Consider the following 131,071-nt stretch of genomic DNA (forward strand, 5'->3'; position numbering starts at 1 on the left):
ATGTTCTGTGATGAGGAGAAGTTGAATTCGCATTTCTAATATTGGTTCTCTCCAACTGTGGTGTGAGCATGTGCCCACTTCAAACAACACACACACACACACACACACACACACACACACACACACACACACACACACACACACACACACACACACACACACACACATTTCCTCCCTCTCATCAACTTCATCTGCGCACATGCATACAGATGTATATACATGTATACTCATGCTGCAATGCATGAGTCTTAAATGAAGAGAAATATGCCATATGTCAGAGTTTCCAAGACCCCAGACTTCTGAAATATAGACATTTAAAAGGATGGCTACAGGTGCATAACTAATTCACATGCACTTAGCTGAGCAAAAAATAAAAAAATAAATAAAACTTCTGAATCAAGAGAAGGATAACAGCTGGTACTCAGTGATCCAAATACTTGAATTATTTAAGGAAGTGGAATCTTCATTAATATATTATTGTATATGCCTTAGTGCAGACAAGCTTGGAGAAGTAAAGGGGAAAGAGAGAGAGGAGTGAGCGAGAGAGGTTTGATTATTGACAGTGCAGTATACTGAGGAAGAGAGTGTGAGACAGCAATCAGAAGAGCAATGAATACTTTTATCTATTCCACTGTTTGTTTTCTCTCACAAGACAGAGTAAAGCATCCTTACTTGACTCTCCTCGACTGCAGTGACTGCATTCATCTCATGCCGGACAACACATAGCTTTTCTGAGAAAACAGAGAGATGGGAAAAGAAAGAATAAGTCAAGAGTCATTTGAGAATGTCAGGAAGAAAATAGGAGGGGGAGAGAAAGAGCAACTGGGTTGTGAGATGTAACAAATGAGGAATTGGCCTACATGTTGATAGACAGGGAAACAGACAGACTAATGAGCAGGCAGACAGATAGATGAAGGAGGGATGGCATACAGGCATAAAACAAACAAACAAACAAACAAACAAAAACCTCACAGTGTACAGTGTTCCAACCAACTGCTTGTTTTCCATGTCAGCTTCATTTTGTATGATGACCCTGTCCACAGTTCAGTTCTTATTGTTCGAAGACATCTTCTCGACCATCACCTATAAATCACAAGATGCAATATAAGCTGACATAGTTAATAATCTCCACTGGCCTTTAATCAATAAGTTTGAACGGTATGATCGATCTCTCAGACAATGGCCAGTCATTGCATTCTTTTATTTTCTTTGTAGAAGCATGGAAAGATAGAATTAACAGGTTGACCAAAACCCTATTATAGCTTTTCCTGTTTCATGCAAAACATTAGACAGTTTTAATAAGAAACTTTAGGAAACCGAGGCAGAATCAAGAGATTCCCCAACGACTTTTGCTAAAGCATTCAAGTCAATACATACTTAAGTTCATATTTTATAGATAAGATATTAGTCGCATTTGCATAATCAATCACACCAACCTCTACACTCTGCATGCTAACTTTCTTTTGGCACACTGAGCTTAAGAGCAGAGGAAGTTCAGAATGTAATTTGCTGTTCCATCTGCTCTGCTGTATGTTTATTTGTTTATGTTAAGTGTTAACAGGAATTAAAGGTGTGACAGAACAGATGCTACACCTAGGAATAAACAAGAATAAACAAGACTAGCAATAAAATCAGCATTTAAAATAGATGTGTCATGGTTGACACTTTATCAAACTGTTAGCTTTTTTGTAATAATTTTTTTTCATTCTGTTGTGTGGACAGCGCAAGTTGCGATGCACTTGACAGCTCAGGTGCCTCACGCACACAAAAGGCCTTAGCCATTTATCAGTACATGATAGAAGAAGACTCTCTTTCTGAATCATTTATTTAATGTTTAAAAGTAAATTTGTGTTGGATTGACTAAATGGAATCGACTCAGAGTAATTCATTTGAGAATCTGACTACACTGGTCGCGCTATGAATTTCAGTAAAAAAAGATTCAAATCATTAGAATCACTCGTTCGGGAGTAACACTACAGTGTTGCGGAGAACTATTTGTGATTGTCAGATTCAGCAATTTTGTGGCGCCAGTAAATAATAACAGCTCAGGAAAAAGCATTGATGGAAAAATGTACGTGCAATAACCATAAACGCAAGCTAGCGTCATTCATTACTTTTTTATCCAAATCTTTACACTAAAGAATTCATTGTTATTTCCAGGGCATTAAAATACATTTTCAAGAATAAACAGAATATGCCTTTTTTATTATGCGAGACTCGTAAATAGCCTACACAAATGCTTATTTATTTTAATTTGTTTAAATAGCTGAATGTGTTAACGTGTTAACTATGGAAGAAATGTGAATGTTTTAATCAACAGCAGCCCTCGTTACAATACAGGCAGAGGTGTTTATCACGTATGTGTGAAGCTCAGCCCAGGGATGAGTTCTGAAAGATTCACAATGGATAGACAGTTCAATACATCACCTCTGCCACAAGAACGCTGTCGGTGAAAGACAACTCTACTGAACTTCTGAGCACAGACAAGACTGAATATGCAAGATTGGAAACCAACAAAATGACACAGAGGAAGAGCAAGTTCTGTTATAACAAGCGTTTGAAGAAGTGATGCAAAGAGCTGAACAGAGAAGTGACGATTGAATCGAAAAGAAGTAATGTATCTGAGCCGCTGCATTTAGGTGTGATGGGAACGCTGCTGTCAGTGTGATTTATGAAAACAGAAAATGTTAATTATATTGACATACTGTGTATGAGTGTGTGAGAGAGAGAGCATTTGAAAGAGAGATAGAAATTAAGTTTTTACATAACACAGCCTACATACGTATACAACAAGGTTGCATCGAAATCTAAGACCTTTCCTGACCTCATCCTACATTCTTCCATGATGGATTCCCTTTAGACAGGACTCATGGAGTTTTATTTGGCTTCAATCATGGCAAAAACTCTCTCTGATTAAAAATAATGTTTCATGAGTTTCATACTGTATAAAACATTTAAATGTTGAGAATTTATTAACATGTCAAGGCCAAGAACACACCTGCTCCGTGACTAGCAGTGGACCATTTCAGAATTTCCTTAAATAGTCTAAAAGTAAACGACTAAAGTACAAAGTACAAAAAGAAAAGAAAAGGATACACAAATGAAAGTGATAACCTTGACGATAGATGTGTGATTGCGCTATTTATATGTACGTAGTCTATTTACATCACTGTTGCACACCCAAACAAACACAGTGTCACAGCTGTCTGAGACCGCTATGTAATTACGCTGAATTAAACAGAGAACATCAGAAGGCGTTTAACATCTAAACTTGGTTTGGCTACTAGAAAGACTCCAATATCTTGTCTTTTTAGCACACAGTGTAAACACCCATCTGAACAGACTCCTGCCAAATCTTTGTTTTCATGAAATTGCACAGCTTGCTGAAGAGCTATTTCTATAATTTTTTTCTAAATAATTGGACTGACATTTTTTGCCTGGCAGACAATAAAGCTGAATACAAAATATAAACTTGCACTGAAGGAGGATCCTAGGCATATCTATTTGGGTCAAAATACCACAGAGAAATGGTGGTGGGTTTTTTAACTTGAGTCAGTAAGAAACCACACAGAACTCTCTAACACCCACATATTAACATTATAATAATCACTCAGAACGTTACATAGCAACTGGTAACTACTCAAAACTCCCATGAAACCGCATAGCAATGCACCAACAATCACTTAAAATATATTTGCAACTGCATAGCTACATCTTGGCAACCACCTAAAACACCCTAGCAAATATATAGGGTGAGTAGTAAGAACTTTCTTTGGGAAATCAAATCTGAATATATATATAGTACACTATTTTATGGAAGCCCAGTTCTGCCACTAAATAAAACATAAAAAAGGTAACTGCGACTCTTTATACCACAATTGTTTTTTTTTTCTTGCAATTGTGAGCTTACATCTCGCAATTCTGACTTCTTTTCTCAGAATTGTGAGATATAAACCTGCAATTGCGAGTCATGAAGTCCAATTCGGAGGAACAAAGAGACACTTACAATTGAGAGTTTAAATCTCACTTAAATTTATGTCTCACAATTCTGACCTCATAACATGTAATTGAGACTTTACATCGCGCAATGCTGACTTTATATCTATAAAATATAATATATTTTATCTTAAATGAGACTGATAAAATATAAATATAATATATTATTTAATAAAAATGAAATAATAAATATATATTTAGCCCCTGCTCCCTCATGGAAAAAATACAAATGATATATATATATATATATATATATATATGTATATATATATGTATATATATATATATATATATATATATATATATATATATATATATATATATATATATATATATATATATATATATGTATGTATATATATATATGTATGTATATATATACATATATGTATGTATATATATATATTTGTTTAACTCAAAAAGCCTGAAGATCAGTATTTCTCAATGGGGATCCAACAGGGGGCCTCAGCAAACTTACAGAGGGGGCCACAAGATGACTAAAAATAAGACAAGACAAGTGTCAAAATGAGACAAAACAGCTCACGTTTTAGAAATATCTCATTTTTATTCACCCCCTCAACTACTGTTTTTCTTTGAAGACCCTGGCTTCCTGTCTTGACAACCATGGATATATGACGTAGTTTGAATTCCACACTTTCTACACCCTAAAGTTAAAAATGAATACAATTTTATATCTGCAAATTCATTCATCTCAACCCTTATCCAGTTAATTCGGAACAAGGGGTCTTTCATGGGGTCTTTCATCTTTCATTTCAAGTCATGGGGTCTTTCAGATATTGTCTAATGCTGATAATGGTGGTTATAGATCAAATCTGGGTCTTCAAATGAACACATTTTCTTGATAAAGACAAAGAGATGTAAGAAATCACTGAATAACCTTCTCATCCAGTCTGTAATGATTCAAATCCGAGTTCAGACACTTATTTTTCTGCACTTCTGCTCAGCTTCTACATGGCCCATATGGCGATAAGTGTGTCAACTGGGCTTGTGCCGACGAAAAGCGACAGAGAAATGGGACACGCGATCCTTCTCAGTCCAGCCCTCTGTGCCTGCTGTTGGGTTTTGGGTCGTGAGCTGGCCGCCATCCCTTCACACACATGGTGGGCTGTGGGGTGAATCAGAAATTCACACGGTCACAGAGCTTCCAGCAAACAACCCAGCTGACTAAACACTCACACAAGGTCGCGGTATCAGTGCAACCGCCTGAGGGCCAGGAATGCTACGGATGGAAAGAATGTGTGACAGGGTCACAAAGCAAGAAAGAGAGAGAACTTTTTCGCATCTTAAATGAGACCTGCACCACTGTAGATGCTGACTGTCCAACGAGGTAAAATGAACATTCCACGAGTGTGTTTATTCTCAGCATTATATTTCCACTTTTTTCTCGTAATGTAATGAGTTTATATAAATTTAATTTTGGCTTTTATTTTCTTGAAATTTAACAAGTTTTTTTTTTTCGAAACTCATTTTTTTTTTTATTATTGCTTGGCCCTAATCCTCTTCTGTATATTTTTTTTAAGTTATTATATACTATTAAAGTATTTATAAAATGTATGACTTAGCTTTAATTTTTATACTTTCAGTTTTAATTTAAAATTTTTAGTTTACAATAAAATCACAGATGTATAGGCACATTTTCATTATGACCACAGCTTTAGGAGAGCTACTCTATGTGTGTGTGCACTTGTAAGGGTGACAGTGTGTCAAGCTGAATGCATAATTCAGGTGGACCATCTCCAGTGATGATGCAGGAGCAACTGGCAGGTCAACACAGACTGGAACATGACAGGAAAGTAATACAGCAGCAAAGCATATTTTTCCAGTTTGACAGGCCAAAGTTTGTTTGCGTGTGCAGAGTTACATGTCAGGAGAATTTGATGTGCCTGACATGCAGTGTTTAAGGGGAACTTAAGGTGGAATAGACGACTGGAAGTGGGAGAAGAAAATGCTTAAACTTGAGTTTGGAATTTGGAGGAAAAACAAACTATTAAATTCATGTAATTTTCAGAGATGTGGATTTCAAATGTCACTCTTAGCAATCCAAATATGGTTATCATGGCAGCAGTGACGCATTCAAAATTACATTCCAACCTAAAGTATGCTCTTTTCAGTAAAAAAATGGTTGACTTTTGTTTCAATTGTTGATTTTATAGACACAGCTTCAATTGCTGCAAACTACTAACATTTTTTGTTGGAAACATACAAAATGAAAAGGTTCACACAGGTTCACAAACCTCGCCCCAGTTTTGATAACGCCACCCCACATGTACATACACAACCCTGGCCGCAACGATTCATGCAAAGGCCAACACAGAAAAGTTGTGTGAAAAAGTACCAACTAACTTGTAGTTTTACGTTTCAACCACTAAAGCATTATATTGTAGCTTTTACATTAATAGTATTTAATCTAGGTAAATACTAATTTAAAATATAGGCTACCTACTATTGTTAATTCATAATACATCAACAACCTGAGACACTGAAGCATATTAATAAAGAATTTAACATTAGCCTAGAACATTATATAAAATATTTACTGTTAGGTAATGATACCAAATGGTTAACCTAATGTCAATAAGTTGAACTTTATAGTAAAATTACAAATTATGAATTCAGAAAGCATTCCTGTATTAATCCATTACATAATAAAACAGCTTGTATGCACACACAGTCTTGGCTGCAGTAGAGTGATACCTGAAAAACAAACCTCTAGAAAATGCAATTGTTTTCCCACCTCTTTGTTTTATTAATATGCAGCCTGGTACCGCACACTTTCTGTTCTGTCTCTGAAATAACAAGAATGTTCTACTCTCTCCCTCCTCTTCTGATAAGAACAGTGTTGGACTAAATTGTGACACAATGATTCAAGGTTCTACAGACAAATCTAAACATATACAACAAGCACTGACTGTAATTTTGCCATTCTATTTGACCTCCAGTCCTTTAAATTCTGTTCCTATTTCCAATCCTGTAATCACATTCGTAAATCTGTCAGGAATACACGCAGCATGAAATAAGAAATACATTTAAATGCATTTGCTAAGTTTCACATCACACTGACCTTTATTTAAAATGAGATGGCAAAACAAAAAGCTATTTAGTAATGCAGCAAGATGTGCTTATGGCTCAAGTGTTTTCTGTTTTTCCCTTCGTACTTAATAATGTGGCATGCCCCTCTGGTAGCATTCAAAGTTCAGCAGGAGAGAGAATCTCCATGTCCCGTGAGTCACAAAAACCAGCGTCGTCAGCAGCCTGCTCCATCTCCCTCTATATTCATTATCCCTCTTTCCCTGGCAATTAGGACTGATCTCTCACCTCTTCCTGCATCCACACCATCAGTGGTGGGAGAGCTCTCGCACCTTCCTCATGTGTCAGAGCTTTTGTGTGTGACTGCAGTATGAGAGAAAGTATCTGATGTGTTTACAAATGTGGCCACATGACTGACTATCTATCTATCTATCTGTCTATCTGTCTATCTATCTGTCTGTCTGTCTGTCTGTCTGTCTGTCTATCTATCTATCTATCTATCTATCTATCTATCTATCTATCTATCTATCTATCTATCTATCTATCTATCTATCTATCTATCTATCTATCTATCTATCAGTCTCTCTCACATACTCTTAGGGATACTCTGTGTACATGGCACATGCATATTGACTGACATTTCTGTTGGGTGGTGTGTTACCAATGCCTGTAACCTTGGCAGAGTTGAGTGGGACTCCCACGGACTGCACAACACATGTGCTGTCGCTAAAAGTGCACAAGTCGTTGAAGTTCACAGAATGACTCATATTTTTTCCTCAGAAAGGAGGGATTGCATAATTTGGCAAGGAGACTGAAGGCAAGAGCCCATCTGTTGAAAAGGTCGAGATCTAAGCTTCAGACTTGGATATTAGGAAGGCAGAGTACAAACCGTTCATTACGAGGCAGGAGTTTGTGGGATGGTCAACGAAAGGTCACCAAAAGGTCAAAAACCCATCAAGCTGATCACTTATCTGCCAGGACTGGAAGTCATATTCACAGCACAGCCTGCAGTGCTAACCAACTTCAAGTTCAAAACAACATAATTATGTTTTCTTGCCTAATTTTTTGTGGTTTTTAAGACAATAATTATTATATGCTTAAAATATGATTAACCATGTAGTAACCTCACAGAACAGCAAGCAACAATCCCATTTTCTTCAGAAAATTGAAAAAGCTTATACTGCAAGTATGCTATAAATCATCAAACATTATGCACACTGGCCCTATAGGAATTGCTTATTCCAGTAATATTTATGACTTGTCCAAATCTCTAACAATTCCTCAAATCTCTGTAATACAATGAATATGAAAGTGAACACATTCCTGGACTCCGAATCCAAACCTTATGCCTCTAGAGTCCAAACCTAATTCTTCTTTGTGTATAACGAGGAACTGTGAGACTAACTTTTAAGAGTAAATGACATTAGTAGTTTGGTTCCCAATAAATGTGGCATGACGTGATAACGGATTCAAGGCTGCACACAGCTCATTGTTCACAACACTGGTTCAGACTGTGCTACATTTTAACTGACAGTAATAAATGAGATTATTTTTTTTTTTCGCGAGAGATTAAGTCTTAAACCATTGGAAGAATGGGATCTACCTTACTTGTCATGTTTATTGCCTTATAAAGCTATACAACCTTTTTTTTCAGAGTACAGAGAAAGAAAAATTAATACACTTTTGAATTAACATTGAATTAACAAGTCAAAAGAGCCAAATCACAAGTCTCTCTGATATTTTGGTCACCTATGACTTGGGTGCCTCTTTCGATGTAAGAAGAATAAATAGTGTGGGATAAGTTTTAATGTAAACTCTAACATTAATGAGGAATTAGCAATAACAGTAGGGCAACCAAATCAAACAACCAAACAAATAACTAATAAAGTGCTTTTAAATTCAGATGGTAAACTCAGCAATATTCCAAGGTTTTCAAAACAAGTGAAGGTACAGACTGGACTCTGAAAGAAAATCAACATCAGACATCCCTACTGAGTTCACAGTTCTTAGTGCCCTGGTGTGTGACCAGTTTCCAAATGTCTTCATCAGCACTTTAAAACAACGGGTGTGTTGCTGCACCTCCCAGAGACAAACAATATTGTGTGTCAGTTGAACAGGTTCCTTTGGGAGGACAGGCACAGACTGCATGACTACTCCTCTCACGCAATGTTGTTTTGTATTTTCATGCATGTCACATGCTTGTAATTCAAGTGTCTGTTTTCCAGTGAAGTACTATAAATTACCATGATTATATAAATATATCGGGGGCTTTTCCTCCGAGTAGGCAAGGCAGGCAGTGTCTCAAAATATTGGATGCAGGGAAAAAGATTGCAGTACAAAAATAAAACAACACCACTATTACAAAATATAACATTAAAAAGTGTATAAATCACTAGTTTTTCTAAAGAAAATTTTTCCTAACAGCGACATTAGCAGGTAAAGTAACAGTGGGAGTCCGCTTCTCTCTCGCCTCCCCTGAGCCCATTGTGTTTTAACAGGCCCTCCTAAGTGTGAGGTGAGTTTGGTGGGGGGGGGGGGGGGGGGGTAATTTAGAATGAATGAGGAAAAATCACATCAGAGGAGACAATGCCTCTATCGTGATATGATTGGATCTGATTGGTTGTGTTAGGCTGTGATTGGTTCATACTAAAAAATCCCCCCTCTTATAATCACTTAGTTACATCAAAATGAGACTTAAAATGGCCTGAAAACATGATCTGTGGGAGTTTTTAGTGAATAATCCTTGTGTCTGTGACCAATATTTACAGAGCTTTGATGACTGATGAACCAAATAATTAAAAAATGACACTTATTTGATGAGATTCATACTTGGCTTTAATAAACAAAATATTGATTACATTGTTAATGTAAAAATATTAAATAGAATTGTCTTTTGTATTCTGGTAGTGCAAGTAATGTTTATTTATTGATGATATATCAACCAATTAAATGTATTACGATGTACAACGTGATTGAACTGGAGTCTCACTTTTCTGTCTGTTAGAGATAAACCAAAATGGAGAAAGGAAGACACCACCGGGGAGGTAGAACAATTTATATTTATCAGTGTCCATCCTATACCAGGTCCCCTGAGGGAGAGGGAGGGAGGAAAGGGGGAACATTATCCTCTTTACTCCAGATTAAAGCATTGTGATTGACCCTACTACTTTCTGGATAGTGTGATCCAGATGTGACAGGTGCTTGTGTCAGATGATGCTGGATAGGGACATTAACCCCCTTTGCCCAACACAGAGACATACAGGGACATTAACACTCTCACCTTATACAGACACAGAGATTTACGGCTTTTTATTGTGGCCACTTGGCACAGTGAAGAAGGACTGATGTTGCTGTCATGGCAGATTTATTGGGTACAGCCAGAGAAATGCATATCCTAAAAATAAAACAATACAATATATTAATCATGATACACTATGAATGTATTTTATTTACCAATACTAATTAGATATTAATAATATAATAATAAATATTTATTTCTGTGTGTCCTTTAAATATAGGGATACATGACAGGGATTAGAAATTAGATTTCCTCGTAAATGCAGGTCTGTCTTAAGTGAAAGCAGGATGGAAACATTTTTAGAATTAAAGTGAGATGGAGAGGGTCTCACTCCATCTTTCATTTGGTATACTAGTAGCCTCTATGCTGACTCAAATCTGCTAATCGGTTCTTTCCAACTGTTCTTTTTAAAGAATGTTTCAAGAGAAACAATTCTCAGAGATTCTTTTATACGTCACAGCATTATTGCTTCATCACAAGCTCAGTGTCATCCCCTTGTCTTATATTTCCTGCTATAAAACATACCAAGAAAGCCATATGTGGGGACGCATTGCTGTTTATTAAATTTGATTCATTATGGTGTTTATTGTAATTCACTGTCTCACAGCTAAGTTTCATCATGATTTAGCTCATTAAAAAAGCACTGAAATTTATTTTGCACTTTCTAATGAAATGGTATTTTTAGAATATTCTAAACTCTCTGTCAGATTTTTCCTTTAGTTGGCCTGTGTGTGTGTGTGGGCATGTTTTTGTGACATATCAGGACACAACTCTGTATAATGACATGGGTATGACACAGGTATTATTACAAGGAGAGGGTGACTTGTGAGGACATAACCCATGTCCCCATTTTTCAAAACGATTATAAACCATACAGAATTAGTTTTTTTGAGAAAGTAAAAATGCACACATTTTCCTGTGAGGGTTAGGGTTAGGGTTGGTGTAGGGCCATAGAAGATACAGTTTGGACAGTATAAAAACCATTACGCCTATGGGATGTCCCCACTTTTCACAAAAACAAACGTGTGTGTCTGTGTGTGTGTGCATGATGTGCTCCCTCTTCCTCTCATACCCTCCCTTTTCTCCCCTTGTGCTTTCCCTCCTCCCTTCTATGTTCTCTCTCAGTACTTTTGCCTCTCTCTATCTTACACTAGGATAATACACACATGCGCATATAAGTACATTTCTTCTTGGGTTCAAATGGTGAAAGATGGTGGGGCCCCCCTGGACCCATAGTTACTGGGTTCGATCTGTCCTTTACTTAGAATTGAGTTACCCCTCTGCTGAATGTATTCCCAATATGTCCAGAATTTCCTGATAATACCCATTTTATATATAACACACATCTTGCTTTATATAACACACATATTTAATCCATATTCTACTGACTGAAAGGGGTACACCACATCTATTGTATGCCTATTTATAGCTATCCTTGTTTATATAATAGAATAAAGACGAAGTTAAGGTAACCTCATATCTTGTGTCTGTTGTGCCTTTATCTTCCTGGCCTTTTACACTTTGGGGAACTAAGAACACTTTGGTGGCGAGAATGAGGTTGGTTTAATTGTCTATACCAAAACCAATTCTTATTCATTGTGATCAAACTGTTTTAGAATCTTTACGAAGCTCGTGAGCCATTCAATTGAATCATTGAAAAGATCCGAATCAAAAGAATAGCTCTCTCACGAATTGGGCATCGCAAATACCCTCCTCTACACATCCCTCCCGTAATGCTCCAGCTTTCCGACTCCTGAAGAGACACGGGCGCCTGTCATCCGTTAACCACCCGAGCATCTCTGGCGTCCAAACGCAGTTTCTAACCAGAACAGTCATTTGACTCATCGTTTGAGTGGTATATAATGCCACAAGGTTTCTTCGTGGTCGCATCGTCTGATATTGTAAAACTTTAAATGCTATTGTTATGACCATCTGAAAGGTTCTTGCGGCATTTATAAGTGCTAACTGAAGCTTATATGAAACATTTTTGTCTGAAATCTCTCGGAGCCATCTCGCTCTAAAAAACTCGGGGATTGTAAGACTTCCATGTCGGCGATGTTGTTTTCCATCGTAATGGAGACCTGAGACAAGGGGTCAGTAGCTAGTTAAGAATTGGCGTGGATCGTTTGCAGATCTTTAAAAAAGATCAAACTTTTATCACATAGCCTATGACACGGATTATTAAAGATGAGACGCTTATTTTGACTATCACAGTGGGATAAAGTACAGCGCATCATCACCGCACCTTCAGGATGTTCCGGCGAGGTAAGACCAGCGTTTTAAATTATATAAGTGCGTTTTTGGTATAGTTCAAGCAGATGCATGATGCTGAAAGTAGGTTACATTTCTATTCATTGCGCGCGACTCTTCCACGCGCATCCGAGTTTATATATCAGAAACTCTTTGTGGGATTTTAACCAGGCTAGTTCCAGGTTCGTCTGGCTCTTTAAGCATTTGACTTTGCGCCGATGAAATATTAATACACACAGCACATATTATTCTTAAAAATACACAAGCGATGCCGCACTGCAGCTGACAACAACTATAGATTACTTACTGCACGCGCTTAACTGGTACTAGTAAAACACACGGTAATCTTTTTGTTTCTTTTTTTAAGATGAGAGAGGTGGTGCATGGCGACAGGCTCCCATGGGACGAGTGTTTGTGAACTCTTGTATGCTGCCACACACACACACACACCAAAAAACTATAGCCTAGATGCGGGAATTTTGTTCTCTATATCAGAACTCAATATGTGGAATATAAGCTGAAAAAAATAAAAAATACATACATATATATATATATATATATATATATATATATATATATATATATATATATATGTATATATATATATATATATATTTGTACTCTACTGTCTATGAAAACAAATCTTGTACAGAATAATTCAAGAAACATCCACGTCATGAATTTTGATACATCACCATTCGTGTGTCCACAGAGAGGTGCTGTTTTACCTTTGTTAGGAAGTCGTGCGTGTCACAATGTTGTTTGGGATATTTTTGTTGTGCGTTTAATTTGACTAATGTTTTTTTTTCCCTTCTCTTTCTTAGTTTAATTAGTTGTAGCTAATTATTTTGGATGATACAAGTCTATTTGAGTAGTAATTTAGATTGTTCTTGACCTGCCCACATACATGCATATATATATACACACAGACATCTAAAGTAAGAACCCCTCAAAGACCAAATGGTTTTAACATTACAGCAATGATACTTACAATACATTACACCTAAATGTTACCCTCACTTAAACTTGTTACATTATGAGATCTAAACCAAAATCATTTCACACAATAACAGACAATAAAATGATAAGGAGTTATGACTTATGACTAAATTATGTTCATTGCTGCTGTTCCTAGCAGTAGGGGTCTATGCTTACAGCCCCGGGGTACAGAAAAGGGTCTTGAATGCATAATAATGGTGAGCAGCACAGATGTGTTTTTTTTAGGTGTTTGTGATTGTGACCACTTAAAATGCCTTCACATCTTGGCTTTCGATGTCTTTATATTTTCAAGCCTGTATCTTTTAGCTCAGACTCAGACTATCTATCTCAAACAGACTTTTAGCGAAGACCCTCTTACAGATTAAATAATTTTCTAATTAAGATAATGATATTAACAATACCTTAAACATAACACTCAAGGAACTAGTTGACATTAGTCGATGGAAACCAAAACATGATTTTGCTCATTTCAAATAATAAAAACCGCTTCATATGTCCTCACAAGTCAGTTTTTGACATATTTTGACACAAGTCAGTGTATTGGCACATTTTCAAAAACCCGACCCCTTACCCACTCACACATCAATTTTAATTAAAATATATTCAAATATCAGCAAGAACTACTTTAATTTGCATATTTTTGTCAATGACTTTGGCGTCTGCTATTCTGCTATTATGTAACTGCCTAAAAAAGGAAAAAGAAAGGGAAAAAAATAAAGAAATCCTCCATCCGGTTATTTTTTCCTCTGAGGAATGACAGCAGAGTCATAACACTTTTACTAATGTTCAGCCTGCAGCTTCAAACCAGCTTGCTCTGGGAACTGCTTCCTCATTTTCTTCTCATTACAAAGGAATGTGTGGGTTTGAGTTGAGGCAAAAGATGGGATGGAGAAACAGAGAGGGGGGATTTGTTTGTGTGCTTAAAACATTCTGCATCAGCTGTGGCACTGAGCCCCTCCTCAATGCAAACACACATTAACAGACCATAAAATTATAAGGAGTTATGACTGTTTATGGCTGCCGTTCCTAGCAGTAGGGGTCTATACTTACAGCCCCGGGGTACAGAAAAGGGTCTTGAATGCATTATAATGGTGAGCAGCAAGATGTTTTTACAGGAAAGCTGTATGCCTGCATCAGATAACGTGTGGTTTTTACTGCTCACAGGGTTTGGACTGGTGACAGACTATAGGTCAACAAAATTCCAATTAAAACTGCATTAAGTGGCTAATTTAGTCTCAGATGCCATATGGGAATTTAGCATATTATAGTTTTATATTTATGCAATTGGCTGATACTTGTTATTGGTTTGTGCATTCTTTGGGAATGAAAAACCCATGATCTTAGTGTGTGAGATGGAGTGAGATGCCAGACAGACAGACAGACAGACAGACAGACAGATAGACAGAAAGACAGACAGACAGACAGACAGATAGATAGATAGATAGATAGATAGATAGATAGATAGAAAGATAGACAGATTGATCGATAGACAGATGATAGGTAGGTAGACAGAAGATAGATAGATAGATAGATAGATAGATAGATAGATAGATAGATAGATAGATAGATAGATATAGCCATACATGTTTTAGACATAGACCCGATAGACAGGTGGATAGGTAGGTAGTTATATATGTACACAGATAGATAGACAGGTAGATACGTAGTCATGGGATAGGAAGACAGAGAGATTTAAAGGGATAATTCACCCAAAAATGAAAATTGTCATCATTTATGCACTTGTTTCAAACCTGCATAAGTTTCTGTATTCTGCTGAACACAACAAAAATAGACAGTTGACAGTGGCTGTTGACTTCCATAGTATTTTTTCCATAATGTTGAAGTCAATGGCTACTGTCAACCGTTTGGTTACCAGCATTCTTCAGAATATCTTCTTTTGTGCTCAACAGAAGAAAGAAACTTGTACAGGTTTGGAACAACTTGAGGTTAAGGTCATGATGACAGAATTTTCATTTCTGGGTGAAATATCCCTTTAAAGGGTCAGGTCAGGTAGAGTTAGTACCTTAAGGTAATAACTGCACATTTCACAGTGTGCTCAAGGCACTCTATATGAAAAGCACAGGTTTTTATGTGATGAAAGACAAATTCATGCTTTCTCTCCCTAATGCTGCTTGTGAGCTTCATCGAATCCCCACAGGATCAAGACATAGAGATGTTAAATGTAGACGAGATGATTCTGCGGGCCAAAAGGCTCCTGTTTTTTTGGCAGGTGAGACTGTGGATTTGAAGCAGCAGGAGGCCCACTAGCTGCTTGCCGTAATGAGACCATTTCTTTTTCTGCCCACTTCTGCGATACCCTCTCTTAACCCCAGATTGCTCCAGGTTCTCTACAATATGGCAGCTCTTTTTCCTTTATCCTTCCACCTGCGTGACATCCTCAGCCTAGGAGTAGAAGCAGCTCAGATTAAATAAAGGTTTGAAACACACAAAAAATATCTATTGGCTGAAGCGCAGGCAAGAAACAGGAGGCTACTTACCATACAAAGTGCTACTGGCTGGGCAGTGAGCCGGTGCGGCTCTTTGGCCCATTTTAATAGCTCGATCAGTTGAAAGCTCGTTTAGTCAGAGATTTCGCACACAGCCAGATAGAAATGGAGCTAGTACGTACCCACCCCCCACCACCTGTGGTGGAGAAAATCTCTCATCCCCACAATTGCAAACCTACTCTTAATGATGATTCAGTGCAAGTGTCCTCACATTATAATTTCTAAGCATTTCTATGTTTGTAGGTGTCTGTGGCAGGAGGTGGCCAACCATTAGCATGTGAAAAGCTCACTGCATTTACTAAAATAGAGCTGTAAGTGACTTAAGTGAAGTTAAGAGGCTCTAAATGATTGTTCAACAGGTCTTATGTGTACAGCCAGTGACCTTCATATGTGGCTAACTGGATTGTAATGGGAGCCTTGCGGGAAACTTGGTGATCACAATTAAAGACATACTGTGTATGGATATAAATTGATATGTTAGCAAGAGCTATATGTCATATATGCATAAAGTTAGTTTTGTATATATTACATATGCAGTGCTTAGAAAATGACTGTGATACACTTAAAGGGGTAGTTCACCTAAAATATATATATATATATATATTTTTTTTAAAATAAAGACTCGCAAAAGTTGTATAAAAAAAACTTTAAAAACTGACATTTTCAAAATTTCCTCATGTGATCCACAGGAAAAACATGAGGGTGAGTAAATGACAGAATATTAATTTCTTAGTAAACTATTCCTTTAATATGGTGGTAACTAATTAAAACCCTACATTTACAGAGATTAACCTGAAAGTTAGTTGTTTTATATATACATATTTTCATGTAAATAAAAATTTTTCATAATATAATTATATATATATATACAGTATATACTGTATATGTTGGGGGAAATAAATATCAATATGACTTTAAAATAATAGTAGTAGTAATAATAATAATAATAATAATAGTTATTAATATTATTACTACTATAAAGCAGCGGCGGTTCTAGGGTTTCATCCTCAGTGGGGCGAAGCCCTCAAACAGGCCAGTAGATAAAAGATACAAATAACTTAAATAAGCTTCAGATATTGCTTATATACACAAATATCCATTAAAGCTAAAGAAGTTACTTAGTTAAAAGCAGTGAGTGATTCTCTATGTTCTTTTGTTAACATTATCAACATAAGAAATGCATGGGTCCATTATATTAATTATGACAGCGTGTGAGTAACGCTTTGAAAACTCTTTTGCACCACCTTGCACTTTAATAGTTTAAAATCACTTTAATGTTTTTGTCGTACACTAGAAATGTTGTTCAGAAAAGGGCACATGAACCCATTTTTATATATGTCACATCTTCTCAAAATGTTTATTTATTTATCACAGTTCACCTCATTGCTGGATAATCACCACAGTATGCTCATATTTAGTATTTCTAGAATCATAAAAATAGATCCCGGCCAAGTCTGACCCCTTTACTGTGTCATACAGATGATTAACCCAAACATTTGGCCCTCTCTTTCTTTTTGGAGTGTTAATTAAATCTGAAATGGAGAAAGGCGCGGTCATTAGCTGATGATAATTAGGAGTCAGCATGAGAAAAAATAAACAATAATCTTTCGGCTGAGGTTTGCGGTGTCACTGCCTATTGAGAGATTAATGATGTATAAACGGAAGAAGAGGCGAACCATACGGCGAAAGGTCATCTGTGACGTGAGCTCTCTTTGGAAACAGGGAGGCACGACACTGGGTTCTGTTTGTGCTTGTCTCCCTGACTGCTGAATGGTGTTTGTACAGTGGAGGAGAGTACTTCCTGCATACCATTTCCATTTTATTAACTTTGAGTCAAGTGAGCTGAGGTGAAAGTAGAAAATGATCCGTCTCTTTGTCAAATGCCTACAACCTTCAGGGAACTTGCTTGACATAAAGCACATAAAGGTCAAAACAAGGAGGTCTGTAATAACAATTCTACAATATATATTCTTTAAATATTCAGGGCTCTAAGGATTTGTTTCTACTGCTTGTTCAGATTTTTACTTGCCTTTTCAACATTTTCACTTGCCTCAGCACAAAATAAATTATGAATATAAAATACGTTTTTATTCAAACTTAGAATTGATTTTTTTGGTACATTATTATGATACATTATTCACATCTATACATTTAAACAGAATTTAAATATTTTAGAAATCCAAACTTTGCAAGGACAAAAAATGCATGTAAATAAAAAATGTAATATATATACCACTAGACCAATAAGAAAAGTGACATTACTGTCAACTGAATGGCCGTTAATAGAGAAAATCATTAGTTCTGATACCTAACAGTTAAGCTGCCCAACTCTGACTCATTGGTTGGCATAGTGTTTTTTCCCGCTAAGGGACTACAAAGGTCTTGAGTACATCTCTCTAAAGAATATCATTGTTTTTAATAGACCAAGTGAAGCTGTAAAACACAACTGCATGTCAGCTGATATAATAATAATAACGCATTTTATTTTGACCATTTAGGGCTGTAGAGTCAAGTTAATTTACTTTCTTACCTTTGTGCCTTTAACATTCAGGGTTATCCAGAACAGTGTTGTTATTGGTAAATACTATATAAACTAAAACCATTTAAAATCTTTTTCGTTAACTAAAAAATAAATCTTTAATAAAATCAAAATCTAAATATCAGGTAAACCCCCCCCCCCCCCCCCCCCCCGAAACTTATAAAGCTTACCTGGAAATAAAGTACTGCATTTTCTGAAATATAAATATTTTTTTAACCATTTGAAATGTGCTACAACTTATATTGCAAAGTGACTTATGTAATGGAATTAATGTCAAGCACCCAAAACACACACATTTGTATTTGTGTTGAATGAGAGAGTTATGTGAGCCCAAATTTATGTACAGCATATAGCACATTTCCCATAAATCATACGTTTTAGTTCCACTATAAATTAGTTTGTTTAGGCTTGTCGTCTAAAATAAATGTTGTTTATAATGAATGCCACTATAATTTGTGTTTGTTTTATACATACAGTTCTCATTCTTGTTCTGTTCTGAATACAGTTAAATTCAGAGGATTTGTTGTGGAGTGAGGGGAACTTAAATGCATTTAATTTATGTTAATAGCATTTATAATATTTGTGCATTTAGTTTTATTTGCCAGTATATGACACTATAATATTATAAATATAAAAATTATAAAATGTGACTTATCTAAACACTAAAGCACTAAAAATTACTAAAACTAAAATAAAGCTAAATCGAAATATTTTTAAAGCTAAAAACTAATAATTTTTTTAAAAACTATTAAAAACTATAAAAACTAAAATAAAAACTGTAAAATTAAATCTTAAAATTAAAGCTAGTAAAAATATAAATAAATACAATACTATAACATAAAATATTATAATAATACTAAAATTACCCTGAAAGGATTCAGCCGCTTCAACCCTGGTCTAGTGATGCCTCTGCGTAGCTCGCATGATAATAGTCGCAAACTTACATAATGAACATCACTGGACCATTTTGGACACTCTGAAGTGAAGTCTTCCCAGTTGCTTTAATGAAGGTGAGTTAAAATACAGAATGTGCTCATTTGAACTACACCATCTGAAGTGAATACTTTGTCCATGAGGCTCTTAAATGATTTACTGCATTCAGAAAAGATGAGAGCTTCGCCTTGATCCCGACAGTTTAAAAATGGAACACTCATTATCACAGTCTGTTAAAAGACAGAACAAGGACGTCGGGTCTGGCGCGTGTGTTTTACCCTCTCTTCCTCCCAGACATTTGTATCTCAACTGAAGGCAGGAGAAAATACACACCTTGAACATCAACAGCTTTTGACAGGAGCCATCCAGATTGGTGATTCGACATGGCAGCCTTCACTTTCCTTGAGACATGATGTAAAGATGTGTTCAAACACATCTCGGACTCCACAAAAAATTAGCTTGTGGAAGTAATGTGAGAGGGCATTCTTCACGGCCATATCGGAGTTTTGGCCATGTTTTATTTTGGGAGACAAGACGAAGAAAGGACTGTCCCTTTCCATGGCATCTTATACTCTCTCCTCTCTATCTCACTTGTCTTGTTAGGCCTTTCCTAATGGGGCCTGACACCGAGCTAACAGAGATTGCTTACCATGGTAAAGCGCACAGAGTTTATAGAACTGCCTGCTTATTTTCAACCTGTATTTTAGGGCATGCATTACCTTCCTGCCTTAGGCTGGGCAGCCTGTCAGGTAGTGTTTGGGGTGCTTTTCCCCAGTGCATGGAGCCTCAGGCAGGTGCTAGTGCTGGTGCAAGAGCTGGTGCTCAGCCGGAGGATCTGACTTGACAGTCCAGTGATGATGATGTATCTGACTGTGATACACCTTATCCTGCACACAAAGACATATAGCACAATATGGTTGTTTACCTACACTGAAATAAAATCAGTGTAGGAGTGAGTCCAAAACAGTTTTCATTTCGAAATTGCTAGAATTTTTCACAAATGACTACAAAGAAACAGCAAGAAACACTGAATTAAATGTGACATAAAAAAACTGAAATAGTATTTTCTTGTAAAACACTCTTTGAAAAATATATATATTGTTTTACAGTTTATGTAACATACAGCCATCGCAGGCTACAAATTATAATTAATAAATTAGTTTTTGTATGGCAAAAGGCACCGTTCTTATATATTACTATACAAAAGGGGGAGCAGGAATTAGGAAATTGATCAAAAGTGACAGTAAAGCCTTCTTTAATGTAACAAAAAATGTTTTTTTTAAATAAATGCTGTACTTTTGTAATTACTTTTCATTAGAATCCTGAAAAAAATGTATCTCAGTTTCCACAAAGATATTAAGAAAAATGTCTTTTGAATGGCAAATCAGCATATTAGAACATTTTCTGAAGGCTCGTGTGACTGAAGTCTGGAGGAATAATGAAAATAATTCAGCTTTGCCATCAAGGAAATAAATTACATTAAAAAATATTTAAAAATAGCAAATAGTTATTTTAAATTATTAGAGTATATAACAATATTAGTGTTTTAACTGTACTTTTGATCAAATAAATGCAGCCCTAGTGATCTTAAGAGACGTCTTTCAAAAATATAAAAGACCTTAATGACTCCAAACTAGCATAGCATATTCATTGTAACTCTGATATTGGGACTGCTTGATGGTCTCTGTTTGAGTGCATACTTTGTCTTTAAACATTTATAAGACTTGATGTGAAGGATGCCATATTGCATTTTTCTCTCCTACCTTTAGATGTATGTAACTGCTTTTACAAGCAAGTTCATTATAAGTACATACATGTGTACCATTTTTAAATCTGCCTTTAACCGAATCCTTAAAATGATTTGCTATTATCATGTAATGTAATGATATCATAGCTTTGAAAAACAGTTCTTTACTTTCCAGATGAAAAATACTTGTTTATACTTTCAGGTTGGAGTTATCATTTTGTGTGAAGTATCATGCTGTTTTATGTTCTCTTCCTAATTGAGTTAGACTGTTAAAGAGAGGCTCACAGACTAAAGCCTCTGCCAGTGTTGGGAAGGTTACTTTGGAAATGTAATAGGTTACAGATTACAAGTTACCCTGTTTAAAATGTAATAGTAGTGTAACTTTTTCAATTACTTTATTAAAGTAATGTAACTAATTACTTTTGAGTACTTTTTGATTACTTTTCTAAATTTGTGAAATTTAAAGAATAATAAATAAAAGCATATACATCAACTTAAATACAGTTATCTAATAAGCATGTGACGTATTCTGTGTAATAAACTCCTGAAACATTGGTGTTTTTTTGAAACTGCTGTCTCTGTATATGATGATAGTTTTCTCAAAATAAGTAAAATGCACATGAAGTGACACAGAGCAGTTCTAGAAATTATGTTTATGTGCTCGTGTACTCCTATATTGAGGCAGTAGAGGTTGAAAACACTGCGAGCTTCAGTAGGCCTATGTGTAGTAAATGAAACCATGTCTTTGCCATTAATTTACAGGAGGGGCGGACTGGGAAAAAAAATCAGACTGGAAAATTCAAACTCATACAAACAAATTCATGGACAAAACTATTTTTTGTATGGACCTGACATAAAAAAGGTTTAAATCTTTGATTTGGGGACATGCAAAATAATTAAAAGTTGTCTCCTGAACTGCACCTTCACTTCCATTTTCCTCTTCAGTCTCTTTATTTTGCCCTGTTATCCATCTCTCTCATGACTTTAATACTCAAGATTGAACAAAACTATACTTTACAATACAATACTCTACAATACAATATCTTTATAGAAAAATCCTAATACTGTACACGAGTCATGTTTTTCCCTTACAAAAAATTGCCATGCTTTTATTAGCCTATATAAAAGTAAAATATGTTATATATTAATAGTAAAATATTAGCCTATAAAAAACCATGTTTTTTTTTTTTTTTTTTTTGCAAATGGATTTGTATTTATTTTTAAATAAATACATTTGTAAAATAATTTTAAATTTTTGGTTATCACAGTTAAACAATAGTAACCATTTTCTCTGGATTTATAGTTAAATATTAAAATGTTAATTTTCGTAAGGGTTGTGTTGTTGTCTGTCGTAGCTCCCCCTAAACCTATAAAAAAAATCTGATTTTTTTTTCAGATAAATTCCTACTGTAACATTACAACAGATAATAATGATGTCCTTTATATAGTATTTTGAGTGATGACTGATGAGCAACGTGCTGCTGCTTGATTAAATAAATAAAAAAACAAAGACAAAAAAGCATCTTTACAGATGAAACTGACCTGAAACCCTGAACAGTAGTTCTGCTTCTCTGCTCCAGCAGTCCACTGTATTCTCTCTCTCTCTCTCTCTCTCTCTCTCTCTCTCTCTCTCTCTCTCTCTCTCTCTCGCATTGATTACTCGGAGTCTGATCCAAACCGTTTGGCGGAGGCGCGGAGAGCGCGCGAGTCATGACTAACACTTCATGACTTATTAGAGATTTAATTATCAAATGGCGGATTCGCAAATGATTGCTTTAGTACATTCGGCAGGCAATTATACAATAATGATATTAAATAGAGGGCAAAATCGGCTGCCAGGCCCCCGAAATTGTCCCGGTTCTCCCGGTGTCCAGTCCGCGCCTGGTTTCCACAGACACGCAGAATGTGCAAGTCATATATTGCATTTCTGGGGCTTTATATTCACAGACACTAGTCCATGTCATGTTTTGATTCAAGTGTACTGACCTACTTTTGATTTAGTCATCCAAAATGTGGCATATTCCGTCCGCGTTAGGCATTCCGTTTTTATGACTCTACGAACCAGACTGTATTTCCGCATCCCGGAAATTATTAGGGCGGTATGTCTCAGAATAGTCAGTGCAATTTGGGAAAGAAATCAGTTAAATCTGTATTTGGATGTGTGTAAATATTCAAATGTAATCCCCTTTGTAATCGTAAAAAATTTCATAAGTAACTGTAATTTAATTACTAATTTTTTCTTAGTAACTGTAACTAATTACAGTTACTATAATTTTGTAATTAAATTACGTAACGCCGTTACATGTAACTAGTTACTCCCCAACACTGGCCTCTGCAGAGAAGGAAGGCAGGAATAATGAAAGTGTTGTCAGATAAACAGGTATTAGCCATTTCAGGCTTGGCTCTGTTGATTTGGAGAGCATCCTTTGTAGAGGAATACCAGCCAGGAAGGAAGGAAAGAAAGAAAGAAAGAAAGAAAGAAAGAAGTCACATCATTTAAACAAAAAGTTTTTTTTATGTTGCAATTTAGGGTTCTTTTTTTTCCTGTTTGTAATTTCAGTATACTTCAACTTCAACTTATTTCATTTAGTTGTCAATGCTACATTTCTATGATTTTTTAATTTCATAATTGTATTTTATTTCAGCTTTACTTCAATTTTAGGTAATTCTAATAACCTAATACTTCTTTTATGGTGATATCTTTTTGTAAACATTCTACAAAATTAGTCTTCCATGAAAGAAAGTCATATGTATGGAAACCTATTTCCACCTCAGAGTAAAAAATAAAAAAATAATTTATGAGAGGAAGTTTGAAATAAGAAACACATGCACTCTGAGAAATACAGTTGAAACAGTGAAATATAAAGTCACATAGTGAGATGCAAGGTCAGAATTGTGAGATACAAAATTGAAGTTGGGATATATAAAGTCATAAATAAAAGTAACAGAGTCATAACTGTAAGATATCCACCTTATTTTTCCAGTAAGAGCGGGCACGGCCATTTGTAAATTGAATGTATCTGGCTTCCAGTGTCATTCGCTTCCAGCTATCCTTCTCGTTATTTCCCTACAGCGGCTAATGAACTGGAAGTCTTGTACCTTCACAGAAAACCGCTTGCTTTTTTTTTTACTCCAAGGTAGAAACAGGCTTTCATACATATGGGTTTGGAACACCATAAGTGAGAGTAAATTTGACTCAATTTTTATCTTTTGTGTGAGCTATTTTTAACACAAGCTCATAAAGTATGAACCATGTGACCTTGACCACAACTAAAGGGTTTGACCCTGCTGCATTATACGCATTCTCTAAGGAAATGCAGTAAAAAAATATCATAGTGTTTGGAAACAAGATTTCACTGAATATTACTATAAAGACTTAAACAGGTTACTGTTTTTGTAGCCAACTAATGAGCTAATGAGCACATGGAGTGAGCACTGCTATGTTGCCAGAAGTCTTGTGGAGATTGATACTGCAGCACCGTGATTAGATTAGATTAGTCCATCTGAAAGAGTTCTCACTAACAGATAGAATCTACCAGGCAGGAGCAGATGTTTATAAATGGGATACAGAGATAGAGCGGGAGTGGAGAGCAGTGCTTTCCCTGTAGATGAAGATGTGAAGCTTTGTCTTAGATAGCAAGAACAATGAAATGGTTGGATGTGTACATTTACACAAGTGTGTGTGTGTGTGTGTGTGTTCATGAGCTATTGCATGTCACTGCGACACCACTCCTTAGGGGAAAGTGAAGCAGAGGCTGCTGAGAAAGGCCTTGGGGACGCCTGGTGCAAATGTTAAACCAGGAACATGCAATTCTGAACTAGATAGATGTAACATAATCAAAAACAGTGATCTCCAGAATGAGAGATGTTGTAGATGTGCAACAGTGCTTAGTATAGAGACATTAGAGACAATAGTGGTGGGGGATTTGCTTATACAGTGAATCATTCTGTAGAACTATATAGGCTGCATCTGAAATCACATATGTTAATCTGCATTCCAAAAAAGTACACTCAATATATTTTATAGCATATGTAGTATATAATGTGTAGTATGAATGTAATCTAGGCTAGATTCACCATGTTTTCATTGTCATTGTCTACCAACATCAGTAGCATTGCCTTACTCTCATTTCTCCTCTCTTTATACAAATTCATATAAATCAGCCACAAATTCACTAAAATGTAAAATTTCTATGGGAAGGAGTGAGGAACAGAAACAGGATTATATTCCAAACAGAGACATACAGAAAGAGGGGGAGAGAGGGATTGTTCAGTAGATCACTGTTTTTTCTCTTACTCCCTCTGAGCCCTGGGGATTCAGTGGAGTCTGGCCCCTGAAGATGCTAGACAGAGAAAAACGACTGTTAACTAAACTCAGACATCATAGATTCAGGTTGTGCTGTAGGAGTGGACCATATACACTGCGTGTCTGGAGGAGAGAGAAAACAGGACTTTAAGCTTATAAATCTGAGCCACGTTAAAGCCTATTGGTTAAAGTAGCCAACATAGTTGTAGCTGGTGTGGCTTCGCTTGTTGGAAACCCCTCTAAAACCATGAAACCAGCCGATCATGATTATCTGCATGGCTAAGTTTGTCAGCCTGGTCTGTTTTGCTGGTTTTAGATGGATCTTGGACACTTTTCAGATGCTTAGGCATGGAGATGAGCTGGCAGACTAGCTAAACACCATTTAACCAGGCTAGGAATCTAGTAAGACCATTTAAACCAGCTAAGGCCATCAAACCACCATACTGTAGGCTAATTTATACAATTTGTAGCAGCAGGGTTCCTCCCCTTTCCCATCTTTTCCCCTCTCTATTCTTCTTTAAAGTTTCATGCTACACTAGCAGTGCTAACAGGTGCTAACTGCTTGACATTATAGAATGAGGCAACAAAACGACAGTTAGGGCACAGATTGTTGTCAAAGTTAGATTTTTAGATGTTATTCCCAATGCAGTTATGAAATAACTTGTGAATTTTCACTAGATGCTGAGAGAAACATCACAGAAGCAAATAACATTTACCTCAGGCCATATATAGGCTTATATGTGTGCTAATGCTCTTACTGTTTCTTTTTTATGTAAAGGTAACTCTGATGGGCACAGCAGCACAATATGACCTTGTTAAGCTCTCTGTGGATAAAATAAACCTTTAATTATTTAGCAATAAAATTTATGAGAAAGAAAAAACTAAGCAGCGTACAGGACTTTTGTTGCCTGCACTGCTGTGGAAATGAGAGACCCAGGAGACCATGTGTCCTCTCGAACACTCTCTGACCTTGGCTATTGATTCCCGTGGCTTTGCCTGCCCTTCCTTAGTTGTCAGCGTAACTTTATAGCCCTTTAATGACCACTCCACTATCATAACCATGGTTGGCTGACATACCAAACACAAAATATGGGCCTGGGTATGTTTCAAACAATATTCATACACAAGGTGCAACATTGGTTTTTGCAATTGGCAGCAAATTCACTGCTTAGTATTTCATTGTTCAGGGTTGGAAGAGCTATATAAACAGAGTGGTTGCAGACAAGCATTGAACAACATGGCTTTTCATTGATTTTGCACTTTTGTAGTATCTAAATTCCATTATGGACATTATTGTGCTGCTTTGTTATTAATGCATTGGGTGTTTTATTCAGTGTTTTTTAATGAGGACTTGTTTATTGATTGAGAAGTTTGTGCTATCGATCAGGTTTGACTTGTTTGTAATGATTTACACTGCAAGCTCCAGCTTTCTTCACATTCCAGTGTATTTTTCATAAGCCCATTTCACACAGTAATACCAGTAAATTGCCATAAAACTGTAACCATAACAAATTTACCAGTAAATACAAAAATGCACTGTTCAGACAGGCAACGGGGATCCTTCTTTTTACCGGTAAAGCACCATTCCCATATCCGTTTTAAAATACTGGTAAAACGTTCCCATTTAAGCGTGCTTTTGGCCCAGAGACATCGCATTAGATGACTTCAAACTGAACTACACAGCATGGAGTAAATCTGCATCAAAATGTTATGATTGGCCCAGAGTAGACGTCTTACATCAGTGCGCTCTGAACTCGTACGTGCTCATACTGGTAATCTTCGTTCTGCGTTTACACACAGCATCATAACGGTAATTTAATGGTAATTTTACAACTTCCCTTAGTGGTAAAGCATCTCTTAACGGTAATTTACTGTTAATTTATCAGTAAAGACTTTATGTATGAAATGGTCTATAGTCTTGTCTGCAGCTTCTGCGTGTTTCTCCCCCTTTTTAATTATTAAAGCATGTTTTGATTGCCAGAATGATTGGGAATCTCAGGCTGAAACATTCAACAGCTAAATCCTCATGCTTTCCTCTTCCTCTTTTCCCAGTCTTCCTTTTTCTGCATCATTCTGCTATATTTTTTTCTTCAAAGTGTTTAAAAACAACATGAGACTTGCATCAACCCTGTTGGGTTTCTTAATAAATATCCCTGGTCTTACATGGCAAATATGATGACATATTAAACTTGTCAAGTTTCACACTAAATTGAAAATAAATCATTAATATTATATATATTGTGTGACAAAAGGTTGTCTTTAATGGATTACAAATTAATAATCTTCCTATTTAAATTGTAAAGATTTTATACATAAATACTACATAAATAGTACTTGTTGCACTGCCTTTATTTTATGCTGATTCTAATATTAAAATGCAATTACTGTACATTCATTATTTTTATTTACAGTAATATTTCAATTAATTTAATTTCAAATTAAAAGTGCTGTATTACAGTATTACAGTAATGATAATCAACATTGAAAGTAATAAAATAAAATAGAATAAAATTATTAAAATCCTTTGACTCATCCAAATCATTTGTGCAAAAATGTGAGCAATTGTCATGAAAATAATCTCACAATATGATGAATCCTAATGGTCCAAAAAATAAGTTTATTATTTTATATATCATGTAAAAAATAAAAATAAACAATAATAATATATTTTTTGATGAGCTATATCTATGACAGGTTTCTTAAGTGTACACAGTTCATCATTAAAGGAATAGTTCACCCAAAAATGAAAATTACCCCATGATTTACTCATGATTAACCTCAAGCCATCCTAGGTGTATACTGTTTGTCTTTTTTCTTTCACTTCTCACCAGAGCTTAACTCCGATTGTATTCATCTTAAAGAAGAAAATCATATACAGAACACCTAGGATGGCTTGAGGGTTAGTAAATCTTTTTTTGGTGAACTATCCCTTTAATAGGTTTTCATAGTCTTTCCTGAGATTTTTTATTTAATCATATAGCAGAAAAGCAATATTTTCAGTGGACGAAACTGATGTAACTCAAGCTTGGAAACTAAGAGCAATGATGAAAGCCTCGACCGAAGCTTTCAGTAAGTCTGTTACTCCAAAGATTCAGTTTAAAAAACTAAAGATAGATCTTCCATGGAAAATACTCCCTCGTGTCTGTAACTCCAGCACTTTGTGAGTATTTTAACAGCATAAAGCAATACTGTACACCGTTGGCGTCAGAGCCATTGCTTACATAATGGATTGCATTAACTCTACATCTGCCTCTAGAGCCACCAGGCTGCGCAGGGTTTACATGCTCAGCTGTGCTCGTCTGGAGCTTTAATGTTGAGCTGAACATGAGTTCAAACCTTTTATTACTGTAAACGAGTTTGTATGTTTTCTTGAACTCATGCTAAGATTGTTTGGAACAGCATACCAATAAACACTATATTTTTGCAGTATGCAGTATGCACAGAGGCTATGGGAATTTTCTGTGTGAAAGGAATACGCAGACAATGACTTACATTTGCTAAAATGTGCAATTTGCAGCAGATAGTTTATCCCACAATGCAGCTGATTCCATTTGATCTTCCATTTAGAGTGTGACAAATAAACTAGAATCATATCAACCATGATTTCTAACATGTCAAAAAACATATTAAAGACGATGTGTAATTTTATTTAAAATTTGATAACTTGTGAATATTATAATTAAGGTAGTGAGGCAATGTGACAACGTTACATGCCACTGTTTGAAATGTGCATTGCTGCATATTTCATATTGTCTTGCAATATATATATACTCACTATATAAATCAAGAAATCTCATATTTCACATTCAAATCCAAAAGAAAAAATTACATTATAATTTTAACAAAATTATTTTAGAATCTTTTTGTGATTTTTTTTTCATAAAGGATATAATATTATTATTATTTTCTGAATATGAATTAAAACTTAAAGTACATTTGTAAGGCATAATTTAAGTGCACATTTATTTTGACTTCTAAATATATTAACAAATGTAATAAAATAAGTATTATATTAACATTAATTAATTATTATATTTATACATATAAAATAATAATCGCAACCAGAGAGGATGATTTTTAATTAGATATTTATTTTGCATTATACTATTAATACCATTATGTGAACTTAATTAAAGCAATAAATAAAGTCACTTTATTTATTTTTTATTTTAATTTCATTTAATAGATTTTTTTTTATTGTGAAATAATATTTTTTATCTGTGAAATTACATTTCTTTGTGTGATTCGACCCAGTGTTCTTCATTCAACAGCTATTGTGTTCATTAATGCAGTAAACCAGAACTAATGACCGATGACCTTTCATTTTGTTAATTCAAGGTCAACAACAACGAGAGGGAGTATTAGAGAGAAAGAAGGGGATGAAAAGAAAGATCAGGAGAGAGAGAACATCGCCTTTCCTTTTTCAAGTGAAGGAGTTTGTTTTTGGCACATGTTTATATGAGAGATAGAAAGAGTGTGAGCAAACAGAGTTTAAATAGGTCAGTAAGCATAAAGCGTGTGATCAACCAGCCTTTATTGGACTGTGACAGTGCAGGGACAGCTTTGTGCTGACAGTAGATTTACATATACTTACTGACCACAGGGGTTTCTTTCCATAATCTGTGATGTGTGTGCGTGTGTTTGTGTGTGTCTGAGAGTGTAGCTAGATACTGCTTTTCAGTGTGCTCACAGAGGTCAATCATCTTACGAATGCATCATGACTAAGCTGCTGGTGTTAAAGTCTTGAACTCGTTAAAACTAATAAAAATAAATACATAAAAAAAAAAAAAACAATTCCAAGCAATCCTTTAAAATGACCGTGAACTCTGCTCACATATAAAATACCATTCCTTGAGGGAGTCAACGTGCAGATCTTTCTTTAACAATTTTCTCCTCTATCTCTAATTCTGGCTCTGCACAACATTCTGTAGCATCTTGGCAGTAATCGTTGTTATTAAATACGATCGATCAGCCAGTGACGCATATCTTTCTGCCGGTGGGAGGAATGACTATTGCTAGCAAAATAGATATTGGCCTAGAGACTACAGTACTAAATGGGGGTTTAACAGTCAGTCTTCGAGAACATTTTTGTAATAAATAAAAGGCGGTTTTCAATTTTTTTAATCCTTTTATGTGTTTTAAGGTCTTTTGAAAATGACTCAGTCTTCTGAATTGTAATTATGATGTAAATGTATTTCAAAATTTCAGGAGCGTGCGCTTCCTCCGCATTTGTTACGTCTGTGTTCCCTTATAATTGGTTTATCTCAGGATTGGGAGCGACTATAAAACATTATTGTTTTAAGGAGACCGTTTTGAGAGAATAGTGCCGCCAGCCCTCATTTAGCCATTTAACTCTCCACTCCATCCTTCTCATTGTGTAGTCTAAGATTGAGAAATCTCTATAGAGTTTTAATTCTACAGTGAAAACCAGCCAAATAAGATGAAGAAATGATTCACATTTCTATGGACTGAATTATTGACCAGAACAAGCAAAAACTACAGTATCTTTGATGCACCATGTTTAGGCCATGTCATAGTTTTCAGTTAGGACTCAAAGCTTCGGGCGGAACGGGAGAACCATTTTAAGTTCCATTTTTAGTGATATATGGACTTAAATCAAGCCATTCGAGCCATTGTTGATCAATAATGTTTAGCAGATTCCAAATCAGTTCCAAATATTTGAACAATTTCCAGTTGTTTAGTGAGTTTTTAGTCAATATTGAAAGAAAGAAATGTTCATTTAATTTCATGTACGTCTCGTTTGCCTTTATGATGTATAATTGTTCACAAGTATAGTTAGATCAGTGGTTCTCAGCTGGTGATGAAAATTTGGGAAAATAATAATAATAATAATAGAAATAACAACATGGCATTTACCATATAATTTGTTTAGTTAAATTAAATTTAAGTTTTGTGTACATCTCCACAATGTTAATTCATCCGTCCATGTAATTTTCAACCGATTTATGAATAAGAACGGGAAATTACCACTCCACTTCATCCAATGAAATTTGAACTTCTTGTGCCAGATAATGATTTTTTGGTGTATTTATACATGACAAATTGGCACTGATGAATTATGTCATATTCTAAAATATATAATATATGGATTTTTAATTAAATCGACACACTAGCTTTGATTATTGAAGAAAAAAAAGTAAAAAAAAAATGTTTGGTTTATTTTTGTCTTTCATCGACCCATAGGCCCTCACTGAAAGAACCATATATGGCTCGAGAGCCTAAGTTTCTGAACAGACTGTGGAATATCAGTCAGTCAAGCAAAATGCATGCAACGTACTATGGCAATGCCTCAGACTGACAAATATGTAAAAATAAACAGGAATTTTCAGACTTTTGAGCGATTTGTTTCTGTTTTGTACACATTGTCATGTTAACTATAATTCAAATGCAAATTTGTTTTATTGACCACAATATTATCATTGCTATTTGTCGAAGAGGGGCATTTTTGATTAATTTTGAAAAGGGCAGGGGCTCAAGCACCCAAAGCCCCTCCTCTGCTCATGCCAAGGCTTCAGTAATAAATCGATGTTCATGTGAATTTAGCTGTGGCACTTTGCTTAAAAGAGCATTTATATTGAATTGATGAGCTGACCTAGCGTCTAATAATGTCTTCTGCCACATGTGGCCTTTCCATCTAGGAAGGATCGACCTCATATATGACAATTTGGTGTGATCTTAAGAAAGATATATAGCATAATTAATTTCCAGTTACGGATAGGTGATTTGGCAGTGTTCAGGGCCAGTTGTGTGCCAGTGTGCCCTTCTCACCCAGCTCTGAGGAGACGTGAGATGGTCATGTGATCTGCCGAATTAAGTAAATTTTAACTTGCAATCTTAACATTCACACTTTCTTGTTGATAAAAATCACACTGAAAATATGGGATTCAAATTACAAATTTGTTTTAATGTTTTAGATTTTTTAGTAACATTATAAATGTCTTTACTCTCACTTTGATTAATGTGTCCTTGCTTAAAAAAACAACAACAAAAAACTTACGGACCTCAAACATTTGAACGGTAGTATGTACAGTACATACATTCATACACACATATATAAAATTAGATAAAAATAAAACATGATGGATTTTCACTAGTGGTCTCAAGCTAGAGAATAAATGGAGGAACCTGTTTGTTGCCAGACCTTTTTTCATCCTTCTGTTCTTCTGTTTTAGGCTCTTTTCTTATTTGTGTGAGTAAACATTTCTGGCAATGGCTGCTCTAGATTACCAAGTCCCTCTAAAGATTTAGTGAAAATCATGAGCGGATGTAAGTGCCACTGAAACACACACACACACACACACACACACACACACACACACACACACACACACGTTTGTCTTTGTGAAAAGTGGGGACGTCCCATAGGCGTAATGGTTTTTACACTGTACAAACTGTATATTCTATGGCCCTACATCAACCCTACACCTAACCCTAACCCCCACAGGAAACTTTGTGCATTTTTACTTTCTCAAAAAAACTCATTCTGTATGGTTTATAAGCGTTGTCCTGATTTGTCACAAAAACAAGAGCACACACACACACACACACACACACACACACACATACTGAGAATATAGTGGAGTTAATTACTTTCCATGGATAAAGACAAAAGCAAGATAAAACGAATGAGAAAGTGAAAGAGAGGTGGTGAGAGATAGAGAGAATTAGTGTTAATGCTTCGAGGCATTTGTTCAGTCGTTTTGTTAACAGCCTGATCGATAATCTGTCAATGTGTCTTGTAACTGCATAACCTTAGATGTGTCCTTATTCACTTACATGGCAGAGCAATCAGCTTTAACATGGTGCAGGGCACACAAACACACATACATACATATTCAGTATCTGATTTAATCTTCTTTACTACATAGACCTCTTGTAGTGATAAACATTGAAATAATCAGGTCCACGTTCTGTTATCCACTAAGATAATACCGCTGTCCTCATTACAACCCAACAAACGCAGCACATGTGTATGTCTGCAGACATCTCGGTACTGCTGCTGTCTTCTTGCTGGAAAAAACAGGTCAGAGCTTTCTAACTAACCAGACACTAAACTCATGCAGTATACCGGTATTACAGTTTTTCTCGATTGGTTTGGCTCATTTCTTGAAACCGAGATGACATTCTCAAAACCATAAGGTTCTTTGGCCAAACAGTCTTACAGTTCTGCTCAACATTATAGCTCACTAGCAAAATCAAATATCTTTCCCCAAACTCTTCTTCCATGCTTCAAAAGCAGATTCCTTTCCCATATAAAAGGTCAGTACACTCAAAATAGCACAGATCCTTCTCAATTGCCTTGGCACATGTGCATTCATTTAGTGCTTTTGTCAAAATAACCTGGATGGTTTAGCACAACACCATGGATCCCCTGCAAAAGCTCATATCTCTCCCAAATCAGTTTATCCATGTGTCAAAACTAAATATCCTTCTCATATAAATAGTCAATGCCCCCAAAATGCATTATACCTTTGGCATTGTTTAAGCACTGCAAGTCAAAATGCTTAGACGTTTTGTCACTGAGGCACAGGTCTAGCAACAGAATACCACTATGAATAAAACTAAAAGATTTTACAGTAAAATCAGCCTCCAATAAACCACTCATACTCAAGGAAACTGTAAACATTTTTATTCGTACAAAGAAATGTTAACATTAGAGAACATACTGTGAAAAGAAAACATATACAGGATTCTGTAAATGTGAACAGTTATAAACTCAAACAAAAAAAACTCTAGCCTACCATACTGTAAATAAAGTTTCAGAACTATAGTACAGAAATATTTTCAGTGGTCGCCATTGTCACCCTCTCTTTCCTGGCCACCATCCTCATCCTCCTGGCCATCGACGCGCTGCTCTGTGTTAGGCCATAAATTCTCATCCACATCGCAACGGATATTTTCTCTTGCGATGCAGCGAGGGAAGAAACGGCGTGAATGTCTCAACCATCCCCTACATTGATCCCCTGTGATGTCCTCACATGCAGCATCCATTGCATGCAGCAGGGCCCTCTGATCTTGAGCCTGATGCTCATACACCCTCCACCTCAAAGCTGAAAAAAACTCCTCAATTGGATTTAGGAAAGGAGAGTAAGGTGGAAGAAACTCCATTAGCATCCGGGGATGGGTGGTGAACCAGGTTCTGATGCGTGGGCCACGGTGGAAGTTCACATTATCCCACACAATGACATAATGTGGTAGCTGAGGTCCTTCTTCACCTCTCTCATTTTCCGGGATCAGATCAGTATAAAGGTGGTCCAAAAAATTGAGGAGCTTTTGTGTATTGTAGGGCCCTAAACTGGGAATGTGTGTGGCCACACCTCTTTCTGATATAGCGGCACACATTGTTCACACTGCAAATGAAACTGGCCCTGGGCCAAGCTCTGTCTATATACTTTTGGCAGCAGTCATAATCATAGACAACACCTGTCAGGTAACTAAACAAACTGTTTGATTGGTCATCTGAGATGTGGGAAACTGCTCCTTCGTTAGTTCTAATTTCACCTGATTGATTGTCAAGTACTGTCATAAATTTATCAAATGTTCCAAGAAATTCTTTCATGGTATTATATCTTTGACTAATTTTGACAGTTGAACAGACAATTGTGCATATGATGACTTACACAATGAAACCATGCTGATATGTTTTGGAGAGAGTAACCATTTCACTGAAAAATCAACTAATCAGTTTAGATCAGCAAGATCTATTTATTTGGAAAATGTGCTAAATGTGGGCTCATTGTGCTAACTGTAGCTACTTGTACATAATCATTTGAAAAAAAAGCACAGAGTCACTTGAGACATGTACTAAAGCATTTGCAATTTGATAAAACCAATGAAAAATGACATTCTGTTGTGAACAATTGCAAGGTGGTTTGGAGATTTGTCCATGTTATTTTGAGAATGTCATCTCGGTTTCAAGAAATGAGCCAAACTAATCGAGAAAAACTGTAAAACATACTTGTCACGCTGTCTGGTCTCTGTTTCCCTGAGTCTCCACTAGTGGTCTCATTTCCCCATAGGCACCTCACCGTAGGCACTACAATTCCAACAAAGCCTTGTCCCTTCATCACAGTAATTGCACTCCTGTTAATTGCACTCAGGTGTCTTCACTTGTTAGTCATTATCCTCCCTATATTAACCAGTCCTTTTCTGTTTGTCTGCATGGAGTCCTTTCCTTCCGTCACCCAGTTTCCTCGCCTTCCGAGTTCCTCGCCTTCCGAGTTCCTGTTTCCATTCCTGTTTGGGTTCCTGTTCCTGTTCCCGTTCCTGTTCCAATTCCTGTTTATTTATTTGTTTGTTTGTTTGGATGGATATTTGGTTTTGACCCTTGCTTGTTGATTTCTCTTTGGATTACCCATTAAAACCCATACTGCGATTGGATCTCTCGTCTCCTGCGTTTCACTGGGTCTCCGATCGTAACAGAAGGACTCCATCAATGTCGAGATCCAGCGGTGTTGGACTTCATTCCCGTTCCCCAGCCAGTATGGTGGAGCGGAGGGTGAAATATTTGAAATTAACCACCCTCCGCCAAGAGGGCAATGAGGTGGGTGCCATGGCACAAATGTTCTGGTCCCTAGCTGAGGGGATGGGATATAATGATGCGGCCCTAAAGGACACTTTCAACACCGGGCTGGATGACCTGGTTCTTCGAATCGAAATGGAGCAGTTGGACGCTTATAATTTCTGGGAGTTCGTATTCTATTTACAACATCGGTCTCTGTGGAATACTCCAGCCACACCTGTCTCTCCCGGTGGGATGGTCGATTCTAGACCGGGGTCTACAAACCGGAGGACCGCCAGCCTAGCACCACTGCACAAGATGGCCGCCAGCCCAGCGTCACGGTGCAAGATGGCCGCCATCCCAGCGCCACAGAACAAGATGGCCGCCAGCCCAGCGCCACAGCACAAGATGGCCGCCGGCCCAGCACCACTGCCCAAGATGGCCACCGGCCCAGCGCCACTGCCCAAGATGGCCACCGGCCCAGCGCCACTGCCCAAGATGGCCGCCGGCCCAGCACCACTGACCAAGATGGCCACCGGCCCAGCGCCACTGCTCAAGATGGCCGCCGGCACAGCGCCACTGCCCAAGATGGCCGCCGGTCCAGAGTAATGGCACAAGATGGCTGCTTGTCCAGCGCCTCTGCACAGGATGACAGCCACAGTTGACCCTCCAGAGTCGAGTCAGGTTCTCGTTGACCCTCCAGAGTCGAGTCAGGTTCTCGTTGACCCTCCGGAGTCGAGTCAGGTTCCCGTTGACCCTCCGGAGTCGAGTCAGGTTCCCGTTGACCCTCCAGAGTCGAGTCAGGTTCCCGTTGAACCTCCAGAGTCGAGTCAGGTTCCCGTTGACCCTCCGGAGTCGAGTCAGGTTCCCGTTGACCCTCCAGAGTCGAGTCAGGTTCTCGTTGACCCTCCGGAGTCGAGTCAGGTTCTCGTTGACCCTCCGGAGTCGAGTCAGGTTCCCGTTGACCCTCCGGAGTCGAGTCAGGTTCCCGTTGACCCTCCGGAGTCGAGTCAGGTTCTCGTTGACCCTCCGGAGTCGAGTCAGGCTCCCGTTGACCCTCCGGAGTCGAGTCAGGTTCCCGTTGACCCTCTGGAGTCGAGTCAGGTTCCCGTTGAACCTCCGGAGTCGAGTCAGGTCCCCGTTGACCCTCCGGAGTCGAGTCAGGTTCCCGTTGACCCTCCAGAGTCGAGTCAGGTTCCTGTTGACCCTCCGGAGTCGGGTCAGGTTCCCGTTGACCCTCCAGAGTCAGGTCAAGTCACCGTTGACCCTCCAGTGTCAGGTCAAGACATCGTTGACCCTCCAGAGTCAGGTCAAGACACCGTTTGCCCTCCAGAGTCAGGGCAAGTCAACGTTGACACTCCAGAGTCAGGGATAGTCAACGTTGACACTCCAGAGTCAAGTCAAGTCACCGGTGATCTTCATGGGCAAAGTCAAGTCACCGGTGATCTTCATGGGCAAAGGCAAGTCACCGGTGATCTTCATGGGTAAGGGCAAGTCACCAATGATCTTCATGGGCAAGTTCCATTCACCAGTGTTCTTCATGGGCAAAGGCAAGTCACCATTGATCTTCATGAACAGTTGCAAGTCACCATTGATCTTCATGAGCAGAGTCATGTCACCAATGATCTTCATGAGCAGAGTCAAGTCACGAATGATCTTCATGAGCGGAGTCAAGTCATCATTGATCTTCCTGAATCCAGTCTAAACATCACGGAATTACCAGAGTCTCTCCACGTCTCTGCGGAACTACTAGAGTCTCTACACGTCTCTGCTGAATTACTAGAGCCTCTCTACGCCTCGGCTGAACTACCAGAGCCTCTCCTCATCTCTGTTGAACTTCCAGAGCATCGTCATGTCTCAGCTGAACTCTCTGAGTGCTCGACTGATCCTGTCGTGGCCACGGAGGCCACCCTTAACTTGTTCATGTTCTCTGTTTCAGACTTGCCTAACCAGACTGGCTCTCCTGTGTCATCGATCCCACTGTGGTGGTCTTCTGCGCCGCCCTGGTGGGCTTCTGTCTCGACCGCACGGATGTGGTGGTCTTCTGCACCACCTTGGTGGGCTTCTGCCTCGACCGCACGGATGTGGTGGTCTTCTGCGCTGCCCTGGTGGGCTTCTGTCTCGACCGCACGGATGTGGTGGTCTTCTGAGCCGGCTTGGTGGGCTTCTGCCTCGACCGCACGGATGTGGATGTCTTCTGCGCCGCCCTGGTGGGCTTCTGTCTCGACCGGACGGATGTGGATGTCTTCTGCGCCGCCCTGGTGGGCTTCTGTCTCGACCGGACGGATGTGGTGGTCTTATGCGCCGCCCGGGTGGGCTTCTGTCCCGACCGCACGGAGGTGGTGGTCTTCTGCGCCGCCCGGGTGGGCTTCTGTCCCGACCGCACGGATGCGGTGGTCTTCTGCGCCGCCCTGGTGGGCTTCTGTCTCGACCGCACGGAGGTGGTGGTCTTCTGCGCCACCCTGGTGGGCTTCCGTCTCGACAGCACGGATGTGGTGGTCTTCTGCGCCTCCCTGGTGGGCTTCCGTCTCGACCGCACGGATGTGGTGGTCTTCTGCGCCGCCCTGGTGGGCTTCCGTCTCGACCGCACGGATGTGGTGGTCTTCTGCGCCGCCCTGGTGGGCTTCCGTCTCGACCGCACGGATGTGGTGGTCTTCTGCGCAGCCCTCTTGGGCTTCTTTCTTGACCGCACGGATGTGGTGGTCTTCTACGCCGCCCTGGTGGGCTTCTGTCTCGACCGCACGGATAAGGTGGTCTTCTGCGCCGCCCTGTTGGGCTTCTGTCTCGACCGCACGGATGTGGTGGTCTTCTGCGCCGCCCTGGTGGGCTTCTGTCTCGACAGCACGGATGTGGTGGTCTTCTGCGCCGCCTTGGTGGGCGTCTGTCTCGACCGCAGGGCTCCAATTCCACCTTGCTCCTCTCTGGATTCCTGCCCTGTCGGTTCTGCCCTGGGGACTTAACGTTATGTCCTTCCTGGACTTGTGTTTTGTTGACTATGTAACATTTGAATATATTCCACTTAGACCAACTAATGACCATTAAGAGGTTCAGTCAAATAGCGACATTGTAAAACAGCAAAAGCTAAGCTATATTTTAAACAAGGACTTCAGAACAAACAAACACAGAAACAGCTTGTGCTGAAATGCATTTAGCCCCATTGCGGTTTTCAGTGAAGTGCTTAACTGTGACCTGTAAGAGCCTTCAATGGTTTAGTCCAGCTAACTGAAAACTAGCAGCACATTTCCCTTAGAGAGCCATGAATCCATCAACCCTGGAGAGAGTCTTCATCAGATCCTCAATGGATGGCCCATAAATGTATTGATCGGTAGTTAGCTGTTAACACTGATAAGTTTCTAATGATGTCCTCTGTGAATCCATCACCTCTTCAGCTCATTAGCATAGACGTTAATGCATACCCAGGCAGAACTATTAGGATAAGTGGTGGCTAACATTCTTTAACATAAACCTTGCTACATTTAAGCATTTAACAAAATTTTCTTGGAGAGAATATAGGTTGTTATCAATGACAAAAACAATTAGAAAAATAGCTTTATAATAGCAAATTTTGCTATAATAGCTGATTCCAGCTTAGCACTTTTCCACAGAATCAGTCTTTCCTCGAGTTGTATAAATGCAGCTCACGTTCAGCACTCAGGGTCCACATTCGCCAGATGACTGAATATGTCCCTCAATTCTGGAAAAAGAGTCCAGAGGTGAGACCGAGAGGGGACGTTTTATGTAAAGCTGCTTTGTTTTATGCAGGACGAGGGTAGTGCTCTGTGGGTCCTTCTGAATAATGCAGAGATGGGATGAGCCCTCTAGTTTGTCATGGAAAGGCATGGGGGGGATGCGATTAAAGATTTATATGGGCCACTGGAGAGTGTCCACTCTACTGTGGTCTAACTTGGCTAAAGTCCTTTGTACCCCATCACTAGGGTCATATACAGTATGTCCTATGAAGAAGACAGATAGGACAAGGGCCCTGAATAATACAGATGTGAGGCAATGAAATGACCAATCTCATCAGAGCTTCCCAAGTGTTTGGATTAAGAACACTTCTAGTGTTTAATTTCTGCTAGTTTTATGCATAAATAAACGTTTTATGCATTATGCTTTATCTTTAGCATCATTGCAAAACCAAATGCAAATTTATTTATAATGAAAATGTAAGGTAAATGATGATAGATAACATACATCACATAAGCACTGTTTCTAAATGGATCCAAACTCTCTACAAACTTACTACAAAGTCAAAAAATTTACAATGTCAAAACAAAAGTAATTAATCCAGCAATGTAATTGCCAATTCAGTTAACATTTGCATTTATGATGACAATGATGATTATATGGTTTGATCAAAAAAGATTTCTGCTGTGTAGTAATGTGGTAATAGTAGAAAGACATGGGTTGACTAAAGAGTTATTTTTCACTGAAGCTGGTGGAACAGGGGAGTCTTGCAAGTGAATCTATTTAAGAAGCCTAATAGGAAGCAAAAATGAACAGAAAGACCCTCATGCCCTCAACCTCCAGCCATCAACAAACTCCTCAGCCTCTAGCACTTACGCAGCATATGCTGATGAATCTTTTAAAGTAAAAATTTTTCACCTGTCGGTTGTGATTCTGGTCCAAGGCCGAGGACGTGTGACAGCTCCACACTCTGCTCCTTTCCTTCAGCCTCACATTCATCCAATAGACAGATATATGGCTGAGAACTGGCTTGCACATCTTCTCAAAATAACACTCTGCACTTTTCACACAAAATCCGCTCCTTTCCTCCACAACCATTACTGAAGTCCCACCTCTGAAAACACACACACTCTTCTGATGGAAACAATGGCCCCTAGCTGCCTCCAGCCTAGAGAGATAACGAGAGTGAGCGTGGTTTGGAAAGGTTAGATGTATCGATCAGTTCTCTCGGTCTGAGACTTTTTACCACGATAGAGTAATTGAGGATGAAGTAGGCAGAGCATGGTGCTTTACCAGCCACATCACCAGCTGTAGCGCGCTAATGGAAAGGCAGCTGCTCTTGTCAGGGCTTTCCTCCAAGGATCCTTAGTACAGAATGCTGAACAGTAAGATGAGAACATCTCACACACACACACAAATTGTATTTTCCCCTTGAACCAAATCCAATTATTCATCAAGCTAGGATTAGTTTCCCCCTAAAAATGAAAATTCATCATTTACTCACCCTCAAGTTGTTTCAAACTCGCATGATTATTTTTCTTAAGTTGAGCACAGAAGGAGATGTTCGGAAAAAAAAATGCTCACACTGCTCTTTTCCATACGGTGGCAGTAAATAATAATACATTTTTGTAATAAATTAAATTACAAAAAAATACTTTATTTTTTTTATCATATAAATGCTACAGTGAATTTAGGCATCACAACATTATAATGCACAATATGAGAAATTTATATTTATTTTGAGATTTTAAAATGATTATATAATCGATGTTTATAAATATTAACTTGTGGGTGTTAGATAATGGCAAAGATAATCTTAAATTATCATGTGCAATTAAATATCCAATATAAAATGAAATGTAATTATTTGTACCTTTATTTAATACATTATTAGCAAATCTTGCCAAGTTGTAATCTGCTTAATGCGACTATAAGGATATTATAAATATTACCATCATGATTTTCTGTAAAGCTAAATATTTGACTTGACATTGTCAATGTATATATTTATATATATAAAATTTTAAATTAATTAATTAGAATTAATTAGAAATAATAATAATAATATATAAAACTAAATATATTTAACATTGGTACCAGTTATTATTATTATGCATTCCTATACCGTCAAGCTCCATAATTACAAAAGCATAACAAAACAATCATAAAAGCTCTTCTTAAGCCATAATGTAGAGAATAAGTGCTTAAATATCGGTCTGTTCATCGGAAGAGAACTGAGCTGGACGATGACATCACTGGATCAACAATAAACTGTCTTTAACTGATAAACTGACTCTTTCGTTTATTATCAGCTCATATTTTTCCTGTTGAGCATTGTAAAGCTGCTTTAACACAGTCTGTATTGTAATAAAGCACTACATAAATAATGTGACTTGACTGTTCCTCACCAAAGCTATCGTATGGCTGTAGATGACTTGTATAGACTGCTTCTATGGTACTTTTATTGTATTTTTTTGGAGCTTGATGACTTGATTCATTTTTCTTCACATTCACGGTATGGAAAAGAACTGCATAAATATTCTGCCCTGCTCTTCTGTACCAGAGATGCAAGCAAGTCATAGATTTGGAACAACTTGAGGGTGAGTAAATGATAACAGAATTTTCATTTTTGGGCGAACTAATCCCTCAGGACTAGATATGCAGAGCAACATGCTTATGTGATAAAAGACAATAATTATTTTCAGTGTGACCATGAGCAATTAATGGCCATGTGTGAGCATCAAGACTGAACTGACATGGAATTAACAGATGAATTCCGAGGCCTGTGAAACAGATATAAAGGAGACGACCTTGTCAAATCATCAAAGTAAAAGAAAGACATAAAGTATCTAGTGATACTCTGTAGTTTGTATAGAGTCCCGACTCTGTGATTGAGCATTCAATCATAAGCGGTTGGAAAATAATCATCCATCTCTCAGTAATTTAGACTTTGCTCTTATCAAATGTCAGATACAAATAATCCAAGCCAGCGGCCTGACCGTCCTATCTGCCATCTGTAATGCTCAAAAACTGGCACAACCTGACAGACAATCCATTGTGGACGGCGATGGTGTTGTGTGTCCTTGCAGTCTTGATAGATTTAGCTAAGACTGCCATATAGTTGCTGTGCTCTTTCACAGGGCCATTCAATTAGCAAGTTAAACACTCTGGCATCTCTCATTGCCACCCAACATGCAGAAATGAGAACAAACTTTTTTTTTATTCAGTGCATCAAATATTGCCCGAGGGCCTTATGGGCTTGTGAAAATCTCAGAGTGGGTCTGCTATTATAGATGAAAGGAGTTTACTCACTGTCATCAGTCAGCATTTATGAATTTCTTTCTTCTGCAGAACAGAAACTTTGGAAGAATAACCTGTCCAATCTTGTAGATGAAAGTGAATGAGTATGGAAATACTATTCCAGAATATGGATGCAAATAAAAAAATTAAATAAAATAAAATTTCTATATTGTAAGTTTCTTGGCATCAATATGATATAAACTATAATAATATAGACGGACAAACGGATCGATGGGTAGATAGATAGATAGATATGCCACCTATACAAATACTGTATGTATTTAGTTTTTTAATTTCATTGTATTTAATTAATCAATCTTGGTGGACCTGAACACTTAATTTTTTCCCCCGAATGCATTACCTGTGTTAAATTTCATTGAACGTCAGTCCATCTAGATGTGATAAGCACTGACACTGTTGCAAAGTTGCTGAAGGTGCAGAGAAGGCAATAAAGTGAGGATTTCTGATGAGTCACACAGCGGTAAAGGATCATGGGAAAAGGGCAGAGGACACTTGGCAGGAGATAGGAGAGCATAGAGGGAGATTTCTGCTGTTATTTTACACAAAAAAGAAAAGCAAGCAAGGAAATTGAGCACTGAAGAGGTAATATTGCTGCACAGAAGCTGCAGCTGGTGTGCCTGTGTAAATGAATGATGTATACCACACCTGCTCTTTCAGAGGCACCAACCCTGCCGCCTGCTGTGAGATCTGAAACATCCTGATCACGGATGCGGAGCTCTTATAGGTCCATTGTTCTAGCGAGCGAGCTCCCTCACAGTGAGGAAGAGAGAGAAACCACAAGTTTTCCTCTATTACCCCCTACTCTGGCAGCAATCATCCTAGCATTCAGTTGTGAGCCGGGGCTGAGGGGTCATCTGCTCCAGCAGTGCAGGCCAGGAGGGTAAAAACTGTAGAGCAGAGGTGTAGTGACAAACCCACCCGAAAGAGGCATATCAAGCCAAAAGCCTTTCTCATGTGATGGCAAATACGTATTTCATGATTATTAATTATGCTTGCACAAATAAATAATTTAACATGATATTTCGCTATATATATATATATATTTAGATTTATTGCTTGTGATGAAAACAACAATAAATGTTGTTTTTAAATTGATTATAATTTATATTTCCATTAAATGACACACAAAAAAAAGTTTGTTAGCGAAACCATTTGAATGAAAATGATATTATCATTATATACAAAAACACACATACTCTACACACACTCATATTTTTTTTCTTTTTGAAGAAATTTTGGTAACGGTTGAACAGTTGGGCTACACTACAATTTGTTCAAAAAAACAAAACAAACAAAAAAAATTATTATATAATAATTGTAATGAAAAAGTGTACATTATTGTTAACCTTTATATTAATGTCAGACAGACTAATATATAGCTCACGAATATTAATGATATTTAACTCTCTTTTATAAATAGTGTGGTCTGTAGTAGGATAGAGGAAATGCAAACAAATACACAGTAATATTGTAATATATATATATATATATATATATATATATATATATATATATAAATGATACAAATAATATTGTATAATCCTTTTAAGAGACTGTCGGAATACAGGAACTGCTGTTCAGATTCAACTCTACCTGCATTAAGTATGTGTGGAAAAGAGAGAGTATAAATTACAGCTGGGCTGTGTGATATTAGCAGTTTGGCCCTGTGATATCCCTCTTTAGGTGCAGACAAGACAGGAGTTTGAGCAGAAGGGTGTGCTAATTACAGGTTTGCATTAAACAAGCCCCACTGAGACTATAGCCTAGACTCTCTCTAGCCTTTCTCTTTTTTTACAATCATTCCCCACTCGTTCTTATTCTCTTTTTTCTCTGTTTATGTCATTTACCTTCCTTTTTGCTTTCTTCGTTCCACCCTGGTTTCCTTCTCTTCCAACTCCTGCAAAATCATCAGCGGTCTCTCCCAGAATAGAAAAGCCATTACTTACATTTAAAGCTCAAGTAATACATTGTGAAAATCGTAGGCAGGCAGATTTGGATTAACCTCGGCTTTCCGTACATCAAAAGAAAAATGCTGTCTCCCAGCGGTCGCGTTCAAGTTATGTGCCAGAAAGAAGGGGAAAACATATTTCAGTGCTATTTTTTTGCATTAAATTGCTTTTCCGGTTGATTCTCGCGAGTCAAGCTGCTTTTCATGGCTTTACCAAAGATGTGCAGTCACAGGCCAAAAGTTCAGCAACCTCATCAAAAGCATGGGTTGTTTTCTGAAACAGCATATTCACTATGAGTCACGCTCAGGCTGTGTGTGTGTTGATGAGTTGGAGTCAGACTCGAACAATATGAGGAGGGGAGAGAGAGAGAAGAAAGATAAATCAGAAATAGAGACATTTGTCTGTCTATCTGCAGGGTATAAAACTATAAATTATGTCCTTTTTCATTTTATTTCAGGTTTAGAAACCATGTTACAATTTGTAATAGGATGTATTTTATTATTTGTAACAATAACACATTATCCATGATAGTAAGATTGTAATAAATTGATCATTAATATGAAAATTAAAAAAATATTGAATGTATTTAATTCAAATGTAATAAAGAAAGAAAGAAAAGCAGAATGGGCAACAGGTTGGAAATTTGGACTAAAGCTGTTGCTCAATAGAGCTTATTTAGTTTGTGACCAAATATTGGTTTATTATAGTTATCTCTAACTTGTAGTTCTCATAAATTAAATACAAATATTTGTTTGATCATCTTTTACTGTAATTTAGGCAACAGAGTTGAATGATTGAGCTTGACAAAGACAACACTAGTTTGATCAATAATGTAATAATTTTATTATAATGAATATTATATATATATATTATATACAATATTTTATTGTGTATATATATATATATATATATATATATATATATATATTAACATCAATATATTTCATACAAATGTTTAGTTACATTAATATTATATACAAAATCAATTAATTGTACATTTTCCATACACTAACTTGGGTAGCAGGGTTGAAAAATTGGGCTTGACAGATGCAACACTACAATTTTTTGTAATTTCAAAATTAATAAATAATTTAATTATTTCATATATTATAGTTAATATGTATAAAATATATTATATAATAGAAGCATCTTAAGTAGTTGTCTGAGACTTTAGGAACCTCATTGTAGATAATAAGTCGTAATTTAATTAATTTACAAGATTTCTGTAAAAACTGGTATTTCCCAAATTTGAGGGTTGGACCTTTCGCCTGGAGAAACAAAGCGAGACAAAGCTGTAAAACACAGCACAGGGTTTGCTGATGAGATGGGATAGTTTCCCACTGGCTGCAGAGAAAGAGGAAGGGAAAGCACAGTGTGGGAGTTGCTGTATTATTTGCAACATTAGAAATATGCATATCCTCAACTTCATTACAAAGTACGTGGGTGTTAAGTGTGCAATCTTATCTGACCCGGGCAGCTATAACACATTCCCACTAACACTGAATGTGTGTGTGTGTGTGTGTGTGTGATCAGGCGTGCATGAGAAAAACATTTGTAAATATTAGGCTCAAATACTCTAAATCTCCTGCCTTTATTCTCAACCGCAGAACATGATTTGCTTCCTATCAGAAACTGGTTGATATATTTAATCTATTTTTGATAAATTAGATCACTGAAGAGACATTGATCTTTAAAAGAAAATCATTTGTTTTCTATCTACTTGAACCCTTACAATATTCTTTTCTATTTGCACACAGAGATATCAAACCGTACTATTATTAATTCCCATCTCTGAGAGAGCATCCGTAATCTACATGATCTTCTTACCTACCTTCAGTCTGCAGCAGCAGTATCAAGGATGCAGAGCAGATCTGAGGACTCAAATGAGCATCCTCATGAGCTGTGAATCCCACAGCTGTCCGCCGTCCTGAGATCCTTTATTAATCAGCGCCTGAAATTCAGCAGTTCCTGTTGAAGCAGCGTATTAGCCCATCCTGTGGGAACATGATGAGAAGTGCTGTATTTCACTGTACCTTATGCTGAAATAGAAGAGACCTGTTGCTTTATTAGACACTAGAAGCCGTCAGAGGCATAGAAGTTTATAAGGCAGTGCTGTTATTGATACTCCTTTTTTTCTCCACAAGTTTGAGCTCATCTTGCACTAGCTTGACTTCACGCATTAGTAAGAAGCATATGTAGGAAGAAGCACCAACCCACTGTTTACAAAACGAATATGCAAAGAAAGTCAAATGCCCTTTACAAAAAATATAAAACAACGATGTCAGATGATTTTGAAGTTGGAGTAGAAATTGAGCGGAGTTTTCGCCCTACCATATGAAGAGCTAACCATGTGTGACCTTTCCAACGTGATTATGTAATGCGTGATGCACACCACGAAGCCAGCTCAGGATGAGCATTTTTGGTTAAAAAGTATATACATTTTTTTATTTTTATTTTTTATTTAAGTCCATTATATGGAGAAAAATCATGGAATGTTTTCCAAAAAACCTTAATTTCTTTGCGACTGAAGACAGAAAGATGTGAACTTACTGGGTGACATGAGTGTGAGCAAATAACCAGGAACTACCCCTTTAAATTGAACCATCTACAAAATCAAGACTTCAACAAGAAGATCAAAAATCATCAGTGATGCAGTAATTATTTTCTTGTATTTATTTTATTTGCTGTTAACAACTGATAATTGCCTCAGTTTTCCACTGGTTGGACGAACATTTTCCACCCGGAAGCCAATTGATACACAGATGATTATCTTGAAAGGTGGCATGTAAATTATAAAAATATACCTATATGATTAGAGTTTAATTGACAGCAGGTTCAGAAATTAACTGGGGCTTGTGGCAAAATTTCCAAGAAAAAAAAGAAAAAAGAAAACCCCCACAAATTCAAGATAAAGGGGCAAAAATTACCCCTGCACAATGAAAAAATCAATTACAACTGCAATTAAAAAGAAATGTGAAAATTAATGAAAAGTGTATATTGGCGGAATTACATTTTGATTCGCTCAAACTGCATCAGAATGCACTTATGTGCATAGTTTTTTTTTTTTTTTTAGCATTAAGCCAATCACACGTGTGCTTTGACCTTAGGAATGCAATGGCCAGAGACACTTAGATTAATCAGCGCTGAAAAGTTGGTGCCATATGCGTAGGATGTTGACGAAATGTCACAAGGGTCAGTATATGACGCCTTGGGATGAGAATGCGTTAGCAGTTAGGCTGTGTATTGAGTGGGTCCCTCAGGGAGAAGCAGGAGGAGGGGGTTTTCCTCCATGTGACAGGCCCGCTGAGGCGCAGGGTGGACCAGGGTCAGCAATGCTGCTATCGACAGACACATTACATACCGGAAACTAATGGAAAGAAGCCATTATGGAGAACAGGGGGTCTAGAAAAAGGAAAGTCACAGGAACTATCTTTGTAATAATAGGGTTGAGGAAGAAAATAACCACTGAGAGAAACAGGAAAATAACAAATCAAGATCTGGAGGAGGAGAGGAAGAGATTGCAAGAGTGGAAACACTAGTCAATGAGAGACTAGGGAATGATATGAGAAAGATTTAAGAACTTTTACAACTTCAGTGGACTCTATTAATATACTCCACATACACATAAAGCCACATGATGTGATTGAAAAATAAAATACATCTGTGCACAAACTCTACCAGCTTGGTATGACTGGTAAAAATAATTAGTGTAAATTTTTTAACATAGCAGGGAATATTGCTACTTTAAAAAAGCATTGCATTTTAGCATAAGTTGCTACTTAATTTTTTACAAATAATTTATTTATTATGTTATGTTGTAGAATAAAATACATCTGTCCAGCTTAGTATAAATAGTTGGTATACATTTTGGAACAAAATAAAATAATTATAAAAGTTTATAATCATAGTTTGATAGTAGTTTGAAAAAACTGTGACCAGAATTGAAGTATTTTAAAATTAATTAATTTATTTCATTCTTTATGTAATTATAAAACTAAATTAATCTATGCACGTACCAACACGGTATTTTTCATTTATTTATTTAGTAACCATAGTTGGGAACTGTGCTACTAAAAAATAAATAGATAAATATATAATTTGAAAAAACGGCTACCAGATAAAATAATATTTGAAAAGTTGTGACTTTATATTTTACAATTATTTATTGAGAGAGATTATAAAAATGCATTAATCTGTACACATACTGTACCAACTTTGTAAAATTGGTTTATAATTAATATACATTTTTAAACACAGTAGGAAATTGATGTACTAAAAAATTATTTAAAAAGATATATTTAATGACTATTTTAAAAATGTCCTTACTACCTTTCTGGGCCTTGAATGTGATAGTTGCTTTGCTGACTTACGGGTTTGGAATGACATGAAGGTGATTAATTAATGACAGAATATTCATTTTTGGGTGAACTATCCCTTTAAGGTTAGCCTGACTCTCTGTCTCTAATTTAGACATGAAATGCAATTATAACTTGCCTTTAGCTCCGCTGTGGCGTCTACTGGCATTTAAACAGCTGTTGTAAGGGACAAGTAAGGAAAATTTTAAAGGCGTTTTTTTTTTTTTTAAACAACTTAAAAGCCATTAGAACTGGACACATACTGTGTCTTTGCTGCTTCATCTGCAAAATTCTGAAGCACAGTGCCGGACCAAAGCAATGGATTATGCTAGCTGCTAGAGCTCTTATGAAAGAATGTCACATAATTCTTACTGAGTGCAGAAGAGTCTGCGTCTCTTGAACAGATGTTAGTTTAATAAGGGCTTAGCTTCTGTAAACACGTCCTCCGGCCACAAAGTATGCCTATTGAGTCATTTACACTGGACTGATGTGAGGACACTTCCACTGCTGTGTGTTTATCCTAATGTGGGTTTTGCAATAAGAACAGCAAAAAAAATAAATAAATAAAAAAAAAAGAAGAGAGCTATGTGCTCAGAGAGGAAGATAAGAGAGGAAATGGAGAACAGAGGGCTAAATCAGCTGCATAATATGTGCAGTATCTCAGTCTGCAAAGCTTGTATAACAAGCCAAAGCCTCCAAAAGGGTTCTTGACATAATTGAAGCTTGTTTCAATTTTTGGGACTTGTTGTGTGTGCTGTGGAAAACACATTAAAATGAAAAATGGCTCTCAAGCTAACTCGGCAGTTGATGAAGGTGCATTATCATGAGAGGAATAAACAAAAGCTCTTAAAGGGATAGTTCACTCAGAAATGAAAATCTGCCATGATTTAATTTCATCCATTTATTCCAAATCCATTTATTCTGCAGAACTCTAGAAGCATTATTCAGGCCAATTTGGATGACTTTTGCTGCGTTTCCACTGCTGGAACTTTACCCAGGAACTAGGGACGTTGGGCTGGTACTCCATGTGTTTCGACCGCAGGAACCAGTATCTAAATAAAGTTCCAGGTAAAAAATTGCCCCTCAGAAAGTCCCTAGTACTTTTTCAAAGGTCTGGATCTTTCGGGGACGGGACTTGGGCGCTAAACATGCTGGTATTGGTTGAGTTCACACAACATTGTGATTTCAACCACCATTTATTCAGATAATTTTCAAAATATTACTATTATTGTGTCATGAAATGTAATTTGAAAAGTATTTCAGGCGAGAATGTAGTTGTTTAAAATGCAAATATGCGGTTTATTTATAAAGACAGCACCTGTTTAAAAATGTGTTTCGCTGATTTTGGTGACGATCAGCTCCACGCTATCAGCAGGAGCTCAGTGCACATGTTTACCGATGAGAGCAGTCTCAACTAGGCTAGTCCTTCTAATATTTGCTGCTGGCTCTGATGTCTCTTTAGTGGTTAAACATAAAATATAATTGTTTTGGGTAAATCAAACAGGTACTCACACTATTTAATGCCAAATCTGTGCTTAGTCGAATGTATTGTCTTTAAAAAAAAAAAAAAAACAAACAAAAAAAAACCTATGCGTTCTATACTAGACAAACTGAGACTTGTCATGGCACTTGTATACTGTTGTTGTTCTCTTGTTGACCTGACTGCTTCTATTGTTCTCATTTGTAAGTCGCTTTGGATAAAAGCGTCTGCTAAATGATTAAATGTAAAAATGTAAATGTAAAGTCCTTTTTGTCCAGTGTCTAGACTATTTTTCTACAAAGTACAAAAATATGGGTTGTGAGTGTACAGTATGCACATAATATTCTGGTGACTAAATTTGCTTCATGTGCACTGTATGCGGACCCTCACATAGACATAAAAACTGAAGTATAATTTAGGCTTAACTCCGCAAATGATCCTTCACTAAGCTCCGCTCCCTTGGTCGCTGTAGCTCATTTAGACTAGCTTTATATAACGTTCCAAGCATGAATGAATGGTAAATAATAGAAGATTTGGGAGCACCACAATTTCTGTGGTAACAGTTGCTAAACTAGGATTGGTCTGTAATGCTTTTAAAGGGGTAGTTCACCAAAAAATGTAATTTCATTCCAAGCCTGTTTGACTTTTTCTTCTGTGGAACACAAAGTAGGATATTTTGAGAAATGTCTGTGTTTTTTGTTTATGCACTAATAATAATAATAATAATAATAATTATACATATTCTTCATACTAAGAAAAAAATGCTTCTTTGAAGAACTGTTCATTGAACTATTCTTTGAGGAACCAAAATTGGTTCTTCTACTGCATCGCTATAAAAACTTATTTTTGTAACCTAAGAGTGTACAAATGGAAGTCAGTACCAAAACTACTTGGTTACCAGCATTCTTCAGAAAGAAATGCCTGCAGAAATGATGCCAGAATTGACATTTTTGGGTGAACCATCCCTTGAATGTGGGTCTTCGCAAAGGGTCAGTTTCCTTGATCTCCAAAAATGCCAAAATGCTTTGACCCCCACACAAACACAGACATGTCAGAGGTGACTGCAGACAAGCATCCCTACATTTATCTTCCAAAGGGAGCTCATCACGTGGCTGTTGGGCATCATCTCCTGTTCCATGTCTAATCTGGGCCACTGCAGCTTCTCATATTCCCGCTTCTTCAGGGGAAGAGTTTTCACACATGCTCCTTACGAAGGGTGGCTGCTATCCAGGGCTCTGAAAGGAATAGAAATTAGTAGATTAAATGCTGCATGAGTTAGACAGAACTTGCTGTACTGTGTTTATCCTGCTTCCACATGCAATAAACAAGATGTACTTTTTAATTTGCTCTTGAGAATGGCATTAAATAAATGAATAAATCATTATCAACCAAATAAATATATTTGGAAATGCATGAAATTACTCCTGGGTTTTGCTGCAGAAGAAATTACAACACGGCTCCCTCTGTTTGCCACAGTGCAGATAGAGACAGACAGTGACCCACTTAAAGTACACTGAAAACCATGCATCACACACATTTGCATACAGAGTCCAAAATGAACACTCACCAAGTGCCAAATGTGAATTGGAGATGGTCAGAACTTTAACAGAAAATATCGATATATAAGATCACAATGGTCATGTCAGATGTCCAAACTGAGGGTGAGTGTTTATGAGTGTTACAGATAAAGGTACGGTTTGTGACGGATGTGTTTGGATGTGATGAACAAGTTCAGGATGTCCACTAAATGCAACATCTTTGATGTTTGACTAAAGGACACACACACACACACACACACACACACACACACGCACACGCACACGCACACGCACACACACACACAACACTTTACATCACCAGTTGGTGATGACAAATGACAGTCTTTAAGTGATTCACTGAATCTTTCACTCAAATTATTCATTAAAAAAAATTAAATGAACCTGAAATACTACAGTAAATACTGCAAATAATGATTTGTTGTCCAAATGCAAGGATATGTAAATAAGTAGTATGGTGTGTTAAATAAATAATTGTATAAACAGTGTTGTGTATTTCATTTTATTGTAAAGTTAACTGTTCATGAGATATATTGCCTGAGGGAAGAAACTGTTCTTATGCCTGGCCATTCTGGTGCTCAGTGCTCTGTAGCGCCGACCAGATGGCAACAGTTCAAAGTGGCCTGGGTGTGAGGGATCCAGAATGATTTTGCCAGCATATTTATAACTAAAAACAGGACAAATTAACAAAAACATTAAAACAACCATGGAGCTCCACACTGAGGTGACCACACACACCACCATATTAGACATGACATTTTATTCAGCAATGTCACATTAAATTGATCAAAAGTGACAGTCAAGACATTTATAATGCTGTTCTTTTTGACTTTCTACGGTCACACTTTATTTAATGTCCAATTCTCACTATTAACAATATGTCAATAGGCATGCTAATAAGCAACTAGTTAATTGTGAAAATTAGTCCCTATACTAAAGTGTTATCCTTTATATTAATCAAAGATAAAATAAAAAAAGTATCATTGTTTCCACAAAAAGCAGCACAACTGTTTTCAACATGGATAATAAGAAATGTTTCTTAATAATTACCTTTGAAAATATGTTTAAAATAGAAAACAGTTATTTAAAATTGTTTTCTGTATTTTTGTTCTAATAAATGCAGCCTTGGTGAGTATAAGAGACTTCTTTCCAAAAAAATAAATAAATCAAAACCCTAATTATTCCAAACTTTTGACAAATAGTGTATATATAGAAGAAAGTAAGTCATATGGGTTTTGAACAAAATGCTTAATTATTAATTTAGGGTGAACTGTTCATTTAAATCATTAAGGCCAGTACTAAAAACAATACAGCACATCGATATACCGGTATACATTGTTCTCCTACATCACGATGTGTACTATGACAGATCAATGTCTGCCCATGACTCTGAATCCAGCAAATTGAGCTTGTGTTTCATGCACAAGTGCTTTGATTATAATTCTAATTAAAGTAAGTTAATCAGCGTATAGGGACACAACGACCTAGTGTGCATGTAATTCAGTAACACAAGTTTCACTGGAGGTGTATTGCTAGCAATTAAATCAATGTCATCTTTACTTTGTGTCGCTTCATCTGGATGGGCTATCAGGTTCATCCGCGCACAAAAATATAAATGCAAAGAGGAAAAACTGACGTCGACAGTCAAATAAAACAAAGTGACAGCATAATAGAGAAGTGAAAGACAAGGAAGTTATGAAAGAGTACAAGTTGGCATTTGTTATGTCTAAATTACGCCAAGATTGCAAAGAGAGATGAAGTGCAGAGATATTCATAGAGCCGAGAAAGTGTGAGGGAGGGAGGAAACTCTATTGTGCTCTCTTTAACAAGGGAAGAATAACAGAGGAAAGGGTGACTGAAATGGGCTTAAATTTGCCAACCCACTGTCACTTCTTTAGTCAGGCACAGTGTTTATAATTTTTCCCTTTGCCTGACTCATCATACCGATTAGTCCGTTGATTTGACAAAAGCTATTGAAGTCATTTCAAGTCATGTTTTCTTTCCCAGTTTGGCACTTTTTGGGGGGAGACGAGTGTGGATGACAGTCAATCAATTACGAATCTTTAGCTGAAGTGACGTTTTTCTGTTGTTACATGACCCCCCTAGGATATGCCTTATTCTTTGTTTCGCTATTCACAATTATTTATCATTCAGCTCACTCTGCGTGAGCGTTTCATTCATTTGGACACGTTTGCTCCTATTATCAGCTGTTTAGAACAGAGCACTCGCAATTTCATGTAATTGTTATCTAATAAAGAGATGGTTCCCTTCGTATTTCTTTCTCTCTCTGCTGTGACTTACATGTGTTTCGTGATCCACTCATGTCTTTTACACCTTCCAATCTGTTACTGCACTCACAGGAAGTGTCATGTTTGGATCATGACACCAAATTGTTTAAATCATGGGATGAAAAAGGGCTTGTTTGCCCACCAGCACTAGCGAAACCGACTTATAAAAACCTACAAATTTGCTAGTAAATGTGACTTAAAATCTTTTGTCTCCCACACTCAGGTGCACCATTCACTTAACCTTGTGATGGTGGTCTTGGTAAAGCTCCAACTTCATACTCAACTTGAACCCTAGTTGCTTTCTTAATACATTAACATAATTGAAAGAACTGTAAGAGCATTTTCAAGCTTTCTGCATTCTACATCTGGCTAAGCTTTAACCAAATTTTGAGCTCAGCCAAAAGAATCCAATCTTTCCCTTTCCCCCAGCCTATTATGCACCTTTCCAACCTGCTCAATTCACTTAGAGTTCATTTATTGGTATGATTTGTCGAAAAGGCTTTTTCAAAATCAATTATCCATTTACCCTACACTCTCTTTGGAATAAAGGCTTATTAGATGCAGTTCCCGTCACTGCCATCAGTGTTAGAAATGGAGCTAATGAATGCTAATGCATGCTAATAAATGCTAAAGAGGCCGATCTATTAGAGACCAGGAAGCAGTGGCAAGTGAAACCATCCTCACACAAAATAAGACACAAATGCACAGAGGCCACGCATGTTATCTGTTACCCTAAACACATGCTATTAATTTTACCATAATGACCAGAATTACTGAGCAAACACAAGAATGGGTTGTATTGTGTAGTAGAATGCCAAATAGAAACAGAAACTTGATGTATTGATACACACTTTCATAATTTATGACATAAAGCAGCATAGATTTTTAATTTTAAATAATCGTATCCTCTCGTGGGCCACATAGAATTATGTGGCGGGCCGGAATAGGCTTGCGGGCCATGAGCTTGACACATGTGGTGTAGGAGTTAAAGAGATAGGCCGAGCAACAACAAAAATGACAGCAAAATTGTGTAAGTCACTTAAGATAAAAGCTAAATGACAAATTAGATATCTGTAAGCATGGAGTTGAACATTATATAGAAACCACTGTGTCACTGTTAACACCACACTAAAATCCATCTATGTAAAATGATAGGGAAACTAATTTTAAAGGGGAGTTTGATGCTTTTTTCAAGATCATTATTTTGTGTATTTGGACACAAAATAATAGAATATGTTGCCATGCTTTAAAGTAAAAAAAAACATTATTTTTCAAATACTGTACATTATTGTAGGTCCTCTATTCCCCGCCTCTCTAAAACTCATTTTCTACAAGGTTCCTCATTCCGACAAGTGCAGTCTGCTCTGATTGGCCAACTGACCCAGTGCATGCACTCGTCAGAAATGTAATGCCCCTTTCGCATTTACATGTATTCAGACACAACTGCTGTTCATTCAAATTATGTTCATTGCACCAAATTTTCACTCTGAAAATGTATCTGGGTGTGAACAGGCCTTAAGCAGACTAGCAAAAATTACCCAGATAGCACACATACGTCTGCAATATGTCTGTTAAAGTATGCATCATCTGGAAAGCATCTGCACTGTACAAACATCTGATACATGTCTTTAAGATGTTAGTTTCACATACATTTTCCTATAGACGTATTGCAGATGAGCAAACCTCTAAAAAATACGTCTTGCAAATGTAAATGCAGACGTCAAATAAACGTCTCCGTGACGCAAGTGTTGCTATGAGGGGATTGAGCACCAGGCTGGGAGATTCTCTTAAACTAAGACCAACAAACCACTGTAGGCTGCTTTAAATGTGACAAAAAAACAATAATGTAGCATTTCAAGCTACCCTGTTAATTGTATAGGGAAGCAGTTTGTCACTAGAAAAGCCAAGTTACTTTGAAAACAGTTTTGCTAATATTATGCCACTGTCTTTTGGTGAACTGAGCAGCTTATATTCCTGCACATAAATCCTGCACACAGACTCACAAAACAAACAAGTACAACTGTTTGCTAACCGCTATGTCAATGTATGCCGAGGGTCTGTTGTTGCAGAGTATACCATGTGCTCTCTAAGCGTGCAGGCCACATAGATCTGCCTTGTGCAGTGCCTTAAAAAGCCATAGTGAAATATGGGGGAGTGTTCTGCATGCGCTGATAAATGAGCTCACCGCTATTATTGAGGTCCTGTTCTGCTGTTTCCCTCCACAAAACGCAGGCTTGTGTACCCAGCACAGCAGATTATTGGCAAATTTAATTACCTTTCTGAGAGCTCTTCAATCACATGGATAAGTGTGTGCGTGTGTGTGTGTGTGTCTGGGGGAACAGAGAGAGAGAATGACAGAAATGAACTTGCAAGTGTATATTTTTAGAAGGTGTATGTGTGACACTGTGGAGGCAACTTTTCCTGTGGATGCAATGAAAAACTCCACATTGCTGCAATAAAAGTCTCACAGAGCAAAATTCCCAGAGGCTCTGATACAGTCCTTGTAATGGTGATTGATATATATATATATATATATATATATATATATATATATATATATATAATTTTAGTCTGTTAAATTACTACTAAAACAAAACAAATTGAAATAACTATACAAGTCTAATATTTTTTATAAATTAAATACAATTGATTAATTAAATCAAATAACCTAATAATTATCAAATTAAAAATTAATGTAAAATGTATTTATAAAAAAAAATGTACCCCCCCCCATTTTATCAATGTTCTTATAAAGCTATTTAAACTACTACTATACAGAAAAATTATTTTAACGTTCATATTGTGTTCTTGTCTTTTTGAAGATTTTCTTTTTTTACTCAAAATGCTTGTTAATATTATTACATTGGACTTAAACTTGCTGACTTTGCTCACAGGGTATAACCACAAACAATAATATTAAATAAAATAAAATAAAAACATAAATAAATAAAAATAAAAACAATACACAGCCTAAAATAATAGTGTATAATTACACTATAATCAATTTGCACAGGTTTTGCAATTCTTTTTGGAACTGATTGGCCATAGGCAGTGTTGGGGGTAACGAGTTACAAAGTAACGCAGGGGCGTAGCCATCTTTTCAGAAGTGAGGGGGACAGAAATCACACACACACACACACACACACACACACACACACACACACACACACACACACACACACACACACACACACACACACACACGATGATTATCATTATTTAAAACATATGAGTACATTTTTTCAGCATTCTTTGATGAATAGAAGGATCCAAAGGTCAGCATTTATTTAAAATAAAAAGCTTTTGCAACATTATACACTATATCATTCAAAAGTCAGTATAATTTTTATTTTTTGGAAGAAAAATTATGGAAATTACTTTTATTTAGCAAGGGTTCTTTAAATTGATCAAAAGTAATGATAAAGATGTCATTTTACAAAAGATTTTATATAAATGCTGTTCTTCTGAACTTTCTATTCATCAAAGAAACCTGAAAAAAATCTACTCTGCTGTTTTCAACATTATCATAATAAGTGTTTTTTTGTTTTTTTTTGGAGCAGCAAATCAGAATAGCAGAATTATTTCTGAAGGATTGTGTGAACAGAGTAATGATGCTTAATAAATTACTTTTTGAAATATATTCAAATAGAAATCAGTTATTTTAAATAGGCTAGTAAAATATTTCAAAATGTTACTGTTTTGCTGTACTTTGGATCAAATACTTTAACATTAACATCTTTAACATTACTTTAACATTAACATTAAAAACATTAACAAGCTTACTGTTCAAAAACTTTTTTCAAGTCCAGCGGGTGATAAATAAAGTATATGAACAATGCAGTGCTGTTACAGTATAGAAACTATTCTGCCTTATTATGTGATAAAAATAAAAATCTTATTATTTGTTATTGTCCAGAAGTTATAGATTTCTAAGCCAATTCAAAGCTTGAAATTATAGAAAAATTTAAGTTGCCTATACACTACCAATCAAATGCATTTGAAAAGTAACTTCACTACTTATTACTTTACTTTACTTTTTTAGGGCCCTATAAAATCCGTTTTAATTTTTTAAAACATATTTTTTTTTCCAAATTCTGTTTTCCATTTTAATTTTTCTGGATTCCATTTTTTTCTGTTTTATTTTTTCTCATCTCCTTTTTAATGGTTAAATGTAATTGTATTAATCAAAAAGCATGTCTAATTAATTTAAATCATAACACTTATACATTTTCACATCAATTTATTAAAAGTTTAAACAAATTACATGTTTAAACAAATTACAAATTACAAAACACCTGTGCCTCGTTTTGATATTTAAACATATAAATGTAAGGAATTATTATTATTATTAAACGTGCAGTACGTGCTCATGTTTATTCAACAAAGCCTTTTGGAAAATCCTTTAGTTTTAAAATCGTGACGAGTCTCCAAAAATAAATAAATGTATGGGAAACACATCCCACAGCACAACCACCTGAGCCCAACTTCAGTCTACACATCACCTTAACTTTAACTGCGTTTGTAGAAGGCACCTCAACACAGACCGGAAGTTAACTTAGGGCCAGGCGCGTGCATATGGAGTCAATTTAATGCAAAAGATTTACGTTTTGCAAAAGAAAATAAAGTTTTGCAAACGAAAATTAAGGTATTGAGGAAAATAAATTTGCTTTTTGCAAAAAAAAATTAAGAATTGCAAAACATAAACGAAACGGCGCGATAGCAATGATTTTGCAAAACATATTTTCCATGGTCATATCTATTAATTTATTTGCAACGCTGCTTTTATTTTGCGTGTCAGTCTAGTTTGAGCTTGCGATACCATTTTTCCTTTGCGCTTCACTTTTCTGCACGTCTCTCTTTGTGGCACTGTTTTGACGTGGGGGCGAAGTCAAGGGATGGGGGCGTGTACAACATGTCTCCCTGGAAGTGACGTCATCGGCCTGAGACGCAGCTCACTGATCCAGGTCCTGTCATGATGAGCAGAGACTTTCGAGTGGATCGTTTCTTTTTATTCAATAGCATTAAAACATTCATGTTTTCATTTTATTTACTTTATTAACAAATGTATGTGTATTAGCAGCATTTGCTCAAGTTAAAGAAGTTGTTAACATGAACATCTGCTGTTTATTTCTCTCTAATAATTCTCTCTCTTATTAGACTGAAGTTGGGCTCAGGTGGTTGTGCTGTGGGATGTGTTTCCCATACATTTATTTATTTTTGGAGACTCGTCACGATTTTAAAACTAAACGATTTTCCAAAAGGCTTTGTTGAATAAACATGAGCACGTACTGCACATTTAATAATAATAATAATTCCTTACATTTATATGTTTAAATATCAAAACGAGGCACAGGTGTTTTTATATCACTGTATTTCCGAAGGAAGACTTGCATGTTTTATGTCTGATAAAGCAGCGTTTGTGAGCTCACCGCTGCTTTGTTTCCAGCTTATTGGGTAAAACCTCTATTTCTTACGCTTTAAAGCATCTCCTGCTTAACATTTCTTCCATGTTTTATTTTTAATAGTAAATCCCCTTTGTTTACCAAAAAAAGAAAGTTTGCTTAATTTTCAATATTTAAAAGAAAATCTAAATGAATGTTTTATGCCTTCATCTGATAACCAGAAAAATGTAAATAAACAACAGAATTTCTGAGGGGAAAAAAACATTTCATAATGCTATTTTAAGGAAAATTTAATAAATTAAGTTGTTTTTATGCATTTAAGTAATTACACATGCTAAAAAAATAAAACCTATGGTGAAGAAAAAATAAAACATTTCATAGGGCCCTAAACATGGAAAAAATGGAATCCAGAAAAATTAAAATGGAAAACAGAATTTGGAAAAAAAAATAAAAAAATAAAAACGGATTTTATAGGGCCCTAAAAAAGGAAAGTAAAGTAATAAGTAGTGAAGTTACTTTTCAAATGCAGTAACTAGTAAAGTAATCTCATTACAATTTACAGAAGTAACTAGTAACTAATTACATTTTTTGAGTAACTACCCCAACACTGGTCATAGGCCTCATTGATCTGAGCTGATGCACCTCAGTTTTTGAGTGAACATTGCCAAAATTATCCAAAAATAAAATTTTGTCCCTCAAAAGTGCTCAGATGAATGAGGCCTGCGATCAATCAGTTCAAAAAGATGGAATCCAAGATTTGGTGATAATATAGCATAATGAGAGATGTACAAGCAATTTTAAAAGGCTGGTAATTTTTGATCGGGAACACCAGATTAGGCAAAGGATTAGGTAATGTTTTTTGAAAAGAAAGTTTATACTGTATACCCTGTGTAAGCAAAGTCAGTAAGTTTTAGTCCAGTGTAATAATATTAACTAGCAATTAGCTAGTCAAAAAGACAAAAACACAATAGGATTTGCATCCTATATCTATCTGGGGTGGTGGGGTGGTGCTAGCGCAGTGGATAAGACACATGTCTTTGGTGTGAGAGACCCGGGTTCGAATCCACTGTGAGACACCAATGTGTCCCTGAGCAAGACACTTAACCCCTAGTTGCTCCAGAGGTGTGTGACCTCTGACATATGTGGCAATTGTAAGTCGCTTTGGACAAAAGCGTCAGCTAAGTGAATAAATGTAAATGTAATGTATCTGTCTGTCTTTCTGTCCACACACACACACACACACACACACACACACAGAGTGAGAGAGATATTGGTCTTGGACTGGATTCTGTTTTATGATCGATACGGTAGTTTCATTTCAGTATGCAGGTTATTTTGTGCTTGTTCAGGTAGTCTGGAGTCTATGCATGAGGGTGTGTGTGTGGTTAATAAATTCCAGGATTCTGAAGGGCATTTTCCTCTTTAAGCATGAGAGTGAAAAGTGTTTCTCCTTGATGTGTGTCCTTGTTTTAGCGAGACGTGGTCCTCTGTCTGAAGACCTTTACAAACAGATTCCTAGCGCATGTCTCAAATATCCCCCTCAGTTCACACAAACACACACACACACACACACACACACTAGTTTCTTGTACCACGTCTCTTCCTCTTTAAACCGTTCCGGTGTCCATCTCACTGTTGTGTTCTGTTCCTGCCTTTGTTCTTCCTTTTCAGGGTTTTCTTTTTTTGTCTTTCTGTCCTCTGATCCTTGGTTCAGAGTGCCGGTCAAATTGCCTTTTCTAATTACAGTTGTGACAGAGAAAGATTTCTACTGGTTTCTATCGTTTTTTCACTCCCTTTTCTTAGAGGATCTGGATTCCTACTGAAAAAAAAAAAAGATCATAACGATTTAACATGGTCAGGCTGGTTTTTGGTACTGCAGGTTATTTGTTGCAAACCTAACTAACTAAACCAAGATGGTCTTTTTAGGTGAAAACCTCCATCTAGACTGCCAAGCGAAACCTGGAATTTCCAGCATGAATCTGATCTGGCCTGATGTGAACTTTTCATTTATCTGGGTTTTATCAACTTGTAAAGAGATAATTCACTCACAAATAACATAAAAAATATTGTAATTTATACCCACCCTCATGTCATTTTAACTTCATATTTTCTTTATTCTCTGAAACATAAGGAGATGTTAGCAACATTTGAAGTTCGAAATTTCAGGAAACACCAAATAATCAATTATATATATACTGTAGCAGTCATGTGTCGTAGAGCAGGTTTGCTGTCATTTTCATTGACTGGTTATTGTACTGATCCGACAGCTTTAGTAGTAATAAACCAAGATTTTGTCTTAGTGGATCATGATGTTTCCAGCACGTCAAACCCATTGACTTATTCTAATACATGCTCCTCTGTATGTGTATGTGACTTTCTCAGTCCTGCTTTTTTCCGCATGTCCTTGAGCTTTGCTGTGAAAGCATTCTGGTGTGAAATGACCAACAGGAAAGAGATATTAATCCAGCAGCTCTCTTCTCAGATACTAAAGAGAGAAGCATACCTGCACTGTGCTAACATTGGGGTATTTTCGTTCTTCAGGGTCCATCTTGTTCCACTGGTCTAATATTGCAACAGGATCCTATTAGTATTTTTAGGTATTTGAACCTAATATATGGTTCTTGCACACATACATATTGACAGCATGTAATCCCTGATATATTTTGCATGTTTTTGAAAGACATCTCAACAAGGTTGTTTTATAATTATTTAACTTAACACTATATTTTCTACTTGAATAAATGTTAATTAAATGTGCACTACAGTTTTCATTCTCACATTTCTGTGCTGATTTGGTGCTCAGTTAGCAATTAATATTGATGCTCAATTATTAATAATGGCTTTTATTATTATGTTTTTTAATTGTTTTTTTTGTATTAAAATGCTTTAAATGCTTTATTAAAATGTTTTGCTGCTTAATATTTTTGTGGAAACTGAAAATATTTTTATTTTCTTTTAAGAATACAAATGTAAATGAACAGCATTTATTTAAATTAATCATTTATATATATATATATATATATATATATATATATATATATATTTTTTTTTACAATATACTGGTCTTTACTGGTCAATTTTGAAAAGTATTAATTTCACTTTTTGTTGTTGTAAAAATGTTACTTACTCTAGACTTTTGAATGGTACTGTATCACATTTCCACAAAAATATTAAGCAACAAAACAGCTTTTTAAACATTGATCACAATAATAAATGATCTTAGGGACCAAATCAGCATATTAGAATGATTTCTGATGTGAAATTTATTGTAAATTGAAACAATATTTCACAGTATTACTGCTTTTACGTTTTTTTTTATCAGATAAATGCAGCCTTAACTGTGCTGTTTAATATTTTTGTACTAGAAACACATTATATGATACATTTTTTTAGTATTTGTTGCATTGAAAGTTTAAAAGTTACAAGTTTTGTTATTTCTGGTCAGTATGAATACATACAAATACTACTATTATTATGTTTATTTTTGCTGTGGTCTTAAATTCAAAAAGTAATCATTTATTTTTCATATCCTATTTTAACTGTGGCATAATACCTATTACCTTGTGTGATATCATCCCCCCACAGCAATTTATATACATATTCATGTAGTCAGTCACGTTAAAACAGTTCATTACTTGTGAGGAATATTCATGCTTGATATCAATATTTATAGCATTCGAACTAGAGTAGGACAGTTTGCAGGTGCAGACAGAAGTACAGTAACGTAATGTCATGCGATTTCACACCAGTGACTCAATGAATTCAAGTATAATTTTCATAGTGCTTGCTAGCACATAAAAATCACTCTGCCTGTTTTCCCTCTTGTTCTCTCTCGTCTCAAGTGCACACATTGATAACCTATAACCAATGTCAAGCTTCATTAGGAAGCCATTTGTTTGCCCACGGGACTGACTTTCTGTCTCGTGGGGTGTTCGTCTCGTCAGCCATTAATTCCGACCTCTGCTGTCTCTCATAAAAACATTATTCTCTGGCATTAGCCCCCTGCTCTCATTACATCCGCACTGACCAGTAGATGAAGAGAAGCAGGTAGAGTGTGTGAGGAGAGATTACAGTAATCTAGCGTGTAGGACAGGCCAAGGAGACTCTATACTATTATATTATCATTTCAAAGGATTATTGCTTTGAAAAAAGGTCTACTGTCCAATTATGATTGCTTACCCTTTCAGTCAGCTGATATTAATGTCATAATTATGTATAATTAGAATGATTATGGAAGAATAATTATGCAATACATTTTTATACATAGCCCAGTGTTATGTGTGCTATACTAAAGTAATAAGCTATGGTAAGTGCTTAAAATATCTAAAATCATGGTAAAACTGTTTTGACTTTTAGAAAATACAGCAACTACATGATAAATAATAATAATAATAATAATAATAATACCAAAGTCTGAGACAACAAGTGCAAAGGCTTCTATCTTTTCTCATTAAGTGATCAGATTTTTTTTTCAGGATTATTATATAATAAAATCTATTTCTATTTTAAAGTACAGAAAGTTAAATATTTAAAGAAATTCTAATTATATATTATAAATTATATTTCTTGTTTAATAGTAGTTCAATTATATATACATACATATATATATATATATATATATATATATATATATATATATTATTATTATTACATATTATTATACATTATCATATTATATTATAAATATTTTATTCCAATATATAAAATATTATATTTTAAACACAGTTGTAAATAAAGCATATTACTAGAGTAGATTTTTAGAGTACAGTCTTTCTACATCAGTATTTCTCATTTAACTCAATATTAATGCCCATTTCTTTGTAATTATTTGTGAAATTTCCTAGCAATTTCTGAGTAAAATGTTTTCAAAGCTCGTTTTTTTTCTGGTGTATTTCTCATTTCACCAAATAAATCCTCACAATGATGAAAAATAAATCAATGTAAATCACCCAGTCCTACTATGGAATCCAATTACTGCACATCCGTTTTGTCTTTCCAGCCTTCATTCACACATTATAGTCCCGTCTGAACTTTTGTATAGGAGAAACACACATTTTTCGTCATTTAACAGTGAGGTACTCACTGTTAAACCAAGACACGCTGCCACAAATCACCTAGTTCTCCTGAGGATGACCAATTTTGCCTTTAACCTCTAGTCCTCATGGAGAGAAATAAAGAGGGAGGAAGAAATAAAGAAAGAAAGAGAGGGGGAGATATGCATGAGAGGCAGAGATAGAGAGAGAGAGAGCATGCATGTGTGATAGAGAATGAAAGAAGGAGAGATAGAGGGAGGCCATCTGGGAGGATGAGGCGTAGAGGAACATGTTGTTGAGAGGGGTTGATAGCCCGCTGTCTGTGCTCAGACTGTGCCTGCAAAAACACATCAATTATACAGTGGTGCTTTTAGACAGCTGGCCTGAGAGAGGAAGAAAAAAAAAACAGCAAGTATGAATATAACATAAAAGAGTGGTGTCTTTTAAAGACCCACTGATCTCTCCTCATTGAACACAACTGAGAGTTATTGCCACACTTTGTGGAATGATAGCTTCTGGCATAGCCCCGGCACAGTATTAAAGATCACATTCACCCACTGTCCACTGGATTAAAATAATAATAATAATAAAACCCTTCTTAGAGCCTCAGTAGATCACATTCACTGAAATAAAGAGAGGTAAAACGGCTCCAAAAGTCTGAGACCACTTTGTTTTCATTTGTAACTATTAAATATTTTTAAGTATAGAAATTATTTTGAATTGTAAATTACACAGTCAATTGTAATATATATTTATATTCAATGATAACATGTTTAAGGTAATAAAATAGAATAGTTTAAATATTTATTTTCGTAATATTTAATTCTATATAATAATAATAATAATAATAATAATAAAGTAAAAACAGTAATATTTTAAAATATTATAACAGTTTAACTTGTAATATTACATTTTTCAATTTTAAAGTATTTTGAAATGCAATTACTCCGGTCTTCAGTGTCACATGATCTTTATCAATATCATCATCAAAAGTTTGTTTGTTGGTTTGTTCTGTTACCTTTTGTTCAACATTCTAAAACTTTAACTTGTTTCATCCTTATTTATGTTTAAATGAAGTAATAAAAACCCTGTCACTGTGGTCTCAGAACCCCACTGTAGATCCAGCAGTGTTGGCATTCACTGTGGCAGGGTGATGGTAAAGGTTTTCCTTTGTTCCATTAGTGCGGGGTGGGCCGGTAGTAGCGTGTGGAGAGCTGGGAGTTTCATTGTGTTCAGTCAGCTCAGAGCTGACATTGCAGTTCAGCTGTCTTGAGGTTTTGTTGATTGTACTGGCATAATGGAAAGTCCAGCCACTTGTCGCTCACTTATGTAAGACTGGGCCATTTGAACTGACAGAAACCACTAATGTGTACTTAAAAGCATGCCGTGAGCCAAAAGTATTGAAATGCAAATCAATGATCTGTGCTGGCTTGTTCAGAGATAAATATGTTGTGACACTGCAAAAGTTTAAAGCAGAAAGTGCTTCGATATTACTCACGAATAGCTAGGAAACAAATTTCATCTGTGAACTTCACGAAACATGCATCTGTGCTCACCCACGCAGACTCTGATCCACCTGGGAAATAAAAGAATGAAATTGAATTAGACAAAATACTGAATGAACAACAAAGCACTCAGGAAGTGATTGGAAAGCAAAAGACAGGATTTGAATTATATTGAAAAAAAACTAAACAAAAAATTGATATATTATATTATATTATATTATATTATATTATATTATATTATATTATATTATATTATATTATATTATATTATATTATATTATATTATATTATATTATTAATTAATGATTTTTTAAAATATATTTATTTATTTTTTTCTTGCTGAGTAAAACCTTTCTCTAGGGGGACATTTTAGCCATCTGAGCAAAAACATTCTTTCAGTGTATGTGCACACTGCACACACGCACAAAAAAAGTGTGTAACTTTTATTTTTAATGTGCTACTTATATCTGATGTCACCCTTGATGTAACTAAATGATGCACATATTAGGTTACCTGAGAAAACATTTTTTACAGTGCTGTGTTTCTTACCCAGAAATGCTATTAAAAATATTTTTAAAAACCTCACGCAGAACCGTTCAATAACATAATATAATATAATATAATATAATATAATATAATATAATATAATATAATATAATATAATATAATATAATATAATATAATATAATATAATATAATATAATATGTATAAAAAATGAAGCAAAAAATGTAAACGTGAATTCTTTTACAGTTATCTAATCCCCATGTAGCAGAGGTTGCACACTACTACACCTGTGTGTGACTGTTAATGTCTCAGAGATTTGTTAGCATTCTGTGCTGATCATCCCATATTTCCATCACTTAATCAAGCCACTCTACTGTAATACGATTAAGTTTTATTTCACATGTCATTGCGTTTTCTTTCACGTTGAGCTATTTCGTTCGCAACCATAAAAGTATTCGATCTCTACAGCGACTGATTTGGTGCAAATCATTCTCTCCCTGCATTCCACTCGGAAGGGCTCATCCCTATGCCACAGACGTCTGTTGTTTGAAAGCTAACTATAAATTTTTATAATTACAAAGACGTTTATTTAATTGTTTTTCCAATTGAGGATATACCTGAAACTTATACTGATTTTTGTACAAAGCCAATTACAATAACTACGAACCCCATAATCCAGCCAGACGACAACCAGACTCATCTCAACAATCATCTCAACAAACTCTGTGTCTCTATTTATTTCATTTTCTCTGCTTGTCTCTCTCACTCACCTGTGGGGGATAGACAGGAAGAGTCTGTGAGCTTTGTGATTACTGAACCGGCCAGCCGTGATGTACAACTCCTATTGCTCTGCCAACACACATACTACCTGAGCGAACCAGGAAGATTCCTTTTGTCGAGATGAAAAGGAAAACTCTGAAACATTTGATTTGGTTGCTTTACATGCTTGTCAACTGCAAATTGGATGAAATTGGTGCATGCCGTCAGACTTCTGCTGATTCATGCTGCCCTATAAATGCAGCCTTTCACGCTCATTTTTACACAGTCCTGATTGTTAAATCATGATGAACACACATAAATCAAACGTTAAACCTGTGATAAGATAGAATGCATCTTGGCTGAACACCTTGGAAATGTCAAGCTGAAACAGTTCAACTCTCTCATCAGCTTTTGTCAGACAGAGGGAGATAGAAAGAGAGAGAGCGGAAATTACATAAAACCAGGCAGGTTACAATCAAGAGTGGGAATTGATTTTAGAAGCCCATTCAAGCAGAACACCACAGAGAGCTAGCGCATGATTGATTAGCTTGACATGCACAGAAGCACATGAACACACACACACACACAAATGTGTACAAACACAAACTAAGCCTAATAGCAATGAGAATTTTTAATGTGGATATTCACGTTGACTTGCATTTTTCCAGGAAATTCTTCATTTAACATTCACTGGTTCTTGTTGATTTAGATTCCGAGGTATAACATCTTGTCAACATTTTCTGCTCATACTCACTTTATATGGATAAAGTGCATATAGAATTTAAAAAGCCAAATATCTCGTCTATTAGGCAGTCACTGTATTTTTTCCACTGCTGCCTGATGCTGTTAGCTATAGAAAATGTAATCCCTGATTTTATCCTATTTCTTCATTCATTAGATAGTCATAGGAAACTGATGCATTAACCAGCCATGACTCTTATCAGAAAGAACTCCATTAATCAGAATCAGAATCAGAATCAGAATCAGAATCAGAATGAGCTTTATTGCCAGGTATGTTCACACATACGAGGAATTTGTTTTCGTGACAGCTCCGCAGTGCAACATAACAGCGACAGTACAAAAAACACAATAAGGAATAAAAAATACAAAAAAATACAAATAGGTGGGTAAGGATTGACAATATACAAATTGACAATGTATGGCAGGTATATTAAAATGAGCATTTATGTATGTACATGTATATTATGTGGAAAAATTTTAACTGTACGCTAAGTATGTGTGTTGGATAAATAAGTGTATGTGTATATAAATATAAATATAAGTAGTGTAGTGTGTTCCATGTATGTACATGTATATTATGTGCATTAAGATCGCTTATCTAGTCTAGAATCTTTATTAATGATAATTGATAATACAATAATAGGAAAAACATTATTAATCCATTAGTCACTGAGCCGCATAATTATAAATGAGACCGTCTTAGAGTTTTAGCTGTTTCTTCAATAGCAATGAGATTAAATTGTGTGCAAATGGATGTTTACTTCTGCTTCTCCTGAGAAAAAGGCAGCAGTAAGTTCATGTGCCTCCTTTAGTGTTTCATAAAATATCTCAACAATTTCTCAAACTGTGCTCAATCTCGCAAGTTGATTGTTACCCATTAACTCTGTATAACTGTACTCTTCCTGTACCGTGTAAGATTGTTAAAGATTGTTTAATAAAGTGTTGTTATTGTTAACAAAAAATTAATTTATACTAAATAATTTTTAGAAACAAAATTAAAATAAATCTGAAATAAAACAAATATTAGATGAATAAATTAAAAGCAGAAATAAAACAAATAACAGAACTTAAAGTACTAAAATGACTAAGCTAAAAACTGAAATAAAACTAAATTAAAGCTATATTGAAATATTTGCAAAACAGTATCTTAAAATTGACAAGTGCACATAACAAAATTACTCAAATTTTATAAACAGACATATAAAAATAAAAGCCAATAAAAAAAATTGTGATCTTTAATGTATATAAATAATACTAAAAGTCTTTTTTTCTGTTAATAAACGTTATCATTTATTTGGGGCCTCCTAAATTTTTTGAAGAAAGATCTATGACAAAGCTGGCTCTTAATGAAAAATAAAACACTGTGATTGGTCATGTTATTTGCTTCAGTTTAAATGCAGGTTTTAGACGTGTGACAAATGTTGCTTCAGCTTCTGTAACGGTTGCGTTAGAGAATGTGATGTGAGAGAACACAGAAAGACAGATTATTGAAATTGAAAAATCACCTGGCCATTCAGAGCAAAGGCAGCACTTTGGCAGACAAAGAAAGAAGGGATCACAGCACAAAAGTGAGAAGTATTTGCTGGGCTGAAACCTCAAACAACTGTTTAACAATTCACATTGTTATTTTTCATGAAGGTGAAGGTTATTATTCATGCCATTTAGTGTCTTTTGATAATTTTTTAAGATCTGATATGACAAGATCTCTCTAGTCTTTATTGATCAGTAGCTCTTGAGCTGTAATGTTCAAGCCTTATAGGTTTGGAGAGTCATACCTGATGATTGGTTGCCGCCTGCAACTGATTAGACGAGCACAACAGGCCGGACGTCGTGATTGGCTGAGTTCTCAAAACAAGTCACCAGGCTATTTTCTGCCAGAGCTCAGTGCGGTTTCTCCAGCGAAACATCTAAACAAATAGAGATAAACAGAGGGATAGAAAGAGCGAGGGAGAGGTGAGGGGTTAACAGTCATTTTCAGTCCACAGCAGTTTATAGAGTGAGATATTACATAACCAGTACCTAAGGAGATTCATCAGCGGTGCTTGTGGGAAAGAGTACCTCCTGCATTGTAAGACTTGCTGACTGAAGCCAAACAGCTTAATATCAACAAACTACTGAATAATAGAGAGATCTGGTCCTAGGCCCTCTTTCCTGCATGTAAATCCTTTTATGTGACCGAACTGGCGAATATATGTCAGATAAGGATGTAGACGTGATTATTCATTTTAAATAGGTTTTTACATAATTTAGTTTTTTTTTTTTTTTGACGAAAATGTCCATTGCTGTATTTTTGGATTGCTGTGTGATGCTGTTAGTTACAGATAATTGAACTAAAAAAATTTAATTCATTAGATTAGTCATTAAAAAAGGTCCATAATTCAACCATGACAACCATAATGATCAGCATTTTTAAGGACATTGTTCGTAAGGACAAAACCGCAGTTAAGTGATAGGGAAAACAATATTACTTTGTGTATACAATATTACAATATTTCTCTGCAACTACACTAGCATTTATATATTATCAGATTAAAATGTAATATTTAATCATTTTCATTTATTTTATTCCTTTGAATTAAGTCCACTTAACACTGACCAAAATAACATTTTAGATTACTGTACATACATCTACATATTTTTCAACAGCATGTATGGTTAAAACTGTTTTATAAAAGTCATAATACATCTTTTTCCATCATGTCTGTTGATGAGGAAAACAATTATATATATATATATATATATATATATATATATATATATATATATATATATATATATATATATCATCTATTCTCCATTAGAGACCGACAGAAACATGAGAATAATCACTCCAAGATCTATTTTCAGAGGGAAAATGCAGGAGAGAGTAAGAGGGATGGCAGAATGCTTGCAAAGAGATTGAAGCGATGCATAGCCAGAGCGAAAATGCATTTATAAAATTTTCATTAAATCCAAAAATGCCTTCATTTGACCCATAGTGCACTAGAGTTGCTATAATAGAGCTTTCAACTTGCCTCATCACCCTTCTCTCTCTCTCTCTCTGTTACCGTTTCAATTTGAGGTCATGAAGGGGTCAAGGGACAAGTGATAAACCGAAAATAACCTACAGTAATAGCAACGTATGAAACTATGAATAAATTGACGTTTTTAGATATATTTCTAATATATACAATATATAAATTTTAAGATAAGTAATTTTTTTATATATACACCAAGACTTAAAAATTTGGGATCAGTAAGATTTTTTTTTAATAAGTCCATATTAATACTGTATTATGAAATATTATTACAAGTTTTCATTTCTCTTTGGAGTGAATATAATCATGAATAGATAAGATCCCTAAAGTTGCAAAAACTAAAGTCTTAAACCCAAAGAGATATTATTTATAACCCTTGTTTAAACACACCCCCACATGTCTACATCAGTTTGTGGGAAGATTTGCATAACACCACCCAAATTTTCACGCAAAGAATGCGTGCTGACTCACAGTCTGTAGGTACGTTTACATATTTAAGGAATTTGCCACTGATGATTCAAACATGAGTTTTGGGCAGTGTAGACTAGCGCTTGTTGTTTGTTGTTTCTCCAAACACAAATTCAGAAATGGTTTAATGTTTAAAAAGACAGTATAAGTTATTATAATCCGTAATTATGTCCCCACTGGATGCAGCAATGGCTCGTTTGTAATGGGTTTTATTGTTTTGTCTTGTCGTGCCGGCGTTCTGACCGGGACATGACATCACAGTATGGTGTGGGACGTAACATTTCCGTCACATGCTTGAGGTATTCGTTATTCAAGCTTTTTTTTTTTAAAACGATGTGTTTCAGAAAGGCGGGGCATATAGGAGAACCAAATAAACACATTTCATTACAACAAATACACAAAATAATGTTATTTTTAGTAACATCATATGAGCCCTTTAATATATTTAAAAATGTCGTTTATTCCTGCATTATTACTCCAGTCACTTCAGCATCACATGATACTTCAGAAATCTGATTTGGTGCAAAGTTATTATTATTATCACAATATTTTTGTGGAAACAGTAACAAAGAACAGCATTTATTTAAAATGCAATATTTTAATGCATCCTTGCTAAATATCAATCAAATCAAATCAAATCACACTAAATTCTAACTTTTGAACGATACAGACAGTATACATTGTAAAAATATTTACAAATCTTATTCTGTCTTAATTTCAACATTGAAATTCAACTGCTGTGTGTTTTAGAAACTTAAAGTTTAGCAGGTTTAACCTGATTTATTTAATCTTGAAGTCTGTTCAGATGTTTGGCAAGCTGTCGAAGTGTTCAAAACCCGTCTAGAACCATTGAAACAGCAAGTTAGCCAGCAAAGGCCAGCAAACCACCTTAGGCTGGTTTAGGGTGCTTTTTTCAGCACGTATCACTGGCACAATAGCTGTAAATCAGCCTCATGGTAAAACACTGTCGTCAATACAGATAATGAGCATGATAGTGTTGTCGTTGTGTAGTCATGCCTCCCCCGATTAAATACTTGTCTTGAGGTGCTCTCATTGGCATGTTATTGTCAAGTACTCGGTTTAGAACAAGCTCCCTAATTAAACCATAATTAGTTAGATCGATCAAGCATTAAGTCTTTGCGGCTCAGCTGACCCTGTTGGAAACAGAAAAAGTAAAACTGCTTGATTTGATGCAGAGGACAGTGTAAACCACCTGGGAACACATAAAAGACAAGAATAAGATGACATTATATCCTGTGGTCAGCGGGAAGTCTTCAGCAAAGGCTTTAATCCTTCGGGTGTGATTTTCAAATGTGGCATTGGAAGAAAATAGGAGGATATTCTGGCATGACATCGACCAGAGCCAAGCAAATCTTAACAATCTATAACATCTGGCCATCAATAGCAGATACACAAAGACACAGCTTTCTTAGGCATCGCTGGAGGCCTTTCTTCTGTTTGGCTTTTGGTTTATTTGTTGCTTTGTTCTCTCGTTGATCATTTCATTAACTGCCTGATGCAAATACCAACAAAACCCCCTGCAGGGACTCAAATCCTGAGGCTGATTACAGCTTGTCAACCACTGCTGAGAAAACACAGACACACACACACACACAAACAAGACTTTTACATTTTTGAAGAAAATCTAAATGGTATGTGTGTGCAAAACTCACCAGCATGATGGCAGTGTGTCAAGATTGTTGCCTCTACCAAGATTCCTCCTTTCCTAACCAGGAGCAATGTGAAGAAAGTTCTCTAGGGCTGCACAATTACTTGAAACCAAACAACCTGAATTGTAAATAATGCAATTTAGTTCAATATATGCACAGCCTGTTTGAATCATGGCACTGTGTTCTTTTACATGCAAGCAGCTCATGATCAAGATGCTTTCAGTGTCTCACATTCAGAGATATATAGTAACAAAGTGCAAACACTTTGTTACCGTACTTAAGTACAGTTTTTGGGTATCTGTACTTTACTCGTATACATATTTTTACTTTACTACATGTTAGAGTACTTTTACTCCAATACATTTACATCCAATACAGTACATTTCATGAGATGGATCAGTCAATAAGCCATATAGATCTCTAGACTTGCAAGCAAACTGCTCTACATTCATTTTCCCAAATGTAATTTTTTGTTGAAATAGTATGAAGTTTGTAAACGAGATCCTGAAGACGGACACAAAGAAGGGAAAATGCTGTAGCAGGCCGAGCAAGCTCACTGTTTGCGATGGGCAAAATATCGGAAGAAAATCGAAATATTCAATTGGGGATGTTTATGTGAATGTATCTTCGAGGGGAACTTGACTGTCTTCAGAATGTTCAGATGGCATTTTCTTTTAATTTTGCACAAAGCAGTGGATGACTTAAGGTTTCTGTGAGCTATGCAATACAATCTGTATGCCTCATCGTGTGAGTGGTGACAGTTAAGCTTAAAAAGCACTGAAAGTGAAGTAGAAGAGCGGTAGTGATGACATCTGTGATTCCCTAATTGGGAAAGAGGGGTGTGGTTTGTACTACCGCAGGACTCAGTCGACACACTTGAAAAACATGGCTCCACAAAAACAAGTAAATAAATATGGCTGTTTTTAAAGATACTCAATGTGTAGGCAAGGGAAAGAACAGGCAGCAAGGGAGTTTAAGGTTGACAAATATGTCTGAAAAGATATTTACCAAGAGGTGGGAGTGAGACAGTTGGTGCTAATCCAGCAATATGCCATGATGCAAGCATAGTTTGTACAAAAAAACTGTCAGCACTGGTTGAAACAGAGAAAAATTATAAACAGAGCAAATACTATCTGCCCCAGTGCTCCCGACAGACATGGGCTCAGACACACCGTACCACACACACCATTCCCATCTTCGTTAAGATTACACTTTATTTCTCTGCCATCGATCAACATGAAGTCACATGCTTATCTTGTGTGCAACTCTATCAGTGCTGTCATCTTTAAGGGTTATTTTAAGACCTCTATAGATCTCAATCATGCCCGGCACTCACGGTACGGCTGGACCTGCTGATAAGTACGACAGAATGCGACAGACTGTTTGGCTCTATTTATGTTAGATGGGATGAAGAATATATCGATATCTACATGAATCATGGTGCCCTGTCACATTTCAGCTCATCTGTCGATCAATCAGCTGTTTAGCGCCACCGCAATTAGCAGCCGACATGACCTTTCACATGCTAATAAACTGTGATGATGACAGTGTTTGACTAATAGGACACTGACAGGTCGCCATGAGAATGCATGAATGAGCAGGAAGGAGGAAGCAGAGACTAGTGTACACTTCGCCAGAGGGGACAGCGCATGAGTGAAGAAGGAGAAGGAATGTATGTAATGAGATTCATCGGTATAAATCTATATAGGGCACATTGCTAACAAGAGTCAAAACACCGGAGTCATTTAAAAAGTCAATGACGTCAATTGATCTTAAATAACTGAAAAGAGGATGAATTACTAGGGACGGGAGATGCTACTTATTTTCTTTTCAATCCAATACCAAGTACCAGAGAGGATACTATTGCAGATATTGAAATCATTATTGATATCTAAATGGAAAGTTTATTCTGGGACTTAAATGATTAATTATACCCATGGGGAATCATTTTAAATAGATGCGGTAGAGGATGACAATGAGAAATAATAGCACTTGCCACAGATGTAGTGAGGGCCTTTTGAAGCAAAGTTTTGCTTTTTGAATATAAGTGGTCTTGACTACAGTGAACAGCAGCATTTGTGATATCACCAGGCGATTAATAAATAAGTAAATAATATTTGAATAAAGTAAATGTCAAAAAAATCACTTTGTTCCACTGAAATGCTGCATAACTCAGCACCCACACCATTTTAAGTTTCTCCAGGTTCGTGTGTATGTCTTCGGGTGTTATATCATCAACGTGATTCTCTGGAAGTATCTGCGGAACAGAAAACAATCCTCCCAGTGGGGGAAAACAATCCCATCAGACCGAATTAACTTATTTTACATGCAAAGTTGTGCAGGTGCAAAATAAATAAATAACCACACAACAGCTTGCCATGAGTATTTTCTTTCTAAAAATACTGAAATCTTTTGGAAATGTCTGTTCATTGTCCCTGAAGGCAAAAAAAAACCTCTATGTGGTTCTTAACTATATGGAATATAGTAAATAAAATAAAATGATATAAAAGTTGAACACCATCAGAAATAATGCATGAAAATTATAATTTGGGGTGCACTGTGGCAGTAACTGGACATAAGTTCACATGGTTCGGAATCATGGCTAAAACGAATTAAACTTTAATTAAATAAGACCTTCATTTCTCTATACTTTTTTCTGTATGTAATAATGATGTTTTTTGAACATCAGAAACAAAAGTGCAAAAATTACCATTAGGGGTGCAGTGGTGTAATAACTGGCTGCAAGTAGAAAATGAAATGAAATTATAAAATAAATACACATTATTTACATGATTTCTCTAACCTTATTCTGTATGTAGTAATAAATTGACAAAATTTACCATTACCAATTACTGTACATAACACATGGAATCCTCTCACATTTTTAATAAATAATAATACATCCTTTAGAAAAAAAAAACATACAAAAATTAACAGCACGGCTGTATAACTTTATTGGTACATATTTGTACATTATCAACCCTCAAAGAGTGCATATTAGCATCTTAAGATAAGAACATGCATGCATCCCTAAACAGAAATGCCTAAAGTTAAAGGTACAGTACACAAGTGTATCAATTCACTGAACTCTCACATGCAGTAAATAGGAGAACTGCAAGACTCACAAACACTTTGCCAATATACAGTACCTTACCCACAACCACCAGCGCTGAGCACAGCATAGCGCAAAATCTCATAAAGTTGGGTTTTATTGAAAGTCTTGATCTATAACACACAAAATCAGATACACACTAGGGAAGCAAGAGGCAGTAATCTCTTGGCCTGGCATATGGACTCTGGAAACAATCGTATCAGGATGCTGCCTATCCCTGTTCCCTGTGCACTGTGTGCTTGAATATTAAAAGTGGGTTGTGGGGCCGTGACAATGTGGATAATGGTAGCAGACATACCTCCCACAGCGCTTCCAGAACAAGCCTTCAGAGGAATATTCAGTATATGGAACTCGGAAATGTTAAAACAGAGCAAAGGATAAGAGAGAAGGAGACAAAGAACAAGACAGCAGGAGAGACGGACAGAGATGGAGAGGCAGATAGGTCATACATTTGAGACTTTGCCTAATTATAATAATAATAATAATAATGATATTAAATAGATTTTATGTTTGTATGATCGCCTTTGCTTTCTGTTTCTTCATATGCAAGTTCATTATTACAGTTACTAGTATATTAATCATATTTCTCAAATTATTTTTAATGCCATTTTCATAACTTATTCCATTTAGCTAAATTTTCCTGATTTCAAATCATTTCAAATTTTACTTTGCATTAAATTAAGATAAAATTATTTTAAATAAATCTTATCAAATCGTATTAATTTAAAACCATAATGTTATCGCAATAATTTATTGTATTTCGTTAAATTACCTAATTTCGAATAATTTCAAATTTTACTTTGCATAAATTAAGATAAAATAGATTGATATATCGTATTCCATAACGTATTCCATTAAGTTACATTTCCTAATTTCAAATAATTTTGATTTTACCTTTGAATTACATTAACATAAAGTCATTAAGTTAATACATTTACATTTATTCATTTAGCAGATGCTTTTATCCAAAGCGACTTACAAATGGGGACAGTGGAAGCAATCAAAAACAAAACAAAAAGAGCAATGATATACAGTATAAGTGCTATAACAAGTATCAGTTAGGTTAACACAGTACACATAGCATGGGCTTTTAAATAATATAATAAATAAAAAGAAAACACATAGAATAAAAAAAAGAATAGAGCAAGCTAGTGTTAGAGGTCTTTACACACACACACACACACACACACACACACACACACACACACACACACACACACACACACACACACACACACACACACAATTGCATAATAAATGAAAAGAAAATAGAATACAAAAAGATTAAAAAGGTAGAAAGATTTTTTTTAATAATAGAATTAGAATAGTGAGTTTTAAAGTTAGAGGGTCAAATAAAGATGGAATAGACGGGTTTTAAGCCGATTCTTGAAGATGGCACTCGGATTGAGTTGGGGTGGTCATTCCACCAGGGGAACATTTAATTTAAATCAAGCGACGTTCACTTGCAGAACGCAAGCTTCTAGAGGGCACATAAGTCTGAAGTAACAAATTTAGGTAAATTGGTGCAGAGCCAGTGGTAGTTTTGTAGGCAAACTTCAATGCCTTGAATTTTACGCAAGCAGCTATTGGAAGCCAGTGCAAATTGATAAACAGAGGTGTGACGTGTATTCTTTTTGGCTCATTAAAAATGTATCTTGCTGCCGCGTTCTGGATTAATTGTTAAGGTTTGATAGAACTGGCTGGAAGACCTGTTTTTGCAATGAAAGGAAGAAGGAAAACTTGTCTGTAGTTCTCTAAAAGAGATGGGTTGATAATATAATATAATATAATATAATATAATATAATATAATATAATATAATATAATATAATATAATATAATATAATATAATATAATATAATATAATATAAAACATATAATATAAAACATATAATATAATATAATATATTATAATATAATATAATATAATATAATATAATATAATATAATATAATATAATATAATATAATATAATATAATATAATATTATTTAATAAAACATTTAAATTACTCAATTTGCAATTATTTTGTTTTAAATGAAAATAAAATCATAGTTATCTCTCTCTGTAATGTATTAATGTAAATTTCCCAATTAAAAAAAACAAAACAAAAAAACATTAAATTAAAATATTCTTTTTGCAATTAAAACCATTTAAATTAAAATACTCTTTTCAACTTTTATTTTACTTTAAGTAAAATAACAACAAGACAGAACTTAATTCTGTATGTTTGTTTTTGTGAGTTCATCACCTTTGTTCCATTTCTTTGTACACTAATGTGCATGGACTCATGGCTTGCATCTGAACAGTGTGGGGACCTCAACACTGTTCGTAATGACAGAGCCTCAGGGGAAGTGACACATCATGCATGTGGACAGGCAGTGACGTGGCAATAAATCTTCACTTCTAGCCTCTTTCCGTCTGAGCCAAAAGTGCGACAAAAGACCTGAGCACAGCATCAACAAACAGATGTGTCACATCGATGTGAAAGGCCTGTTTGTGATCGCTAGTGTTGGTTTCAGGCTTGCTGTTCTTAAGGCTTGTTCACACCTAGTCTGATACAACTAAAAGACATGAACGAACGAATATTCACACCACCGGCGCCAGGGGGGGTCCTGGGGGGTCTCAAGACCCTGCCAAAAAACGCCTTGACCCCCATTTGACCCCCCTCCCTCTTCCTGATTAAATATATATATATATATATATATCCGGGATAAAAATATAAAAAATTATCTTCAAACTACGCAGAACAATAATAAATAATAATTATTTCGACATTTATTCGTACACTGAACGAGAACCGTTTCTGCCGGACGCGTCCGATTCGATGATACTGCGCATGTGTGATTCAGTGTGAAGCAGACTGACACACAGAGCGTCTGAACCGAACTGATTCTTTTGGTGATTGATTCGGAATGAAGGGCAGTCATCGCCAATGACATTACATCGAGCGCAAAAGAACCGGTGAACCGTTTTTTTTTTTTCAACTGGTTTTATTTGATCGAACTGTCCGAAAGAACCGGTTCACTTGAGCACCTGCTCCTTTGCCCCTTAAGTGCCCTTTTGTCAAAGCAAAATTTCCTCGAATTTTTTTAAAAATAACATTCCCTTTTGTGAATGCCTGCCCACGCCAAATCATAATATTAGTACAATTTATTAATAATAATTTAGCCGTAAATAAAATGACAAACATGATGACCTTTCACCTGACGACGACGACCTCATCCGACAGGGACGATTCCTCACGCCACACGCGCATTTTTTAATTGCTAGAGGATATTTTCAACACCGCGGCAGCTGGTAAGTGGTGTTTCATTCTCAGCGAAGTGATTTTGATGTTTATTTACTTATTATTTTACAAGAACGATGTGATGTGAGAACATGCAGATATGTTGTTTATATTGCTGTGTGTAGCCTGTAGTGCAGAAGTAACACTAGCGTGCTGTTTGAGGGAGAAAAGTTTCACAGGCATCGAAGGGTCTGTTCTTTTTTATGTTATTTGACTAAACTATTATTATATTACAGTACTTATTTATTTTTTAACACATAGAGTGCCTTAAAAATAATTATCACAACACTGGTAAGGCTTATTCAGATTTTCACATTCTCTGAATTATCATTATAAAAATAAAAACAATTCAGAAATTAATTAAAATATAATTATATTTTAAATGTGACGCAAATATTTTTCTACAATAGCAACAGTGTTTACAACAGCAAGACCACTTTAGCCTGTAAACTCAATAATATATTTCTGGAAATAAATGTAAAAATATCAATGTCAATAAAAAATGCATAATATACCTGACATCAAAGTGCAGTGTGAAGGATACGAATAACAAATGTAGCCTGTTATTTATTTACATTGCAAAGGTATTCAATTTTAGACAACTACAACAGTAATAATAATATTAATCACTATATTCCAGTGTATCAGTTTTGTTATGTTTTGTATCAATATTTAAGGTGGACTTACTGATTAGGTGCAAGAGTAGTAGTGATGGTTAAAATAATAGATTAATGCTGAAATAGTAAATTGAGCCTTGTTCCTAGATGGACAGAGAGTGGAAAGTAACTGATCAAATGAGGAGATGGAGATAGAGATAGAGATAGATGGAAAAAGAGGGACATATAGAGTCACAAGTGACAGAAAGAGGCTGGTGAGAAAGAGGCAAAAGTGTTTTCTATAGTTTTTACTATAATCGCTGTTGTTAATTTTTCTGTAGAACAGAGAAGAAAAAGCCATCAGGTTGGGACAATTTAAGACATTTCAGTTTCTAATCCCAGAAGTATTATTATTTTAAACTTAAAATTGTCTTCTCTATTGTTTCTTTTTCAAAACTGCATCAAAGCATTTGCTGCTGTATCAATACATAATCATGCATATCTATACGCGAATCAGCAAGGAATGCATCACAATATATTGCTGTATTGATATTTTGAATAGGGCCATTTAAAGCCTTGTTCCATGTGGCCCTTTTATACTTTGAGCACCTGCCCCTCCAAAGGTCTCTGCATTGCCCTGCTCAGCCGGAGTGTCAGCCATGTTAAAAAAGTTAACCGCTTAAGTCATTTGTGGATTAATGCGCATTGGTGACGCGAACCATTTAAAGCGCCAACCCTTTAAAGTTTGAGCATATGGTTTGCAAACTGCAATTGATTAATTAATTAAAAACAAAGTAGTTAATATGCTTTGTTGTTTTGGTTGTTTAGTAGCAGTAATATGCAGTTATTAGCCGTGTCCACTGTATTTTTTGTTGGTTTTCATGAGACCCCCCTTGAAATGACCAGGACCCCCCATTGCCCCCCAATCAAAATTGTCTGGAGCCGCCACTGATTCACACACACAATATTTCACACCAAAAAACCCTTTGACATCTGAACACCAGGAAAGTGATCACAAGTGATTTTTTGTTTTATCTAGATATCAAAAAGTATGAATTAAGAAGAGAAATTAGAATAAAAATCTGATATTTAAATGACTGAAAAACATAACTGAGAACCCCACTGAGTCTTCTGAGACAGAAAGAGCAATTAGGCAATTAAAAAATTTGGCCTTTAGCCTCTTCAGACATTCTTTTAAAAGCTTGTTAATGTTCTTTGTGCCCAATTTTTAGAGCTAATATGGCTATTTTCTCATCTTTCTTTGAGACCACTGTGTGAAAACTAAGGTTATTCTCACTAAAAGATGAGAATTCTTGCAATTTCATCTATTTAAACTTTCAAACACAATATCCACTCTCCGTGAGCAATTCATCATGTAAAGTCAACTGGTCCTGATAATAATAAAAGCAAACAAAAATAAATCTATGATGATGATTAGCCTATTATATTATAGCGTTTAACCGAAGACGCTATAGAAAGCTGTTTATGTCGTTATGTGGTTAACATTTATGCATATTACACATTTTATCATTGGTTATGGCAAATAAAGTTTAGATACTTGGAGTTACTGTCATAGATGATAAATTGCACTGTTTTATGTAAACAATGTAAAATACTATATGTAACAGAAGAAGCAATAGTGACAAATGATAAAAACACTGTTAATCATAACTGTCGGATCCAAGATGCAAATTAAACATGCATCGCAACACATATTATGCACACACAATCAGTTTTCTCAACTCAGTTGATCAATTGGGATCCCTAGGGTTCTCCATATGTTTAGCAATTATACCTGTAGGACATCAAACACACACTTACATACACTCGATGATATTTAAAAATATCTTGCCTGTGTCATCTATCTTCATTAGCTGGTGAGGTCGAGACGACACAGAAACTCTCAACAGTTAATAATATAAAAAGAACATCGCAGACCTAAGGGAGAGCCAACACAAAGTGGAGAGAGCTATTAATATCCAAACACACACACACACACACACACACACACACACACACACACACACATTTAGTACTGTATGTACACCCAAGCTGGTACTCCTGCACATTTACACACACTAACCAATCATAAACCCTTAAGAAGACGCAACAACCTTCAGCATTATAAGGCGGTGTGACCTTCATCCATGCTCACAAACTCTATCATTAAGCAGCAATCTTACAACTGTACGTTTTTACAAATATTAAGCCATTTGAGCAAGACATTAGATTGCACTTATAGCACAGTTAAGAGCCAGTTACAGGACTATGTTTAATTAAATTTCATGAATTTTGACTAGCATGCATATTGCTAAGAGCAAAGCATTAGACATATTCTGTTCCCTAACAGAGCTTTAATTGCTTTATATGGATCTCTTGACATTGGGTCTATTGTATATATATATATCAAGCATACATCTTACAATACCAGATTTTTTGTAAATGTACATCACAATTTTTTTTACAATTACAATAGAGGGGTATGAAAAGGGTAATTATTCAGTATCATGGTAAATATCAAAAAGTGGTTGGAATTTTGATTTATCCCATTGCATCTTTTGAATCCATTGATTGAAAAGTTTATTTTTGTGTGTTATGAGTCATTTAATTATTCCCAGAGTTGATTCTTTCTTTACTCAGGCCCCCGTCCACAAGGAGACGTGTTTTGCTACATATGCATACATTTTGTTCTGTATAGGCGCTTCGACCACACAGACTGTTTGGGGAGAGTAAAACTGATATTTTTTTAATCTAGGTCCCAGAGTGGATAAAATTGAAAATGCCGCCCTTGAGTTTTCATCTGGACAGCGAATCCTTATAGTTTCTGAAACGATGACGTCATCAGCCCACATCTCACCCCTAGTCAAACACCGCTACGTCAAGTAACAGAAACTTAAACATGAACAAACACTGAACTATTGTCTTTTTATTAACTTTAACACAGATTAATAAATGTATTGTTCCATGTTCGTTTGTATACAATGCGCAAGGTTTATCCGCATAGTCCAAGTCTTCTTCTTCATTTTTAGTGTATCTCTGTGGTAGAATTACAGTGCCACATATTGTTTTGTACATCATATACATCGTTTTGTGGTTTCATGTGGACGCAGATATTTCTTTAGATGAGGGGAAAAAAGATTGGATAGGGAAAGCTCTGGCTTGGTGGGGACGTAGCCTTACTGGCTTTCTTTTATTGTGATCAAGATTGACTTGCCAAACTGAATGATCGACAAATACCCTTTCATTCAGTCAGTCAGCAGATCCACATTAACAAACATGATGGATCAATACGTTCAGTCCATTGAAAGGCAAGAAACTGACATGCTGCAAAAGAGATACTGCAGTAAACCTACAATGGATGAAACTTCAGGAGAATGGTTTGTTCACCTAAACTGATGTATTCCCAAAAAATAACAATTTCAAAGTGATACTGTAAATATGCAGAGCCTAATGTTAAAGAGTGTTTGTAAAATATCCTTCAGGCTTACAAATCATACATGGAAATGCAGTTTTCATGCTATTTAATCTACATGTACCTCTCAGCATGGGAGGCTTCTGCAAGAGTGCACGTTACGGTTGGTGTCTTCAGGGTTGTGGATGTTTTAACCCATAATAATAAACAATTTATTTTATTCTACTGTTTCTATTTTAAACCACAGTGCTGCCGAGTAATTAAAAAGGAGAAATCTGGAAAACCAGTGTCCCGCAGAGAACATGCATCAAAGGGGGCCTGTTTTTTTTTTCTTTTTCATCCTGTTGTCCATCACCAATTTCAGTGGGGAGTGAGTTTGCTCTTTCCACCAGTGTGGGCCCAGTGTGGAAAGTGGCTGTGTTTCTCCGCTGCTTCATTACTGTATGTATGGGCATGGCAGATCCACAGATCTGTGGCAGGACGTTCTGAGATGCTATCTTACCTCCATCTCTCCAGATACAGTTTAGGCATGATTATATCACAAGCCAGAACACATTTCAGAACAAAAGCCTTATCCAGCAGTGCTTCTGATGTCAGCACACATACAGCAGTGGCACCCATCCTGCTTCAGTAGCGAGAAAAACAAGATGATTATTTGAAAGTTACATGCAAATGTTTTTTTTTTTTAATTAGCCAAAGCTCTGCTTTCCTTTCAGATTTATCACAGCACAAATTCTAAATGCAAGGATATAATTAAAATGAGTTTGCACAGTCAATGTACTTGATGTGAAAATTAAGCTGAAGTGCAAAACGTAAAAATACACACTTCAATCTAACTTTAGCATAATATATATATATATATATATATATATATATATATATATATATATAATTTCATCTGCTTAGAACATGAATGTAAAATTTAGCAGCCCTGAGATGATTCATGCAATTTTCTTGCAGCTCCAGCAAACATGAATGTACTCTTTTCACTATTTTTTTAGTAAAACTGCAATTTCTTCTCTGTGGCGAGTGGGGTGGGGCCGAGGGACGTGGGAACAAGGAGTGAGGCCGGCAATGATTGGGAAATCAGAGACACCTGCGACCCACCGCCGGTCTCGAGTCCCACGTAGGAGATGGAAGGATATAAAACTGGAGCGATGACACTGAAGGGAGAGAGGACCAGGCCTGGGCAGTAGTTTAGGTTTTGGTTTTATTTTGTGCGCATCAGTCGTCCGTGAGGGGCTGATGAGCTGTTTTCCCAATCATTGCCGGCCTCACTCCTTGTTCCCACGTCCCTCAGCCCCGCCCCACTCGCCACATTCTCTCTTTTTTTTTATCCATTCTTAAGCCGGTAAGCTAGCAGCAAAAATACCACCTTGAAATGCCCATTACGGCTGCTGTCAGTGTGTGCTCAACAGCAGCTGCCAACCCGGGTGTAAATGTCACCTGCCCCTCTGTCCTCAAGAGGTTCAGTGTGAGAGGAAAAGAATCAGGTACTGTAACAGTGACAGAAAGAGAGAGAGCCAAGGGTAAATCATACTCTACTACAATTATTAATCACTGCAATGTCATGATGAAAAATGATGCTAATATCCAAGTAAACTGCTAATAGTTCAGTGGTCAGTAAAATACGGCCTAAAATACCACCACAGTAAAACAAATACCATGTAAACAAAAGTTTTTTTTCTATTTACCTAGTTGCCTTGTTTTATAAATATATCAAATAAATCAAAATATCAATAACAATAACAATATATATATATATATATATATAAAAGAGTTTTAAAATCTAAAACGTTTTTGTTTTCTTGGTCATGAAAAAAAAAATTCTACAAATAGCAAAAAAAAAAATCTTAAACCAATAAAATAAATAAGTATTTTTTTAACTATTCAATAATGAAAAAAAGGGTAACACTTTACATTAAGGTTCCATTTGTTAGTTAAGTTTAATTAGTTAATGTATTTACTAACATGAACAAACAATGAACAATACATTTATTACAGTATATATATTAATCTTTCTTAATGTAAGTTCATGAAAATACAGTTGTTCACTGTTAGTTTATATTAGTTCACAGTGCATTAACTAATGTTAACATGCTAAACTTTTGATTTTAATAATGCATAAGTAAATGTTGGAATTAACATTAACTAAGATTAATAAATGTCACTGATGTATTGTCAATTCTTTGTTCATGTTAAATAAAGAAGTTAACCAATGTTAACAAAAAAAAAGTTTATTTTGCTATGAAAGTGCATGATATTCTAGGCTGCCCATGAAAGCCTTTTTCAGTTTACATATAATATGGCTAATATAGTTAATATATCAACTAAATTATAAATATCTTCTAGACTATATGATGATATGATGACTAAAAACTGCCCACCCAGGATGTCTGCCAGCCCAGTTTTCTATAGCCATCAAGAACCGGGCCCGGTGTTTAGATGTTATTGTAAAACAAGAAAAAAAAACACACACACAAAAAAAAACCATCATACTTTTTTGTAGAGATGTACAATACACAGACTTTTTGACTCTCACAGAGGATATTATAAATCTTTCTCCTCTTCTAAACCTCTGAGCTTTATTATCTTATATCTGAAGGTCCCCTTGAAGCACTGATGGATGACCACATGCTCCGTATCAAGACACTTTAGAAAGGAAAGCTGGCAGACTTTTAGAGGGGATGGAAAACCAAAATGTACCCTCCAAAAATAAAAATAAAAACCTAAACAAAACTACACTAGCTGTTATGTTGTGCTACATTCATGAATGATAGCTTAAATTGTGTGGCTTGTTGAAGAGATGTGCTGTTATTTTTCTAACTGACAGGACCTACAATTTTCACCTGGTGGGAAAAAAATAACACTTTAAGGAAAAATCTGAGCCAGATCTAGGAACCAGGTCATAGAAACTTGAATCATCTAGCATGATCAGAATCACTTAAACTAGCAACCATCTTTTAACATAGTGGTGAAAACATCTTAGCAACCAATCAACATCATAAATAAAAATCCAGAATGCTTTCACAAACATATTTTAGAACCAGAACCTAACAACCATCCAGAACGCTTTAGCAACCACCTAACAACATGAAATACACCCATAACACTTTCACAAACATACTGTATAACCAGACCCTAGCAACCACCCAAAACATCTTAGCAAGGTGAAAAGACACCCAAAACACTTTCACAAACATACTGTATAACCAGTCCCTAGCAACCACCCAAAACACCTAAGCAACCACCCAACAAGATGAAAAGACACCCAAAACACTTTTCACAAACATACTGTATAACCAGACCATAGCAACCACCCAAAACACCTTAGCAACCACCCAACAAGATGAAAAGACACCCAAAACACTTCCACAAACATACTGTATAACCAGACCCTAGCAACCACCCAAAACACCTTAGCAACCACCCAACAAGATGAAAAGACACCCAAAACACTTCCACAAACATACTTTATAACTAGACCATAGCAACCACCCAAAACACCTTAGCAACCACCCAACAAGATGAAAAGACACCCAAAACACTTTCACAAACATACTGTATAACCAGACCCTAGCAACCACCCAAAACACCTTAGCATCCACCCAACAAGATGAAAAGACACCCAAAACACTTTCACAAACATACTTTATAACCAGACCCTAGCAACCACCCAAAACACCTTAGCAACCACCCAACAAGATGAAAAGACACCCAAAACACTTTCACAAACATACTGTATAACCAGACCCTAGCAACCACCCAACAAGATGAAAAGACACCCAAAACACTTTCACAAACATACTGTATAACCAGACCCTAGCAACCACCCAACAAGATGAAAAGACACCCAAAACACTTTCACAAACATACTGTATAACCAGACCCTAGCAACCACCCAAAACACCTTAGCAACCACCCAACAAGATGAAAAGATACCCAAAACAATTTCACAAACATATTGTATAACCAGACCCTAGCAGACCCATAGTGACAATCTATGATTGTGAATTTTGTGAAAATGCATTTAGGTCCAAATTGAATTATTTACTTCAACACATTACATTTGTTATTTGCGGTTGCATCTATGCAGAGTAAAATAACTCTAAATAGGCAGATTTGGCTCGTAACACCACACGGAGACCTCTGGGGGCGGGGGGAGTCCCGTACACTGATGATGTGGCTTTGGAACAGCATCTATGATGTGTTAAAATTGCGCTGGCAAGAGCGAGTGCCTGAGAGACGCAGAGAGAAGAGGAACAAGTGTAAACTGTTCATCAGTAGTTTGATATCGTCTTCCCACACAAACAGCAACATTTGCCTTCCTCGCGTCGTCAAGCACTTATCGAGAAAGCCTGCAGCCTCTGGGGATCGGCGAGAGTGATTTAGCCTCTGAAAAGAAGAGCTGGCTCCTTATCCTTGCACGCTAATCTGATCTCAGGTCTGAGGACCCCTGTGTGCTCCGGCTCCCTCACAGCCTCTCACCTGTCTGTCTACAGCAGAGAGGTTTTGTTTGATCACTCAGGTCTGAGATGGTGACCTGGATGAGAGCTCGACTCATCTCTAATCTGTCATTGACAACTGAATTATTACAAAAGGTTTTTAGGGTCTAATAGAGGCAGCCTCGTCATAATATGGGCCGGTTTTTACCTTACCTATTGTGAGAGGCTGTTTGTGTGAGAGTTAGTGATGAAAGAGCAGAGATGAAAGACATGTGCGAAGAAAAGTGGAAAAAGATAGCATAGGGGCCAGTGAGAAGGTGTAAGAGGAGCATAAGGATAAGAAGATAAAAATAGGCTGTGTGAGGGAGTGAGACATCCAGAGGAAGAGACATCTGGTCAATGAGAAACGGCAATGACAAATGATTTGATAATGAAGGCTAAATCATAAGGGAGAATATTAAATTGTTATCAGGAACATAGACACATTGAAATTAAGTGCATCATTCATCACTACCATGAGAGCTTCATCAGTATAGAGATACTCTAAGAAAAAAAAAATACATCAGAAGAGTTCACAGATTGTTACATATTCTCTGTGCCCTGTCTGGACTTTTATTTTGAAGTATTTCCTGTGCCTTGTTTGTAGTTTGTTTATGTACTGGTTGATTAAGTTCCACAGGTGTTTCCCATTTACCACACCCCCTTGCTATCTTGTGATTAAATGGTTCTTGTGTTTCGCTTGTGCTTTGTCAGTTGTTGTGTAATTTTATGGTGTTGTTCTGCTCCTTGTCTTCCTCCTTCCCTAGTTTTGATAATAAACTCTACCTTTACTTAGATCCGTATTCCCTGCCTGCTTGCTTCGCGCCCCGTGCATAACAGATTATATCATCAACATCAACATGCCTTGTGCGGTGCTATTTATAATGCTTTATAAAGTGATACTGCTGTTTACTTCTCATGTTTCATTATTTATAATGTTCATAAAATAAATAATTAATGATTAAGTTTATCATTAATATTAATTAAATGTAAAAATTGTACTTTATCGTCTAACACACACACACACACACACACACACACACACACACATACATATATATATATATATATATATATATATATATATATATATATATATATATATATATATATATATATATATATATATATATATATCAAACTGTTTAATATTGTACATATTTAATAAATATTGTAATATTGAATGAAACTGCTCTTTAAATAAAAAAAATATATATTTTCAAATTAATTATTACAAATAAATAATATAAAACTGCATAAATTATTATTAAACTGATCAAAGTATTTAAAGGGAGAAAGTTACATTAAAAACATACATTTTAACATTAGACGTAAAATTTAGATGGTAAATCCAGTACTGTTTTATATAGAATTGTTCTGTAGTCTATAGAGTATTTAATGTAATTGATTTAGAAGTAACTGTAATTAAATTAAAGAAAAAAAATGAATATATTTTTTTAAATTACAGTAATTAATTACTTATTAATGCAATACACCCAGCACTGTGTATTACAGTGTGTATAATATATCTGTCACTAATACGTCAGGAAAGTAATTATAAATAAAGGTATTTTTAAGTATTTTCGTTGGGACGGAAAAAAAAAAAATTCATAAAAAATAACACAGAATACAGTTCCAAAGCCAGTAAGAAATACTCATGCTCCGTAAATCTTCTTAATTCATGGTAAAAAGTTAATTTTTTCAGAGTGTTCAGAGAGAAGGAACTTCATCAAGCGTCTTCCCAAGGCCATAATTTGCGTGATCACGTTGCGTAAGTTATTTTATTCATCGCCGTCCTCTCTCAGGGCCTGCCACTCTGCATCCTTCCACGCGACATCAAAGCAGATTAATGTCAAACCCTCAAACGCTACTCTGTGTAACTAAAACACTCTCCTCCCGATCTGGAAACTTCAATTCATTCAATTAAAAAGGACCGTCACACACATAGACACGTATGAAGTATGAGTATATGGATGGACAGACAGGGCTGTCAATCACAATTGCTTGAAAGCCTCGCCACCCAAACGTCTGTCGTCTTGTCCTTTTTGAAATGGTGAAAAACTGACATCTGAACGCTTCAACCCTAACATCAGTCCATCATTAATTTCTATCTTTCTCCTTTCTGATACCCTGCTGATGCTGAGTAGAGAGAGCGAGAGACAGAGAGAGAGAGAGAGAGAGAGAGAGAGAGAGAGAGAGAGAGAGAGAGAGAGGGGGAATGTGTTTTGATGGTGCATAAGCTCATAAATGACAGATCCAGGACATCTTATTTCAGATAGGTTGTAATTGGACTGTGATCGCAAAGTAAAATATGGATCACGGTTGGAGAGTATCAGTCATGTTTAAAAGCTACTTGTAAAAGTTTCCTCAGATCTCCTGGTTTGGGAGGATCAGCACCTCGTTGTTTGCAGGGAAGAGGTGCAAAATGATTTTATCACATAGAATGATATCTAGAGAACACTCACTGGGACAAAGTGGGACATGAAGTACTTTTTCTTTCTTTCTTTTTGTTTCTTACAAACATGGAGCTTTACACTTTACAAGACATTAACTGATGTCAAGTGGATTGCTTGTGGATTATTGTAATGTTTTTATCAGCTGTTTGGACTTTCATTCTGACGGCACCCATTCACTGAAGGGGATCCATGCAAGTGATAAAGTTATAGATTTCTCAAAATCTGTTCCAATGAAGAAACAAACTATACTATTATAACAACTACTCTATAACAAACTAAACTATACTTAATCTAAAGCATTTTATAGTGCAATCAGGTTGTATGTTCTATCAGCAAGTGTATTCTCCTCAGAATCAAACCTATAACCTTGTTGTTGCTAGTGCTAGGCTTTACAATTTTTAGCTTCAGGAACCTATGTTTCAATGTCAACTGTATGTTTAACTTGTGTAAAACTTTCTGATGTACAGTATGTAACATAAGTGCATGTATAAAAATACAATGAAAAAGTTTAGTGCAGTGATCATATTCAGGTTGTAGGTTGAAGGTTGTAGCATGGCGGTATGCACTTGTAATTGTCAAAAGTGATGTTTTTGAAAGCCAGTGTTTTCCAAGTACCTGTTATGTAACATAAACATTTGATAAAACTGATTTACACTAGAAGCAATACATTTGACATTTTCTGAGGTAACATCAAATGCTGCATCATGGGACTCAGTTTTATAACCATAGACTTTGTACAGTGTCACACTGACTTGGCAAAAACTACTGTAGTGACGATCCTGCCACTCTCTCATCACTCACTCAAAGCGTGCGCTAACCCAAACCGTCTGTCCTGTCTGTCTCTGTCCTCATTAGCGAGCGGATTCAAATTTTGGGCATGTTTTTCCATCTCTCCAAAATCATATTGGTATGTAGGATGCCTTGAAATCTTCAGACAGTTAATTCAATAATGTCATTCAGAACGCATCAGTTTCATGTTGGTGCAGTCAAGCGTGAGTGTGAAGGAGCTACTGAGGTGCTGTAATAGTCTTAATTAGCAGAGATTTGAGGACGCCGGGAATACAGCTTGCCAACATTGGATGCAGTACAAACTTCAAGCTCAAGTGGATTTTGGGGTGTACTTGAACTTGTTCTGGCCTTGTTTAATTATTCAATCTTTAGCCATAAATATTAGTGATATGCATATACTTTCCCTGTAAATTCATCAATATTTCCTACTTTTTTACTCGTTTTTATTTTTAGCAATTGCAAAGTTTGTCTTAAAGGAACAATTCACCCAGGAATGAAAATTAGCTTAAAATGTACTCATCCAAAATGTTTTTTCATCATGAGAACAGATTTGGAGAAATTTAGCATTACATTACTTACTTACCAGTGGATCCTCAGCAGTGAATGGGTGCCGTCAGAATGAGGGTCCAGACAGCTGATAAAAACAAAACAAAAGTCTAAAAGTAATCCTTATTAATTTTCATTTTTGAGTGAGCTATTTTGGGTGAGCTCATTTAAAGGATTAGTTCAGTCAGAAATTTAAATTCTATCATTATTGTATGCTGGCCACTCTGTTCGATATATTGTTATAAAAAGACCCAAAATGACAAAAACTAAATCAAACAACAACTATAAATTCAGACATTTAAGTCACTCATCACAGAAAACTGTCCTTGCAAACATGAAATATGGCAGCATTGATGTCAATATTGGACATCAATAGAACTAACAGTGTTTGCTGACAGTGCCAAATGTTTCTGTATTACGTACAACATTGTTTTGATCATAGAGCTTCAAAATACCTGAATGAAATACACTGATGATATATTGATGCTTGTTTTGAAGTTTTGGAGCTGAACAGCCCTATCATCCTCTTTAATTATATTAAATAGACTGACAAGGAAAATGTTGCTTTTGTGTTCCAGAGTCATGTGAGTTTGAAAGGACATGGTGAGTAAATAACAGAATATTTATTTATAGATAAACTGTCCATTTAAAATAGACTTAACAGCACATGCACTGATACAAGTATAAACATGATGATCATTCATTTTCCCGCCATTACTATCTTTTTCTCCCATAATCTTCTAAGTTTCTCTCTCTTTCTCTCTCTCTCCCTCCATTTCTGCCACTATCTCACTTTTTTGTTCTTTCTCTCTTCTGTCCTTCGGCTCTGTCATTGGTATAATCTTCAGTCAGATAGCGCGCAGGCCATTAAAACCAGCTCAAGCTCTGTCATTGCTTTGCTCACTTCCTGTTTCTCCTCTGTCTTGTTTCCTTGTCAGCGGCAGAAAATATTTTCATGCAAACACACACTTACACACGCTTATGTTTTATGCATATGCACACACATTCTGAGGGGCCATGGATGTAGACACACACACACACACGCACGCACACTCTTACTGTCAAATAGCTAAACCAGCAATGAAATACACACAATTACCAGCTTCCTAAAAGAAGGAGGTGGGAACAGAATTTGTGGATGCGCTTAACAGTTCATTTATTTTAAATTAAAACCAACTCATATAAACATCTACACACTCACACAAACACACACATCATTATATGGGCTCAGAAACATGCAATTATTGTTAATTGAGGAGAAAAGTCTCACTAAGGCAAAATTGATCAATTTCACACTGAGTGGATACAGAGAAACAGATGCAGTGAGAAGAAATGAGAGAAATAACAAGGGGGAGGGATGGGGTGAGGCAATATACAAAGTGAATGAATGAATGCATGAATGAGAAATACAGTCAAAAGTTTGGAAACACTTGAATAATTCTGTTTCTCATAAAGCTTTTTTTTTTTTTAAGCATTTACTAAAAACTTATGCATAAATGTCTTCCACAAAGATATAAATTGTACCTACGTATGGATTTATTCACGAAACAAAATGTAATAATAATAATAATAATAATAATAATAATAATAAAAATATATAAGGTTATTTATTTATAATTGATTGAATGGGTGAATTGGCCTTTTTACACAAGTTTAAAAGAATTACATGAATATTATTATTATTATTTTATTATTTTATTTATTTTTAACAAATGAATTGGATGATCGTGAAGAAAAATACAACTCATCCATAAAAAATAAAATTAGTAGTATTTTAACGTTATTATATATATATATATAACGTTAAAATACTACTATTAATAATAATAATTATAATAATAAATAAATAAATAATAATAATAATAATAATAATAAATAATCAATCAATTAATTACATAATGTTATTCAATTATTATGATTATTATTTACAAATGAATTGGAGTGGATCATGAAGAAAAAATACAATTCATCCATTAATGGAAACATTTTTTTAACATTAAATAATAATAATAATAATAATAATAATAATAATAATAATAATAATAATAATAATAATAATAATAATAATAATAATAATAATAATAATAAGTAATAGTAGTAATAGTAGTAGTTAATAGTTGTAGTAGTTGCAGTTGTTGTTGTTCTGGACTGTTGTTGTTCTGCCATCAGGATTTTCATATACCTCTGCTCTTAAAAGTATTTGAAGCTTGTTGTTATTGTTGCTCCTCTATGCCCCACCTTTCTGAAACGTGTCGATTTTTACAAAGCTCATCATTCTGAAAAGCGAGGTATGCTCTGATTGGTCAGCTATCCAGTGCATTGTGATTGGCCGAATACCTCAAGCATGTGACAGAAATGTTACGCCCTTTGCCATACTGTGATGGCGTGTCCCGGTCAGAACACCAGCGCGAAAAGACAAATACAATAAAACCCATTTACATGACTTAAACTGTCTTTTTAGGTGTTGCGTTGCATTGTGCTGTGTAAACATAAAATCATGTCTGCATTTGTGATCAGAGAAATTACAAACAAGAAGTGCTACTCTTCACTGCTCAAAACTTGCGTTTGAACCACAGTGGCAAATCCTTTACATATGTAAACGTACTTACAGACTGTGAGTCAGAAAGGCCGGCATTGTAGTCTAACAAACTCACCCAGGATCAGGAAACAGTCCTTCATAAAATGCATTGCACACATCTGAAAATGTGGGTTAAACTGTTCTGGAACAGTGTTGTAAGTACAACTTAACCACTGATTTCTAGTTGTGTCCTCTTTTGGAAGGCCAAACAAAGTATTTTTGCTTTCACAATGAAACACAGCGTCTCCACAGCATGGGGGCAGCAACAATACTACAGTGAGAATCAAAGTTACACCGTCTTTTTCTTTGCGTGAACATTTGGGTGGCGTTATGCAGTTCTTCCCACATCGTGACGTAGACAGGTGGGGGCATGTTTAAACAAGTTGTTTTAGGAGGGCGTGGATGAGTCTTAACTTTTATAAAGAATATCTCTTTGGGTTTAAGACTTTAGTCTATGAAACTTTAGGGATCTTATCTATTCACAAACAGCTTGTAACACTCCAAAGAGAAAAAAAAACGTGAAATCGTATCATATGACACCTTTAACACTGCACTTCAATGTATTAAGTCAATATCATGATCAAACACTATCAAAAGTAATTTTCTTCTAGACTGTTTCTGTTCATTTTTTATAGAGTTGTCATTTCTCTGAGGAGTGAATGACCTGCATTAAAATAGCATGAGCTCAAATTGAATAGCCTCTAAGAGATTTTAGAGGCTCTTTCATAATTATTACTCACAGAGAGAGTTTATTGGGCAGCAGTGTTTCAGTTTCATTCTGCAGTGACACTACATGGGCCTTATAAAATAAGAGCTGCAATTAAAAATGAATTAAAACATTTGGCAATCTACTGCATCTAAAATTGCATTATTTCAAGCTATAATAGGGATGCTGATCAGAAAGAACTGATAAATTTGTGATCTCTATTTACTCAAATCATGACTATACGTCTAATGTAATGATGAAAAGACTGCTTTTACTATATTATTGTCATCTTTTCTCATGCTTTGGCCTTTAAAGTGTGAAAGCGTGACTGAACATATATTGGGAGACCAAAATAAAAATAGGACTTTATGTCTTGCGCAGAAGAAAAATAACTCTGGGACTTAAATAAAAAGAAAACAGTGTAACTAGAAGGTTGACCACCCTCTCGTCAAAACACATCTGACATATGGTAGGGTGACCATATGTCCTCTTTTCCCCAGACATGCCCTCTTTTTGGACCTAAAAAATGCGTCCGGCTGGGATTTCTTAATTGCCCAAAATGTCTGGGATTTGGCTGTTTTCTTAATTTCGCTCCTGTTGAATCTGCTCCTGCAACATGTGATTCGCTCCAGCCATTTTTTGTGACCACCTCTTGAAACATTGTAATATATATCATTTTGCCACATCAGGGATATTTGTCAATGAGTTCAGGATCTGTTGAGCAGTAAATACTCCAGCATGGTCTTGTCAGTCATATCTCCTTATTCTCGACCTGAGATCAGTCAAATGAGACTCGGGCAGCTCTTTTTGGATGCAAGGTTGCCAAATTGGGATGCTTTTAAACTGTTGCCATGGGTTGATTTCCTCAAGTAGGTTAAAGATTTTAAATATCACATAAATTAAATTTGATCGAAATGTTTCTATTGAAACATTTTGCATTCTACCTTGTAAAACTTTCATAGACTTTTACATGAACTGTTCCATCCTGGTGAAATTACCTGTCCAACTCAATCTAGTAGCTGAGTCTAGCATTCCCCATTATTTTTCTATTCTATCTACTTGTTTTCTTTTTACTTATTCTAAAAACAAAACAAGCAAGAAAACACACATACAAAAAAAAAAAAAAAAACACTTGCTACGTAAACTTTTAGGCAAAACCCCACCCACAAACCAACAAACCACCCCCCACCCCCACTGTACTCTTTTTGGAAAACTAAAATATTGTCACCCTAACATATGGAGGGAGACATGAGTTTGCTATCCTGTGAATCTGAGGACACTCTCACTCCCTGCTGCTAATTAGGAGCCTTAATTAGTGTCTAGATGGAATTTGAAATCATCCAAATGACCCAATTACGTGGTATAAAGAGCATGTTTTATTTTTGCTCAGTGTGTGCCCACAGTCCTCTGGCAAACGGAAACTAAATGAGAAGGGTTCACTCTCTATTACAGCTCTTTGAGGAGAGACAGGGAGGCAGTGACTGGAATATATTGTAACTATTAATACAGAACCTTATGGGATATGTTGATGTTTACAAAGGAATTATAAAAGTGATATGATTATTTACTTTTAGGACATAAATGTATTTAGTTTTGATTTTTTTTATACTTTTATTCAGCAAGGATGCATTTAATTGATCTAAAGTTATGGTAACTAGTTTTACATTATTGCAAAAAAAATCTATTTCACTTTTTAAATTAGAATTCTGTTTCTTTTTAATTCTTTTAAACTTTCTATGTATCAAAAAAAAATTGTATTAAAGTTTCCACAGAAATATTAATATTAATATATATATATATATATATATATATATATATATATATATAATTCTTGCCATCCCCAAACTTTTGTAATAAATTATACATAAAAAAATGAATAAATTAAATTTTACAAATAATCACATCATATATTCAACAGACTTGCTTTGAAGAGCAGAACATTTCTCTTTTCCCCAAAAAATTAATGTAAGAAGTTTAACTGGAATAAAAAACAAAAGGTAGTTGGTATGACAATTTGGTTTAAGTATACAAAAACGTCAACCACAGAAAAAAAGTTGGAGAGAAAAAAAAAAAGAGCAAGTGAGAGATATTATAAACCACTGGGAATCAGAGTTGTAGGACCAATACAGAAGTGCCAGTCAGAGCGATTTCACAGCTGGATGTCTCTATCTCCACATACACCAACACATCTGTCTGCACTCCATGCTTCAGAAAAGAGATAGGCGTGTGCTGTCACAGCATATGCACAAAACACACATGCCATTTATTCACAAACCTCACAGATATGCATGCCTGTGTATCAGTGCACTCTCGTGTATTCCTGGAAACCTGGTGTGCTTGTTACTTATTTAATTGGTTGTTATGTGTATGGACTGTTGTGTTATCACAGCGGGTGCATTTGTCTGGTGGTATCAAAGAATAATGCTGCTGTTCGTATTGATATTTTTATCTATCAGATTAACATCGGGCACAGATTGGAATAAAGCTGTCTATACAACAACAGAGTATTTTGAAAATCCATTAGATCTAAGGCTCTGGATATGCACAGCAACAATTATTAAGAGCTTCATATCACAATAGATTATAAAAAGATTATGTGTTACATAGCAAATCAGATAATGTTTTTAAGCTTTGCTGGTGGGCAGACTTTTTACTGTATCAGTGAATCATTTCTGTGTTAATTATATTTCAAAGCATCTTCTTTTCATTGTATAAAGGAGAGGCAGCGAGTCCATACAGCATTTTTTCATCAGGAAGACAGAATGACTATGTGATAAACGGGGTGGGTGAACTGACATGAACATAACATAAGCTGCTTTAGAATAAAATTATGATGACAGAACATTTAAAGATATTAAATTCCACTGCAGATTTTGATGAGAAAGACATTAGAAAAGTTTTAAAGGGTTGCGTGCAATGGCATACGTGATTATTTAAATTATGAATTTTCCTTCAAGACACTGAGGTGAATTCACTAAACAGTGCCACTTTTAAATGCTGTGTTCCAAAAAATAAAAATGACTCAAAAATGATCATTTACTCTCATGTTGTTCCAAACCTGTATAACTTTCTTTTTTTTCTGCAAAATGCTGTTGTCTTTGGCCTTATAGGGAAATTTAGGTCCAGAACAACATTGGACCCCAATGACTTTCATTGTATGAAAAAAAACAAAAAACAAAAAAAACACCCTGAGACACTTATCAAATTATCTTATTTTGTGTTCCACAGCAAGTCAGTATTGGAACAGCATGAGGGTGAGTAACTATGTGGTGTAAGTCTCTTTAGATATTAGAAAACAGTATGGTTAAATAATATTTGCCAAAAACTGTGTTCAGCACTAAATGTTTGTGTGTATTAGCGACAGTTCATTCTGAATCCATTTCCCACTCAAGTTTTTAAATAAGGCCAATGTCTCCTCAATACACACATCAATCAAGTACGCATGCAGTGCCACAGCATTCAGGAGATTACAGAACATCAAACCATTAACCTTGAGACAGGTGTTCAGACTGCACTCCATCTCCGTCCATTAACACACTTTGACTCACACAGAGAAAAAAAAAAGTATTTCTATCTCTTCCTTTCAAATACAAACATTAAATGGACGGTCATCAGTTACAAGACAGTTATGGTGAAGGTCAAAGAAAGAAATCACTCATTACACAGAGAGTTGTGACATAGTCTCTCAAGGAGCCCCCATAGGTGCCATTGTGGTCATTCCATGTGGCCATATAGAACTCCAATTACACAAGGCTGAAAGTTTCAGAGTCCATTTGGTTGGCTGGCGGACAACAGTATGATTGACCACTCACTGTGTTTGGAAAGCTTCTCTGTGTGAGAGCAACCATCAGCAAACAGAGACTTCTACAAGAGTGCCTGTGGCTTTCCATCAAGCACTGGACAGATGTAGCAATGTTTGTTTAAAACAGGCATAACTATTGCTAAAGCTCATACAGAACTTAGTGATTTGAGCAAGGGTTAGGGTTAGTTAGTGCCTTAAGATTCAAGCTTTGGCATGCAAGTCATGCCACATTGTGATACAGTCACTCGGCTTATTAAGTGATTCAACTTTGACAGTTTTCACTTGGTAGATAACAGAATGGACAAAACAAAAAAAATCCACAGTGTTATACAACTATTTAAATAGTTGTGGTCAGTAAGATTTTAATATGAAGGAAATTAATGTATTTCTTCAGCAAGAACTTGCCTTTTGCATTGTTACAAAATATTTATGTTTCAAATAAATGCTGTTCTTTTTAACTTCATATTCATAAAAAAAATATATGGTTTCCACAAAAGCATTAGGCAGCACAAACATTTTCATCATCGATAATAACAAGAAATGTTTCTTAAGCAGTACATCAGTGATCATGTGGCATTGAAGACTGGATTAATGGGAATACATTACATAAAATATATTAAAATAGAAAACAGTTATTTTAAATTGTAATAATATTTTACAATTTTTGCTGGGGTTTTTTGATCAAATAAATGTAGCCTTGGTGAATATAAGAGTCATCTATTGAAAAAAAAAGAGGCGTATGCTGAAGGAGGGAGCCATATAGGGACCAAAGTATCATAGATACTGCACTCTTTTGACTTGAGCAGTAAACAAGCATCTAGTAACTAACCAGAATACCCTAGCAACCACACAGAAGTAGTAACACATTAAAACCACTCAATGACCTTAACACAGTTAAGTCATTAAAGTTGCCAGCCACATCTTTCTGCGAGTCAAAATCTGATATGTTCTGGGAAGAGGTCTACAGCAAAAAGCATATCAGAGAATACAATTTCCATCGAGAGGCTCTTTACAATATAATTGTAGCAATTGTGATAAACACAAGAAAATAATTCCCATCAATGGCATCATTTTGATCAGGGGCGTCATGCATTCATGATTTTTTAGGGGGCACATTTTTTTTTGGGGGGGGATGGGGTTGGGGGTATAAGTCATTCTACGAAAGCACTGTATAACTGATATAGGCTTATTTTTTTATTATTTTTTTTCCTTTTTATTCAAAACAATTCCATACATGCTTAATATATCAGGAAATATCTCGTTTCTCAAATATGTGTAGGTAAACGCGTTTTGCACCTTTATAGATTGTTATTTGATCAATATATGGAAATGTAGTGTAATCTATTAACTACACATAAAAACCTGACTTTTTACTTAAGTGCCATATCATGCCATAAAATATTTTTAATACGACTGAATTTGCATTTAATGTAAATTTTAATAACAATATTGTAAGACACTTATTTTAACACTTTCATTTTACAGAGAGTAAAGAACATTTACATTATCAAAAAACATTTTCATTCAGTCTAGCCAGAGTTCAGGCACTCTCAAAAACTCCCATTAAAATCACTGAAGCACTTTACATTATGAAACGAATATCTTACTTACATTCTTACGCACATCTGCACTTTTTGTTGTTTCTGATGAGAGATTTCGCTAAATAATTCAGTCAGCGAGCAAGTGAACAAAACACTGCGTTTCAGTGATGACTCTTCTGGACGTCTCTGATTGGCCATTGCATCCATAAGCGCAACAGAATAGTTTCTGATTGGTTATCATGAAGCGTTGTTACGAACGCGCCTGTCTCTGGCTCAGCGCCAGCCAGCGAACGCAGATTTGAATTTAGCAGCTGATGCTGTGCACTGAACGATCTAATCACACTGCTGTGATTATCAAATATATAAAAAATATTATTATTTAAATATTATTAAAAGTATTTTTTCGTTTGGAAGCTGCATTTAAAATCCACTTGGCTCAGAAATCTGAGGGGGCACGTGCCCCCTCACTTCGATTGGGCACGACGCCTCTGATTTTGATGCCTTTTCTTTGATAGTTTCTCATGTGTCTTAGAAGAGAAATGCAGCGCTGTCTGTTTGACATGCGATTTAGTGATGTGCTGTATAGAACAGTTCATTTCATCTCAAGAGACAAAGATTTCACTGTGAAAAATAATAAATTCCCCTAATTACATCATTATACAGGCAAAAATCATGGGACAGCATGCAATGCGTTTTAAAGGTGTATTGTGTAAAATATTGGTTCATCCAGTGGCTTGAATGAGGGGCGGGGCTATCTGGCAGTAAAATGCTTTATGTCAGTTTTATAAGCAAAGGACATAAGCGTGGGGTGATTCTCCACAAAAATTTTTACATTTTGATACTGTAGTGCAAAACACTGCTATTTGTATCTTTGCCCTGTTCGACATCAGCAATATTGGCTTAAAGGTGCTGTATGCAAGCTTTTGACTCTAGTAAAGCCTTAAAAATACTAAAATATGTTTGCAGATATTTAAGAAACATGCTTAAGTTAACATATTTGTTCATCTGAAAAACAGTGCTACAGTCAGTTATTCTCCTTTGAAAATGTGCGTCCCGGGCCGTAATGTCGGTCTCTGTTTTGGTTTGTGAAACCCACCCACTGCCAGTTTACCCAATTGAATTAAGGCAGCCCGGGCTGTCATTTTGCGGAAAACACAGTGTATTTAATTTCATTCATCGTCAAGTGTACTTCTTCCTGTTTGTGTCGTCAATCTGGCAACCTGCATGTGCTTCAAGTCTGAGGAGGAAGGGCAGAGTGAAAAAAACCCTTTCCAATATTTTGAATTTGGACTGCAATACCTAGTTCAACCACTCGGTGTCAATCCTACATACAGCACCTTTAACCAGTTAAGTGAATTTGGGGTGGGGTTATCTGATTGTCTGACCAATGGTAGAAGAATGTACTGTTTGAGAAACCTGTTTGCAAAAAAAATCATAATTTTTCTCAATCCCATGTGGCTCAGAAACTACACCCTTCACCTTTAAAACATGAGGATAATTTATTATCAGTCACTATAAGGCTTGAAAATATACATGCAGTCTTACTTTCCTCCCGTTTTCTCCTTTCTTAACACACTTTTGTCACTGTCCTCTTTTGATGTCCTACAGTGACATTTACCTTCTCTGTCCCTGATTCATTTTTCAAACTTACACAATTCCCCCTGGCGTATCTGCTTTTTTAGCCAGTTCAATGGACAGACATTTTTTCCCCGCTTGGTGCAGCAACATAAAATTCCTTCCTCTTTCTAAATGCCACACTCTCCAAGTCAGACAAGCAAAACAATCGGTGTGAGACAAAGACGACCATCAGGTCCAGTCCAGAATATTCCGTGGGTTGGAGAAAGGTGAAGTGCATGATTAATTTAAAAAAAAATGTTTATAGTTTCTTCAACCCAAGTTTAATGTAGAGAGTTGTAGAAAATACAAAGTAATGTGTTTGAGTGTAATTGGGCTTCCATGCACATGCGGGCTGAATTGTTGGACTGTATTTAGGATGCATTTTTCCCAAGAGCCCTAACTCTCCTGTACTTCCCTACAGCTATCACAAAAAACAACGGATTGTCATCCATTCTCTCCAAATGTTTTAGAAAGAGAGATGGGTAGAATGGCTGATATGGGGGCCGTGTTTGGCATAATGCAGTGGTGTGTGAGGCTTTGATGTTACCATGGAGCGTAGCGTGGGATTGCCCTGAGACGCAGAGGATTCGGGGGGATAAGTGGCTATCTCAAAGGTCCAGAAACCTCCTGCTAAAACGAGAGACAGGCAGTTTGTGCGGTTTTTGTTTTAACAATGGACTTTAACCACAAGTCATACTGTAGGTGGATAGAAAACAGAAAAAAAGCTGGTTGATAAAGATGAAAAAAAACACATACATACACTCTAAAATAATGCTGGGTTGTTTCAACCCAACTTTTGGTAAAATATGGACTAACCCAGATTTTGGGTTAAAAATTTAATTTAAGAATTTAACCCAACAGTTGAGTTAGTCCATATTTGACCCAAAGTTAGGTTGAAACAACCCAGCATTTTTAGAGTGTAATATGGAATACATATGCTGTACGTGATAAATCACTTAACAGTGTAAAAATCCAGGGAAACAAACAAACAAACAAACAAAAAAGACAAAATCAGCACAAAGTAGCTGATGAAAAATAATGAATCATAATTATTTACATAAGATTACCATAAAGAACAAATTATTATTTATAAATATAAATATTTCAACTGAAGAAAAAAAATTATAAAAAGAAAAAATTAAGGAATGTAAAATAATTAAGGATAATTTTTTTACTGAATATTAAAAATAATAATTAATAAAATAAATATTTTTAAGAATTATAATAGATTATTTAAATAATATAATAAATAATAATATATTATTTATAATAAATATAAATAATTGCAATAAATACAAATTTTAACAGATTCATTTAAAAAGAATGTGAAAATGAAGGCATATTAAACCGTTAAAAACTGTTTTTCACTAAATCGTCACAAATGAAGATAAAGAAATCGAAAAAAATTAGATTTCTTTTATTTCTGATTATTTTACAATAAAATATAATAATTCATTATGATAAATACTACATTCAAACAATATACTGAATTATAAAAAAATATGTAATTAAATGTATTAAACGGGGACAAGTGTGGATCTATTTATCTGGTAAAGTTTAATTCAGAGAAGCTTTTTAAACATGGTTTAATGCTCTCATAGCCATGACACAGGGAGTGGGGTATGAAACTCCCTCACGACGCAGTCTTTACAAAACTTAATGGCCAAAAAAAAAGCACATTAAATCATTATGATATTCACAATGCTGCTCAAGTTTTATATCTCCAAGCCCATGTCAATCATATCGTAAATATTCAATACTTCACCAACCCCAATACAAAAGTGAGTTTTTGATGTATTGTCTGATTCTGTTTCTGACAAATTTTTCATCACAAGCAAAAATTCAAAGTGTTTGTGTTCACGAGTGTGTGCCGACACTGAGTGATAGATGAAGGCTACACACAGAGCTCTGTCCTGATTAGCAGTGTTCAGCTCTGTGAAGTTAATGAATAGACATTACAGCAGGATCAATGGTGCCTCTCTCTCAGTCTCCATATGAGCAGGCCTAATGAAAAGGAATTACACTCATCCAACCAAGGCCTCTGTCTTCCTCCTGTTCCTTATGCTCTGTCTCTGCCTTTTCGGCCCTGTCTTGCTTCTTTGTTGTCTTTTATCTCACTTCTCTCAAAGAAAGAAAAAACTAAAACTAAAGCAGCAAACCCTTAGATCAGCTAGAATAACACAGATCTGCCAATCTCGGTCTCTTTTTCCTCATAATGAATGCTCCATTCACAATGATGGCGATTTTATCACCGAAGATTGCTCGCTAGTAGGCAGAAATCTTATCACAAATGGGTTTTGCTGGTAAATCAGATGTCATTTAAATTTGATCCGGTTTCTAAAAATGAACATTCAGCTGGGGAAAGTTTTTGTGCAGCTGTGCATAATACATCATATGATGAACAAGACGAGCGATTATCAATGCATGAATCAAACTCACTCAGTGTCTGGAATTTCTGACAGTTTTCCACTCGTTTTATTTTTTTTAATTATCATATTGCTCTATGTTGGTTGAGATAAATCATATACTGTAACCTTTTGCAGTAACATGAACATTCATCATGGATATAGTACGCCTATCTTACAAGAGTCAGCTCATGTCTTCAGTTCCATTGGTAGTTTCTAGATCATCTTATTTGCATAAAGTTAAACTCTGAGTAGCGAAAATCGGTTACTCTGATTGAAAACGAAACTTCTGGACACATTTTTGCTGCAAAATGCTCACACTGATAGATGTGGGTGTCGAGAAACATTTAACTATGCTAATGAACAGTAATGAGATGTGACAGCTACCAGTGGAAGTAAAGGCACTGGAGGAAATATGATCCATTTATTGTGAGATAGTTGAGTGTATGGAGGAGTTAATAGTAACTGTGAGCAATGACCCACGGGGATGTTGTTCAAAAAAACGAGGCATGGAACATCATGCTAGAAATAGTCAGCACTGTGTGCAAGTTTGATTCGTGCATTGGTAATAAATCATCTTGTGCATGATATGATGCATCATGCACACCACATTTTTCCTCACAGAATGTCCTGTTTTATTCATTGTGAAAATGGAATTACATTCTCATTTTTACACCCCAGTTGTGATTAGATTTCTGAAAGTTATGGTCATTTATGCAGCCCATGTAAAACAGGCAGCAACTAACAATACAGAAACAATTCGTTGTAAATGGGATTTAAACATCCATTTGTTTCTTTATGATTTACATGACACAAAATGTGATAAAACCTTGTGTGTTTGCATCCTGAATGTTGCTCGTAATTGGCTTCTGAGTTTATTATTTGTACTCTGAATCAATTTTCCTGTGTTAAATGAGGCGTCGATGAGAACATGAAGGTGAGCATGTTTGTGTGCTGCATGTCTGGACTGAACGATGCTTGTAAAGACTTAAGCATAAGCCAGTCAGTGCTTAAAGAGTTCAGAAAGGTTTTTTCCAGTTCCCAGGAATTTATAACCAGAAGTGTGCACATAATCCCACTCTGTGCACAAACACCAGTGGCTTTAAGTCACTGTTGGTCCGTCTTGATGTTGTGCTTGACATCATGAGTCAAGAACGTTCTCAGCTTTAGCTCTAAAAATATGATGCATTGCTTCTTGAAATGTGTCATATATGAGCGTAAAACAAGTTTTATAACCTTTAGTTTTTCTTTTGACTTATTTTAAATTTATATATATATATATATATTTCTTTTGACTTTTTTGTTGACTTTATAAATGTTTCATCATATACTGTTTTTTCATCCGTAGTAATTCCTTCATCAATTTTTTCACATGTATATGGGTAGATCTGAATCACTCGTATAGTTGTTTACAGAAAAAATCTGACAAAAATACAAATTTGTAGAAGCAATATTACAGTTATAATTATAACATTAATACAGTACATTTTTATGCCAGTGGCATTTGTATGGCATTAGTGTATGCCAGTGTTTCCTGCACACAAACAACAAACACAGTGGTTCCCATTTAACAGACAAATGATTCTTAAGAACTGATTCTTTTTAACCAGCCAGTTAAAAGAATTAGCAAAACAGTCCTGAATTCACTTGTTAACTGTTTGAATCCGACTCATTTAGTAATTGATTTGTTCAAAGTTTACAGAAGACTCCCACAGAACCCAGAATCAGTGGTCTGAACTGAAATGAACTGTGATTAAACGTAATCAAAGAGATAAATTCACAATTCTGATATATTCTCGAATATATATATATATACATAAATTATACTGTTTTTGCATCATAGAATGTAATTTTAAGAGTTTCTTAGGTGAGAATGTAATTATTTAGACTACAGATATATGGTTTGTTGATAAAGATAATGTCTATTTGAAAATTAGCTTTGACATTTTCTGAGATGTGAGCTCCAGGGCGCCAGCGGCCGTCCAGCGCTCATAAACCCGCTGACCGCTGGCTCTGATGTCTCTGTGGTTAAGCATGAGATATAAATTCATTTTGGGTAATTCTAATTGGCTTTTTTTATCTCATTAATCTATTATATGTTCCAGATCAAATAGTTTTGGCTGAGGGCAAAGTCTCATAACGTTATATTTTATATAACTTTAATGCTATTAGAGCGCTGTCTTTGTACTTTTAACAGAATTGCCTAGCAACTTTTATGGTGGCTGTTGTTGTTTATTAAATATTATTATTATTCAATAAATAATATTTTATATAAATAATAGTAGTATGTAATAGTATACAATATTGAGACATGTGTGTATGTGTATGTGTGTGTTGTGATAGTGACTATAGTAACATTATAAGAGACTGTTTTTATGAGTGAGTCTAATATTGAAACAGACTGAAACAGGGTTGTAAACAAAAAGTAATTTTTACTTTTAACAAAACCTTGTTAGATGCAGCCAATGAATGCAGTGAGCAGTGCTGTCATCTGAACTCACACTAAACAGTTGAAAGATATCGCTTTCCTAGCAGACATTCAAACTAATGTTTTATAGTGAATATGAGATTGAGATGAATGAATGCTGTATCAGATGCAGGTAATCACACTCACTCAGTCCATCTCTCTCTCTACAGTGACCTTTTAATACAGTAATACACTAAGCTTTTAATGAAGTATCTTAATGTTCCCTCATTACTAGTTATAAAATGTTAATTTAAATCTGTGGCGGAAGTAGGTCCGCACAAAAGACACTACTCTGTTGTCTCATTTTTATTTACACACTTGTGCCGTCAAACTGTTGTATGAATGCAATATCACACTCATAGCTATGCGATATGGCTGTATATTAGCACGTTGTGATTACCTATGGCCGAATCACAGCAGTGATGATATACAGCCATATCGCACTGTAACTCGTGTGATATTGCTCATATATCATGGCCAAAATAAACTTTCAAACATATCATTGGTTTCTATTTATTAGATTGTCATAGTCTAGCCTATTTACCCTACTAAAAAGTCCCTTTATCACGGCACAGGAAGTGCTTTAAAACAACTTTCTTTAGTCCATTGTGTGCCTGTATTTGAATCAGTTCAAATGTGTCATTTGATGCAACTCCTTTGTTTTTCAGTATGCAGATAAAACAATGCAATGATACTAAAACACTTACCATAAGCACATAACACAACACACTGATAAATAAACAGACAGTATCCCACTTCCCGCTGACAGGGGCAGGAAATTGAGTTTGTCCAGAACAAAGGGAGAGAACAGACATGTTAGAGAGAGAGAAAGCGATGTTCAGTATTGTTTCTCATTAAAACAGACAGTCAGCGCTCATAAGCGCAGTCATTGATATGCATGCGATCGCCTCAGCCCGTCCATCTGCAGCGGCACACAGCTGCTTGTCTATTCACTCAGATATGAGAAAAAAAATTAAAGGCGCCTTTATGTTTTATCTGTCTCACTGCTGAAAGGACGGAAAGACACGTACTGACAGAGGAACGCTGAGGGTCACTAACATGAAACAGGCTTTCAATTAGTCTCTCTGCAACAAGACATCAGCTGTGGCGCATGGGGAGGAAGCAGATCAAAAATACAACCCATAATAATACACACTCAGTTACTTTCATTCAAAATTTAGACTATTTGATAAGCAAAACAGTACACACCTAGACAACTCATTCACTTTAAAGCAAAATACAGGAGGTTGAGCACCTTGCTCACTTTACTGCAGTGATAGCATGATGTAGAGAGAGAGAGAGAGAGAGAGAGATTATACATTTTTACTGATTGCCAAAATATAGAATTTGTGCTTTGGGAATCTAAGCTACAGTTTTCCTGCTTAATTTCTTGAGCTTGCTATACCTTTAAAATGCATCTTATCCATCCCTATCCATAAAACTTTCCAGTTTAGCTTTCTCAAGCATCTAGTACTATAAATGTGGAAGAAAAGAAAAAACATATCTTGGACCCTACCAGCAGCTGCGCATCGCAACATAGCAAAACTCAATCGCTCCCATTATAATCAACAAAGCTGTCAGTCATCAAAAATCAATAATGCACTTTTGCACAGTTCTACTGACTGTAATAGGACTAGGAGCGATCTTGTTTTATTGTGTCGCTCAAATAGACTGTGTGTGAGAGATAGAGTCAGACAGACAGACAAAAATAGTCCAGCCTTAAATGGAGGGACATGAACATTTTGACAGACAATAATACGAGCTGGCACACAGACAGAAACTCATTCTCATTCTTTAGCCAATTCTGTTGGACAGGTCTGGCAGAGTCCAGAGGGTTTACTTAATCATTACTGAGAAGGAACCGCAACAAGTGGTCAGGATTTGGCTGGTTAGCATGGCCCAGTTTACCCCGGCTATAAAACTCAGGTGATTGGATCAAAACATCTTTGAAAAGTTTCCATAAGCACAGATTCAAACAGAATTTAAAATCACACACACCAACTGAAAAACAGTCATTAAGATAAATGGGAATTCTAGTGGACTGCTTCCTCCAGTTATTATTGACCCTCTTGTGCTGTACAGCCCACAAACACAGACAGATCCTCCCTATTGTGATATTTCAATCTCCCTGTCCTCATTCTCTGCTAGTCTGTTGTCTTTTATCTCAGTGTGGATATTTTCTCTTTGTCATTCTGCACAACATTACCCAGCATGAGTGTGTCCACCCTCCCCGCGCAATTTATTCAGACTGTCACTGCTAACTACACCCACTCTCATGTTCTTTCTTGTACGGCTTCTGTTACACCAGCCTCCTGCAGGTTCAAGAACAGCTGATAAAAAGCATGATAGCATGTGAAAAGTTGTGTGTTTGTAATAAAAATGCATTATTAAAACATTTGAACTTCAAACCATTAACTGCTTTTGGGTAAAAAATTTACTACATAATCCATAATATTACTTTCTCCAGTGAAAAATGTGTTTAATCTGAATCAGGAGAGAAATAAGCACAGAAAAGAATCCAGAATGTTTCTAAACAAGTATGTTGGTGGATTTTGATGTGAGAGGACAACAGGGGATGTACATTTTCAATGGAGAAAGCATTATTATGGATTATGTACTTATTTTGTCCAGAAGCAAAGGTTTGAAGTTACAAACATCATAATGGTGGGTTTGTTTTACATAGCTTCAAAAGATGTTAACTGATCGAGTTGTGTTGGTTACCTGTGGATTATTGTATGTTGGGAATCTCATTCTGACGGCACCCATTCACTGCAGGGCATCCATTGGTGAGCAAGTTATGTAATGCTAAATTTCTCCAAACCTGTTCCAGTGAAGATGCATTTCAATAGGAATCTGTACATTTAGAAGTTCAGAAGTACATTCACTGTGCTAATTAACAGAAAGCTGTTTGGTTTGAAAGTTACTTCTGTGTTCTTTATACATTGCTACGCTACTGACAATAGAGAATTAACCTTTTCTCTCTTTTTTGTCTGTGAAATTTACCAGTGTACCTATAGTGCACCTTTATACTATACACTACATGTGGTATCCGAATGCATAATCAGATTAATCAAAATATGCATTAATTGAAGAAGCAAGGGACATGGAAAATGCAGAACTTGACAGGTGTTTAAATCATGTTGAGCTTTCGCCACATGAGTCCACTTGCTGAGCTTACATGAACACAATATTTTAGCTGTGACTGGAAATATCCTGGACTGGAAATAAAAGGAAACATTCTCAGTGACTTTGATGGCTGGGGTCCAACTGATGGGGGCCCTGGTGGCTGGATCTTTTTTTTTAATGAGAAGAGACATCATATATTTAATTCACTTATTATCTACCAGAGTTATAATCCAAATGTGAGTGACAGAGGGAGAAAAATGAAATGGGAACAGAGTGAGAGGTGACTAGATGGGTTTTCTCCGCCTCCTAGAATGTGGAGGGATTTCTGCAGCCTCTGTTATGTGATAAGAGAGAAAATCAAAGAAGGGTCATTATGGAGGAGAGAATGAAAAATGAGAACAAAGGACAATGGATACATAAAAAGGGCTAAAGATTTGTGTGCGGTTTGTCATGTGCATATTTAAGTCAACGGACAATAACAAATGCCTTTACTGTCACTTTTGATCAATTTATTATGCTGCTGAATAAAAATATCCATTTTACACTTTTAAACAGTAGTGTATTAAACATATCATTTAAATATAATAATATTCATAAAAAATGTTCTGGTGATATTATCAAGCAATTTTCATCACAAATCACAGTAAACTGCAAGCTGTCAGAAAATCAGTCCAATCTTACTAGTAAAATAATGATCTTTGCCCAGAGGGTTTAATTAAAATTGTTTGAAATCTTTCCTATATTAAATGGATGCTAGTTCTTGCCAGTAGGTGCTAAGATGACAGGCGGTCCTTAATCAGACCTGTTTAACCTTCCTGTAACCGGCAGAACTGATACTCAAATTCGTTTTCATTTGAAAGTGCAGCTTCGGGGGAAAAAAGATGAAGTGCTTTGACCTTTTATTTAAGTGTTAGTAATCTAAAGCTCCTAAATGACTGTATTCATGCTCTTCCTGTGCATTATGTGAAGTGTGTGTGTGTACATAAGGCCGATAGAATGGCAGTGAGAGAGATAGAGAGACACACTGTCTAGAAGAGTTATTCAGGTGCAATACAGCATGGAAATATGCGCTGTTTGACTGGAGTCCATTTTCATAATCAAATAAAGAGAACTCTATCAGACAAATTCAATTCATGCCACCAGCAATAGAGCTGTGTGTATTCAGCATTCATTTTCAGAAGAATACACATTATTTCACCAGCCAAAGAGTTTAATTTTGTTTGACGTTGTTGGACTGCTGTAATAAAGAAAAAGCAAAGTGAATGTTAGGGAGAGAAAAAGTCACAGAAACAGCCTGGTGTCAAACAGAAATGCAAACATTTAAATGCAAAGGATTACATGTGTTATCTGAAGCTGTGTGCGATTTCACGCTGTATTAGGCATCGGGTGCTGTCTGAAACAAAGCTTGCTTGGAAAAGGTCATCCGTCAACTGTGTGTATACCGAAGAGATCAGTGTAATCTTAAATAAACACAATCGTGTATGTGGAGGCATGTATAAACGCATGTATCTAATTGGTCACAAGCACTTCTTAACAAGAATAGTTTACCCAAAATAATTAAAACATTCTTCATTTACGCACCTTCGTGTCGTTTAAGAGTTGAATGACTTACTTTCTTCTGTTGAACAGGACACTCATGAACAATTAAGCTGGTTGCACTTTCCCATGCAGTTACAATAAAGGGTCACTGAGGCTTTCAAGCTATAAAAACGACAAAAAAGCACCATACATGTATCATAAACATGGTCATTACAAATCAAATGGCTTCAGAAGACTTGGAATAATTATACAATTCATTACTAATAAGCAAAATTATGTCATTATTCACTAAAACTCTTGACATCCACCCTAGCTCTCCTTGAAGCATTAATGAAAGAACAAATATTGACATCTGAAAGAATCATTCTTTTGATTGCTCACAATGAATTGGTCAATCCAGTTCACACCGCTGATCTGATTTTTGAGTTCTCTGGTTAATGGCCCATTGGAGGAGACGATTATGAGTCAGCGATTTTGTTTGGCATCTAAAGACTTATTGCACACAAATGATGTTAACCGCTTTTACGATGATTTTTTGGTACTTGGAAGCCTCAGTATTTCTAGAATAAGGACTTGAATGATAAAGAACAACGGTACGGCTCTGTCAGTAAAAATGTCAATGTTCGTAAACTGATTTTCAATGACAACTGATAAACCATCAAAGACAGAACTGTTGTAAGCTTTGAAGATGTTCATTGATAGTATGTTTTTGTTGAAGTCGTTAACATTAATTCAATTTATTTTTAAAAGCTGTGTTCAACAGTGGAAAAACAACATTATGAAACTTCATTTTAAAACTACATTACCCATGATGCTATACAGAAAATTCCACCAATTATACAGTAGCAGTGAGCAACACATACAAATGGAGCTCCGCCCACTTCCATGAAGCGCCACGAATGATGCAGTGGAGTCGGTCTTCCTACGCTATATTTGTAAAATATATGCATATTTTCCTTTAAGCGTAAATGATATTGTTTCCATAGACACAATCAACGACTTCAAAAGAATAGATTCACATTTCACCATCATTTTTTATTTGATTGTCCCAATCTTCACTAAATCTGTTAAGTACACAATCTTCTATTTTGTCCAATTTTCAAATCAAAGTTTGGAATGTTGTGATTAACTCCCTCAAACACCTGGTTGGTTTGCTTCATGCCTTATAACACTTTAACTAAATTAACTCTTACAGATTTGGAGCAACATGAAGATGAGTAAATGATGAGATCTTTTGTAAATGACGTTTTTGGGTGAACTGTTAACATAAACTTTTTAACACTACTCATGCTATCTATAAGCAACAGTGCCCTGTCCAACTTCCTGCTGCTGAATGTGTGAGAGCATGGTAATGTTTCATATCAGTGTCAGAGCACCCTGTGTTACACCACATCGCTCAGCTCTCTGCACAAGTTCACGGTCTCTGTCAATATCAATCTCTCTCCATTTCTCTTAGCGAACTGATCCTTTTAGTTCTTGTGCATCCAAAATGACTCACAGATTCCGTCTCTTGCTTGAAACTCTTCACACTGCAGTGCACCTCTAAACCCCCTCTCATTCCCATTTCAATTTCGACATCAATGCTGAGCCACTAACATTCACTTATACAACAGCACCCGTCATTGCAACGTCATCTTCATGGGTTTATCATTTATTCTCATTCCTTTCCTTTCTTCCCTCAGACATGCATGTTCTTTCTTTTCATTCTGATCTGTTGCATGCACACGCATACACAATAAAGCTCATGTCTACACACTTTTTTTCCCCTCTGTAACCTTTAACATTGATTTTACACTTTTAAAAGTATAGCCTCATGGGTCGGGTATATTCAGAGATGGCTATGGATGGAGGCAGAGATTGCATTCTTACGTCTTTTTAGCTGGATTTCAATTGTCTCTATATAAACATCACATTCTTTATAATTATTTTTCCTTTTGTACTGCTGCTTTTCACTGGCAATGTGTACAATTACATATAAAGTTGGCCCAGGAGTCAACAGACTTGAAAGTTACATTTTTTATGAAATTTATAATCACTGTACTACACTGATCAAAAGTTTGAAATCATTGTGAATCTTGTTCTTTTTTCTTTTTTTTATGTTTTTGAAAGAAGACTCTTATGCTCACCAAGGCTTTACAGTCAAACCAAAATGTATTCAGACACCTTCAACATTTCACACATTATAACAGTTTATTCAATATAGTTTGTGGTAGTTAATATGGTAATAAAATATGACAAGAACTCAGAGTTAAACTGTGTCAGTACAAATTCATATTGATAATGTCAGATAACAATGAAACAAAACACGGTCAGGTCAAAGTGTCAGAATCATTTTTGGTTCCAAACTTTTATACATTTTAATGGCAGTCCATGAAGAATTTTTGGGTATAATAGCTCACATTTTACTTTATTTTAATATTCTTGTCCTGCACCCACTAGTAAAAAATAAATAAATAAATAAATAAATAAACAATTATATCTTGTGTCTGAATAATTTTTGGTTTGACTGTATTTGAGCAAAAATACAGTAAAACAGTGATATTGTGAAATATTACTACAATTTAAAATAACCATTTTCTATTTTAATTCATTTTAAAATGTAATTCATTCTTGTGTTGGCAAAGGTGAATTATCAGCAGCCATTACTTCAGTCTTGCCATATTATATTTTTTGTCCTGATTCTTTGATAAATAGAAAGTTAAAAAAACAACACTAGTAATGTCTTTACCATCAATTTAATGCATCTTGCTGAAAAAAGTACTCATTTTTATTCATTTTACAAATTTATAAAAACTTAACCCAGACTTTTTAAATGGTAGTTTATCCCAGTTTCCAAAAATCTTGGAAATCCGTCTCCCTTAGGTTTATAATGTACCAAACAGAATATATTATACAGCAAGCCTATTAAAATAGAGAAGTAGCAATGTCTGATTAATAAATTAAGTCATTCTTTTGAGTCAGATCTTTTGACAGAATCAGATGATCTATTCAGAGAACCGCTCTGAATGATTTGGTTACATACACTGGTATTTATAATACAGTACATAGAATTAACAGCCCGTAATTTCAGATTATCCATCATATAAATAAACTTAAAAACTTAACGTTTTTTTACACTCACATTTCCCACTTGTGTTAATTCTGGACCTTGACTTTTTTAATTGTTACTAAAATTGATAATCAAATAAATTGATAATCACATTATTACTGTACCCCTGGATTACACGGATGCTGTTTTTATAAGTTAGCCTTACTGAAGAGAGTGTCTTACCAGCATACAGTATGTTGTGTTAGCAAATTCAACTGAAACTGCAGCAAACTGAAATAACAAAATCAACCAGCTGAGATTTGCTGACAGTCCATCAGTTGGAAACATCACAGACCAGCATAAACCACTCTGAGGATTCATAATATTCCAAAGCGGGTTTTTTTTTAATCATTGAAACTTGCAATGATTTAATGTTCTTTTCCTTTCCTGTCCTTCCTTAGGCTGTGGTCTGGAGTTTCTCCTGGTGCTGTGTGGTTTAGAGTTGACCCAGGCTTGTCCTCGTCACTGCATCTGCTACGACTCTCCCAGCACGGTGAGCTGCCAGGCTCACAACTTCCTGGTGGTTCCAGAGGGAATCCCAGCCCAGAGTGAGCGCGTCTTTCTGCAAAACAACAAGATCCAGCGACTGCTACAGGGCCATTTCAGCCCCACCACAGTCATGCTTTGGCTCTACTCCAACAATATCTCATACATCCAGCCCTCCACATTCATGGGGTTCACCCGGCTGGAGGAGCTCGATCTGGGGGACAACAAACACCTCCGCTCTCTGGCTTCTGACACTTTTCAGGGCCTGACCAGACTCCATGCTCTGCACCTCTACCACTGTGGCCTAATCACTCTGCCTGCTGGCTTGTTTGAGGGGCTGCACAACCTGCAGTACCTCTATTTACAGGTGGGTGTTATATTCTCAAAGTTTCAAAATAGATCAGGGTGATTTGACAAACAGGTGCCATTTGTGTCCCTCATATACAGTACATGCAAAACACTAAAAAGCATGAGCTGATGGCATTATTTATAATGTGTTACTATAGATTCTTTGCATAGAGATTTTTATAAACATATCAACAAAGAACATACATATATATATATATATTAGATGTCCACAAATAGTGTATTTATGTATTTACCTTTAGTATATTGTATCCCGAGAACACAGGTTACTGAAGGCATTTTTGAAAAGATTCTTATAGAAGAAGTACAGAAGGCAAGGGAAAAACTAATATCTAAAATGGTCCAGTATGAATATACACGGTCTTCCAATTTTACAAAAAAGTTCACAGAAGCATTCACATGATTCGATTGGGTTCTTTCCTCGAATATGTTTTGCAGCTTTAATCTTATCACCAACGATTTTTTTCATTTCTCAGACAATAAAAAATAGATAAAAGGAACTATAAATTAAACCATTTTAAATAAAAAAAATATTTATAAGTAATACTGTTGAAATTATGATGAAAACTAATATGCTGTGAGATATTACCAACACACCAACAATTTAACATACAACATTTAAATCCAATCCAATCATTGTTATTTGAGCTGATTGAGCTGTTTTGTAGTAACAAAGTAAAATGGGCTAAAATTAATCCGTACAACATGATGAAACTGACTAAATTTGCCAGGACATTTCATCAAAAGACAAAAACAATAACACTGTCACTTTGGATATTCATATTTGTGACTTGTTTCAGTGCCTGTTACTGACTGTTGGTGTTTATTTGCTGTTCTACAGAACAACCAGTTGGAGTTTCTTGAGGATGACATGTTCATTGATCTTCTGAATCTGAGCCATTTATTTCTGCATGGAAATCGGTTGTGGAGTCTCCACCAGAACACTTTCCGTGGCCTGGGTGCCCTCGATCGATTGCTGCTCCATCAAAACCGACTCCAGTGGGTTCACAAACAGGCTTTCCACGACCTGCGTCGCCTGACGACTCTCTACCTGTTTAACAACTCCTTACCTGAACTTCCAGCTGAAAGCTTGGCTCAGCTGCCAGCACTGGAGTACCTACGTCTCAACGACAACCCTTGGGAGTGTGACTGCAAGGCCGTGCCGCTCTGGGATTGGCTGCGGCGCTTCCGTGGCTCCACCTCCTCGTTAATATGCGTGGCTCCGCCAGAGCTGGCTGGGAAGGATCTGAAAAGGTTGACGAAAGAAGAGCTGCCTTCCTGTACAGGCTCAGAGTCGCTCCACCAGAGCAAATCCAGCCAGGGGGACGTGGGAGTGTCGTTGAAGAAAGATCATCATCATCGATCACGCAATCATCATCATCCTCACCTGCCACATCAGGATCAATACTACCCCACCTCCCCATCGCCGCTCCCTCGACCACCCAAGCCGGGACGCAACAGGAACTGCACGACGCATCGAAGTCGCAAGGGCAATGCTCAGAACGAGGTGTATAACCTAACAGAGTTAGCCAACAAGGAATCAGACGAAAAATCTGACCCATCAAAACCAAGACGAAAGAACAAATGCATCCCACGGACTTCGGTGGGTGCCCCTAGTGGCGTGCAAAGAGCGAACAGCAGGGCGGTGTCCCTCTGGTTACCTTGTTTCATCATCCCTCTTTGCTTATTGGTGTGTCTCACTGCCCTTATTTTCCGCTGAGCCATGTAGAAGCGTCTACTAATGGTTTTACAGAATAAACTTAGCCCTCTGTCTACTCTGGCTCCTACACTTCAGTGTACGAATGTGTGTGTGCGTTTGTGTGTACATGTGTACGATAGTGAGCCCCTTTCGTGGGACAGAGGACTTGTGCGAAGTTGCAGGCCTGGAATTAAACTGGAGATGGGAAGAAACTCTGGGATTTGTGGGCGAGAGATGGAGAGACGGGACTACTCCTCCATCATCACCATTTCCAGTTGCTCCTGTTAGACCAGGGCATATTCAATAACAAAAAAAACCCATCTGCATTTGTTAACTACATTCAGTTGTGTATCACACCTCTGCAGAATAATTAGCAGCTCATTGTGTTCAAGCTCACCTCCATTAAAACCTCCGAATCCCTGTCTTAACCTTCAACCTGCACACAGGCTGCAGCCCAGCAGGGGGTAAGAGTGTGAATGAAATACATAAACCAACCATTTACACAAATGTACAAAGGGGCTGCTTTCCTAACCTGTAAGCATCTCAGCGGTTTCTATGGGAGGGATGTTGTTAACACCTTTAGCACCTGACAACATAAAAATGAAAGCCAAGCACACAAGAGAGCAATTGGGTTAGTTATGAGGTTTTTTGTTGTTGTTGTTTAAAGCTGGTTCACACAGCCCCAATAAATGCTAACAGGGTTGATCCAACAAAGCCAGAAGTTGCTGTTTGCTGTCACTGTGTGGATTAACAATCAAATTCTACTTTTCTAAAGCTGCTATGTTGGCGAGGTCAGTAAAGAAAAAGTAGAGTTTATGAAGGATTATGGGATGGCTCTGGGCTTGTGTCTGTTCTTATTCATTGATTGTGCCCTTAAGATAGTATTTTACATAAAAACTGGAAGGCAAAAGTTATTAAGACATGAAAAGGTCAAGTGGAGCTCATGCAAAAAGAATCATGCATTATCTGTTTCTCAGCTGCAATAATGTGCTGACCTAGAAGGCACACAACACCAACACTACATTAATAGCTGTACACAGCACAGTTTAGGAAAATAAAACAGGAAATTTCACAAAGGAAGAAACACAGCTGTTCAGTCACAGACGTCGAGTCGAACCTGGAATGTTAATTTGCCATAGATTCCCTCAGGAAGTTCTTAAGGTTTTTTTTTTTCTTTTTCTTTTTCTTTTTCTTTTTTTTGCGATTTTTGATTTAAACCACTATGGAGACAGAAAAACATCTCAAATATATATATATATGTGTGTGTGTTTGTGTATAATACTATGTAGTAACAGTAGATTGGTTTATATCAGAAATGTTATAGTTTCACATTAAATGTAACAGGGATAATTTATTAGCGTGCAGTCAAAGTTCTTAATAAAAAAAATCAGAAAAAGTAAAGTAAGTAAATTAATATTAATAAATATAAATGCTATAATATATAGTCAATACTGTATGTTAATGGGATGGTTCAACAAAAAATGTATAGAAAATAAATGCATACAGGTTTGGACATGAGAAGGACTAAACTTAATTTTAAAGTTAAATCATTACATTAAAAGACATCAAGGATTGTTTTATTGATACGCAACTACAGGTATCAAAAGTATGGCCTTAGCCACTTATTAACAATTTTAAAAAGTTATATATATTATATATATATATATATATATATATATATATATATATATATATATATATATATATATTATAATGTGGTTTCTGATTTATAAATATATTTAAAATAATAATAATAAAAAAAAAATTATATATATATATATATATATATATATATATATATATACAAATCAGAAACCACTTTATATAACCACTTTATATAAATCAGAAAACCCTTTAGAAACTTCAGAGGGAATCCATTGCCCAAAAATGTCAATTCTCATCCAGGTTTTTTTTATTTTTTTATTTTTGGAGAACAAACTGCACAACTCCATATAGAAAGTCAACGCAAGATCTGAGGTAATAAACCTTGCAAATATGATTTATCCTTGCAAACAGTAGAAAAACCTCTCTGTCACTCACTATCTTTGACCCCTGCTGCTGTTAAGTGGTCAAACACGTCTGTATTGGGATCCTAAAGCTGAGAGTTAAATTGTCTATGAAAAGTCACTGAGCCCCCTCCTGGACAGGTGGGGTAATAGCACTTTCTCAACCTCTACCTGACCCTCCTCAAAGACTCTATACCTTTATACTAAAGTGAACTGAGAATATTATGACGTCCAATGTGAACATTTATTTGTTTGAGAATATATGTCACTTATTGACAAAAGACTATGTGTATGACATTGTCGGGGATAGGATGAAGTTGTATTCATGTACTTTTTCTTTGTACATTGTCGTCAAACTGCAATTTTAAACATACAAGTGCACCATACTAACACCTTCCACATATTCCTCTGTCTGTCTTTCATCTTTCCTCAGCCCTTTTTCATAACTCAAACTTTCTGTCTGTTATGAAACACCACCAGACTCAAAAGCCGTTTCTAAAGAACATTAAAGAGAACTGTGGTCTCACGCTGATGGTTATGGATGCCTCTATTTTGTTTTCGAGCAGAATCCAAACAAAGTAGAAATCAGATGCTGTTTAATCAGGAAAATGATCACACAAGATAGAGCTTTTCATTTTCTGGACCAAACGAAGTTACTGCAGAAACATTTCATAATAATTCACATTAAATCACTGGGCTGATTTAAATTCTGATTATAAAAGGCAGACAATATATAACGCTTTCTCAATTCCATTTATTTTACCTTATCACACACACACACACACACACACACACACATACAGTGGAAATAATTGAATGGATATATATTTCAAGCATTATTTCTTCAGGGGCTTGCAGGACATCTCGTTTCAATAGAAAGTGATATTTTATTGAACCCTGAGGGGGAATTCTGTCACCCAGACAGATAGTAAAGCCTTTTGCTGTGTATATTATGAGAGTAGTCGATCTGAAATGGACAACTGAGTGTGGAGGAATATGAGTTTATGCTAATACCTGCTTTAGCGCCCCCTGTGGTTTGGGCCAAAGCTAAAACACTTCAACTGTGTTCTGTTTCTTTCTCACACAAGAAACAGACAGCTCAATTTGGTTATTAATTCATCTTTTTGCTTAATCCTGTTCTGTTCACACATACTGCAGCAATTTACAGGAATAGCAATGTCTTGTTAATGATGTATCTGAACATGTATCAGATTTGTGTCTTTTCTGTATGTGCAGTGCAAGAAATCAAATCTCAAATCCAAATGCGTTATCTTGGAAATAAGCCACATACCAAAAAATAATGACATGCAACTGCCTACATTATTCACTCTATAAACTGGATAGCTTTATGAGCCGAATCCTAACAACAAGCCCAAAGATGATTAATAAGTGTTGCTTATAATAAGTGGACATGGCAACCCTTCAAGAGTGCACTCTGCTCCAAACATAAACAAAACCCAATGGCTCTGTTAATGGCGATTTAGTTCAAATGAGCTAACATAACGAGTCTTTAATCGCTTTAATATTACTTTGATTAAAAATTGCAGATAACAAATGTGCGAGATGCCAGAACGTTGCTGGTTGACACAAAAGGTCAGGATGATTGTTAATGGAACTTGTGAGGAAAAATTGCCTTCTATTCCCCATCAAGTTTTATTTAGTCATTCACAAAGAAAATAACTTTATGTAAGACTGCAGCACAGACAGGCTCTTAACTACATGAAATGGCTCTCAGCAGTCTGAATCTCTTTTCAAAGCACACACAACTGACCTCTTTCTGTTGTGCTTATTCCCATGAAACCTCTAATATTTTGATGAGAAAGATGAACAGATGACTGAAAGTCCGCAAACAGTATTATATTGACTTGAAAAGCAGTCCATGCGTGTAACAGTTCTGCAGAATATACACTATGCACAACTAGCATATGCACAACTTCTGTATGCCTGAAATATCTGGATGACCTTCTGCATTTTCCAGACTTTAGTGTCACGTGATCCTTCAGAAATAATTCTATTATGCCGATTTGTTGCTTTTGAGGCATTAAATTGCATGCTTGCTGAAAAACAGTATTCATTTCTTTAAAAACATAAACCTTACTGTCTTCAAACTTTTGAACGGTAGTGTTGATACTGCAGAAATGTTTGATAAAAGTATAGTGTGCTATTTCATATATTCAGTACAGAACTACAGTAGCATTCCATTCTGAACATAGACTGGGTTCACTTCATTTCTAATTTAAAATTCTAATACAAAATTCTTTTTACATATAAGCACTATTTAATAATGAAAGATTTACATATAAAGAATGTATTATTTCATTCACATCGCAAGTTGAACCAACCCTTGCTTATCACCCTGAAAATTAAACTGGAATCTGCAGTTAAAATCAAGAGTTGATTTCCCTGTTAAGTGTTCCCTGCTATGAAAACTTTTGCATCACTACCACTCCAACAACAATGAATCAACCAATGTCATGAATTTGGGGGTGGGACTATCTGATTGACTGACCAATAGCAGAAGGGGTTCATGAAACTTTGATAACAGTGGTATGGAAACACACTTCACCTTTAACTTTAGTCATCACAAAAAAAGCACTTTTCCTCCGCAGACTTGCATTCCTTATTAGCTATATACTGTAGCACAATGTGTGTTTAATTTAACACCAGCATATTAAAACGGAAGAGGACAATGAGGTGAAAGAGCGCCCCTGATGGAGTCCTGGAGCGTTAGGCGTGATGACACTTCAAAAAATGAGTCTGAGCAAGAAAGGAGGCAGGTGGAGATGAAAAAAAGAGGTACGTGAAGAGAAATGAAAGGGCTCTTTTGTTTCTTCTGTCTACCTACTGAATCCCTCTTGCCCTTCGTCCCCCCTCCTCCATCAGTCCCTGCATCCCAGATTAATCATAAATCTAACATTGCCTGTTCTCCTAAAGTGCTTACTTTCTATAATCCTTTTATCCTGGTTATTTACTAATTCAATAGTTCCATTCTGAGTCCAATGACACCTGACAGTATGACAAGGCCAGACGAGAGGAAATGAGAAATTTAAAAACAGGAGGAGGAGGAGGAGGAGGAGGAGGAGGAGGAGGAGGAGGAGGTGATGTAAGGGTGAGATAGCTGAACCTCCAGCAGGTATGGGATGGCAGTGTATGGTCAAAGGCAAAATATGATGCAGAAAGTAATTACATCTTTAACTTTTCATACAATGTTGCCTTAGAAGAATTTCATTCTTCTGGCTAATGGCTCATTCTTTGAGGGAATCAAACCAGAAACCATCTGTTTCCAAGCCTAAGGTACAGTATACACCATCATCACAATGCATTACTGCAAAACACCAGCTGTTTTGAAATACTGTACACTTTTGAGCTTACTGGCTTTACAAAACTTTCACATAGAAAAGCAATAACACATAGGTAATTTTTTTAATATCTCAATCGTTTCTCCTAGCAGTGAGAATAAATTACATTTAAAAAAAATGTTCACTTTCTAAGTTTCACTGGTTTCCTCTTCACATTTCTCCTCCAGAGTTTCAAGAGGAAAATAATAATAATAATAATCAATTGTGCTTAAAACTGACCATAATTAAAAAGTCAGCGATTTCAATAAGAACTAAACATTACTCATCAAATTCTTCCAAGAATGGAGGAGAAATGTGAAGAGAAAACTAATAAAACTTAAGACTGAAGAAAAAGTTTAAATGTCCTTTATTCTCATTGCTAGAAGAAACAATTGACATATTAAAAATATTACCTTTGTGATACTGCTTTTCTGTGTAAAAGTTTAAATTATCCAAGCCCAGGCTCAGCAAAAAAAAGGTGGAAGAAAAAAAAGAACAATTAAAAATATTCTTCTTCTCATTATTATTTACTACTACTACTACTAATAGTACTAATAAATAATAAATAAAATGAAATAAAAATTGTATAATAAAACATTATCACTATTTCATTGCTCTTACAATACACAAATTATTTTATTTGACATACATGATACAAAATAAGGAAAAAAAGGTTAATAATAATAATAATTATTATTATTACTATTAAACAAGCAAATAAAAACTCTTAAAATAAAAGGTTAAAATGTACAAATGTATCAGTTTCCATTTAATGCTGCTTAGAAAAGAAAAGAAAAGAAAAGAAAGACTGCCATGCTTTATAGGCTCTCCCAATCAATGAAAAAGTAACCTCTGAGTGATAAAATTGTCCTATGGGTTTAGTTAAATCAATTCATCAATTTAGTATCACTTCTCTAATATGTTTCTCACTAGAATAGCACAGAATAGTCCTTTCATGTTTATGAGAGCACAGACATGCTGAGAACTCTAAAGTGTCATCTTAAAAAGCCTCGGTGAGGGGCTCTTACAGAATTCCCAGCACTCCTTTCACTGACATGAGCTCAATGACTCCAGATTTGAACATGTGACTCCAGAAGTTTCGATGTGATCCTCTCTTAGTACTCCTAAATCCAGTGTGCTGTCAAGTCAAAGCAACGCTTAGCTCAGAGACACACACAGAGATAGAGAGGGGGGGGGGGGCAAAAGAACAAAGTCAAAAGGAGAGCCTAAATCTCAGCTCAAGTCTTTATAAGACAATTGTGGTGAAGAGGAGCTCAATGCAATCACTGACGCAGAGCTTCAGACCTAGTTCATCATATGCACATCTCTCAGACTGAGAAAATCATTACAACATGGGAAAACAATTCAAAGAACTCTTGAAGTATTCCTTTCCATGCATCCTAGTTACAGAAGCACATTTTTATCTCTTACTGTACATGCCAAATGTTTCTGTATCTATCCATCCATACATCCTTTTCTTTAAAAAAAATTAATTTGAAAGCCTTTTTGATAGCTGGATCACTGTGGATTTTTGGGATGCTTTGATCAGCTGTTTGAACTCTCATTCTGATGGCACCCATTCATTGAGGAAGATCCATTGGTGAGCAAGTGATGTTATGCTAAATTTCTACAAATCTAATCTGATGAAGAAACACTCGTCTTGGATGGCCTGATGGTGAGTACATTTTCAGCAAATTTAGAGTGAACTATTTATTCCTTTAACATTAATTAACACCATTAGTTACGGTAACACTTTACAATAAGGTTAATTAGTTAAACATTTGTTACATTAACTAAAATACTTCTACACCATTTATTAATCTTGGATCATATTCTTTTTAGCATTTACTGTATAATTATTTTGTTGTTGTTGTGTCCATTTAAAATATATATATATATCCATTGGCATTGGTTAATGCACTGTGAACTAACATGAAGAATTTTATTTTTTAGCAACTAACATTAACAAAGATTTATAAATGTTGTAAAAATAGATTGCCCATCATTTCTTGTTTTGCTAATGCATTCACTATAATGTTAACAAATGAGACTTAGGTGTTAAGTGATTATTTTTAATCTGAAAGTTCTTTACAATAATACATCAGATCACTATCTAATCTGTATGGTGATGTTATATCAGTTGCAAAATGTATGTTTAAATATGGTTGTGTGTAATTTGCTGGGGTGTGTTTCCCAAAAGCATCCTTAGCTAACCATTAGTTTCAAGTAATTCAAGTAACCAACTCTATTCGTAATGACTTGCGACCACAGTTACTTTGGGGAAACGCATTGCTGGTTTACTGATTATATGTCATCTGGATTTCGTAATCAGATTCCAAAAATTAAGTACTTGTCATAAGATTTACAACGTCAATAAATCATTAATAATGGGATGCGTGGCCCGAGCTCTCATCAGCGTCTCCCTGGAAACAGAGCAGGCACACCTGCACCTGCTCATTACGGGCTGAGCGGTCACACCTGCAGCCCATCAGGAACGGGCTTTAGAAGCAGCGTCGACGAACACAGAGGTGAGAGATGTCTCCAAAAGACTTGGCTAACAACTCTCTGTGTTTCCCTCCAGACAGCAGCGTGTGACCGCCAGCCCACTAAGGACACGGACCTCACGGACCCACACAGCACTGTGCACTAAAGAAGGAAGAGAAGGCCGAGCACTGAGCACCGGAAACCCCTCACGTTGGCTATTTCCCCTTTCACCACCTCAATAAAATCCACCCTTCGGGGAACTTACCTTGATCCTCGTGTCATGTGCTTCTTCACCCCGTTACACTGGTGGAGAATGCAGGCATTGCAGTGAAGAAGTCACCGGCCAGGATCCCACTACATCACTATTACCGTTTACTTGATTTGTTGACGGACGTTTTTTTCCGGACTTGTTTTCTCACGTCCCCTTCCTGTTTCCCCAGGTGGCGCTCCTCCCCCAACGATGGAGGATCTGTTAAAGCACCTCACCAAGGTGAGAATCCGCTAGCAACAGATTATGGAGCACATGGCCTCCCGTCAAGGGGAAACGGAACGAGAGCCCGCGAACTCCGCTACCTGACCCCCGAGCCCAGGCTACCCAACTCATCCCGAAAATGACGGCGCATGATGACATCGAGACATTCCTTCAGATGTCCGAGGCGATCGCCGTCTGGGAGGCATGGCCCAGGGACGAGTGGGCGCAGATAGTGGCGCCGTTGCTGACGGGAGAAGCGCAACGGGCGTACTTCATGCTTACCCCCGAGTGGAGCGGCTCTTACGAAGAGTTGAAGAAGGAAATCTTGGGGCGGGTTGGACTGTCGCCCATTAGTGCCGCCCAACTATTTCATGACTGGTCCTACAACCCACGGTGACCCACGGCGACCTCTCACGCCTGGCCCAACATTGGCTACTGGCTGGGGGTCCCACCGCACACCAGGTAGCTGAGTGCGTTGTAGTGGACCGCCTTCTGCGGGCCCTTCCCCGCCCTCTCCGGCAGGCGGCCGGTATGCGGAACCCCACCAACATCGACGAGCTGGTGGAGGCCATCGACCTGGCGGAGGCCACCCAACACTGGGAGGCTGGGGAGCGAGCGCCGCCCTTTCCCCGAAGGGTGGTCCAGGAGCGACGTGCGCCGGAGGGCCCCCAGCGACCAGTCGGCAGGCCGGTGGTTCCCGAGCCACAGGATGAGCCCATGCCCACCTAAGCTCCTCACTCCCCTGGACGCGCTTGGCTGGCAGGCTGTGCCTCCTTGATTCAGGCAGCGCGGTCACCCTTGTCTGGCTAACTGTCCTTTCTCCACAGCCGGAACCCAAAGACAGACTGCCCATCACCTGTGTCCACGGCGATACTAGAGAAGAACCGGCATGGCGCGTCACCATCACGGCGCCCCCTGGCGCCTGGCCAGTGGAAGTCGGGATTGTCAAGGATCTGCCTGTACCGGTCCTCCTCGGCAGGGATTGGTCGGGGTTCGACCGCCTCTTCGCCTCCGCGAGCCAGCCTGTCAGCCCCGCCGGGAACCGCCCCCCACACCGGACGACCACGAAGCCCTGATGGCATCCCGTGCTGCTGGCCTCGGACAGCCCCAGAGAGGGTGAGTCTTCCCATCATAACCCTAACCTCTATTATGACCTCTTCCAGCAGGTGACTGGGGCTGGGGCCTTTTCCCCAAGAGCAGCACGAGCACGACCACCTTAAACAATGCTGGGCCCAAGTAAGGGTCGCCGATGGGAAGGACCTCCCACCGGCACCCCACCCAACACCTCACTCCGTGGTCCAAAACGGCCTGCTGTACTTTGTTGCCCAGCGAAGGGGGGAGGAGAAAACTTTGCTGGTGGTCCCACGGATCAAGACGGGAGCAGTGATGGAACTGGTGCATGCCCATCCCATGGCCGGCCACCTTGGGGCCCAAAACACCATCCAACGCATACGCGACCGTTTTCACTGGCCGGGCCTGGAGGCCGAGGTGAAACGATTATGTCAGACCTGTCCCACCTGTCAGCGGACGTCTCCACGCACACCTCCCCCCAGCCCACTGATTCCGCTGCCCATCATTGAGGTGCCCTTTAAGCGGATCGGAATGGACCTAGTGGGGCCGCTGCCAAAGTCCGCCCTGGGACACGAACACATCCTGGTCATCCTGGACTAGGCCACCCGCTACCCTGAGGCCATCCCACTCCGCAAAACCACCGTGAAAGCCATTGCCCAGGAGCTCTTCCTGTTGAGTAGTCAGGTCGGCCTACCATCCCAGATACTGACTGACCAGGGCACCCCCTTGCCCCCAAGCGCGACTGGTACAAGATGCTGCCCTATGTCCTGTTCGGCATCCGGGAGGTACACCAGACGTCCACCGGGTTTACCCCTTTCGAGCACCTCTTCGGCCGGCAGCCCCGCGGCCTGCTTGACGTTGCCAGAGAAGCCTGGGAACAGCAGCCGGCCGTCCACCGCTCCACCATCGAGTCCGGGGGATGCGTGAGAGGATTGACAGGGTCATGCCCATCGTCCAGGAACACCTTGCCAAAGCCCAGCAGGCGCAGCAACGACATTACAACAGGTCCCAGGTCCTCGACGGTGAGGAACACCCGGTCATCTATATCAGCTGGAAGCTGACCTCAGCGGAGCGACGGTATGTGACCGTCGAGAAGGAGGCACTGGCCGTAAAGTGGGCAGTCCTGGAGCTCCGCTAATACCTCCTCGGCCACCAGTTCACCCTGGTTACAGACCACGCCCCTCTACAGTGGATGGCCCGAGCAAAGGACACCAACGCCAGGGTGACTAGGTGGTTCCTCGCGCTCCAGGACTTCCACTTCACTGTACAACACCGGGTGGGGACGGCCAACGTGAACGCAGACGGTCTCTCAAAGATATTGTCAGCTTTCGCAGGTCTGTCAGGTTCCACTCACTGCCCTCCCCCAGTTTCCCCACTTCTCCACAGGGACAGGACGACGCTTAGGGGGGAGGGGGTGGAGTGTGACACGTGGCCCGAGCTCTCATCAGCATCACCCTGGAAACCGAGCAGGCACACCTGCACCTGCTCATTACGGGCTAGGCGGTCACACCTGCAGCCCATCAGGAACAGGCTTTATAAGCAGCGTCGACGAACACAGAGGTGAGAGATGTCTCCAAAAGACTTGGCTAACAATTCTCTGTGTTTCCCTCCAGACAGCAGCGTGTGACCGCCAGCCCACTAAGGACACGGACCTCACGGACCCACTCAGCACTGCGCACTAAAGGAGGAAGAGAAGGCAGAGCACTGAGCACCGGAAACCCCTTACGTTGGCTATTTCCCCTTTCACCACCTCAATAAAATCCACCCTTCGGGGAACTTACCTTGATCCTTGTGTCGTGTGCTTCTTCACCCCGTCACAATTTATTGATTCTCCCTAATTTTCATCTTTAATAATAATGAGTGGAATTAATTTTCCTTCTCTTTGTATTTTATATCAATATAGTAGTAGATTACATATTTAAATTTAAATTAGTGTGATAAATGAGGAAAAAAAGTAAAAGTAATAATGAAAAAAGGTAAAATCTGTGATGTAAAGTAATAGATTACATTCAGAGCCGAATTATCCATAAGGGCACTTGGGCCAGTGCCCAGGGGCACCAACCATTCACAACAACTAGGGGGGCACCACATGACACAAGCTTTAAAAATATTTTTCGTAAATTGTTTTATTATTAACTTGAAATTCTTGAAAGACCATACATAACTTGTTTATGAACACTAACTTAACAACAATAATAATAAATTATAAATCAATAAAGACTACATGACCACTATCAGTCCCCCCCTTCCATCCCCAATCTGTCAGAGTTGAGTTGGTCCACAACAAGTACGTGCAGATGTGTAATTTTTTTAACGGCTACAGCAAATAAATCAAAATGGACAGACGTCAATTGAGTGGTTTTGCAAAAATAAAGTTAAAAAAAGACAAGGACGCTACAATTCAAAATGTTCCAGGGATCGAAAGTTTTTTTTAAAACGAGTGAAGAATGAGCTCAGGACGACAATGACACAGAAGCAATTGACTGCACTCTCCCTGTTTACCATTGAAGTTAAAGTTAAAACATTACCGTCTACAGCCGCGAGAGGGCGCTCTATGCTGCTCAGTGATCCTGTAGTCTACACTGAAAACATAGAGCGCCCTCTCGCGGCTGTAGACGGTAATGTTTTATCTTGGTTCTTGTTTCTAAATAAATGCGACTTATAGTCCAGTGCGACTTATATATGTTTTTTTTTTCCTTGTCATGGCATATTTTTGGACTGATGCGACTTATACTTAGGTGCAACGTATAGTCCGAAAAATACGGTAGTTGGACAAGTTAATAAATTACATTTGAAAAATCACATTAATTATGTCTGAAGGGGGGGGGGTCTTTTGAGGTATAGTGCCCAGGGGCACAACACTGTCTTAATACGGCCCTGATTACATTACTAACAAACATTTTTGTGATGCAATTTGGAATATCATGGATATCAAAATAAAATAACATGCACAATGACTTAACTTCAGGGAATAAGAAATAGAGACTGTAACCCATAGTAATATATTCCTATAAATTGGCAGAAAGGCATAAAAATAATCCGCACAAATCTTTTCACTGGCAACAGAAACTCTCCATGGATAACGACTTATGTCACATTTAGGGATCATTGTGTCCCATTTTGTCTGAATTTTTGATTATACTGTTATGCAGTGATTTTTCTGTTGTCTTATGAAGATTGTGAGAATTAAATGAGGGAAACTTATCATCCATTTAAACTGATGTAAAAATGAACTTAAATGAACAGTAGATCCGTTCATCAACAATCCAAGTTCCCTTCAATCTCATCAGCTACACATTATGCTTGCAGATGGTTCATAAACTCATAGTACAATGAGTCAATCTTCAGGCTTAAATGAGTCCAGATGGACACTAACACTCATGAGCTTCAGATGTCAGACAACCTGAGCTGTTTTATGCCATTTAAAGCACCTCTACAGTATTTGCATAAGTCACCAAGCTGGCCAAATTAATTTGTTAGCAGAAAGTATGAATAATGGCCCATTTCAGCATCCCCATTCCTATTATATCACCAGGAGTGGTATTATTATACTGATTAAGGCCCTACTCAAAGATTTAGAAAAGTTTACCATGGCGATATGAATATTAGAATTAGAAGAGTAATCAGCAATATTCCATCTGTTCCGGAGCCTCCTGGAACCTCTCTGTCTGTGTCAGAACCTGCCCAGAGGCTCTGTGGTTAGCAGATTGTTTTGCG

The 131,071-nt window shown here is 36.6% G+C and overlaps 1 protein-coding gene across 1 annotated transcript; it reads left to right on the plus strand.

Moving 5' to 3' along the window:
* The first annotated feature begins 12,088 nt into the window (after nucleotides 1-12,088).
* On the plus strand, nucleotides 12,089-119,215 carry LOC132132797 (reticulon-4 receptor-like 1). The gene is made up of 3 exons (XM_059545329.1): nucleotides 12,089-12,607; nucleotides 115,834-116,285; nucleotides 117,126-119,215. Exons 1-3 carry the CDS (start codon nucleotides 12,595-12,597, stop codon nucleotides 118,002-118,004), a joined length of 1,344 nt encoding a protein of 447 aa, XP_059401312.1. The 5' UTR covers nucleotides 12,089-12,594; the 3' UTR covers nucleotides 118,005-119,215.
* Nucleotides 119,216-131,071: the final 11,856 nt, after the last annotated feature.

Source organism: Carassius carassius, chromosome 49, assembly GCF_963082965.1.
Source record: "Carassius carassius chromosome 49, fCarCar2.1, whole genome shotgun sequence".
Taxonomy (NCBI): domain Eukaryota; kingdom Metazoa; phylum Chordata; class Actinopteri; order Cypriniformes; family Cyprinidae; genus Carassius; species Carassius carassius.

What these genes read in the sequence shown, in the direction of transcription:
- LOC132132797 (XM_059545329.1), top strand. An exon ending in TGCAGTACCTCTATTTACAG is followed by an intron (nt 116,286 to 117,125) that starts GTGGGTGTTATA and finishes GCTGTTCTACAG; the next exon opens with AACAACCAGTTGGAGTTTCT.